This window comes from Nuphar pumila, chromosome 5, assembly GCF_984573655.1.
Source record: "Nuphar pumila chromosome 5, dmNupPumi1.hap1.1, whole genome shotgun sequence".
Taxonomy (NCBI): domain Eukaryota; kingdom Viridiplantae; phylum Streptophyta; class Magnoliopsida; order Nymphaeales; family Nymphaeaceae; genus Nuphar; species Nuphar pumila.
The window spans coordinates 78,431,124-78,575,302 of record NC_143253.1 but is presented as its reverse complement, the minus strand read 5'-3'; the positions used below and the strand labels follow the sequence as shown (position 1 = coordinate 78,575,302).

Below are 144,179 nucleotides of genomic sequence, written 5' to 3'. Positions count from 1 at the left end.
CGTCGCCATATAAAGCACATGTTTCTGCATATATTACATATATGGCGCGTAAATGAGCATTCAAATGGAGATCAACTATAAATCACCAATGTGATTCCCTTACCGCTCCTCATTCAAGATTCTGCTTGACGAATGAAGCCCCTATTTGAAAGGATTCACTTTTTAGCAAAACTGCTCTTTACGTAAAGACTAAGTCATTTGTGTATGGCCTGGCTATGACCTAAGGCTTTAATCAACCTTGATGGATGCAAAGTACGCACAACGATGCACATCCATTTCCCAAGTTAAGCGTAGCGATTTTCCACCAAAGAGGGGAGATGCCATTGAAATGGATAAAAGAAACGCACGCTTTCTCCATCAAAGAGAGGAAGTGTTGCAGAAATTTCTGAAGAAGCTAAAAATAGCTCAAAAAAGAGCGTAGCAGGATACTCCGTCATATAACAGAGTGCTACCCAGTCCATGGAATGCTTTCTACAACGTAGAAAGGATCGTCACATCCCTGCCATTGGAGCAAGAGAGGTGCTGATGAAATGGTTGGCAGAAGAGCTGCCAGAACCGGTTAAATGGCACAACGATGCTCGTTATTGGAACAATGCCAGATTGGCTCGTCTCCATGATACCTGTAAGGGCACTTTGCTCGTAAGAGCCGCTGCACTAGAGTAGTGGTTCCGCCTTGACTAGGTTGTGAGCTCGTTGCGTAAAAATACATCAAGCAACCGATCCATTGTGATCGTGTCATATGCATGCTCATCGAGAGACATATATACAACTAGACTCGTAAGTGCCACAGAGCCAGAGTACATTGTTCACCCGGAAGAAGTGTGATGCTCGTGATGGCCGCAGTGCCGAGAGCAGAGTCAAGCATGCATATGAATAAAATGAAAAGACCCCACAGTTGATGACCGTGTTAGGGGCACACTGAATAGGGTCCGATACATACTCCTCAACGGCTGCCTTATAGGCATGCATTAAGTAGCTTGTCAGACCGGCAGACCCCTTCAGAATCTCTCACCTAGGAAGACATTGATGGTGCAGCCTTGAGTGACTTATATTACCCTTGAACCTGATAGAGTCCATGATGGCCTCCGCCACTCAGAGGTATGGAGGTTTTTGTTATCTTTAAATTCTAGGGATTGAACCCAACTACTGTAGTAACAAAATACATTCGAATACCTAGTAGAGACTTCTTCCGGTATGATTGTACCATCCTACTAGAAGGATGGGGTCAATAGGCCTCTGGGGTATCTAAAAATACATAGAATAATCAACCCCCAAATCATCGCGTTGGTACTCAAATGTACCCCCCTTAAGCCCAGGGAGAGGGCTTAATTATCAAAACAAAGCATTAGCTTAGGTTCAGTGATGCTTGAATGTATGAGTGGATGGACGTTGTTGAGTCAGTCCTGCATAACCTTTGTGAAGGTGTCATGATCGGTATACAACTGGACCGACTGGGTGAAGACCCATGTTGTATCCTCACAACTAAGCGAAGCTCGAGGAGCTGTCCTTAGATACGTGGGATACAGATGTGTCAATTATAAAGACTTGAGCTAGATATCCCCTTAAGACCAAGAAGAGGTCAAAGCTAAGTCATGGAGACTTAAGAGGTTATTCAAATCACAACCCTAAAGTGGTTCGCGCTAAGTCATGAAGACTTGAGTTGATGTTCAGCTCATAGCCCTGAGGAGGCTCTTGCGATATACGCTAAGCCGCAGAGGCTTGAGTGTCGTTATTATGAACTGCGACCCTGAGTGGTCAAACATATTTACTTGAGTTGAATGAATATGCGATTGCTTGCTTACCAGACCATCAGTGGTTTTGACCCCATTTTATGGAGATTTCAGGTGTTGGACCTGCGTTGCGATATGCGGAGTAAGGCGGCATCGAGTTCCAGGGTTTGTCTAGACAGAGTTGTATTGCTTCCTTTTATTGAACCTATACTGCTTTTCCAAGCAGTGATGTTATAATAAACATGTGGTTTTCGATAAAATTGAACACTTTGGGGGTCAATGAGTTGCTTGGCTACATACCTGTAATGTGCCCGGGGTTTTCTAAAACTTACGACTCATTATCGTCTGTTTCTGCTGCTAAAAGTTATTCTAAGTTCCGCTACAAGGAAAAAAAAAAGAAATTCATGAAAATTTTAACTTAGCTTTGTTTTGGAAATCCAGGGTGTTATAGAATTGGTATAAGAGCCTGTGTCTAAGAAACCTGGTTTAAGATCCATCGTGTTTGCGGTATCGCACTGTAAGTATATTCTTCTCTAAACTTCCTAATTCGAGTGCATCTTTGTATAAATGGCAACTCACGACTCGCGTGGTTATTGCTATCATTGCAAGTTTATGCACGATGAGTGGATATGCCCGTATGAGGTTCAAGACTGCCAGTTTTGTGGCAAGGATGGACATTCCGCTAACGAATGCCGAAGGAAATATACCGCCGATATGGGTCGGTGGGGATCAAAAGGTCTTAAAGATGAGACCTCGTGCGTTAGTGGACTGCATCACTCAAGTATTGGGAGTAACAATACCCCAACGACTTCTGATGGATCACCAAGTCTGAGAGGCTTCAATTTGAACTTCCTTGGGGAAGTCAATCACTCACCAAGCTACCACCCGGCATCACATACGCCAAACTTGAATGATCTGAATGAAAGAGGGGATTCCTTTTATTCACTGATCATAATTTTAGACTCCCTGAGTCTTGATACTGCTGTCTAGGAGAGTGGACATGCATCCCTCATCTATCTCTAGGATTCGCTTTAGAGTGAGGAAGTACCGCCTAAGCCAACTTTAGTGATGCGTAGACCAAGGCGATGTGGCAACCGATGGACCTTTTTGAGTTCATACTCATCAAGAAAATCCAATTCTTAAGAGACTGGTGATGTTTTGGAGTCAATAGACTTATGTATATGGTTTCTTGTCGCCTACGTTTGCCAGTGTAGTATGACACTTGTATATGAGGCGATGTTTGTGTAATGAAATGCATATAAGTAAATAAAGTTTTACTTCTCTATATGCATCAAGAAACTAAAAACAGATACTTGTATGTGAATAGATAAATGACTCCTACGATGAAGAGAACCATGCCGAGCAAGGAGTCCCATATGCAAGGATTCCTGCTGAAGACACTCAACAACCTGGTTACGGCCATCCATGAGACGAGGCCGAAACCAATCACACCTCGCAACGAGAACCTGGGAGGAATAACCTATGAGAAGTTCCTCAAACTTGACTCGCCAGTTTTCATCGGTAGAGCCGAACCAAAGCTTACAAAAAGCTAGATCGAGGAGACAAAACATGTCTTCCTGGAATTGGGTGTACCAGAAGAGAAAAAGACTAACTTTGGCACATATCGATTAAAGGACAATGCACGGAAGTGGTGGGATACCACTAAGTTGATACAGTTCTCACAACTCGAAGTCGTTCCTTGGGAGGACTTCTGGAGAATCTTTTTGGATAACTACTTTCCATTGCATTCCAGAAACAAGAAAAATATGGAGTTTTTGGAGTTAGAAAAGGGCGATATAAGTCTGATCGACTATACCACCAAATTCCAAAATCTAGAGCGATACTGCTTTTGGTTGTTCGAAACAGACCAGGAGAGAGCTGACAAGTATATCAACGGTCTGCGGGAAGGGCTGCGATATCAAGTTATAACAAGCATGCCCTCAACCTTTCAAGCTGCAGTGGCAGTAGCTTCAAAATTTTACATGGATTGGGAATGATCCAAAGTAGTCATAGCAAAAAGGCCTGTAAACAATGGTGGGAACCATAAGAGAACGATCCTGAGTAGCCAGGGTTCACGACAACCCTTTCAAAAGAGAAAGTTCCAAGGTGGGAACGTTGCTCAGCAAGTCGTGAAGCCCAGGTAGAATGTGACTCCCAACAGTTAGCAGTCCAACTCCAGCTGTCCAAAGTGCCATGTGAACCACCCGGGGAGACCTTGTCCTTGTGACACAGGTGGTTGCTTCTATTGTGGCAAAATGGGCCACATTGCGAGGTAGTGTAGAAAAAAGCTTGTGGATGAGCAAAGGAGGAATTCTGGATCTGTCAGACCCCCTCGACAAGTGCCACAACACCCCCAGTTCTAACGACCCCCACTTAAAGTAGAATAAGGGTCTGCTGCAGGTCGTGTATACACTGTAATGATTGAACAAGTAAAAAATGGTGACTTGATTGAAGGCACCGTACCTGTTAATTGACATGTAAATTACATCTTGTTTGATTGTGGTGCTACTCATACCTTTATCTCTGATGATTTCACTGAACAACTCCACGCTTCAATGCAATCGGTTGATAAAATGATCGAAGTGTACAACCCGTTGGGTTTACGCACCTAATGTATCCGGTGTGTGAAGAACCTGGATATAGAGATAGTTGGGCAACACTTGCCTATTGATGCCATCCTAATTGATATGGTACAGTACGATGTCATTCTGGGAATGAATTGGTTGGCCCAGAACAATGTCAGGATTTTGTGTCGCGAGGGCAGGGTAATTCTATCTCGACTGAGATTGCCTAAGGTGGAATACCGGTTATCCAAACCTGTCCCACAAAAATGACTCATATTAGCTCTTAAGGCACAAAAATACCTTAGGAAGGGTTATGTAGCCTTCCTATTAATCCTCTCAATGGAATATTTCAATATCCAGTCCCTTGAGAGTTTGGAAGTAGTACGGGAGTTTTCCGATGTGTTTTCTGAGGAATTTTCAGAACTTTCGCCACTTCGTGAGATTGAATTTGGAATTCAATCCTTACCTGGAACAACGCCGATATCAAAGGCCCCTTATCGAATTGCACCAGTTGAACTCAGTGAGTTGAAATGTCAGTTGAAAGAACTGATAAAACAAGGGTTCATTCGTTCGAGTGTATCACCGTGGGGAGCCCCAATGCTGTTTGTAAAGAAGAAGGATGGATCCCTTCGGTTATGCATTGATTACCAGATGCTTAACCAGGCAACCGTTAAGAACAAGTACCCGTTGTCTCGGATTGAGAATTTATTCGATCAACTCTGAACAGCGAGAGTATTCTCCAAGATCGACCTCAGGTCTGGGTATCATCAACTTAGAGTTAAAGAGGAGGATATACCTAAGACTGCCTTCAGAATGAGATATGACCAGTATGAGTTTGTAGTAATGCCTTTCAGACTCACTAATGCACCTGTTGCCTTCATGGATCTGATGAATCAAATATTCAGACCATATTTGGACAGCTTTGTCATCGTCTTCATTGATGACATTCTCGTATATTCAGAGAACCCGAAACAGCATAGTGAGCACTTGAGGATCGTCTTGAAGACCCTTCAGGATAATCAACTTTATGCCAAGTTTTAAAAATGTGAATTCTGGCTAGATAAAGTGATGTTCCTTGGCCATATAATATCAAAAGATGGGATCACAGTGGATCCTGCGAAGGTGGAAACTGTGATAGACTAAAAGCAACCAGAGAATATCACTGAGGTTCGTAACTTCCTTGGACTTGCAAGATACTATCGTATGTTCATACAAGACTTCTCCCGAATCGCCGCACCCATGATGAAATTGTTGAAAAAGGGAGTCAAGTTCTTATAGAATGACCAGTGTAAGGAGTGCTTTGAGATTCTCAAACAAAGGCTTACTACTGCGCCTGTCCTTACTTTACCTTCTGGTCAAGGAGGATTCGTAGCTTACACATATGCCTCAGGAACATGACTGGGTTGCGTGTTGATGCAGCATGGCAAAGTGATTGCCTATGCATCACGACAGTTGAAAAGACATGAGAAAAAGTATCCAACCCATGACCTAGAGCTTGCCGCGGTGGTGTTCGCGCTTAAAATTTGGCGACACTACCTGTATGGAGAGAAGTTTGAGGTCATGTCGGACCATAAAAGCTTAAAATACATCTTCTCTCAAAAGGAGCTCAATATGCGACAACAACGATGGTTGGAATTCCTCAAAGACTACAAATTCACACTTTCCTATCACCTTGGAAAGGTGAATGTAGTAGCAGATGCCCTTAGTCGCAAGACTGTTGGTACTCTGGCCAGCCTCGCAGGACAATGGAAGTTGATGGTGGATTTCGTCAACTGGAGACCATTTTTGGTTGATTTTGGCAGAATCCGTTTGTCCGGTTTGACAATCCACATCGAGATCCTTGATCGAATTGTAGTCGAACAGTTCAAGAACCCCCAGTACTTGGAATTAAAAGCTCGTGCTGAAAAGGATGACACTTTCTTCCATTTGAAAGAAGATGGGAGAATATGGATGGAAGAAAGAATATGGGTTCCAAATAACCCTGAGCTAAGAGAGGAAGTACTCCGGGAAGCTCATAGTAGCAAGTACACTATCAACCCTGGAGGTACAAAAATATTTTGAGACTTACAGAGAAAGTACTGGTGGAGGGGTATGAAAAGAGATGTGGCTACGTGTAACGCCCCAACTTTTTATAGTGAAAATTTTGGAGTAATTTTTTTTTTTTTGAAATAGCGGAAGTGCGAAATACACAAGTCGGGTGCATTACAGGGTAAAACAGAGAAGTACTAACCATACCATTCATTAATTGAAACATTAATGTAATTAATTATATCCCATAACAGAAATGTAAATCTACTAATCAGAGTTCAAACAGAAAACACTGAAAAACTGAGATCTCTTGACTACTTCCAAATGCGACGCCACGATGCTCCATTTATGCGTTGCCTGAAAAACATTTAAAGCAGAAGGGTCAGACTCCCCTGTTTGCGTAAGAAGCAATGTATTTATATGTGGTGCTCAGTGTCCTGTGTACAAATATGTGCAACAACTGCAGATATAACTAGCATGGAAGTTTATATCATTCTAAGAAGATAATCATGATTTCTAATTCATGATATAGTGCAAAAGATGACTGAACTAAAGGTATATTTATCTACATTAGTACAAGTTGTAGATTCCACAAGTTTCACTAAAGCCAAATCAACAGTATATACTTCTTCAGAGATAAGTTTTCAATCAACTTAAATTATCTAATGCTTAACTTACTCTTACCCTGTGGGTACGCACAGGCATAGACCTCGTAGCGGACCAAGACCATACGGTGAGACGCTGTTATCATCGCAAATTTTTTTTCCTCTCTTGCGAGAGAGAAATGAATTTCGCGAGTCAAACTCGACCAAAGTTTTGAAAATGGTTTTAAAAATTACTCGCCTCCGTTTTGAAAATTTGCGGGAAAATTCCGTGGAATGGGATCCGCCTGTCGGTACGAGGTTCAACCGTTCCTGGCGCCTTTACCAGGGGTAATTGAACCAAGGACCAATTATGTGCTTTAACTCGACTCAAATATCTAAATTATGCTCTATTTTTCCTAGAATGCACAAAGAATCAGGTTTGTGTTATGAAATTTTGAAAATAATGCAAGTTTGAGAAACATGATGTTTGCTTTAGAAAATTGAAATACATTTGGAAAATGATTGGAAAAGTGCTTGAAATTGGAGTTTTTGGGAAAATCATTGAATTTCATGGGAAATCATAAATTTGCATTGAAAAGTGATTTCTCAGGAAAACTTAAAAATCAGAGAAAATTGGTTTTGAGATTGGAAACTTGGAATTGCTTTTATGAGAAAATGGATTTGAGAAATGCTGGGAAAATCAGGAAATTCATTGGAAAAGGATTTCTGAAAAGGAGAATGAATTCTCAGGAAAACTGGGTTCTCAGGAAAATAGGAAATCTGAGAAAATCGATTTTTGAAAACTTGGGATTTTGAAATTTGAGAATTTTAAAACATTGGAAAATCTTGGTGTGAACTCAGGAAATGCTTTGAAATCTCTTTTGAAAACTCAGGATTTTGAGAAAATCAGATCCTGAGAAAGACTTGAGAATTCTTGAGAAAGCTGAATTTTCTGAAATTGAAATTGGAAAATGAATTTGAGAATAATGCAATTTGAATGATATGAATGAATGAATATGAATTTGAAAAGGGAATTTCATTGAGGAATTGGGAAATCCTTTTAAAACTTTAAAAAATGCAGTGCATTTTGAAGTTAGCCTAAGTGTGTAGGCTGAATGTGGCTAATATGAAGATCATAAATCTTGGTTTTCTTCGTATTCTGACTATGGCCATAAATACGAATCCCACCGAGTTTATAAACTCCATAAGAGCTTGTGCACGTGCCATTCGTGTAAACCATAGTGAATTTGAAATAATGTGCATGAATCATACATCACATATTAAAATTTTGCAGAAATTAAACTATATGCAATGCAACCCTATTCTAAGCAGAAAAATAACTCTTATTCCAAATTATTACATTTGAGGTTACATTGAATTGAAATAAAAAAATAAAAGCTAAGTCTTCTTCTTGAATGTTCCTGCAAAACTAGAAAACAAGGTTAGCACAAAAATGTAGGTTTTTCTGAATTTATCCGAAGATATGGGAAATTATCGGATATTATTCAGATATAAACCCAAATTCATACCCCCTTTGATATAAACATGATAAATAATGAATAAATTTCGAAAATAAACTTGAAAATTCGAAATTGGGGTCAAAATGACCAAAATACCCCTGATGACCTTGAAATCACGGTTTTTTGAAAGAATTATTGTAAATTTTGGAATTTTGAAAATCAAATGAAATAAATCAAACATAATATGATAAAATATGATGATATGCATGAAATTTTGGAGAATTAGAAATGGGAATTTCGAAATTTAGGTCAAAATGACCAAAATACCCCCGATAACAAGACTATGGCCTTGAAACCAGGGTTTTCTGAAATAAATTTTGCAAAATAGAAAAATATGAAATGCAAATGAGATTAAAATTAACCCTAATATGATTCTACATACTTATGTACATGATAAAAACCCTAACATGGCGAAAATATCATAAAATATCGAATTTAACTTGATTTTCGCTTCTGAATTTAAAGATAAACTAACACATGGAGCAAATGAACTTGGAATTAAACCAAATTTGGCATGGACAACTAAAATAACCCTAGAAACATAATTGATCTCTAAAATATAATTTTTTGTATTTTTAAATATGGAAATTCAAATAAAAACCCTAATTTTTGTGATTTTTGCCTAAAATATTGATTCTAAAGGGGATTTAGGATATCAAACTTCCATACAAATTTCCTAAATTTTATGGGATGACAGAGGACAGTAAGGCAAGGATTTTTTCCTTTTACACTTTCTGTCTTTGACCTATGGTCGGAGCTGTACCACTCCTGCAAATCGGATCGGAATCCGGCGACTCTAGTAAATGAAGGAAACAGACAGGTTTCGGTAGAAAATGTGGTAAAAATGGCAGACAGATGGGAAAATGGCTGAAATTGTGGGAAAATGTCCCTGACAAACATAGAAAGATTTTATATTTTGACACCCTTGGGATTTGGATTACGGTTTGTAAAAGGACACACTGTTATCAGAGACCTAAATCTCTGGAATTTCTGGACATTGGAATCTGTTAGACAGAAAGAGAAAATCCGGGAAAAATAATGAAACAGATCCAAAAATTCCCACATTTTGGGAAAAGATAGTAAATTATGTTAGGAACAACTTTCATGTTGAAAGTTTTTGCAAACTAGCTACAGATTGGGCGGACATGATGCATTAGGGTCTGTCTATACCCTGACAAAGGAAAATCGAGATTTTCCCATGGGTCTGGAAAATCCGATTTTTTACAGAGATCAAAACTGCTTGGAAAAATCTTAAAATTTCCAGATCATTAGTAGATTCAATCATGAATCCACTGTAATTTTTGTAAGATGATTTGAATCACCTAAATAGTTGATTCTAAAGATTCTTGTCTGCTAAAGCAGAAATTGAAAGTTCCAGAAATGAAAAATCTCAGTTTGGGATTTGATTTATTTAATGGGGTTGCAAAACCCAAATTAAATCAAAATTTTATAAGAAATCAAAGACAAATAATCACATCTATCATGAGATTTTTAGGATTTAAAAATGAAGATACATCCATGAAATAACAACTGGACTCTACGCCTAGATTGAAAACTACAAACTAATAAGCAAACATGGATGAAACTAAGTAAAATACCTATTAAGCAATAACATAAATTAAATATAATGCTTCTACTCAATGAAATCTACATGTAACCAAGAATAAAATCAAAATGATCAGGGAGGTATGATCTTTTGTTTAATGTTGCTCTCGAAATGAGAGATCCAATCTATTGAACGGATGGATCTCTTCATTCACATAGCCCACGCATATGGGACGTAGGTTTTCTTATTCCCTACTATTCAAAACCACAAAGATAACCCATGCATCATCATAGATCTAACTGCACATCATTCTTATGAAAATAAGACTTGCATGTTCCCTTTTAATCATATGATCTTAGTCAAATTTAATGAAAAACTTAGTAAAATAGAATGAACTCACCTTGGCACTTTGCTGGAATAAGTTGCAGCCATGGAGATGGTTGAAGCAAAGTAGAGGATGGTGCTGGAGCACTTTGATGTTATTGTGGCTGGTGGCTGCAAGGAATTGGAGGCAAGACTGCTGCTATGGAGAAGCTTCAACAAGAGGATGGCTGACGGATTTGCTGTGGTGATTGTCACCAAGTAAGGCTAGTGGTGGCTGTCAAGGCTGGAGGAGGTAGCTGGAAGTGCAGCAATGGAGGTGGCTGAGCTGCTGTACTCTTGATGAAGAGGGAGATGGCTGCCTTGATGAGGAGAAGATGGAGGTGCTCCTTGGTGGCTTCAATGGCTGGAAGAGATGAACCGGCTGGTGCTCCCCTTGTGGTGGCTGCAAGCTGGTAGGTGGAGCTTCAATGGCTGGAAGAGGTGGTTGGCTGCTATGGTGTGCAGCTGGTGGTGCTGAAGGAAGAAGGTGGGAGTTGCTGTAGGTATAGCAGCAAAGGAGAGAGGGAGAGAGAGAGAGAGAGAGAGAAGGGGTTAGAGAAGAGAGAGACGTTGAATGGGAATCCCCCCCAGCCGTTCTTTTCTTTTTATCATAACTTAGGTTTTGATTAACTCAAAACCTAAGTTACTAATAATATTTCATGAAGGAATATACGTGAATGGCTGCAGCCATTGCTTTTGGGGAAAATCCAAAGGGGAATAAGGAAGAAAGGGGAAAGAAGGAAGGGAAGAAAAAGGAAAGAAGAGGGGAAGAAGGAAAAGGAAAGAAAGGGGAAGAAAGGAGAGGGAAAGAAGAAGAAGGAGGGGCTGGAAAGACTATACGTGAGTGGAGGGAGAGGAAAGAAAGGAGGAAAGAAAGAAAGAAAAAAAGAAAAAGGAAGAAGAAAGAAAGAAGGAAAGAAAAAAAAAGAAATAAAAGAAATAAAAAAAATAATAATAAAAAAAGAATAAGAAAATGGAGGAAGAAATAAAGGAAATGGGCTGGAGGTTTGGGTGACCCCCTTGTGGGTCCCACCTCTCTAAAATGCAAAATAAATAAATTAAAAAAAAATGAACAAATAAAAGAAAATTGAAAGGAATAAAAGAATATATATATATATATATTTTTTAATAAAACAGAAATGTAAATGAGTGGGCCATCTCAGAGCGGGTCCAAATTCTACTTTTGAAATTTATTTTGATGATTAGAGGGGTAAAATAGTCTTTTCAGAAAATTTCCACGCGAAACAAGCTATTTTTGGCAATTTTTAAAACGAGCTCGGATTTTGAAGTTCAATACCCCATCGCGAAGCAAATCCAGTGTAGAATTTAAAAATTTGATTTTGAAAGAAATCCAGATTGTTTTTCTCGAGAAAATATTTCCAAACAAAATGAGCTATTTTTGACATTTTTTGAAATGAGCTTGAATTTTGAAGTTTAATAGCTCGTTGCAAAGCAAATCCAGTGTAGAATTTGAAAATTTGAGTTTGAAATGAATCCAGATTGTTTTTCTCGAGAAAATATTTCCAAATTTAGAATCTCGGGGGTAAAAATGTCAATTTTGGAAACCCGGGGTTTGAAATTGTTTCCTGAAAACTTTTAAAACTCGATCTGGATTGAAATTTATAAAACTGGAGTTCTGGACTTCGAAAATGGAATGAAATGTGATGAAATGTTATGAAATGCTGAGAAATGATATGAAATGATGAGAAATGACATGAAATGCTATGCGAAATGCTAACCCTGAATAAAGAATTTTGGATGTTAGACCCCGATTGACACTTGTACCAGTTCAAAAAGTGTTAAAATTGACAAAATTTGCAAAAATGGTTGAAGAAATGATTTTCGAGCTCTGCCAAGCTAGAGTAACACTGAAAATTAGGGTTTGAGCTGGATTCAACTGAAATGAACTGGATTGAGCTGGGTTTTAGAGTTTCAGAACTCAAATGAACTCAACGGACACTGACTCAACTGACCTTTCCAACTGAATTTTCAAGAAAAGCTGCCATTTTTAGAGAAATGGTATGGAATGGTCACTGAAGCGAAGTGAATTACGAATCTGAGCTGGGTTTGAGCTGAAACAAAGGTTACTAATACTGACATGAACTAAAATTGAAGCTCGAATACTAGCTCAATTGACTGAACTCAACTCAATTTCAGTTGAAAGAGCTAAAATGGGCTCCTAGACACTTGGAAATGGTTTTGAACTGAAACTGGAGCACTTGAACTCCTGGTGAGCTCAAGTTAGACTCTAGGGAACATGACTGACTGGGAATGACTGACTTGGAGACAATTGGCTTGGATTCGAGTGAGAAATGAGCTCATTTTTGAAGAAATGATCCCATTTTGGCATGAATGGTCAGAAATGAAAATGGTCTGTTCATTGTGAGCTCAGATGAGCTTGAGATGACTGATATTTTAACTGTCCTGAACTGACCAATGAGCTTGGTTGACTCCGACTGACTCGGGTCTGGGATGACCTAGGGGTAAAATGGTGATTTTTTTAATGAAAATGGGTAAAATGGTGATTTTCTGAAACTGACTCGGGGTTTGACTCCTACATTGACCTAACAGGGTTGGCACTGCCTGAGGACGATTGTTTGAGAATGGATGTGGAAAATTTGGGGTGTTTACAGATGCCCCTCTTTGCTACTAAGCCGTCTTGAGGACGAGCTTAGTGGCAAAGAAAAACACACCAAATTTTGGCTATAAAAATGCCCCAGTTTGAAGGATCTGACTGGATATGAAAATATTAAGCCTGATGAAAATGGTAGATATGAAATGGAGAATAGAGAGGAAAAATTTACTTCAAAAGAAGTGAGATTCAGGTTTTTGCCCTTAAACTGGATGGGACGGGAAATACCTCGTGTAAAAACGAAGCTCAGGTTTAACCCTTAACTTGACCGGGAAATGAAATACCTCATCAAAATGAGGCTCAGGTTTGTACCCTTATCCTGATTGGGAAGAAAATGAAATACCTCATCAAAGGATGCTCAGGTTTGTATCCTTATCCTGATTGGGAAGAAAAATGAAATACCTCATCAAAGGAGGCTCAGGTTTATACCCTTATCCTGATTGGGCAGAAAATGAAATACCTCATCAAAGGAGGCTCAGGTTTGTACCCTTATCCTGATTGGGCAGAAAATGAAATACCTCATCAAAGGAGGCTCAGGTTTGTACCCTTATCCTGATTGGGCATAAAATGAAATACCTCATCAAAGGAGGCTCAGGTTTGTACCCTTATCCTGATTGGGCGGAAAATGAAATACCTCATCAAAGGAGGCTCAGGTTTGTACCCTTATCCTGATTGGGCGGAAAATGAAATACCTCATCAAAGGAGGCTCAGGTTTGTACCCTTATCCTGATTGGGCAGAAAATGAAATACCTCATCAAAGGAGGCTCAGGTTTGTACCCTTATCCTAATTGGGCAGAAAAATGAAATACCTCTTCAAAGGAGGCTCAGGTTTGTACCCTTATCCTGATTGGGCGGAAAATGAAATACCTCATCAAAGGAGGCTCAGGTTTGTACCCTTATCCTGATTGGGCGGAAAATGAAAATGGTAAGTTGGATGGTGAATAAGACAATTTTCTTGAAGAGGAATAATGTGACTCTTTCAACAACACGAAAGATGAATTCTTTCGACAACACGAAAGATAACAAGGCAATCCAAAGGAACAAGGCGATTCTTTCAACAACGCGAAAGATGACAAGGCGATCCAAAGGAGCAAGGCGATTCTTTTGACAACGCAAAAGATGAATTCTTTCGACAACGCGAAAGATGACAAGGCGATCTAGAGGAGCAAGGTGATTCTTTCAACAACGCGAAAGACGACAAGGCAATCCAAAGGAGTAAGGCGATTCTTTTGACAACGCAAAAGATGAATTCTTTCGACAACGCGAAAGATGGGAAAGGCGATCCAAAGGAACAAGGCGATTCTTTCAACAACGCGAAAGATGACAAGGCGATCCAAAGGAGTAAGGCGATTCTTTTGTCAACGCAAAAGATGAATTCTTTCGACAACGCGAAAGATGGAAAAAGGCGATCCAAAGGAACAAGGCGATTCTTTCAACAACGCGAAAGACGACAAGGCGATCCAAAGGAGTAAGGCGATTCTTTTGACAACGCAAAAGATGAATTCTTTCGACAACGCGAAAGATGGAAAAAGGCGATCCAAAGGAACAAGGCGATTCTTTCAACAACGCGAAAGACGACAAGGCGATTCAAAGGAGTAAGGCGATTCTTTTGACAATGCAAAAGATGAATTCTTTCGACAACGCGAAAGCTGGAAAAAGGCGATCCAAAGGAACAAGGCGATTCTTTCAACAACGCGAAAGACTACAAGGCGATCCAAAGGAGTAAGGCGATTCTTTTGACAACGCAAAAGATGAATTCTTTCGACAACGCGAAAGATGATAAAGGTTACTCTCTCAAGGAGGTAAAAGGTGATATCAGGATGTGTCAAGATAGACATCGAGCTCTTCACTTCATGTCAAGATAGTAAGAAAATATTGCCAAAATGTTAAAAATTGTTTGTTGATTCAAAATGCTTGAAATTGATGTATATTGGTATGAAAATCTTTCCTCTTTTCTACCTGAAGTATTACCTCCGACTGGGCTTAACTCCGTAGAATCAAGATTCGAATTCAAATTGCTTGCAATTGACTTTCTTTCAAGGAAGCTATCAATTTCCTTGACATGAGCGAAAAAGAGAGTATTCTTGATATTGTGAGAGCAATTGGTGAAAGAATATTGATAATAGAATTTCACAAAATTAAAGAAGATTCTTTGGCAAATTTGGCAGTCTGATATCCTGGGATTCTTTTCTCATGATGATCTTTCTGCCCACTTTTTTTCTTTATTGGCAGAATTAGAGCTCTCTTGGGCTTTTGGGGATTTTATTACATCATCCTTCATTTTGGAGATGTCCTGACTTTTCTCTCTTCTTTTTTTTTTGAAAGGGTACGTCACAAACTCCTTCATCTTGGAGATGTTCTGATCCTTCTTTTTCTCTGAGGGATTATATCGACGGTTATTGGCTCATTGGTTGGAAATCTCGTGATGATAGCGGAAATTAAATATCCTTTAGGGTTTGTCGGGAGGCTCATCGCAGTCGCCTTCATCTTGACGGTGCTCTGAACTTTCCCTGGAAGGATCCGTCACAAACTCCTTCATCTTGGAGATGATCCAAATCTTCTTTGGCCCCGGGGGTCTACTCGCCTAATTCGCCTTCATCTTGACGACAGTTGAGAGATCCCTTTTGCAGATATTTAATTGCAGCTTTAGGTGATTGAGGAGATATAGAGATTGAATGGATTGTTCTGTATCACCCAAGATATTTCGACTGCTTTATTTTCCAAGAATGATCTTTAAAAATGTGTCATTGACTGCGATCAATACCGATCACTTATGGCTTTGCAACAACATTGAATTTCCTTTTGCTGGCCATATCGAGGATTTATTCTTCATCCTTTTGGTCGGCCAATAGAAAGATTCTGAATTTTAAATCCTTTTTCGCGAAAGCTTTGTCCTTTCGGAAGTAATACTGAAGGTATTCTGAGGTAATGTTTTTGTGCAATAAAGATTTTGAAATCAGCAAATATTTAATGACAAATCGGCAAAATTTTCTTGAAATCCTTGGTGAGAGCGAGCATCTGAAGCACAAGGCAACGCATCCATGACAGAAATTTTCTTCTCCTTTCCCCAAAGGAGAAGATTCAGAATTTGGGAATAGAAATTACTCCTCTCTTCCCTAAAGAGGAGGTGTTTGCAAAACGAACTTTCGAAGAGAAATTAAGCTTTCGTCAAAACTTCCTAACATTAGGCTTCTCTTATAGAAAGGGGGCCGGTAATGGTGAGGTCGGTGAATTGGTCATGAAGGAACGAGTCCATCACACTCTCCCCAAAAAGAGGGTCCTTCATGATGAAATGGCCTAGTATGAAATTATGGTCACAAGGAAAGCGAACTTCTGTCGAAACTCTCTCTGAACTAAGGGTTCCTTGTATGAAATTGGAATTTTGTTTTGCAAATGGTTCACAAAGACACGAGTCCCTTCAAACTCTCCCTGAAAAGGGGCTAAGTGAACTAATTGGATAGCATGCGAAAAGAACGAACTCCCTCGAACTCTCCCTATAAAAAGGGTCTCTCACAAGAGAAATTTATTGGAATTGGTATTGGATGACCAAAAGGGTCAAATTTTGGAAATTGGAATTTTGAAATTTGATATTTGAAATTGGAAATTGGAAATTGATAATTGGAAATTGGAAATTGGAAATTAGAAATTGGAAATTGGAAATTGGAAATTGGAAATTGGAAATTGGAAATTGATTGGCTAAAAAGGTCAAAATTGTGAATTGGTTTACTGAGAATGACATGGGTTCTATAGGGATTCCTCCTAAGAACGACATTGGTTCTATTGAGAACGACATTGGTTTTGCAAGGGTTCGACCTGGGTTCAATTGGGATTCATCCTAAGAACGACATTGGTTCAATTGAGAACGACATTGGTTCACTAGGAACGACATGGGTTCGATAGGGATTCAGCCTAAGAACGACATTGGTTCAATTGAGAACGACATTGGTTCACTAGGGACAACATGGGTTCGATAGGTATTCAGCCTACGAACAACATTGGTTCAATTGAGAACGACATTGGTTCACTAGGAACGACATGGGTTCGATAGGTATTCAGCCTACGAACGACATTGGTTCAATTAAGAACGACATTGGTTCACTAGGAACAACATGGGTTCGATAGGTATTCAGCCTACGAACAACATTGGTTCAATTGAGAACGACATTGGTTCACTAGGAACGACATGGGTTCGATAGGTATTCAGCCTACGAACGACATTGGTTCAATTAAGAACGACATTGGTTCACTAGGAACGACATGGGTTCGATAGGTATTCAGCCTACGAACAACATTGGTTCAATTAAGAACGACATTGGTTCACTAGGAACACTATCAGTTCAATGAAGAACGAGGACTATTATATAGACTTGGATTGCTTCTATGAACGGTTTCAGGATTATCCCCTTATCCTGAACGGGGATAGAAATTGGATGACTTGGCGGTCGAAATTGAGAATTTTGGTAATTTGAAAATTGGAAATTGGATGACCCGGAGGTCGAAATTAAAGAATTATAGAAAATGATTCAGGTTTATCCCTTAACCTGAAGGGGAAGTTCAGGTTTATCCCTTAACCTGAAAGGGAAACTCAGGTTTATCCCTTAACCTGAAGGGGAAGTGAATTTGATGCAAATGAATGTAAATGGATGCAAATGAATGCATGTAAATGTAAATGAATGCAAATGTATGCAAAATGATGTAAATGAATGCACATGTATGCAAAATGAGAGATTTGTTTGATCCTGCCTGCATACAGAATGTTTTGAAGACAAATTTTCAAAATAATGCCCCAGTGTAACTCGGAAAGAAGAATTTGACCAATATTGAAGAAAATATATTGAGGAATTACAAATGATGGAATAGAGGATTTAAGTATAGAAAATTTTCAAATGTTGAGCATTGATGGGGTCTGATAATTCCACACCATCGGCATTAATGAGCAGATATGAATTGTGAGGTAATGCTTCCTCGACAATATAGGGCCCTTCCCAATTCGATGACCATTTTCCACCCAGGCGGTGCTTGAGATAGGTCGTTGATCTGATCACTAGATCATTGACTCAGAATTTCCTTTGAATGACAAATTTTGCATATTGCCTGGCTATCCTCTGACGATATGATTGAGCATGCTCTACTTCTCTGAGTCTTCTTTCATTGAGCAAATCAAGTTGTACCAGCCGCTGTTGTTGATATTGATCAAGCGATAACTCCAGCAGTGATGCGAACTTCAAGGCAAGTTTCTGAACATGTAGAGGCAGTACTACTTCAGTTCCGTAGACAAGTTCTGACGGAGTAGCATTAGTTGGAGTACAAATGGTGGTTCTGTATGCCCATAATGCATCATGGATCTTCTCATGCCAATTATGGCCTGTTTCCAAGGTTCGCTCCAGGATTCGAATCAGAATATTATTGGTGGCCTCTGCCTGACCATTCCTTTGAGGATAATAAGAAGCGGAGAAACGATGCTCAATTCTGAACTTTAAATCAAATGTCCTCATTCTCTTATTCTTGAAATGACTCTTATTGTCTGACACGATATCGTGCGATATGCCGAAACAACAATATTCTTGTGGATGAATAAGACCATGTGTCGACTTTCTATTATACGCAAAGTGATAGCTTCGACCCATTTAGTGAAATATTCTGTTGCGGCAAGAAAATATTTGTAGCTGTTTGAAGCAAGAGGAGTAATGGGGCCTACAACATCAAAAGCCCACATAGAAAATGGCCATGGAGAGATGGCGATTCGCAAATATGTTGCTGGCGCATGAATAGAAGGTGCATGTATCTGGCATAGAGCACACTTCTTCACAAAATGGTAGCAATCTTGCTACATAGTCTTCCAATAATATCATGCCCGGATGATTTGCTTGATAAGAGTTTGGTAGTCGACGCGATCACCGCAAATGCCTTCGTTTACCTCCCGCATGACTTCTTTGGCTTCATCTTCATCTAGGCATCTGGCATATTTAGAACTGAATCCACGATGATAGAGGACATCAGCGAGAATAAAATATTGGGCAGGCGCGTGCCGAATCACTTGTTGCTCTTGTCGAGTGGTATTCTAAGAGAAAGAGACAAATGTCTTCTCCTTGATGGGAGCCTTTCTGAGACTATCTTCAGCCTGCTCAGACATCATCCTAATCATCATTTTCTTGAACATCTGATATGTAGCAGGATCAATGTCATCTCTATCATTCAGACTCTGTCTTCTGGCAGATCTTGGAGAATCCATTTCTTCTTGTCTGCTTCTAAAATCACTGATGCCCTGATACAGTGGTGTCTTCTTGCTTGATTTGATCTGAACCACTTGGGAATACTGATGCTCTCTACAGAATGGATGATTAAATTTCGATGATGAAGATTCAAGATAGAAATGAATATAGAAAAAATATTTGATGAGAATTTGGTAGACAATTGGAAGAACATCCCATTACTAGGGATTGGGTCGCCGCTGGAGTCACGACAATTATGTTGTCATTCTTTGCAAGAAGAACGAACAACTGCAAATATGCCTTGTCACCTAGGCGAGGTCGTCAAACCAAGAATGAAGAATTTGAAAGATTTTTATTCATTGAAGGGAAAACATGCTTGTATTAATAATAAACTTGAGAAAGAGGGAGCATATAGACAGTCTGCCACCACTCTTAATGATCAGCAGAGACACGAGGACCCGAGAAAAGAGTGAGAATGATGAAATAATCTCAGTCATATCTGGCAGAATGGTATGTTCCAGACCACTGCGCTGATACAAGGTTGAACTCTTGCATAACCCCTGATAGTAGCCGAGCTTCTACGCGCTTTTGTCTTTGAGAGAATTGTCTGATGCATCACTCTGGATAGTAGTAGGTACAGGAAAATGGGCCAAGTAGCTTGAATCTCTTGCCATATGCATAGGTGTATCTGGGAGGTGATAATTCTCGATCAAAGTAGTCCCACACCACTTCTTCTTCCTACAGATAATCGATCATGAATCGGTACCGCGCAACTGGAAGAAGTTCCTTGCCATTGTATCTGAACGAACTAGCTCTAGTCGGCACATGCTGAAGGAACCAAGACTGAAAAGCATAGGTACATCCCTCGACTAGGATGGACTCTCCAAGTGTGAAGTGGGTCAATCCTCTGTATAGAAAAGCAAGCGCGGCCATGGCTATCGAGAGACGGCTCGTTCGTCAACTTCCTCATCTTCTCAAAAGCTGAACTATTCTGACATCTACTTAATTCTGTCCATCTGGAAAGAAAGCAAGTCCCACAGTACATAGAACCATCGCATGTTGAATTCTCTCTTGAGCTGTTCTGGACAACGAGTTGACTTCTGCAAATTTTCCATGCTGTCGATAGATCTCGATCTGGCTCACGTACTCATTCTCGTTTTCTTCAATCAGTGGCAAAGACTTGCCCCCTGTCATGCGAGCTACGACATCTTTGGTGTCCAGACCCTTGACATTGATCAGAAATTGCTGCTCTAATGGATCTCCAGGCTAACCGACTGGCTCGGGCAGTCCCATAATCTCTGAAAATTCATCCATCAATAGTGTTATCTCGCCCCACGGGAACCAGAACGTGCAAGTGCGCGGATTCCACCGCTCTGCCAGTGCATGAATCAGATTGTCGTTGACTGTCAACTTTCCCACTGCAGATGCCAATTCCAACCTGCAATCGCTCAAGTGGTCCGGAAACATACGAGAGAAGTTTTTAAACCAGACATAGTACCACCGGAGGAAGAAGGGTCCGGTGCTAAGAGATCGATGCTCAGGAAGACTTTGTCGCACCTCGTAGGAGATGTGACCCTCGGGAAAAATAGAATCGAGCTGACTAGATGCCATTGGACTTAGGGACAAGAAGACTGGAATTAGACTTTGGAAAAATACAAGAATTTTGAAAATTGCAGGCAGGATAAAATGAAAGCTGGAAATTCGAAGTCCAGAGGAACGAAAGAATGGAAAATCTCCTGGAGTTTTGAAGAAAAGGTGGATAATTTAGAAAAATCGTCCAGGGTTTTTGAGAAAAAGGAGATATTTCACAAAAGATGGAAAATGAGGTATTTTGGAAAATTGTTCGGTATTTTGGAAAAATTGGGAAAAATATGAGAAAATAAGACGAAAATGAATATCATACATTCAATTACAAACAATTATGCACATACAGCAATCCCTAAGAAGCCAACTCTAAATGCATTGATTTTGAAAGAGCTTTAGGACCCTAATCCTGACTCCAGGCTCAGATCAACTGTGTCCAATCATGCTATGCCGATATACTCGAGCCGAGGCTCGATGTACGTGGCATAAAACTCATCTCCGGGTCTAGGCTTGTGTTTTCCCAACATCCTTGAGCGCCTGCCGATATACGTTGGACTATGGCCCTTGGTACGTGGCAGGGGGGCGTTAGCCCAAATAAGTGGCCCAGTTGTGAGGCTCTGTCCCGAACTATGGTTCTGGAAGAGAGCCCAGCAACGTGAAGACCGGGTAGACATAGGTGGGGTGGTTTTTGAAATATGATCACATGCAGGCAAACAGAGGGCTCTAAGTCCTAAAGAGATAGAATTTTGAAATTTTTTGAAGAAGCAAACATTGTTTTCATACAAGTCCTAGATTGAGGAGTGTTGTATTTCAGACCTAAGTCTAAGTGAGCATGCATAATTCTCCTCAATATGGTCCTACCAAACCATGCCTAGTCTACATGCAATCCATGTCAGCTGGGTTCAAGTCTAGGCAACTAGGTTCACATGATATCAGAAATTAAAAGCTGACATTCCATAGAGCCTAATTTTGATAATTGAGCTAAGTTAAAGCACATACTTGATCAGGCGAAGACAGGTCCCATCACGGTCGCCAAACCTGTTATCATCGCAAATTTTTTTTCCTCTCTTGCGAGAGAGAAATGAATTTCGCGAGTCAAACTCGACCAAAGTTTTGAAAATGGTTTTAAAAATTACTCGCCTCCGTTTTGAAAATTTGCGGGAAAATTCCGTGGAATGGGATCTGCCTGTCGGTACGAGGTTCAACCGTTCCTGGCGCCTTTACTAGGGGTAATTGAACCAAGGACCAATTATGTGCTTTAACTCGACTCAAATATCTAAATTATGCTCTATTTTTCCTAGAATGCACAAAGAATCAGGCTTGTGTTATGAAATTTTGAAAATAATGCAAGTTTGAGAAACATGATGTTTGCTTTAGAAAATTGAAATACATTTGGAAAATGATTGGAAAAGTGCTTGAAATTGGAGTTTTTGGGAAAATCATTGAATTTCATGGGAAATCAGAAATTTGCATTGAAAAGTGATTTCTCAGGAAAACTTAAAAATCAGAGAAAATTGGTTTTGAGATTGGAAACTTGGAATTGCTTTTATGAGAAAATGGATTTGAGAAATGCTGGGAAAATCAGGAAATTCATTGGAAAAGGATTTCTGAAAAGGAGAATGAATTCTCAGGAAAACTGGGTTCTCAGGAAAATAGGAAATCTGAGAAAATCGATTTTTGAAAACTTGGGATTTTGAAATTTGAGAATTTTAAAACATTGGAAAATCTTGGTGTGAACTCGGGAAATGCTTTGAAATCTCTTTTGAAAACTCAGGATTTTGAGAAAATCAGATCCTGAGAAAGACTTGAGAATTCTTGAGAAAGCTGAATTTTCTGAAATTGAAATTGGAAAATGAATTTGAGAATAATGCAATTTGAATGATATGAATGAATGAATATGAATTTGAAAAGGGAATTTCATTGAGGAATTGGGAAATCCTTTTAAAACTTTAAAAAATGCAGTGCATTTTGAAGTTAGCCTAAGTGTGTAGGCTGAATGTGGCTAATATGAAGATCATAAATCTTGGTTTTCTTCGTATTCTGACTATGGCCATAAATACGAATCCCACCGAGTTTATAAACTCCATAAGAGCTTGTGCACGTGCCATTCGTGTAAACCATAGTGAATTTGAAATAATGTGCATGAATCATACATCACATATTAAAATTTTGCAGAAATTAAACTATATGCAATGCAACCCTATTCTAAGCAGAAAAATAACTCTTATTCCAAATTATTACATTTGAGGTTACATTGAATTGAAATAAAAAAATAAAAGCTAAGTCTTCTTCTTGAATGTTCCTGCAAAACTAGAAAACAAGGTTAGCACAAAAATGTAGGTTTTTCTGAATTTATCCGAAAATATGGGAAATTATCGGATATTATTCAGATATAAACCCAAATTCATACCCCCTTTGATATAAACATGATAAATAATGAATAAATTTCGAAAATAAACTTGAAAATTCGAAATTGGGGTCAAAATGACCAAAATACCCCTGATGACCTTGAAATCACGGTTTTTTGAAAGAATTATTGTAAATTTTGGAATTTTGAAAATCAAATGAAATAAATCAAACATAATATGATAAAATATGATGATATGCATGAAATTTTGGAGAATTAGAAATGGGAATTTCGAAATTTAGGTCAAAATGACCAAAATACCCCCGATAACAAGACTATGGCCTTGAAACCAGGGTTTTCTGAAATAAATTTTGCAAAATAGAAAAATATGAAATGCAAATGAGATTAAAATTAACCCTAATATGATTCTACATACTTATGTACATGATAAAAACCCTAACATGGCGAAAATATCATAAAATATCGAATTTAACTTGATTTTCGCTTCTGAATTTAAAGATAAACTAACACATGGAGCAAATGAACTTGGAATTAAACCAAATTTGGCATGGACAACTAAAATAACCCTAGAAACATAATTGATCTCTAAAATATAATTTTTTGTATTTTTAAATATGGAAATTCAAATAAAAACCCTAATTTTTGTGATTTTTGCCTAAAATATTGATTCTAAAGGGGATTTAGGATATCAAACTTCCATAAAAATTTCCCAAATTTTATGGGATGACAGAGGACAGTAAGGCAAGGATTTTTTCCTTTTACACTTTCTGTCTTTGACCTATGGTCGGAGCTGTATCACTCCGGCAAATCGGATCGGAATCCGGCGACTCTAGTAAATGAAGGAAACAGACAGGTTTCGGTAGAAAATGTGGTAAAAATGGCAGACAGATGGGAAAATGGCTGAAATTGTGGGAAAATGTCCCTGACAAACATAGAAAGATTTTATATTTTGACACCCTTGGGATTCGGATTACGGACACACTGTTATCAGAGACCTAAATCTCTAGAATTTCTGGACATTGGAATCTGTTAGACAGAAAGAGAAAATCCGGGAAAAATAATGAAACAGATCCAAAAATTCCCACATTTTGGGAAAGGATAGTAAATTATGTTAGGAACAACTTTCATGTTGAAAGTTTTTGCAAACTAGCTACAGATTGGGCGGACATGATGCATTAGGGTCTGTCTATACCCTGACAAAGGAAAATCGAGATTTTCCCAGGGGTCTGGAAAATCCGATTTTTTACAGAGATCAAAACTGCTTGGAAAAATCTTAAAATTTTCAGATCATTAGTAGATTCAATCATGAATCCACTGTAATTTTTGTAAGATGATTTGAATCTCCTAAATAGGTGATTCTAAAGATTCTTGTCTGCTAAAGCAGAAATTGAAAGTTCCAGAAATGAAAAATCTCGGTTTGGGATTTGATTTATTTAATGGGGTTGCAAAACCCAAATTAAATCAAAATTTCATAAGAAATCAAAGACAAATAATCACAACTATCATGAGATTTTTAGGATTTAAAAATGAAGATACATCCATGAAATAACAACTGGACTCTACGCCTAGATTGAAAACTACAAACTAATAAGCAAACATGGATGAAACTAAGTAAAATACCTATTAAGCAATAACATAAATTAAATATAATGCTTCTACTCAATGAAATCTACATGTAACCAAGAATAAAATCAAAATGATCAGGGAGGTATGATCTTTTGTTTAATGTTGCTCTCGAAATGAGAGATCCAATCTATTGAACGGATGGATCTCTTCATTCACATAGCCCACGCATATGGGACGTAGGTTTTCTTATTCCCTACTATTCAAAACCACAAAGATAACCCATGCATCATCATAGATCTAACTGCACATCATTCTTATGAAAATAAGACTTGCATGTTCCCTTTTAATCATATGATCTTAGTCAAATTTAATGAAAAACTTAGTAAAATAGAATGAACTCACCTTGGCACTTTGCTGGAATAAGTTGCAGCCATGGAGATGGTTGAAGCAAAGTAGAGGATGGTGCTGGAGCACCTTGATGTTATTGTGGCTGGTGGCTGCAAGGAATTGGAGGCAAGACTGCTGCTATGGAGAAGCTTCAACAAGAGGATGGCTGACGGATTTGCTGTGGTGATTGTCACCAAGTAAGGCTAGTGGTGGCTGTCAAGGCTGGAGGAGGTAGCTGGAAGTGCAGCAATGGAGGTGGCTGAGCTGCTGTACTCTTGATGAAGAGGGAGATGGCTGCCTTGATGAGGAGAAGATGGAGGTGCTCCTTGGTGGCTTCAATGGCTGGAAGAGATGAACCGGCTGGTGCTCCCCTTGTGGTGGCTGCAAGCTGGTAGGTGGAGCTTCAATGGCTGGAAGAGGTGGTTGGCTGCTATGGTGTGCAGTTGGTGGTGCTGAAGGAAGAAGGTGGGAGTTGTTGTAGGTATAGCAGCAAAAGAGAGAGGGAGAGAGAGAGAGAGAGAGAAGGGGTTAGAGAAGAGAGAGACGTTGAATGGGAATCCCCCCAGCCGTTCTTTTCTTTTTATCATAACTTAGGTTTTGATTAACTCAAAACCTAAGTTACTAATAATATTTCATGAAGGAATATACGTGAATGGCTACAGCCATTGCTTTTGGGGAAAATCCAAAGGGGAATAAGGAAGAAAGGGGAAAGAAGGAAGGGAAGAAAAAGGAAAGAAGAGGGGAAGAAGGAAAAGGAAAGAAAGGGGAAGAAAGGAGAGGGAAAGAAGAAGAAGGAGGGGCTGGAAAGACTATACGTGAGTGGAGGGAGAGGAAAGAAAGGAGGAAAGAAAGAAAGAAAAAAAGAAAAAGGAAGAAGAAAGAAAGAAGGAAAGAAAAAAAAAGAAATAAAAGAAATAAAAAAAATAATAATAAAAAAAGAATAAGAAAATGGAGGAAGAAATAAAGGAAATGGGCTGGAGGTTTGGGTGACCCCCTTGTGGGTCCCACCTCTCTAAAATGCAAAATAAATAAATAAATAAAAAATTAACAAATAAAAGAAAATTGAAAGGAATCAAAGAATATATATATATATTTTTTTTAATAAAACAGAAATGTAAATGAGTGGGCCATCTCAGAGCGGGTCCAAATTCTACTTTTGAAATTTATTTTGATGATTAGAGGGGTAAAATAGTCTTTTCAGAAAATTTCCACGCGAAACAAGCTATTTTTGGCAGTTTTTAAAACGAGCTCGGATTTTGAAGTTCAATACCCCATCGCGAAGCAAATCCAGTGTAGAATTTAAAAATTTGATTTTGAAAGAAATCCAGATTGTTTTTCTCGAGAAAATATTTCCAAACAAAATGAGCTATTTTTGACAGTTTTTGAAATGAGCTTGAATTTTGAAGTTTAATAGCTCGTTGCAAAGCAAATCCAGTGTAGAATTTGAAAATTTGAGTTTGAAATGAATCCAGATTGTTTTTCTCGAGAAAATATTTCCAAATTTAGAATCTCGGGGGTAAAAATGTCAATTTTGGAAACCCGGGGTTTGAAATTGTTTCCTGAAAACTTTTAAAACTCGATCTGGATTGAAATTTATAAAACTGGAGTTCTGGACTTCGAAAATGGAATGAAATGTGATGAAATGTTATGAAATGCTGAGAAATGATATGAAATGATGAGAAATGACATGAAATGCTATGCGAAATGCTAACCCTGAATAAAGAATTTTGGATGTTAGACCCCGATTGACACTTGTACCAGTTCAAAAAGTGTTAAAATTGACAAAATTTGCAAAAATGGTTGAAGAAATGATTTTCGAGCTCTGCCAAGCTAGAGTAACACTGAAAATTAGGGTTTGAGCTGGATTCAACTGAAATGAACTGGATTGAGCTGGGTTTTAGAGTTTCAGAACTCAAATGAACTCAACGGACACTGACTCAACTGACCTTTCCAACTGAATTTTCAAGAAAAGCTGCCATTTTTAGAGAAATGGTATGGAATGGTCACTGAAGCGAAGTGAATTACGAATCTGAGCTAGGTTTGAGCTGAAACAAAGGTTACTAATACTGACATGAACTAAAATTGAAGCTCGAATACTAGCTCAATTGACTGAACTCAACTCAATTTCAGTTGAAAGAGCTAAAATGGACTAAAATGGGCTCCTAGACACTTGGAAATGGTTTTGAACTGAAACTGGAGCACTTGAACTCCTGGTGAGCTCAAGTTAGACTCTGGGGAACATGACTGACTTGGAGACAATTGGCTTGGATTCGAGTGAGAAATGAGCTCATTTTTGAAGAAATGATCCCATTTTGGCATGAATGGTCAGAAATGAAAATGGTCTGTTCATTGTGAGCTCAGATGAGCTTGAGATGACTGATATTTTAACTGTCCTGAACTGACCAATGAGCTTGGTTGACTCCGACTGACTCGGGTCTGGGATGACCTAGGGGTAAAATGGTGATTTTCCTAATGAAAATGGGTAAAATGGTGATTTTCTGAAACTGACTCGGGGTTTGACTCCTACATTGACCTAACAGGGTTGGCACTGCCTGAGGAGGATTGTTTGAGAATGGATGTGGAAAATTTGGGGTGTTTACAGACGCCTAGCTCTCACAAAACCACAAACGTCCATGAAGTTCGTACCACCTACCCTCTTCAAGGTAGACCATGGGTCCAGTAACATACACCATCTTTCAGGTGTACCCAGAGCCCGAAGAATCCAGTAACATATACCATCTTTCAGGTATACCCAGAGTCTCGAAGGTTTTATATTTTATTTTACCTTTTTTTTATAACCAAGTGCGAGCTATCGCACTACAAGGGGTCCGGTAACATACACCTTCTTTTAAGTGTACCCAGAACCCTGGAAAACCAGTAACATATACCGTTTTTAGGTATACCCAGTATCCTGGGAAACCAGTAACATATACCGTCTTTCAGGCATACCCAGAATCCCATAATTATTATATATGTGCATAATTTTCATTCTTGTTTTGTTTGGATCCAATAACATACATCGTCTTTTAGATGTACCCAGAACCTTGGGAAAACCAGTAACATATACCATCTTTCAGGTATACCCAGAATCCCATATTTAATGTGTATTTATTCTTATATGCAAGTCTTTGCACCACATAGGACTTTCAAAACCCCAATTCATACTCAGGTTGGTCTTAGTATATGCACATTACCCATCGAATGCCTCAAAGGCACCAACCACAATTTCTCATAATTCTGGTTCAACTTTGTGTCGAGTACTTAAACATTCGGCATTTTCAGTTTTGTTTATGAGCTCGAGTGTATGTTCCGTACCCCCACTGGATATGTCGCAACATGGCATTATCCAACTTTATCATGTGTGTTCTATGTATTGGACATAATCCTAAAGTCCATATGTGAATCACATATTTAGTTTACCATCGAAACTATTTTTTTTCATAGATATTTCAGTTGCATTTCACCTAAAAAGTCTTTAGAAAACTTTTCTAAAAGAACCCTTCATGAAAATCATTTTAGAAGAACTCTTTACTCAATTTTTCATGTTTATTAGTCGACCAATAGGCTCACCGGTCGGCCAACCTTTTTGGCTTCAAATCTTCTGAGAAAAATGTTATTTTTTTTTGTAAAATTAGTCGACCAAAGAATTTATCAGTCGACCGGACAGAATGTCTGTTTTCTGGAAAAGTTTAGCAGCAGTCGACTGAAGGGTTTATCAGTCGACTGATCATAAAATTAGTCGACCGAAAGTTTTATCAGTCGACCGGACATAATGCCCGTTTTCTGGAAAAATTTAGCAGCAGTCGACTGAAGGGTTTATCAGTCGACTGAACAGAATATCAATTTTCTGCAAATTTTAGCATTAGTCGACTGAAGGTTTTATCAGTCGACTGATCAGAATATCTGTTTTCTGAAAAAATTTTAGCATCAGTCGACTGAAGGTTTTATCAGTTGACTGATCAGAATATCTGTTTTCTGGAAAAATTTTAGCATCAGTCGACTGAAGGTTTTATCAGTCGACTGATCAGAATGTCTATTTTCTGAAATTTTTTTTGCATCAGTCGACTGATCAAAATGCCTGTTTTCTGGAAAAAATTTAGCATCAGTCGACTGAAGGTTTTATCAGTCGACTGATCAGGATGTCTATTTTCTGGAAAAAATTTTAGCATCAGTCGACTGAGGTTTTATCAGTCGACTGAACAGAATGTCTGTTTTCTGGAAATTTTTGCAGCAGTCGACTGAAGGTTTTTATCAGTCGACTGAACATATTATCAGTCGACTAATTTTGTCGTTTTTCTGTAACTTTTTAAAAGGGTGTATCTTTATATTTTTCAAACATTTTGATCATTCTAAATGAACTGTTTTGCCACCCCTTTCATCCTCAATGTATGGAATCTTTCAACTATAGATATGAGTGCATTCCACACTCAAAAACATCAAATCCAATTGAATTACCCAATAGGAATGATATATCTTTATTTTACCATGATGTGAATTAGCAATCACGTATACATAACTTCAGACTTGATTAAAACCATTCAATCTACAAAGTATGAAAGGTGTATTGAACAAGAAAATACAACCAAACAATAATTTCATGAATAATAATCCGAGATACTTAAGGTTCCACGCCATTTGCCTACTTTATTTTTTTGTTTCGATCTTGAATCCGTCATAGCTAACACCCACACCAAAAATATATGCATTTTCCGACATAGATTCGAACTGTAGGTTTTGATATGAGTATTACATATCACCAGGCATACACATAGGAACAAAATGCCCTTACAAAGAACACCACAGTGCCCCAACGTTGGCCAAGGGTGAGAACCATTGGCTGAACCACTACATATTAACCTATTGATGAGTAGGTGTTTCAACTCATGCCACCTGGGTCTCGAGGCCCTAAACCTACCTACATATAGGTGGTGCTGGTCACGTAAACTCCATGATATTGCAACATAGATGTGCAACAAGGCATCAACCACTTACATACAAATAGCAATGCTCCTTACCTCTTTGGAGTCTCACAACGGCAAGGCTGCAACCCCTTCTCTTCGTTAGAGCGGCACCCCACGTCGATAATGGATGTTCACACATTCAGCAAGGGAGGTCCATACAGTCCAACAATGGAGGTCGACCACCACCGTGAGAGAGAGAGAGAGAGATACGTCTAATGTAACTCCTTACCAAAAATCTCTCATTTAACTCCTCTATTTAGAAGGAAGTTACCAAATCTTCAAGACATTAAAACTTCACCCAAATCTTACGTTTTTGGTGGGTGATGTCTATTTCCAACAATGCCCTCTCCTGTCTTTGGCATGATTTCCTCTAACTTCCCTCACCATTTGCTTTATGGGTACCCCTCTTCCATGTTACCTGGGATTCTCCTCAATCCTTGGTAGAGCTAGATGGAAAAGCCAAAAATTTAGTCTTAACATAATCCCACGTTTTTACCCTTTTCACCAAGGTAGAAAACATCACTTTCTTGTGAAAAAAAAATAATTTGTGCACATGGGGGTTTGAATTGAGGTTACAACTCTACAACCCTATGTGTCCTACCATAACTCCACTTCACCACTTGTTGTTTACTTTTGCGAAAATATTCTTTTTATGTCGTATTGAGACGTTTTTCCTTGTTGATGGATTTCTTCCATTTTCAAGTGGATTTTTCACCCGTTGGTTTTAAACTTGCACTTGCTTACTTTAAATGTGTTTCGGATCTTACGCTATCATCCTGAAACCATCGGGTTTCCTTACTTGGCCTCGTGAACTGGGTCGGATCATCGGATCCCGTCAAGGTCCGAATCCAAGTACCCTTTCCAGTATTCCTTATTGGGTTCGCTCGACTGGCCCGCAAGCCTCAAAATCACATTGAATATCTCATAAACCATATTATCTCACGTAAACACACATTTTTATTTCATTGAAAATTCTTTAAAATTCATGGGTTTTACACTACCTTTGTCTCGAAGTGTTTGATCTGCCAGCAAGTCAAGATCGAACATCAGCGACCTGACGGAAAAATGCAACAGATCAAAATTTCAGAATGGAAATGGGAAGGCATTACAATAAATTTCATCGTAGGACTACCTCGATCCAAGAGACAGCACGACTCAATATGGGTGATTGTGAACAGACTCACCAAGTCTGCTCACTTTCTGACAATCAACACTCGATACTCAACCTAAAGATTGGCAGAAATCTACGTTCAGAAAATCATTAGACTCCATGGAGTTCCGATATCGATCATATCTGATCGTGATCCGAAGTTCACCTCCCACTTCTGGGAGCAGCTACAGAGAGCCCTGGAGACAAAACTCAACTTCAGTACCGCATTCCATCCCCAAACTGATGGGCAATCTGAGTGAACCATACAGACTCTTGAGGATATGCTAAGAGCCTGTATGCTGAAATGGAAAGGTGATTGGGATTCCCACTTAGCATTAGCTGAATTTGCTTATAATAATAGCCACCATGCTAGCATTGGGATGGCATCGTATGAAGCCTTATACGGACGACCTTGCCGATCACCAATCCATTGGGGTGAAGTGGGTGAGCGAACCTTGGACTCGCCCATTGTGTTGCAGCACTATACTGAGCAGGTCCATATGATAAAAAAAAAGCTACTGACTGCTCAGAGTCGACAGAATAGCTACGTAGATCAACGGCATAGGGAACTCACTTTTGTGGTTGGAGATAAGGGTTTTATTAAGGTCTCCCGAACCAAAAGTGTGTTCCATTTTGGAAAGAAGGAGAAACTCAGCTCCAGATTCGTTGGTCCCTTCGAAGTTTTGAACCGAATCAAAGAGACTGCCTACCGAGTAGCATTGCCACCGCAGTATGCACAGACACAATATATTTCATGTGTCAATGCTTAAAAAATACGTTCATGATCCTGAAAGTGCACTAGGATCGAGGCAACGAGCACTAGAGGGGGGTGAATAGTGCTTTTAAAAAAATTTCTGCAGAATATAGAATGATTTTGCAAATCGAAAAGCAAACACACAAAGAACACAAGATTTTATCCTGGTTCAGTCTAACCCGACCTATATCCAGTCCCCAAGCAAAACCCGCTTGAGATTTTCCACTATCAACCTTGTAAACTACAAGATCACACAGACAATAACCGGTCCCACTTTCAGTAACAATCCTACTGAAAGCAAACAACTCCTTTACACCAAGGAGTCCTTCTTTTTACAGAAAAGAAATAACAACTTACAATACAACCTATGAGCCTTCCTTTTGAATGCAAATGAGATGCAATTGGCTTTTGAGGTTGTTGAAACACTCTACTTACGAATTCACTATCTCTTAAAGTGATTTGAGTGAAAAACTGAAGTGAAAATATCACGTGAGTGAGAAAACAAATACTTGAATGGATAGGAGTGAAAAACAATAAGTAAATGATTCAAATCGATTGAATTCTTGTTGTTTCTCTGTGTTTTTTAGTGTAAAATGCACTCATATTTATAGTTAAAAGATTCCATACGTTGAGAGTATGAAAGGGTGTCAAAACAATCCATTTTGAACGATCAAAACGTTTGAAAAATGAAAAGATACGCCTTTGTGAAGTTTAAGGAAAACGGCAAAATTAGTCGACTGAAACATCAGTTAGTCGACTAATAGTTAGTTATTAGTAGACTGACAGTTATCTTCGGTCGACTGATGTGTTAATCGAGCTGTTTGAAAATCAGAACTTTTGAAACTTAGTCGACTTGAGAAAAGTTAGTCGACTGATAATATCATCAGTAGACTGAAAAACCTTTTAGTCGACTGCTGCTAAAATCTTCTGAAAAACAAACATTCTGTTCGGTCGACTGATAAAAAGCATTAGTCGACTGCTGCTAAATTTTTTTCAGAAAACACATGTTCTGTTCAGTCGACTGATAAAACCATTAGTCGACTGCTGCTAATTTTCCAGAAAACAGACATTCTGTCCAGTCGACTGATAACATCTTCGGTCGACTAATTTGACAATAATGACTTTTTAGAAAAATATGGCGCGAAAGGATTAGTCGACTGATAAGTCTATTGGTCGACTAATAAACATAAAAATTTAAGAAAAGAGTTTTCTAAAAAGATTTTCAAAAGTGTTTCTTTTAGAAAAGTTTTTCTAAAGACTTTTAAGGTGAAATGCAACCTAAATATGCACTCTAAGTAAGGCTCTTACAAGAATCTAAGACTTTTAATGAATTAAACATTTGCACACTAGTCTTCAAAGATTCTTCATCGAATTCTTCATAGCCTTAGCTGAAATGCAGTTGATTCCACTTGCTCATCATCAAAACCTTGTACTTGAAGTATCATGTTTGGCTTCATTGTCGTAACAATCTTCCCCTTTTTGATGATGACAAACTTAATCAAAGATGAAGCATTTAGATGCATAGATGGAGATTTTACTCCCCCTATCAATATGCTGCAAAACATTAAAAGTTAGCACATTTAAAGCACATATAACACATATTGATTGGTTTGCATTTCCATTCATCATTTCTTCATGCATTTAGAAATACATTCATTCAAAGCTTTCTTTTTCTCTTAATTTTGCATTTCTCATGCAAGATCTCCAACAATGTAATTGATATCATCTTTTTCTCAAGATCTCCTGCAATTTCAATGTAATGCTATCTTTATCTTTTTCTCCCCCTTTGTCAGAATAAAAAAGAGTAAGGGCAAAAATAGCATAAGCAAAATAGAGATACAAGTTTAAAAATATTACAACCCATAAAATATGTATTTCAAAGATCAAATATCAGAAAAGAGAGTTTAGCAAATCCTTAATGGCAGTTACATCCTTCTGAATTGAAGCAAGTTGTTGAGTCACATCTTCACAAAAAGTGTGTTGATGCAGCTCCAAAGCTTCCAGTCTCTGCATAACTTCATCATGGTCTTGATTTGTTGAAAATTTCTTTCTTTTTGCATGAGATGAAGGTGTCGCAGAAGGTAAAGGTTCAGAAATAGATGGTTCATTAGGATCAGATGGTTCAGTTTGATCAACATTTAAAGGAGGCAGATATTTAATTTTCATTCTTTTAAAAATTGTTTGATCAAAGAACTCTTTTTGCTCAATGTATTTTTCATTTGTTAAAGGAACTTTGAAATGTCTAAAAATACGGGTTAAAAGACAACCATAAGGAAGAAATGGTTTTTGTTTCCACAAGTTTGTAAAATACACATTGGCCCAGTTGACAGAAATATTTCCAAATAAAACATAAAGAGTCGTAGATAGATCTGTGGAATAATAATCAAAAGAACCAGTTTTGGGTAGAACATTGTGGGTAAGGATTCATCCAGCAATGCGTGCACGAGTTTGAAGATTAGTATTTTTGAAAGGAGGGCAGTGAGGTGCTTCTGGAAGAAGAATTTGTTCAAAAACTCTTTCATCATTCAAATCAATAGTGTTGAAAAGAGTGTCTGAAGGTGGAATTTCAAGAATTTCTCCAAGTAATTTCGAATCAAACTCGATTTCAACATCACGAACAAGAGAGGACAAAACTCCAGTTTCATGATTCATTTGTAAATTCGTGTAAAACAAGTGAATAAGAAACGGATAGTGAAGGGTATCTGCACAAGCATCAAAAAGATGTGAAATACCAGGAAATAATTCTCTTATTTTGTAACAATAAAACAAGTGAAATAGAACATTTCGGCCTGGTAAAATAGGTAGTGCAGAAATTGATCCAAAAGTGTCATAGAGAAGAGGATTGCGAAGTAATCTTAGTGAAAAACCATGTCTTGAAGTAGGTGTAGGAGGAGGAGAACCTAAACCTTTTGCAAATGCAGACTTCGTACGAGGCATGGTAAAAAAGTTACCAAAAAAATGTCGGCTTCCAAATGACATCCGGCAAAGGGAAAAAGCTTTCCGGCGATCAAAAACGAAGGTCGATGTGGTGGCTGACGGCGAGGAGAGGTCGGCCACAAGGGGATTCTGGCAATACACTGTCACGGCAAGAGAGTTCCCGCGTGTTTTGAAGATGCGTCAGTCACTGCTAGAGGATTCCGGCGTTTCAAGATCACGGCCAGAAGATTCCGGCGTCTCCCTGTTATGGTAAGAAAATCCCGGCGAAGATGGAGTCGAATGGCACTCCGAGGGTTTTTCGGAAGAGAGAGAGGCAAGAGAGAAAGAGGGGTTTTCGTTTTTAAGGGTTTCGTTTTTAAGAAAAACGAAATGGTACAAAGTGAAACGATGCCTTTTTTTTTAAAAAAAACGGGTTTTAAAACAAATCCAAGGGGTGTTGGGTCCCTTCATTTAAATTTTTTAAAAAAAAAAAATTTAGTCGACTAAAACTTTATTGGTAGACTTAAAAAGTGTGACTTATTCTAAAAATATCATCAGTCGACTAGAAATATATCGGTCGACTAACATGGTGCGATACATTCCAAAATATAAAACACCAGTCGACTAAAATTTTATCGGTCGACTAATATAGTGCGATTTTGAAATTTTGTTCAAAAATCAGCATTTTTATAAATCAAAAAATGAGCAAATACCTAGTTCTCTCCTAATTCTCATAAAATCTTCATTTTTAAGAGGTTTAGTGAAGATATCAGCATGTTGTTCTTTAGTGGAAATAAAATTTAACGAAATATCTCCTTTTAACACATGATCTCTTAAAAAATGATGTCTAACTTCAATATGCTTAGTTCTTGAGTGCTGAATAGGATTTTTCGAAAGATTTATAGCACTAGTGTTATCACAATAAATAGTTGTTGTGGAGTAATTCAAACCGAAATCTTTTAAGGTCTGTTTCATCCATAATACTTGTGAACATGCTAAACTAGCCGCTATATATTCTGCTTCAGTTGTTGAGAGTAATACTGAATTTTGCTTTTTACTAAACCAAGAGACTAAGAAATTTTCTAAGAAATGACAAGTTCCACTAGTACTCTTGCGATCAGATTTACTTCCTGCAAAATCTGCATCACTATATGAAACTAAATCAAAGGAAAATGATTTTGGGTAAAACAAACCGAAATCTGAAGTATCTTTCAAATAACGAAGAATTTGTTTTACTGCAGTTAAATGAGATTCCTTTGGATTAACTTGAAATCTTGCACACATATAAACACTAAACATAATATCAGGTCGACTAGCAGTTAAGTATAATAGAGATCCGATCATACCTCTGTAGAGCTTAGTATCTACACTTTTACCATTTTCATCTTTATCAAGAGAAGTAGTTGTACTCATAGGATTCCTTCTTGATTTCGATGAGTCCATCCCAAATCTCTTGAGAAGTTCTTTTGTATACTTAGCCTGATTGATGAAGATTCCTTCTTCAGTTTGCTTTATTTGTAGTCCAAGGAAGTAGTTTAATTCGCCCATCAAGCTCATTTCAAACTCTTCCTGCATAGCTTTAGCAAATTCTTTACAAAGAGAATCATTAGTAAAACCAAATATTATGTCATCAACATAAATTTGCACAATAAGAATATCTGAATTAAAATGTTTAATAAATAAAGTGGAGTCTACCCGACCAATGGAAAAACCAGATTGTTCTAGAAAATTTCATAGTCTTTCATACCACGCTCTTGGTGCTTGTTTGAGTCCATACAAAGCTCTTTTCAATTTGTAGACTTTTTCTGGATATTTCTCATTTTCAAAGCCTGGAGGTTGCTCTACATAAACTTCTTCATTGATGTGTCCATTTAAGAATGCACTCTTAACATCAATTTGATATAACTTGAAGTTCATGTAACTAGCAAAAGAAAGCATCATTCGAATTGACTCTAATCGAGCCACTGGTGCATAGGTTTCATCAAAATCTATGCCTTCTTCTTGATTATAGCCTTGTGCTACTAGCCTTGCTTTGTTACGAATGACTTCACCATTTTCATCCAGCTTATTTTGGAAGACCCATCTTGTTCCAATTACCGGATGATCCTTTGGTCTATCAACTAGATCCCAAACATCATTCCTAGTAAATTGGTTAAGTTCTTCAGACATGGCTAAAAGCCAAAATTCATCATCACATGCCTCATTGATATTCTTTGGTTCTAATTTAGATATGAAAGCAACATTTGCAATATATTTTTCCAACTGCTTTCTAGTTTGGACACCACTCTTTATTTCACCAATAACTTGTTCATGTGGATGATTAGGAACTTCTTTCCAAACCGGTTGAAGAGGAATATTTTCTTGAGAAGTACTCTCTATCAAGGGTTCTTCTTGAAGTATTACTTCTTCTCCTTCGCTTAGAGGTATAACCTGCTCACAATTCTCATCAAATGCAACATGTAAAGATTCTTCAATACAAGATGTTCTTTTATTGAAAATACGATATGCTTTACTTCTAGAAGAATATCCAAGAAATATTGATTCATCTGATTTTGAATTAAACTTATCAAGATTATCTTTGGTATTTAACAAGAAACATTTACTACCAAAAATTTTGAAATATGAGATCTTTGGTATACGATCATAATATAATTCAAAACATGTTTTAGGTAAAATTGGTCGAATAAGAACACGATTTAAGACATAACATGATGTATTAATTGCTTCAGCTCAAAAGTATTTTGGTAAATTTTTATCTTGAAGCATGGTTGTAGCACATTCTTGCAAAGTTCTATTCTTTCTTTCAACAACTCCATTTTGTTGAGCCGCTCTAGGAAAAGCAAAGTTGTGAGATATACCATGTAAATCACAAAACTTTAGAAAAGATTCATTTTCAAATTCACCACCATGATCACTACGAATTTTAATAATAGATGTTGATTTTTCATTTGTAATTCTTCTACAAAGTTTAGAAAATTCTGAAAAAGCATCATTTTTGCTTTTTAGAAAAATCACCCATGTAAACCGAGAATAATCATCTACTATAACAAAAGCATACTTGCTACCATTCAAACTTTGAATTCTAGATGGTCCAAATAGATCTAAATGTAAAAGTTCAAGAGGACGTTTTGTTGAAACTATATCTTTTGCTTTAAAAGAACTCTTGATTTGTTTACCCCTTTGACAAGCATCACATAAGTGATCCTTTTTATATGGTATTCTAGGTAGGCCTCTTACAAGATCATTCTTGGATAATTTTGAAATAATTTTAAAGTTAACATGTCCAAGTCTCTTGTACCATAACCATTGAATTTCATTTGAAACAATAAGACATTTTTCATTAAAAGAGGGTAATTCACCTAGATATAGTTCATACACATTGTTTCTTCTTTTACCTTTAAAAATGATCTTTTTAGATTGAAAATAAAAAATTAAGCATAAATCATTTTCAAAAGAAACATGAAAATCTTTATCACATAATTGACTGATAGATATTAAATTATGCATTAAACCATCTACTAAAAGAACATTTTCTATCAAGGGAAATTTTGGATTACCAATATTACCAATACCTATCACTTTTCCCTTCTTATTGTCACCAAAGGTGACGGTTCCTCCATCCTTATTTTGGAGGGTGGAAAATAACTCCGGCCTTTCAGTCATATGTTTGGAACAACCGTTGTCCAATATCCATTTGCTCCTTATGTTGTGTACCTACAACAAAATCAGAAAACAGAGCATTTGACCCCTTTCTATTTTCGGGTCCATGAGAGTTAGTCTTAGGAACCCATATCCATTTTGGATTTTGGTTTCCTTTGATAATAGATATTCTTTCTATAAAAAGATTTAGAATAAACATTTCTAGAATAATCATTTCTAGATGCATTTCTATTAGAACTAGAAAGTTTAGTTTTATGAACAAAAGGTTGATAATAATGTCTTTGATTTTTCACCACAAGGTTTGGTCTATTTTGAGTATCAAAGAAGCTATATCCCAATTCGGTTTTATTAACCGAGCATCTTTGAGAACCAAGAAGTTTTTCTAGATTCTCTTGACCATTTGTGAATTTGGTCACTATAGAAAGAAGATCTTTTGACTTTTCTTTAAGACTAAATATTTCATTTTGTAAGAGATTGGTTCTAACTCCAATTTCTTTTATCTCAATTGCTTGGCATGAATTTTCCTTCTTGAGATCTTCTATTTCTTGAAGTAACACTTTATTTTGAGAGTCAAGAGTTAAATTTTCAGTTTTTAACTCTTTATTTTTAGAACTAAGACTCTTAAATTTAGCATATAAATCATTAAATGCTTCAAATAACTCATCATAGTCAAATTGACTTACCGAATCTTTTTGTGCTACAAAACACATGTTGGCGACTTCTTCATTTGATTCTTTATCGGAAGAGGAGTCACTATCATCCCAACATGCTTGAAATGCCTTTTACTTCTTGAATTGGTCCTTGGGATTGAATTTGAGAAGAGGACAATCTTTTTTGATATGTCCTGCCTTTTTGCAGTTAAAGCACTTTACTTCATTGGGAATGGAAGAATCTGCTTTCTTTACCTTTCTTTGAAATCTTCCCTTTTTGATGAATCTTCTGAATTGCCTTGTGATGAGGGCAATATCTTCATCTTCATCTTCTTCAGAATTTTCTGAGTCAGAAGTAGCCTTAAAAGCAAGAGATTTCTTCTTAGGCTCTTCTTCTTGTCTGTCTTGAAGTTGGACCTCATATGCCATTAGGTTACCAACTAAGTCTTCAAGAGTGAGAGTATTGAGATCATTTGCTTCTTCAATAGCAGTGGTTTTTCTCTCCCATTTAGGAGTTAAACACCTTAGAATCTTTCTGACTAAATCCACTTGTGAATATTCTTTTCCAAGGGATTTCAAAGTGTTAGTTATATCGGTCATTCTAGTTACCATGTCCGATATAGATTCATTTTGCTTCATTTTGAACAATTCAAATTTATGAACTAAAGAAGCAATTTTAGATTCTTTTACCTTTGACGTACCTTCGTGTGTCACGAGAAGAGTATGCCAGATTTCATTTTCTGTAGAGCATTGAGAGATGCGATTGAATTCTACCTTGTCAATGCCACAATATAATGCATTCATGACTTTGGCATTCAGTGAAGCAGTCTTCTTTTCATCATCGGTCCATCGGCTGAAATCAGTTGATGGAGTTTGGTACTTTTCTGAAACAACTCTCCAGATATCGAGATCCATGAATTGCAAGAATATTGTCATTCTTACATTCCAGTATCCATAGTTTGTTCCGTCGAAGAAAGGAGGACGAACAGAGGAGCTTCCTTCTTTGTGCTGAGATGTTGTAGTTGCCATGCTAGTTGATGGTCAAATCAAAGTAATAGCAAACCTGTGTTCTGATACCAAATGAAAGTGCACTAGGATCGAGGCAACGAACACTAGAGGGGGGGTGAATAGTGCTTTTAAAAAAATTTCTGCGGAATATAGAATGATTTTGCAAATCGAAAAGCAAACACACAAAGAACACAATATTTTATCCTGGTTCGGTCTAACCCGACCTACATCCAGTCCCCAAGCAAAACCCACTTGAGATTTTCCACTATCAACCTTGTAAACTACAAGATCACACAGACCATAACCGGTCCCCACTTTCAGTAACAATCCTACTGAAAGCAAACAACTCCTTTACACCAAGGAGTCCTTCTTTTTATAGAAAAGAAGTAACAACTTACAATACAACCTATGAGCCTTTCTTTTGAATGCAAATGAGATGCAATTGGCTTTTGAGGTTGTTGAAACACTCTACTTACAAATTCACTATCTTTTAAAGTGATTTGAGTGAAAAACTGAAGTGAAAATATCACGTGAGTGAGAAAACAAATACTTGAATGGATAGGAGTGAAAAACAATAAGTAAATGATTCAAATTGATTGAATTCTTTTTGTTTCTCTGTGTTTTTGAGTGTAAAATGCACTCATATTTATAGTTAAAAGATTCCATACGTTGAGAGTATGAAAGGGTGTCAAAACAATCCATTTTGAACGATCAAAACGTTTGAAAAATGAAAAGATACGCCTTTGTGAAGTTTCAGGAAAACGGCAAAATTAGTCGACTGAAACATCAGTTAGTCGACTAATAGTTAGTTATTAGTAGACTGACAGTTATCGTCGGTCGACTGATCTGTTAATCGAGCCGTTTGAAAATCAGAACTTTTGAAACTTAGTCGACTTGAGAAAAGTTAGTCGACTGATAATATCATCAGTAGACTGAAAAACCTTTTAGTCGACTGCTGCTAAAATCTTCTAAAAAACAAACATTCTGTTCGGTCGACTGATAAAAAGCATTAGTTGACTGCTGCTAAATTTTTTTCAGAAAACACATGTTCTGTTCAGTCGACTGATAAAACCATTAGTCGACTGCTGCTAATTTTCCATAAAACAGACATTCTGTCCAGTCGACTGATAAAATCTTCGGTCGACTAATTTGACAAGAATGACTTTTTAGAAAAATATGGCGCGAAAGGATTAGTCAACTGATAAGTCTATTGGTCGACTAATAAACATGAAAATTTAAGAAAAGAGTTTTCTAAAAAGATTTTCAAAAGTGTTTCTTTTAGAAAAGTTTTTCTAAAGACTTTTAAGGTGAAATGCAACCTAAATATGCACTCTAAGTAAGGCTCTTACAAGAATCTAAGACTTTTAATGAATTAAACATTTGCACACTAGTCTTCAAAGATTCTTCATCGAATTCTTCAATTTCTTCATAGCCTTAGCTGAAATGCAGTTGATTCCATTTGCTCATCATCAAAACCTTGTACTTGAAGTATCATGTTTGGCTTCATTGTCATAACAGATCCTTCTCACGTCATCCAACATGAAGATATTGATATTTGAGAAGATATGACGGTGGAAGAAAGGCTAGTAGAAATCATGGACTGACGGGAGCAAGTGCTAAGAACGAAGGTCATTCCACTTGTTAAAGTGAGATGGCAACATCATGGAATAGATGATTGCACTTGGAAACCCGAATCTGATATGCGGGATAAGTATCCTCAACTATTCACTTTGTACTCTTAACTGAATTTTGCGGACGAAATTCCTTTAAGGGGGTAATGATGTAAGACCTACAATTTTTTAGTATAAATTCTGAATAAAACTCGTGAGGCATTTACCGGTAAAAAAATAACATTTTCATTTAGAATACGAAACAAATCAATTTCTACGAACCAGTTATACTTAGGATATTCGTCGCTTTGCGAATATATGCTCAAACACTCTGGAAGTCATAACTTTCTACTTGGACGAAATCAAGAGATTTTCTTGAGCCAACTTTCTTAGTTACATCAATACGAAGGGACTGACGTACTGAGAATTTTTCAAAAAAAAATCACCGAAAAAGTTGACATTTTTGTGAGACCCGCAGGAATCTTGGTGGGACCCACAAAAATATTCCTCAGAAAATATCTAAAATATTCTTAGAATATTTCCAAAATATTTCATAGAATATCCCATGGAATATCCTATTTGGATAAGATCAAACTAGAATTTCTGAAAAAGTCAAGGACCAAAATGAAAATTCTGAAACTTGGGGCTCAAGTTTTAGAATCTATAAATGGGGGAGCACCCCTCCTTTAAAAAATTGTCAACCTCTCTCTCTCTCCTCCTTTCTAAACCTCCCCTACCTAGCCTAGCCCACCTGACCTGTTCTGAGCCTGCCTGATCTAGTCCTAGCCTGCCTGACCTGGTCCTAGCTCACCTGACCTGGTCTAAACCCAGTTGACTTGACCTTAACCTAGTTTGGTTTGAAGTCAAAGTCAAGGTCCTTTTGGCCTAAATTCTGGTTTGGTTTTCTGAACCTAGACTTAGCCTGCTTAGGCTATGACTGAACCTGTTGAACTCAGCTGACTTGGACCGAACCCAGTTTGGTTCAAACCACTTAGGTTAAGCAGCTTGACCTACTCTTCTTCTTTCTCAACTAGGTCGGACCCATCTGACCTAGTTGTGATTATGCAAAATTTTTCCTCTCATTCCTCTTTTTCTTCTCTTTGCCTTTCTAGCCTCTATTCCCTTTTTGAGGGGGGATAAAAGATAGAAAAGAAGAGAGAATGAGAAAAGGAAGAAGAGAGAGGAACTCTTTTGCAGGGTCTCATCTGACCAAAATTTTGAAAATGTTTTGAAATCACTCACCTCTGTTTTGAAAATTTGTGGGAAAATGGAGAGACGGGATTCACTCATCGGTACGAGGTTTGACCATTCCTGGCGCCTTTACCAGGGGTAATCGAACCAAGGATCAAATTTATGCCCTTTTGCTTTACTAAAATATCATCTAAGAATTTATCCTAAGTCTAAAATGCATAAAGAATCATGCTTGTGTGAATGCAAGGATGTATGCTCTTTTGAGAAAACATTTTTTTTTTGGAAATTCCAAGTGATTTTGAAATAAATGTGATAATGGAGTGAAGGGATGAAAAAAAGATTTGAACTTGATTTGAAAAAGTTAGATTTTGAACCTAACTTAGAATTTGAAATGGATCTAGAAGAAGAGACTTTGAAATTCTAAGTCTCAAAATGATCAGAATTTTGGAAAGATAAATATTCAGATGAAGAGAAAGGGGATTGAAATTTTTGAAGTAAGAATGAATTTTCAAAGTCAGAATGGACCTTGAATTTGGATCAGTTTTCAAGAATTGTTTAAAAGAAATTTTGAGTTCAAGACTTAAAACGAGAATTTGAATTTGGATTCAGATTTTGAGAAATAGATTTAAAATTAGCTTTGGAAATGAGAATTGGAAATGGAATTTGATTGGAAATCTGGAATAGAATTTGATCTGAAACCTGGAATCCTAAATGAATTTAGATCCGAAATTTGGAATCCAAGCTGGAATTGAATCCTAAATCCGGAATCCTAAATGGAACCTGGATCCGAAGTCTGAGATCCAAAATGGGGTTGAATTCTAGAATCCTAAACGGAATTGGATCCGAAGTCTGGGATCCAAACGAAGTTGAATTCTAGAATCCTAAATGGAATTGGATCCGAAGTCTGAGATCCAAGATGGAGTTGGATCCGAAATCTGGAGTCCTAAATGGAATTTGGATCCGAAGTCTGAGATCCAAGATGGAGTTGGATTCTAAATCTAGAATTGGATTTTGAAAGTCCAAATGAGACTTTTTGAAGATGAATCTGGTTTTTGAAAACCTAGATTGAATTTAAAACTTAGGAGAAATCGAATTTTGAGATTCAGAATCGATCTCAAAACTTTGATTTGAATTTGAGGATCAAGACTCAATAAAGGATAAAACTTGATTTAAAGCTTGAGTTTTTGAAATCAGAAGATGAATCAGGAATTTCAAAGTTTAAATTGAACTTTGAATTTTGATTTTGAATTTTGAATTTGAATCCTGGAAATGAACTTGGAATTTCAAAGTTGATTTGAACTTCAAAATTTGTTTAGAGTTAGAAATTGAATTTTGAATATACAAATGAATTTCAAAAAATTGGACTTTTGAAGTTGAATTTTTAAATTTTGAAGTGAGATGGAAAGATGAATAGAAATTGAAGATGGTTTGAAAAATGAAGAAGATATTCAAGATCACTTGGGTTTTGAAAAAAAGAAATTTTTGAAATATGATGTAATTCTATCCTAAATGATGACACGAATTGAAAATTTTGAAATTGTATTTTGAAAAAGCATACTTCATTCTTTAAATGAATTGAAATAAGACTTAAGATATAATACATCCCTCACTATGGTCATTGAATGTATTATATAATAATCATATTTAAATTCAAGTGAAGAATACAACACATTTTTGGTGCCTTTATAAAGTTTAAAATGAAATTAACTCTCAATATATCTTGACTATGACCATTGATATATATCTTGAGTTAATTTTAAGTTAAACTCTGATAAAGGAAGAAAATATTTTGAAAATATGATGATTTTTGAAAAGCATCCAGTGTGGATCAAATGTTATTCCATAAAAGATGAAAATCCTAAGTTTTGTTTACACCCTGACTATGGCCATTGATGCAAATCATCAACTTAGGATTTAATCACCTTTTATTAGAATGATGCACGTGCCATTCGTGTTCCCATTCGTGAATTTTTGCAATAAAGGAAAAATGGTATGAAACAAGCTATTTATGATATTTACAATGCTCATTCATTCTATCTAAAAGCTGGAAATGTAAATATTCTCATTAGTTCTAACTATTACAATATTGAATTTAAGATTACAAGAGTTTCTAATTCTAAAAATGGACATTTCCATGTATCTCCTGCAAAAGATGAGTTAGTACATGATGTGTATGGGAAATAATTTATATAACATCACCTTGATCTTAAGACATAACTGATGAAATACTTATGCATGTCAATGAAAATGCAATATAGATGATAGAATATGCATTGGGATGATATTTATGAATTAATGAGGGATGAAGATGTAGTGAAAATTTTACTGTAAAGGGATGATGGAAGAGGTCAGATGATGTTGTAGGGAGTATAACTGGTGATATGGATGGAAGAAAATGGTGTTGTGGCAAGGGATGTTACAACAGTGGGAGTGAGGCAGTGTTGTGCACATGTTGTGCATGGTGGATATGAGGGTATAGCCGAACATGTGAGGATGCGGCTGGGGGTGTGTAGCAGTAGATAGTGGATGTTGGGAAGATGCAAGAAACTTGAATGTTGAGATACAAAAAAGAAAAAAAAGAAAAAAAGAAAAAAAGAAAGTGGAGGTGTGGGTGATGATGATAACAGTTGCAACATGATTTTCTATATTTGTTCACCACACACACTTATGTGCACATGCTAATACACACATATCAACACATACATAAAATTTCAATACACTTTCTATTCGCTCAACACACTCATATATACAATACGCTCAAATCATGTCTCACAGTTCATTCTCACAATGTTTAACTCACTGTAACGACCTAAAATTTTTAATACATAGCACAGGAAATACTTTTTTAGTCAATACTTTACTTGGGACAAGCATATTTACTTCAGCAAAAGTAGAGTCAATTCATTTGGATGAAATCAACACTCAATTTAACACAGTGAATCCATAATGTTTTCACACATATTCAATTGCTTAGAACACGTACCCCATTTGACAGGTAGGCACAATGAACAGATAAAATTCTAAAGTGATCCATCAATTCAATTTTACGAGTAAGCACAGGGAAACTCAGCTATCTATTAATGCCAAACACGATATTCAATTAATGAACATAGGTATATGATCAACCATGAATCAGAAAAAAAAATCCTAAAGCAATCCAGCAATTCACTTGATCAATTAAAACATTCAGCCAGACAATTGATTCTCAATCACAACGATCAAAACAATTGATTGAATGTAGGTAGCCATTGGTATTGAGATACCTAACCTTTGATTGAAGCAGGACCCCACCAGAGGATGCAGTAGCAGCCAGATGAAAATTGTTGTAAACTAAAAGATCTTTTGCTGAAAATAGTAGAATATTCGATGTAAGTTCAGAACTTTAAAAAAACATTGCTTTCCTAAAAAAATATAGTAGATAGCATAGGTAAACAAAGAGCTAATCTCAGCTACAGTATTAACAGCAAAATCACATTCTGAATTTACAAACAGTATTTAAGATCTTACGCAGTGACCATATTCCTGAAAACCTACATTTAATGGATCATGACTCAGAGATCGTGATACCGAAATGCCAGACTTCAACAACAATATTGGATCTCACAGTGTTCAGAATGTTGGAATTTAATCATATAGCCACCTGAAAGTTTTTGTTATCGATTCAGATGATCAACGTACAGATGCAAAATTGCCTGTGAAGTGAAAACAAAACGCAGATGCAATGTGAATAGAAAGAAAAAAAATGCACAGGAGTGAAAAAAAATGAAAAATATGGTGAACGAAATGCAATAGAATACTACTTGAATGCACCGAATTGAGATTACAAGTGCAAATGCAAAGGCTATTTGTGAAGAAAAACAGAGGGCAGAAGCAAAGCAAACATGATGCTGTTAAAATCAAATTAAAGGATCATATGAAAATGGAAAACCTTATAATGGAAGAAAACGGAGGGTAGATCATGATACAACCGAAATTCAAAGGAATGCCAAATCTAAATAGTATAAACAGAGAAGTAAATTACAAAAACTAAAATAGATCATGAAGACGGATATCAAGTGTAGGAATGTGAGCATTTCAATAATATTGCACACAGGCAGATTGAAATTGCCATGGGTGAATCGACACTGCAAGAGGTGCGTTACCAGAATGAAAAAACAAAAGGGAAAGAGGAAAAAAAAAAAGAAAAAAAGAAAAAAAGAAAAAAGAAAATGGAATTCAAGACGGGAAGGAGAAGGGAGGGATTCTTACTGATTTCCTTGTTGGAACTGGAGGTCTCTTCCTTGAAAGGGAGATCTGGAGAAGATGACGAGGCGGATGATCAGGTGCGAAAATGGATCGCTCGATGGAAGATAGATGGTGTTGATCGATGATCCCTTCTCCTTTTGCGACAGTAAGTATCTCTCTTCCTCTTCATTGCTCTGTGGAATTACATATCAAGCAGATTTTGATCTTGTGTACGTTGATTGTTGCTCATCTGCTAATTCATAATTCGTTAAATTGTTTATGCCACTTCCCTTTAGCATCTATCCCTTTTATTTACCCTTTTGTTTCTTTCATCTTTTCTATCTCTTTTTTTTGTTAAATTAATTTCAATGTTGCGGTGGGTATTGCCTCGGTCGATACCTCACAAGCAAGCACATCAGTTATCTCATTTTCCATCATCCATTGAAAGCATGTGTGGCAACACCGGTCTGCATATAGCAACATCAATTTGCCTGTTGCGACAGAGTGTGGATTCCCCTTTTCTCATTATTTTTTTTAGCATCGACATTCGTTATTCAATCTCTACTTATTAACTGTTTTTCTTTCTCTCCCATTGCATATGTATCTCATTTTTTTTTCTGTTCGTAGTATCGATTATTCATTGGGTATTCATTCCTACATCCATTATCATACCTCATTTCCCTCCTTTCTGCATTGATTTGGCCTCTGCATATAGTGGCATTTTACATATGCCTGTATCGATCTGGTGTCTCCTATATATTAGTGTCATCCTTCTGAAACTTCTCTCCAGAAGCCTTTGATTCATCCTCCTAAAAGGAAGCTTGTTATAGGTTCTTCATTGACTATCGATACTGCAACCTCATGTTTAATGGAATTACTCAAAATTTCAGGGAAATCTGTATGCAATCTATTTAGATTGTCATCATCTCCTCTATTTCTCTGATTCATCACACTTTTAATGTCATTCCATGTTGCTCTGTATTTTTTGTTTTAGTGTTCATCTGTGTCTCCTTGTGTGTTTTGCATTATCTTAAGTGTTCTGTATTTTCTTGTTACAAATTTGTTTTGCATTGGCATTTTCTTTTGTTTTTGCATTGGCATTTACAGATTTGTTTTTTTGTGTTTTGCAAGCCTGCTATATATTCCAACTATATTCTGTTATTTCCTGCACATTATCATCTCATACTTAGTTTGTTTTTGCAAGACCCGAGATTTTTCTGAGAAAATGCAATGTATGATGTGATTCAGTGATGGTAAATGGCTTGTGTTAATTATGAGGTTTTCACATATAGTTATGCATTATACATATGTATATGTATATAAGTATGGATATACGAGACCTTAAATCGCGTAAGTAAGATATACGGCATGATTGAAGGCAATCTATAATACATTAATTTTTGAAAACCTTAAATTAAATTCATAATATATATGATTAGTCAATCCTCGAATTTGAGGCCCAAACAAGGAAAAAACCTCGTTATTTCATGTGAATTACTGGAAAGTGTATATCGATAGAATATGAGTCTTAACAGGAGCAATTTTTGCAAGTGATGAAAATATAAAAATATGCTTTGAGAATTTAGTTGCAATTGAAAATTTAAACAAGAATTTGTCTTAAAAATTTGGTTGAAATTGAGTGTGTAAATAAATTTTAATAATATTTATTATTTAGGTTGGTTATAGGTCTGACTAGGGAGGGGGCGACCCAAGCCCTTGGTCGACCACCTTTTTGGACGTGTGGGGCCTTGGTGGACTAGCTGGTCAAGGGTTGACCAGCTGTGCGGTGGCATTTTTGAAAGGTTTCCAGAGAAATTCAAACAAAATATGCCTATTAGTGCAGGAAAAGTAGAACTAAAATATTACAAGTATGCCACCACCTAGAAGGGTATGGCATACATCCTAGCCATTCATTTCTAACTTTTAATCTCAGCCACTCACTTAAGACCCTAGCATATTTAACCTTTGAGAAGAGAGAGAAAACCATTCTCTCCTCTTCTTTCTCTCTCTCTCCCTCCTCTGTCCCTCCCAAAATCGTGGGGCTCTCCCTCTAGCCGTCCGTACACCCTCTTTCATCCCTCTCCATCTTTCTAGTGTGTAGGGCTGGGTACCACGTAGGACTCCACCCTACACGCCCAAGCAAGAGAGAATCTCCATCTTTTCGGAAGGCATTGAAGGTGAGATTTCTTTCATTGTTTATTTGTATTTTCATTTTTGTAATGTATTCTTCATTCCTTGTGTAAACATGAAACCGAGTTCCACAATGCATGTGTGTTGAGTTGCATGTGGATTCGGTGGATTAGATTTGTGTGTTATTTCTTACATTCAGTTCATGAAACTTATGTGAGATGCATCACGTGAACACACACACACACACTTATGTTTCAAAAAAATATATATGTATTTTGTCAAAACGAGTTTCCCGAATCTAGAGTTGTCAAAAATACCTTCAAATATTCGATCGTATCTCCTTAGATACGAGTCAGATTTTTGTGTTCTTAGACATTATGGAAAGCCCGGACCTAGTCCTCCAACGTTGTAGTTGAGGACTTAGCCAGATTCAAAATAAAAAGTTCTCTAAAATCTCTGTCAAAAATATAGTTTTTGCATGCATTGATTCTTTCCCGAATCTAGAGTTGTCAGAGACACCTATGATAAATTGACTGTATTGTTCTGGATACAAGTCCAATTTTGAAATTTGTAGACATTCTGAAAAGTTCTGACTCAAAAATCTAACTTTGTAGTTAAAGGTTTGTCCTGATTTGGTCTAAATGATCATCTAAAATCTTTGTCAAAAATGTAGTTTTTGCATACATTGATTCTTTCCCGAATCCAGAGTTGTTAGAGATACCTCTGATAAATCAACTGTATCACTCTTAATAAAAGTCTGATTTTAGTGTTCTTAGATATTCTGGAAATTTCAGACTCATACCTCTAACTTTATAGTTAAAGGTTTAGCCTGATTTGGTTTGCATAGTCTTCTAAAATCTCTATCAAAAATATAGTTTTTGCATGCATTGGATCTTTCCCAAATTCAGAGTTGTCAGAGATACCTCTGATAAATCGACTACATCGCTCTAGATACAAGTCCATTTTTAGTGTTCTTGGACATTATGAAAAATTCCGACTTAGACATTTAACTTTGGCGTTAAAGATTTGGCCTGATTCAGTCCTTATGGTCCTCTAAAATCTATGTCAAAAATGTAGTTTTTGCATGCATTGGATCTTTCTCGAATCCAGAGTTGTCAGAGATACCTCTGATAAATTGATTTTATCGCTCTAGATACAAGTCTAATTTTGGTATTCTTGGACATTATGGAAAGTTCAGACTTAGACATTTAACTTTGAAGGTAAAGGTTTGGCCTGATTCGGTCCTCATGGTCCTCTAAAATCTCTGTCAAAAATATAGTTTTTGCATGCATTGATTCTTTTCCGAATACAGAGTTGTCAGAGACACCTTTGATAAACTGACTGTATCGCCTTGGATACAAGTCAGATTTCATTGTTTTTTGGATATTTTGGAAATCCAAGATAGATTCCGCCAACTTTGTAGTTGAGGACTTTTCTTGATTCGGTCCACAGGGTCCTCCAAATCCTTTGTCAAAATATAAAACATTCAGATTTTTGTTATTCCCTGTTCAGTCTAGAACGCCCTAGACAACGTCCCGTATTTTTGGGATTTCTCCTGAATCCCTTAATGAAAATTCAATTGGTTTGATTTTGTAGAAATCTAAGAGATAACTCTACAACTTTTGTGTTTAGGGTCAGGGCTGAATCTTTGCCTAAATATCTCAAAAACATCAATCTTTTTCCTGTTATAGGAAGTCATGATTTTCTTTTAACTTGTTTTAAATCTCTCTTCTTTTGGGACCGAGTTGGGTGCAGCCCAACTGAGACACCAAGTCACTGAACTCAAATGGCCTAATTAAGCTTGTTTATCATCTAATATGGTCAAATTGAGATTAGCCAACATGCGATATCATGCTCGTATGACTTTGATTTATGTACACTTACACACTACATGAGAACAATGTGACATAAATGTTATAACACGAATGAGTACTTTCACTTGCACATCATATCACCAAACTTAGAGTAATTGCACGAATCATGTTGATAATTCAAGTGTCTTAGCATTTAATGAATATTCGATTATGTTTCGTGTATATTTGCATTGATCACACAATTCACCTTTGGCACTCGATCTGTCCCGTAAGTATAAGGAGGACTCAAGGAACCTTGTAAGAGTGTATTTGTCAGTGAGACTTTGTGAAATGCTAAAAACTCCATGGCAAGTTAGTGTGGGCTATGGACACGCCTTGTGAGTTAAACTCACTTATTTCAGAAATGTGTAGTTACCCGTACTTTTTTTCTTATGAATGTTTCATGCAATATAATTCTAGAGAGGTCTTCCTTTGGTTAGATAATTAATGAAATATTCATTGTTGGATGCTAAGGATAATCATGTTAGTCGTTTGATCATGATCTCACTGCTTGTTGTTGAATGGAGCAAGAGTTGTATCTTCTTGCTTATTTGCTTAAATGATTGATGTACCTGCTTATGTATGTTAGTGCTTGACATTACTGCTTATGGCTAGCATTTCTCCTTACTCGATGGAGTTACACTTGTTCCATCATTTCAAATATGCTAACTATCTCACCATGATGCACATATATGTTCACTTGTACATATGCACTGCTTGCGATATCTTACTTGTTCCGACATGATAAGTTCGCTTATGTCGTTGCTTGGATTAATTATGTTATTAATGCTATGATTTGCATTAATGGATTGTCGTGGTTGATTTCTCACCAGCTCGCAAGAGTACTGACCCCGTTTTATGGGGATACATGTATTTTACTTCTCGTGGTGCGATGAATCTCGATGTGCGGCGGAGGACTGAACCCACACTTCTAGAACGTTGAAGATCTTGGCAGTTGTTTTGTAAAAAAAGGAAAATGTTGTATCATCTTGTAAAACTATGATAATAAGATGTTTCTTCTTGTTGTTCCCTCTGTAACCCACCTAGAATTTCCACTCATTTCTTAAATGTTTTTCCGCTTTGCACAATGTTATCAACAAAAAAAATTTACCCTGAAAATCTAAAGGATTTTCCAAGTTGGGATTCTGAGGCGTTACAGTTTTACATCTTATCATGTCACATTCATGCCTCTGTATCTTCTTTTTTGTGTTTGCTTCAAACTTGTTGCATCCCACACATCAACATCTGATTTATCCCTTACATTCACTGCATTTAAGATTATGGTATCCTGTTTTGATCCTATCCCTCACAGCCCATCATATACACGCATATCGCTTGCAGCATATCATTTGATATGCCTACAACATATTATTTGATATGCTTACAACATATCATCCGATATGCTCACAAGCATGTCATCTCACCTCCACCCAACATTCTGGTTTACTAGATCCATGGGACGTTCCTGTGTCATTTCTTTTACTTTATCATCATAAAATTATTGTTGATTCTCGCCCGTTGTAGACACGTTATCTTTCCCAATCCAAGGTCTTCCATGATTCTGTGAGAAATAATCTTAGTGTTGTTGTTTTACTTGGCAAATGCATTTGCAAAATGCTATCAGGCCTAGTAAGTTGATATCACTATCCTGCAAAAGAAACACAATCAAGTTTGATAGTTCATCGTTGCTAATTACTAGTTATAGAAAACATTCTCTGAAAGATACATATACGCTCGTCTGTTCCCAACTCATTTATCTTCTGGCTTTTATGGTTCAGTTGATGTCTTTGCCATTAAGGGAAATTTGCCATTAAGGGAGTTGATCTTTATACTAATTACTGCTTGTAAAAAAACCAGTGCCATTAAGGGAAATTTTCTGGATTGTTATGTTATCTTCGCCATGGAAATGGGCGAGTTCTTTAGAAATTGCCTTTTTGAGGATTTCTTTCTGTCAGCCTAACCAGAACACGATTGAGCCTCACACCACCTTCTGTTTGCATGTGAGTGGTGATCCATACAATGCAAGCCTTATGCTCTCACCGATCTACCAGTCATCTTTCAAATGAATGGTAGAGATAGTTTGCTAAACCATTTTACTTTGCAGACAACTGGGCAAAAATTGTCTTCACACTCTGTAAATTGTTGCACATCTTACATCAACCACCTGTTGCACCTTTGCATCCATACCCAACAGTACCTGTACATTTTTTTTATATAGCACCTGTTACACCTATACATTACTTGTATGTTGCCTATCATCATTTATAGTAGCACTTCATTCACCATGGCATATTGTTTTGTTGTCATCCCTTGCATATTATAATTGCATCAGTCATCATAGATTGCATTAGCTTAACCCATCCATGATATGTTAGCTTAGTGATACTATGCAATTGCTCCATTTGTATATAAGTTTCACACCTATATAATACTTTAGATTCAAACCTACACAGTACCTTTCTATTTACCCATCAACCACCTACCTTGCATCACTTTAGTCTCATCTCTAGCATTTTAGGATGTATGGCATCATGACCTCTTTGCATTTACAGCAGTGCCAAGCACTGTTGTAACATCTTTGCATTCACAGCAGTGCCCAACACTGCTGTAACTTCCTTACATTTGCAGTAGTTCAAAGAATTATTGTCAGTCTCATCAATACCTTTCTTCATTTAGCACACAACACCTCCCTGTACACACTTCTTGCACTTCCTGCACTCATACAACCACTTGCACACTGCACTAACCATCCCTGTGTAACACTCTCATCCCCTGTAAACAACATCACCACTATCCACCTCCTACACTTGCAGCAGTAACCTCCAGCACACCAACACCCGCACCTTCACCTTCTCATCTCACTGCTGCACCAACACCTATACCTTCTGCACTACACCCTTCACCCTCACCCACTGTTTATCATCACCTGTTGTATCTACACATCAGAACACTTGCTTTTTGCATATTGTTTCATTCCATGTATACTTACATTTCCATATTTTTCATTTTTCACTTCATTGTCACTCACCACTGCTCATTCACACTTAGCATTTGCCCATCAATAGTGTCCTCTGCACTGCATTTGTATATCAGTCCACCATTTTGCTGTTACAAAAAAAGGGGATCCATTGCTTCACTATTTTGAAACCCTTTTGACTTGCTACAAAGGGTGCCTTGAAGTGCTTGGTGAAGTCACCCTGATTTCCTGCAATACTGAATCCAGAAGACATTGTATAGTGTTAAAGCAAATTTACTATGCAGTGTACAACCATTTTAAGAGATCGGTTTACCAAAATCAATTTGTTGTGTTGTTTTTGCTGATTCACCTTACTGTTGCTAAAACCAATGTGTTGGCTGGGATTATCTTGTTAGGATAATATAATAGATACATCTTCTGTTTTATATATTCTGAGCATGAGTACAACACACCATTCACTATGTTTGGCATATTTTCTTCACAACACCCTTTACATTCTTCAATGCATGTCATTACCTGCTATGCTTGCACACCTGCTGCACTTTCTCAACATCACCTTCAGCATCATATCCTCATTGCACCTACCACATTATCTATTGTATCAACCCTTCACTTCACTGCTACACCTGCACTCTTCAACACAGCACATGCCATTTCATCTACCTATCAGCACTATCTCTACACCTCCATTCATTGTACCTACGACATCACTTGCACAACACATGCCATTTCATCTACCTATCAAACTATCTCTACACCTTCATTCGTTGTACCTGCAGCATCACCTCCAGCACACCTTCTTTCACTACTGCACCTGCCTTTGCACCTACAATAGTGCCAAGCACTGCTGTAACTCCTTTGCACCTACAGCAGTGCCAAACACTGCTGTAATTTCCTTTGCATCCACAACAGTTCTACAAACTGTTGTGGCTTCATACTTCCCATAGCAGTCAAATGAACTGCTGTGATGCCCACGATTTTTTTTTGGGTTTCTTTTATAAATTAAGTTTGGTTTTTAGTCTGGGTCTGTATTTTCTGATAGGTGGTTTGAGTGTTTTACGTTGTATTGGGTGGTTTGCAAGTTGAGTTTCTGAGTTTTGCCTATAAGGAAGTCAAGAATGATGCTTTTTGTCTTGAAGCCCAAGTTAAGTTGTGCCTTGGCTCAGATTCATTTCATGCCGATAATGAACGTAATAGCATCCTTAACGCTGCAATTCACACTTTTTTTTTCTTTTTTTCTCCTTTTTTTTTCTTTTAGCTTTCATATTTTCGTGGAATTTTCTTTCATATCTGTCATAAGATCATATTGATATCTAATGCTTTGTTTACACCTGTTGAAATTTTAAACTATGCTTAGCAATTAGCAAAGTTAGATTAAAAATTTGTACTAAAGGATAGGTGCTATTCGCGGTGCTGGGATCATGCTGAGGAAATCTCCAGCTGAGAGTTTCCTTGTATATTTCTTGAGATACAAAATGTTTATGAAGTTTTGCTGCCTTGAGACTGTGGGTTTTTAGTCTTCGATGCTGTAGCAGGTGCTTTAGTACTCATGTCAACCAACCTGATTTTCTCTCAAGCATTACCGTGATATGATCATCCACTGCTAATTATGTCTCCAACACCAAGCTCACACTGTACTCACCCCTTTACCTCACCGCTACAGCGCCACTTGCAGTAGTATGTATGCACTCTACCAAAGACACTTTGCTTCCACCTCCACTGTTGTATCACACAACAACAAGACCCTCACCTGTAGCCACTTATCATACTACCCCATTCTATTATGCCTCTTCAGCCGCACTATATTCTATTCCACAACATTTGTATTATTTACATACTGTGATCATCGCAAAATTTTTCCTCTCGTTCCTCTTTTCCTTTCTCTTCGCCTTTCTAGCCTCTATTCCCTTTTTGAAGGAGAATAAAAGATAGAAAAGAAGAGAGAATGAGAAAAGGAAGAAGAGAGAGGGACTCTTTTGCGAAGGTCTCACTTGACCTTAATTTTGAAAATATTTAGAAAAATTACTCGCCTCCGTTTTGAAATATTTGCGAGAAAATTGGGAGACAGGATTCGCTCGTCGGTACGAGGTTCGACCGTTCCTGGCGCCTTTACCAGGGGTAATCGAATGAAGGATCGAATTTATGCCTTTTTGCTTTGCCTAAATATGATCTAAGAATTTATTCTAAGTCAAAAGAAATGCACATAGAATCATGCTTGTGTAATGTAAATACAGAAATGTATGCTTTTGAGAAAACACCTTTTGGAAATCTGAGATTTTCTAAGTGATTCTGAAGTAAATGTGATAAGGGAATGAAGAAAATGAAATAGTTGAATTTTAACTTAGAACTTGAGATTAGTTCTGAAAAGATGTTTGAAGTTCTAAGTTTTTGAAATAATTAGAGTTTGGGAAAATAAATCTTGACTTTGAAAAGAATGATTTGAAGCTGAGAAAAGAAAGGAAGTTTCAAAGTCAGAAATGGATTTTAAATTTAAATTTTGAACCTGGATTTAGGAGAGAAAATGAAATTTGAAATGGAATTGAATTTCAGATTCAAAGTTTGAAATCAAAATGAGATTTGAGAAATCCAAATTGAGTTTGAAAAAAATATAAATGGGGTTTAAGAGATCTAGATGGGATATGAGAAATGGAATTGGTTTTTGAAATTTGAAAATCAAGATAGACTTGGATTTGAAATCTGGCATCCTAAATGGAATTTGGATCTCAAGTCTGAGATCCAAGATGAAGTTGAATTCTGGAATCCTAAATGGAATTGGATCTGAAGTCTGGAATCCAAGATAAGATTGAATTCTGGAATCCTAAATGGAATTGGATCTGAAGTTTGAGATCCAAGATTGAGTTGGATTTTGGAAATCTGGATCCAAAGTAGGATTGGGTTCTAATTTTAGAATTGGATTTTGAAAGTCCAAAATGGGACTTTTGAAGATGGATCTGGGTTTTTGGAAAACCCAGATTGAATTTAACACTTAGGAAAAAAAATGAATTTTGAGATTAAGAATCAATCTCAAAACTTTGATTTTGAATTTTTGAGAGTCAAGACTTTGAAGATAAAGAACAAACTTGATTTTAAAGTTTGAATTTGAAATCAAAACATGAATCAAAAATTTCAAAGTTAAATTGAACTTTAAAATTGATTTTGAGATATTGATTTGAGTTTGAATTTGAATCTTGAAAATGAATTTGGAATTTCAAAGTTGATTTGAACTTTGAAATTTGATTTGAATTGGAAATTAAAGTTTAAATACAAAATGAATTTGAAATTTCAAAGTCAAATTAGACTTTGAAATTGAATTTTGAATCTTGAAATAAGATAAAATTGAATTTGAATCTATAAATAAGAATTGATTTGAGAAATGAAGAAGATACTCAATAATCACTTGGAGTTTTGAAAAAGGAATTTTGAAAATATGGTATAATTCTATCCTAAATGATGAAATGAGTTGAAGGATTTTGAAATTGAATTTGGAAAGAATATTTCATTCTTTAAATGAATGTAAATAAGATTGAGGATATAATACATTCCTGACTATGGTCATTGAATGTATTATATAATAATCCTATTTGAATTCAGGTGAAGAATAAAATATATTTTGGTGCTTTTATAGAGTTTAAAATGAAATTAACTCTCAATATATCCTGACTATGGCCATCGATATATATTCTGAGTTAATTTTAAGCTAAACTCTGATAAAATAAGAAAATATTTTAAAAATATGATGATTTTTGAAGAGGGATCCAGTGTAGATCCAGTGTTATTCCATAAAAGATGAAAATCCTAAGTTTTGTTCACATCCTGACTATGACCATTGATGTAAATCATCAACTTAGGATTTAATCACCTTTTATTAGAATGGTGCATGTGCCATTCGTGTTCCCATTCATGAAATTTTTTTAAAAAATAAACGAAAAATAATAAAACAAAGGGTATTTACATGCTCATTCATTCTATCTAAGACTGGAAATGTAGAGTTTTCATTAATATCTAGCTTATTATAATACTGGAATTGAATTCGAAATTACAAGTCTCTGATTCTAAGAAAGGAAATAACATTTTCCATACATCTTCTGCGAAACAGGATTAGCACACAATAAAATACCAAATATGAAAGAAATGAAAGATATGTGACCCTACCCCTACTAATAAAGAGATGTTTATAAGTTAGCCTAACTGGAATGGAAGTATTTGACAAGGAGATGTGTGCATTCTCAGAGAGATATAATGTATATACTTAAAAGGGTCATGCTTAGGCCTAATGCCAAATACACATAAACTGACATGATAAGGGGGAGTTGTGATGCCGTAAACAATTCAAATCATGACACAAAGTCTAAGAATGCGTAAATCGGTTGAGAAGGACCCCATTTGGATCCTATGACAGACATCAACTTGATGCTTTAACAAAACTAATGTTTTTCCCACAAATTGGAAGAAACTTGATACTAGAAGAGATAAAACTTTTACAGCTAATCCTAAACATGAATGTCGGCAAACCATGTATATATATATATACTTATATATATATATATATATATATATATATATATATATATATATATATATATATATATATATATATATATATATATATATATATATAAGTAGATATATATATGTATATATAAAGGTTGGAAAAGAGGGCAGTGAGACTTGTGATACAGTGATATACATAGACAAGCCTGCAAATGGGAGGTGCACAAAGAGTTACACACAACTGACAATGTGTAAGTGCAGAAGGTGCAAAAGGGGATGGTGTATACACAGTGGCGACAACATTGCAGCATAGTGTGTATATAGGTGCAGAAAGTTATAGCAGATATATGAGACAATGTATGTTCAAATGAGGTGTTGAAGATGATAGACACTTACCTCAACTAGCGATTGGAATCAGGCCTTAGGCTTTTGGCTCAGCACATCACGATCTGCAACTGGAGATAGGAATCTGACCTCTGATTTTATCTTTAGCAGATCAAGATTCATACAGCAAGTTAAAACTTGGTTCTACTCCACAGAAGCATCAAGGCCTGATATGATGAAATCCGTTCCTCCAACTGGTTTGGGAGCATTCAGGATTGTGGGAATGTTGGCGATCGGGCTAATTTAAATTTGCGGGTGCTGAAGTCATGTGAGATTGATGACTATAGCTCAAGCTCCCCGATCTGGGGCCCTATTTGATGATTCAGCTACAGGCGATGGAAAATGTGAGAATTCATGAATCTGGTACAGAATGAAGGACCAGGAACTCAATGTCTGAGATCAGACCACCTTGCTTCAGCCACTAGCTGCCGATGTCATATTAGCTTGAACTGCTGCTGCGAATCTGAGTGAGGTTGGACGGGGCCTTAACATGATGAAGACAAATTTAAAACCAGTGTCTAGATGTACTTCTCAACAATACCAGAAATCTGGTTTTTAATTTAAATACATCGTGGATGGGTGCAAAGAACCTCACTCCAGCAAGAGCTTGGTAGGTACTTGCAACAAACATATTGTGAGTGCTTTGCATCTTATGTAATGAAAATCTGGACGACCCAATTTAAGATGAAGCATGGTATTTAGCAAAAAACCTCCACCAAAACTTAGTGTCATTGTCAATAGGTATATACTATTGGTGACACATATATCATGACAACCCTTAAGTACACATTCCTGGCTCATACAGGATTAATTTTCTGGTGGGGCTTGGTGGCTAACATGAGGCATGCTGCTAGTTCGCCACCAATCCAAAAAAAAAAAAAGGGCAGGGCCTTGACACTTGGGACATCAAAAGACAACCTGTTGGCAATGAGGGATTGCACTCTTGGATGGGTGATGCCGAGATAGATGGTATAGAGAATGGACCAGGTGGAATGATTCTATAACTTAATTCAGGGATTTTTTTTTTGCAGGAAAGTAAACTGAAACAAAATAAGAAACAAGGCGGATTATGCCCTTTAAAACTTTTACAGATGCAATGAACCACAATTGTGGTAAATAACTAGTGAAATAAAATGGTGCTGATCATACAGTAGAATAATCCAAACCAAACAAATTTGGAAGGAATTTCTATGCCATGACCAATCGAATGTCAAAATGTAGTCAAAATGAACCAAACACATTAAACAAAGTGGAATAAAGGCCTTCAAATGCTATGAAACGTAATCAAAATAGAATAGGAAATCAATCAACACAGGAAACTGATGTGATGAAATATTCTACAGGAATCACAAAATAATGGAAGCATGATATAATATTCATAAATAAAAAAAGAAAAGAAAAGAGGAAATACCAAAATCCCTTGATTAAGCATGATTTGTTTGCCACTTACCACAGAAAATCTGCCAGAGACATGATGGCAATGCCGACAAGAAGGACCTTAAGCCCCATCTATCCATGAGGCAATTTTGGTTGCCCTTGCTTGAATGGCCAGTACACAATAGCACACCACCGTGCCTGTGCACGTCTGAGCAACAACACACTGATCCTAGTATCCAATTCTCATGTGGGTGTTCTCATTGGGGACCGATGCTGTAAAACGAGACTGTGGAAAACACAGGACATGATTTTGAATTTTGTTGAATGAGTTCGTTATGAGCAAATTTCATGGCCAACGAAAACACCTTCAGTAAATCCTAATTGCTTCCTGTTATATAGTTCCAGAGAGATAAATTAAAATTTGATTGGCTCTCAGCAGATCGAACCTGAATCCTCTTTCAATCTGAAACGATGGATACAAGATTGATGTTATGATGCAAAATCATGTACCCATGGTGAAGACATATGCAGGATGGGGCTAAAACAAGGAGTTAGTGCAAATGGCTTAAAGTAAGATGAGATGTGTTACAGGAACCATGTAGAAGTCAAATGTGATGCTCAAAATGAAGCGTATGCTCAGGAAAATACAGAATGCTAGATGAGGTAAGGATGTCGGATCGAATTCTCTGCCGTGTTGGGTGCACTGCAGTGGATCAGACCTATGCTGATGCTGAAATCATGACATCGTCGATGATTCAATGAGATGCCTGAGTATTAATGCCGATTCAGATCGGATGCAACTGGTGAAGATTACATGTGCCACATAAACAATGATACTTGACCACGCTGGTGATGCAGGGGGCCGTATGAATGATAAACGAAATGTTGTGAACATCATAAGGTAGGAAATAGATGCAAACAGGATCGAACCAAAAGAAAAAATCAAAATATAAACCGATTATCGAGAATGGGGTCAGAAATTGAATGTAAACAGGGATTCGTAATAATGAAAGGAAATCCAAAATCATAAGATCAACTATAGATTAGAATTATAAGCGAAACAGCAAAATGGGAAAGAGAAAAAGGAAAAAAAAATGAAAATATGTTGGAATCAAACATTCCTATTAATGTTGCCATTTGTAAATTGATTCTACTATGCGTAGATCGGTGCTACAAAGAGGCTTGCTAAAAAAGTAAAGAACTCAGAAATTCATAAAACAGGAAGAAAGAGGAAAGTGAAAGAAACCTTTATCGTGACTTCGTTGTGGGATTCGTCGGCTTCCTTCAGTTATTTAGGGGAAAATCGGTGGAATAAGGAGGAAGTGTTATCGTCGCAAAATTTTTCCCTCTTCCCTTCCCTGCGGGAGAGAGAGAAAAATGCTTTCGCAAGTCAAACTTGATCGGATTTCGGAAATTTGTTTTGAAATACTCGCCTCCGTTTTGAAAATAGCGGGAAAATCCATGGGATGGGGATCGACCTGTCGGTACGAGGTTCGACCGTTCCTGTCGCCTTTAAAAGGGGTAATCGATCCAAGGACCAAAATTGTGCTTGACTTAGCTAAATCATCAAAATCGTGTTCTATCCTAAATGCACAGAGAATTCAGGCATGTGCTATGAGATTTTGTAAAATGTAAGTTGGAAAAATATGATGTATGCTTAGAAAACATTTGGAGTTGAAAGATATTTCTCGGGAAAAAGATGAAAATCAATCTCTCAGAAAACTCAGATGAAAGGATTTGAAAATCACCAGAAAGTTTATGAGAATGTGAGAAAATCCTGAGAAAATAGTGAGAATTCTCGAGAAAAGAGGAACATTTGAAAAGGAAAATATTTGTCAGAAAGCTCTGACTTTTGAAAATTTTCTTTGGAAAACGATCAAAATTCATTGGAAAACTCTTTGGAGAAGGAAAATCAAAACTTAGAAAATTGAAATCTTGAGAATCTTAGCCTTAAAATATTTGAAAATCGACTTTGATTCTTGAGAGATGATGAGAAACTCCTTTTGAAAATGAATCTTAAGAAAGAATATTTTCCAGGGAAAATCGGGGGAAAACTTGACTTGGAAAATCCAATTTTGAAAATTTTAGAAGTTTCTTGAGAAATTGATTTCCATAGAATGAAATTTTCTTGAGAAATCATGAGAAAAACAGATGTGCCATGATGCAGATGATTTGAATGGATGAATGCACTTTGAGAAAACATATTTTCAGGAAAATATGCAATTTTAGAATTAAACTAAGTAGTATCACCACATATTCCGACTATGGCCGTAAATATGCTTGTGATTTACTTAGCTAATTCTAAAATATTTGGAAAAATTGAAAATATGCAGTGAAATTTTGAAGATAGCGTAGGAGTGTAGGCTCAATGTAACTAGTAGAAAGATGCTAAATATGGGTTTTGTCCATATTCCGACTAGGGCCGTAAATATGGACTCCACCGAGTTTATCAACTCCCTAAGAGTTGGTGCACGTGCCATTCGTGTACATCTACGGTGATTTTGAAATAAAGATGTATGAATCACAGAATCACGATATTGCAGAAATCAAACTACATGATATGCATCCTAATCTAAGCAGTAAAGATAAATATTATTCCAAATTGGATGATTACATCTTCGACATAAAGCAAATGACAAAAAAAAAACTTTTTTTTTTTAAAGAATTAATGTCTTCTAGGCTTTTCCTGCAAGTATGAGTTAGCACAGAAAATACCAGATACGGTAGAGGAACTGAAGATTTCACATTAACACCAATACTCAGCTACTTATGCTTAAAGTACGTTGAAAGGACATCTATAAATGAAATATCATGTCTAAAGCATGAACAAAATGCGTATGAAAATACCTAGACGCCATGCCCAAGCTAAATGAGAAACATACTAATGGATGCCTAGATGCTTAAACTCATATTAAATGAAGTATGCACAAGAAAATACGATTACTGGAATGTACGTGGAAGGGCCTCTACCTAAAAAAAAACATACATGAAGATATAGATCTACATAATGGAGAATATACACAATGATCAAAGTTTCACACGTAATATGCAAGTTGTAGAAATATCTAGGAATTCATATAACTGGGGAACATGCAAATATGCTGTGGGATGTGCAGGTGACCATATAAATGCAGGAATGCATATATCTAGACTATGGAGGAAGATGCAACAAATAATTAGAGCACAAGTGTATCTACATGATTGATACTTTCATGAGTCAGCTAAATGGGACGCAGGGGAATGTGCAAAGGACTGACCTACCATACATAAAAATGATATTGAAACATGTAAATGTGTCAATAGACATGCTGTAGATAAAATACACAAAGGAAAAATGCCTATGGCTGGGTATTGATGTATGATGATAGCATAACTGTAACTAGCTCTACAACCTTTACAACTGCACCTAAGTGCTGAGCTCTTTTAAATGCAGACGGAGTAGCTTCAACTGCCTGTCTTGCAGCCTCTGTTGCAAACTCGGTAACAAGAATGGAGCAGCATCGTTACTCCTTTTCTCTAAAAAATGCTGGAGGGATAAACTTTCCAGAAAATTTTCCTAACTCTGGAAATGACAATTTCAGAGCCACCAGTAACCATCTTCTCCTTTGTCAGTGCCTCATCAGTCGTCAGTTTTGCTAGCAACGCCCCATCAGATGCAACCTTAGCAGCTGCTGCAGTATCTTCTGTCCAGAGCTTTACTTCTTCAATTTGGCTGCAGGCTTTTCTTAACTAAATGGACGCACATGATGATTGTTAACCAAAAGTTCAAGAAATGCTACAGAACCATAACGTTCTCACAACACAGTCCCTTATTTTTAACAGCATACTCCAATTATCACTCACCTCATGCTCTCATTATTACAGCACCCTATGTTTCTGATAGCAAACTAGTGTCCTTAGTTATGGATGCTAGGGTAATCATAAGAGAAAACGATGCCTCTTGAAAATGGTAAAATCCATTAAGAAAAAGGAAAGAAGAAACCTTCCAGATGGGGATACGGGACATATGTTGTGTAATGAAATGAGATGTATGCAATGCTAAGTACATAATACAGGGAAAAGCAAATGCTATATCAAAAAAAAAAACTTAAAAGAATGGATAGACATTCACAGGTCATCAACTGGGATAAGCAAACTATCATTTCAGTGGGATGACCAGTTAGTCTTAGCTAATTGTGTTTAATCAATGTTTAGAATTCTCGAACTTACTCATCATAGCTGAACATAATTTAATGAAATATCAAATGGATTTAATCCAACGTGTATAGCCAACTGGTATTGTGGATTAGAATTGACCCCCAAGATCAACTCTATGGATCTAATGTTTGAATCAGATGGTAAATAGATCTCACAAGTTTCATCGAGTTAGGACAATACACCCATTTCATTTGATCATAGCAGATTGATTATGCTAATTGATCATACCCATCACAGTAAAAAAAAAAGAAAAAGATTAGCAATTTTGCTTCTGCAAAAAAAAAAAAAAACTTATGACTATTTAGTACACTTTGGTTTCATATGACCTCTCCAGGTGGTTTTGCCATCAATCAGGATAACCTCCTATAGCCATTCCAGAATATCTTGGCAACAAATTGATAATATACCAACAATGGATTCCCCAACATGAAACGTCAACAGCTAGGATGCAGGGGTAAACTGTAAGCTTATGATAGTGGGGAACAACATAAGGTAATTCTCTTGCAGTAACGCAGGAGGGAATGTAATGCCATAAGGAAAAGAATGAGAGTTAAAACTAACACCAAATATAGTGCCTGTGTCAAGGGCACCTTTCATTGTATGATGAACCCCTTTGGGTCTCGTTTGATGCCATGATATGCAAAAATTCTTTTTAACATCATAAAGGCATGCAGGAAACTGTGCAAAATAAGGAAGTTAGGTGGATTTAATGTTCCACTTGGAAGGACTCCACCAAATCCGTTGTTTTTGAATCAGAAAAACTGCTCTGGACTAAAACATTGTTCAAATGAAATGAGAATGAGCCCACTAAAGAAATTAGTATGAAGGGTAAGGTTTTGAGGTTGTACCCATGATAGAGTTTAGAAGGAATGGACACAAAAGACGATTCACTGAGATATCAAGAGACCTCAGCTTACTGCCATTTCATGAGCCGATGGCAACACCCCTGTAGACTATTTTAAGGAACATCTACCACCTCTAATTTGGGCAAATCCCCAATAAAACCAGGAAAATCACCATGAAAATTTGATTTCCTTTTTTTTTGACTGAAATGCTAATAAAACTGGATTTACTGCAAAAAAAATGATTTTTTTGACAACCTTGATGAAGCTCATGACATGCCATGAAGGATGACATAGAAACAAATCTGAAAACTTTTTGATGGAAAAACAAACATCGTTTCATAGGGGCTTAAAATCTTAAAAACAAATCAGACCCAAATGCAGCTAAAACCTACCTTTTGGAGGGGTCGATGATGCCATTAAGAGGCGTCCTCGATCCTCGATGCATGACCAACCGTGAAGGTAAACCGCATCAACTCAAAATAATGGATTTACCACATATATTATATGAATACCATACCTAATTAGCAGAGTGTAGATATAAAATGGCTTCTCACCTGATTTCTTGAACTGTTTGCCTTTCGGATGCCGCCCTTTGGAGACTGGTTTACTGAGTGGAAGAGGCGCAACGCTCAGGACCGACTGCAGGAAAAGGGGACTGATGATGCATGAAATGCACATCATGTTAACAAGTTATTCATGCATTTTGTAGTGAGATTAAGGTTTTAAACCCATGTTTAGATGCATTTTGATAGTAAGGGGTTGTGGTTCGAATTTCAGAGAAATCAGAGTTAAAATGACAGACTTATGGTTATTTTAGTGTTTGGGCACAAATTTCAAGGTGGATCGGATCCATATCCGTCCCAATTAGGCTATTTAGACTTTGGATCAACCTTTAGAAAACCCAAATCCAACCCACACGTATATCCATACCCATTTAGAAAACATTTTGCAGAAAACCCCCCAGAAAGTGGCGCAGGGTAAAAACTTTTATTATAACATGGTTTTTGAAAATACCCAAAAGTATAAATATACTTTTTAGAAGAGCCCTAAACGTCTTTGGCATTGGGATTGATGCCTCCTACAGTGAATCTAACTCCAGCCCCTCTCCAACTCCTCATCCCACCTCATTTCCATTGAAGATTGGGGTTTTGCTTGAAAATCAAGCATTCTTCGATATCTCTTTTCATTTCTATACATTTCTTTAACTTGCTGTGTTTAATCACCATTTGTTGTGTTGTTGCAGGTGTAGCAGAAAAGGAGACCATTTATCTTGCTTGGAAGTGCGAAACACCCCAACAAGATGAGCCGGCCCTACCTCCATCCGGTTTTCTAAGCCCTCCGATCGCGAATCGGCACCCGTTCCATCTTCGGTGGATCTCCAACGTGTTGCAGCTGTAGATACCCTGCTCGTGGTGATATTCCAGCATTCTCGAACAGTTCGGGACGTCATGCCAGCGCCATTGTCTACTCTCTTCTCCCCCACAATCGTCGGATCACCCTTGAGGTGGGTCTTCTTCTCTCTTCTCTTATAGATAAAGCCTAAATCGTGTGTGGTTGTATTTCTTTTGATATTTTATGTGTGTTTGTTTTATTTTTATTGTTTTAGCCCTAGTATAGAACTCGTGCATAGACTAGCACGGTAGATCTAGGTTTGGTTTCGTTTTTGAATTGTTGGAGTCTTGATTTTACTCTATTTTCCCTCAAAACGTGTAAATCGGCTAGATGTTATCCTAGCCGATTTTGCATTTCTGTCCAGCGTGTTTATGGTGTTGTTTCTACAGAAAAATCATTTTTAAAAAGTTTCATTTTGATTTAGTTTATTCGCTGGTTTTGATTGTTTGTTATTTTAATTAAAAAGAAAAAAAAATCGGCTAGATTAATTCTAGTCGATCTTTGTGTTTGAATAAGTTTAGTTGCTGCAATTTTTTCTGTGGTTCTATTACATGATCTGATTTGTTATATTTGTTTCCTATATGCTCTAGATCCATTTTGAGTGAAAGGTTATGTAGGTTTGATTTCTTATGTGTCGTGTGGATTGTTTTTAAAATAATTGTTGAATTAGTGTTAAATTCTAGTATGTGCGTGTGCTTCCATTGTGTAAGTCATGTGGTCGTCCTGCGTTCTGTTAGTTTCACAGTTTTGTGAAGGTTGTGTTGATTAAGGTCCTCGTTTTAGGATTTTTCTAAATATTGTTTTAATGTTTTAGTGTTTTGTGTGTTTTAGTTATATTGAGAAAAATACAAAAATCGAGTTTTATTGTTCTCTTGATTGTAGTGTTGTCCAGCTGGCTGTAGGACTTTTCCATTAGTTTTAATTTATTACATTAGCTTAATTTGTTGATTAATGTTTTATTTAAGGTAGACGTTTATTTTATGGTAAATTTAGTGTTACTTATTTTCAAGGTTTTGTGTTTAGGTTATGTGTGGAGTTAGGTTACTATTTATGTTTTATATAATGTTTATTTCCAGCATTTTATTTAGTTAATGTGGTTTGCAGTAGTATAATTAGTTAATTAAGGTCATTTGTTCCTTTGAAATTGTTATTAGCATGGTAATATTTGCGTAGTTTAGAATTTTGAGTTAGTTATTTAACAAGTCAATTTTTATTTAGTGTAGTTATCTTCCCCAAGGAGGGGGGCGTCCGCCATTAGAGCTCCAATTGAGCTCTAGGCTGTTTTTGGTAGGTTCTTAGAATTTAGGTAAGTGTCTTAGAGTGTCTAGGTTCATTGTTTTAGGAGTTGCTAGGTGTAGACGTTTTTGCCTTCTATGGTAAGTTTTAAATTAGAGTATTTTTTCCTTAATTCTAGATAGTTGTGTTTTTTTTTTCAATTCTAACCTCTCTTTACCTTAGTGCAAGATTGATTTAATTAGTTTAGATAGAATTTGATTTTAATATATAAAGTATATTGATTTTTTAGATAAGGGATATTGGAGTAATTGTAGAGGGTCAAACTATTTTGGTAAGTTGGGATCTCCTAAAATCGTGTGGTTTGTCTAAAGGAAGATTTAAATTTTGAATGAGTCAAGGTAGAAGGGAGTTACATATTTGGTTTTGGAAATTCAATTTGAAATCCAATTGAGTTGCCAAAAGGGGTGTCAACAGTTTTGAGAAAGAGAATTTAATTGTCTTGCATTCATTCTGAGAAAGTCAAAACGTGTGGTCTTTGTTGAGCTGGGCAGTTTTAGTGATTTCTAAATTTATTTTGCAAATCATTTAAGGAAAGGCAATAACTCCTCTTGGTTGGGACAGTTTCTACTTTACCAAAATATCAAATTCGATTTAATCAAAGATTGTAACTCCCCTCTAGTTGGACTATTCTTGGATGTATCAACTTTCCAAAATTATCTTTGACATTTACTCTTTTCTATTTCTCTAAATGTCCATAGTAAGTTAGTATAAATTAGGATTTAATTATTTTAGTAATAGCACTAACCTTAGGTTAGTAATTAGGATTATTGTTTAGGAAGGTCTTAACTAGGGTTTTATATATTAGGCATGTAAGTAGTGGAGTCATTAGGGTTAGTTTTAATTAATTAGGTATTAATTTTAAGTATCTAAATTAGTCAGTGTCTAAGATAGTCAACCTAACCTAGTCAAACTAGTTAACCCAAGTAGGTGAGTCATGTACCTAGTCTAAGCCAAGTCAAGTCGATCTAGCAAGGTGTGGCGTGAACCTAGTCCTAGTCATATCCTAAAACCGCCCCATTTTGGTTTTTAGTGATCTATTTGACTTTAGTTTAACCCATATTAGATATAGTATAATTTAGTATAATGATTCATTTGTTTACATTAGTTAGATTTTAGAAATCCGTGTTGCATTAATGTATGATTGTTCATTGTATTTGATTTAAGTAGTTCCTTTAGTTAAAGTGTATTTAGTTTATATTAATTGCAGCTTCTCATTCATATAGTTAGGTTTGCACTTTTTATTAGATTAATTGCATTTGCATTAGTACTTAATATAACTTTAGTCATAATTTGCATAGTTTATTCTATTTTCATTACACTTAGCATCATTGCATTTAGCATCTGCATAAAAAACTATCATTCAATATCATTTAGGTCTGCATTGCACTTAGATTGCATTCATAATGTTTAAAATAGTCTTACAAAGTGAATAGTGCATTGAAAGCAAAACCTGATTTTTTCCCTGTCGCACTGTCGTCACTTCATGTGCAAAAATTTCGAGTTTTCCAAATATTATTTGTCTATTCACTTTATTGGTGTGTTAACTGTCTGCAGACCAAATTTCAGCTCGATCCGAGTTAGTTTGGTCTGATTTTTAAGCGTTTTGTGAAAACCGCTTTTTTCGGATTTTAAAATTTCGGGACCTACGATATCCTGATTTTTCCCAGTTTTGAAACACTTATATTTGGAGTTCCAGATATCATTTTTTAATTTTGTAAAAACTGTCAGTACTTTGAATCTGTCAGTCACAGAATAAAACAAATTTTGGGAAAATCGGACCTCGTTTGCTTTGTCAAATAGTCATTTTTCGAAGAGCTGTCAGAAGTCTATTTTGCACTAGTTAGGGGTAGTTTCGTAATTTCATTCTTTTAGTTATTTTCAGTTTGTTTTCATCCGTTTCTGCATTTTTAGTGTTGCATCTGCATCATCCAGCATTGTTAGACTTATGTTATTTGATTTTAGAATTAGTTTGATATTTTCTTTATTATTTTATTAGTAATTAAGTTTTGTTTGTTTAAATTCTTCAGAATTAGGTTTAATTTATATTTTAGTTTAGTTTCATTAAATTAGTTACTAACTTTGTATTTTGCTGTGTTTTTAGGTTGAAAAGCATAACCTTTTTTCTAGGGATTCATGTCCAAGTGTGTAAGTTGAGCAGTGGCGAAAAGACAGAAATACCCTTGGCGTGCAACAGAAAACTGAAGAGTTTTTCTCATTAGTTGTAGTGTTAATTTGTAATTTTTTTAGCATTGTACTTATAACTAGTGTTTATTGATTAATAAATAAAAATTTTTAGAAATATTTGAGTAACTCCCGTTCCCTGTGGATTCGACCCGTACTTACCACTTCGTGGAAAGTCGGTTATTTACTTTTGGTTGATGATTTTCCAAAGATTTTATTGAAAAATACTGTTTTAAAAATACCATCTCCAAAATACCAACCAATGACTTCTTATGTGTACCTTGCAGATCCACTGAAGTCCTTTGGTTCTTCGTGAAGGGGGAGCCAATGAGAAAAGGGGAGCTCCTCTTGGCCTATTCGGTTGAAAGGAAATGAAAGCATGAACCTGTGAAAAGGGGAGAGAACTAGTTGAAGAGCCTGGGTTAAGGGAAGTCGTTGATGCCTCTTGTGTTGGCCCTTGTGGGCCTTTTAATGGTCAGCCTTTTGCCTTTTCCCCCAAATTCGCCCCTTTCCTCCTCTTTAACCGGTTTTTTTGATAGCCTTTTAAAATGAATTTTTGAAATGTTTTGAAAAAAAGCTCACCGTTTTGAGAGGGGGCGGCTCCCTTTCTCCAGAATTTTTTTTGAAAACTTAGGTAAAATAAGGTTTTTGGGTAGGGTTTCACGGTGGCTCCATTTGGGGCTGAAAAAGTAAAAATGATTTAAAAAAAAAACGGATTTTGTTTTTCCCTTTTTCTTTTTCTTTTTTTTTTAAGGTGGTGCCACCTCAACTGGAGTTGAAAACTTTTTGAAGTAAAAAAAAAAGTTTGTTTTTCTTTGCAGAGGACTCTAGTGGGGTGCCACCTATGCGTGGGACCACTGGCTATTTTGTAAAACATAAATAAATGAAAATTGAAAGGAGGGTTTTATAAATTGGTGCCACCTCCGGATGGGCACTGTTTCGGAAATACAAGAAATATTGGAGAATTTGAGTGTGACACCACCTCAAGGTAGGCCCCACGTCATTTTTGTTTTAAAATAAAAGCAAAGTAATTTTTTTGGAATTTTCATAATAGTAGGCTAGTTTAGAAAATACAAAAAAATGGGCTTGGTTTCAAAAACTAAAAAAAAAAATGGTTCTTCAGGGCAAAATAAAAGATGTAGAGGTTTTATAAAGAAGTTCAGAGTCTTTTTGCAAAAGTTTTAAATAAAGTCCTCTAAATTTGAAATTGTGTCCCCCTCTTTCCAACTGACGAGATTTGAAAATCAATATACAAAACCATCCAGATTGTTTTCATTAGAAGACTTTTGTAATTTGGGGTCCTGGGGGTAAAATGGGAAGAATTGACAATTTTAAAAACCCAGGGGTTTGAAATCAATTTTGAAATATTTAAAACTTGAATCTGGATTGATACTTTTAAAAATCAGGAGTTCTGGATCTCAAAATGACATGCTGTGTAGTGTGGTCATATGAAATGTTCATGCAATGATATGCAAAGACATGTTTCCTGAAATGCCCCTCTGAATTAGGGCTTGGAAATTCTAGCTTCTTGTCAAGAATACGATTTTGAAATTTTGCAGTTTGGAGATATTTCTGAGCCTAAACAGATAGATTTTGAGACTCGAGGATGAAATTTAGGACTTTCTGCAAGGTTTAAACTCAAAAAATGACCATTTTGTCCTTCATTGATTCTAGAGAACTGAAATGTGCTGGTTGATGGAGATGTCTGGAAGGTGAAGGTAGCCATCAATTTCCTTGATATGAATAGGAAAGAGAATTTGGTATTATGAAAGCAATTGATGAAAGGATATTGATAATAGAATTTCACAAGTTTAAAGAAGATTCTTGATAAATTGGGCAGTTTGATATCCTGGGAGCTTCTCTCATGATAATCTTTCTGCACTCTTTTGGCTTTCTTGGGTTTTGGTTACATTCTTCTTCATTTTGGAGATGTTCTGACTTTTCTTTATTTCTTTTTCCTCTCTTTCTTTCTTTTTCCTCTCTTTCTCTCTTTTGGGGTGTACGTCACAAACTTCTTCAACTTGGAGATGTTTCAATCCTTCTTTGATGATATTGGCTCATGGGTTAGAGATCTTTGGATGATAGCTGAAATTAAATATCTTTCAGGGATTGTCGGGAGATTCATCGCATCTGCCATCATCTCGACAGTGCTTTGGACTTTCCCTGGAAGAATCTGTCACAAACTCCGTCATCTTGGAGATGTTTCAAATCTTCTTTGGCCCCGGGGCTCTACTCGCTTAATTCACCTTCATCTTGACGACAATTGGGAGATCCCTTTTGCGGATATTTAATTGCAGCTTAGGTGATTTTGAGGAGACAAGGCTTGGGTGAATTCTCTCTTTTTCTAGCACTCAGGATATTTCAACTGCCTTATCTTTACAAGAATAATCTTTAGAGATATGCCATTGATTGCGATCAATATCAATTATTTATGACTTTGCAATAACATTGAATCTTCTTTTCTGGCCATATCGAGGATTTATCCTTCAGTCTTTTGGTTGGCCAATAAAAAGAATTTGAATTTTGAATCTCTTTTCGCAAAAGCTTCACTCTTTTGGAAGTAATGCTGAAGGTAAACTGAGGTAAATACTTTAAGCAATAAGATTTTGAAATCAGCAAATAATTTGATTGACAAATTGACAAAATGTTCTTGAAATTCTAGGTGAAAGAGAGCGTTTGAGGTCCGGCTCAACACATCCGTGACGAAAATCCTCCTCTCTTTTTCTCTAAAAAGAGAGACTCAGACTTAGCCCTTACTTGAATGGGAAATGGAAATTACTCCTCTCTTCCCTGAAGAGGAGGTGTTTGCAAAATGAACTTTCGAAGAGAAATTAAGCTTTCGTCAAAGCTCCATAATATTAGGCTTCTCTTATGGAAAGGGACCGATAATAGTGAGGTCAAAAAATTGGGTCATGAAAGCACGAGTCCAACACACTCTCCCTAAAAAGAGGGTCCTCCATGACGAAAATGGCCTAGTAGAAAAATTGGGGTGGCCACAAGGAAAGTGAGTCTTCGTCGGGTCTCTCCCTTTAAAAGGGTTCCTTGTGTGAAATTGGAAATTGTTTTGCAAATAGTTCACAAAGGCATGAGTCCCTTCAAATTCTCCCTGAAAAGGGGCTAAGTGAACGAATTGAATAGCATGCGAAAAGAACGAGCTCCCTCGAACTCTCCCTAAAAAGGTCTCTCGCAAGAGAAAATGATTGAAATTTGGATATTGAGCCAATAGGCGTAATGAATACGACCATGATTGGCAAAATGTGACCCGTAGGTCGAAAAATGATTGAGATAGAATTGGTAACCCGAAGGTTTGAAATTGGATGACCTAACAGTCAAAATTGGGAATTGGTTGATCGAAAGGTCAAAATTGTGTGACCCGGAGGTCAAAATTGAGAATTGAGTGACCCGAAGGTCGAAAATTGGAAATTGAGTGACCTAGAGGTCAAAATTGGGAATTGGGTGACCTGACGGTCGAAATTGAGAATTTGGTAATTGGAATTGAGAATTGGAAATTGGGTGGCCCGGAGGTCAGAATTGAGAATTGACTGACCCAAATATTTAAATCAGGAATTGGTGGGCAAAAGGTCAAATTTGAGAAATTGACTGACCCTGAGGATCAAAGTGACTTGGATCAACATAGGAGAATAAATGGCTCGAGTCAAAGCTCGAATAACGTAAAGAGATCACGAGTCGGAACACTGATCAACAAAGGAAAATAAAGAACTCGAATCATAGCTCAAATAAGGTAAAGAGATCATGAGTCGGAACTCGGATCAACAAAGGAAAATGAAGAGCTCGAATCAGAGATCAAATAAGGTAAAGAGATTATGAGTCGAAACTCGGATCAACAAAGGAGAATGAAGAGCTCGAATCTGAGCTCGAATAAGGTAAAAAGATCACGAGTCGGAACTCAGATCAACAAAGGAGAATGAAGAGCTCGAATCTGAGCTCAAATAAGGTAAAGAGATCATGAGTCAGAACCCGGATCAACAAAAGAAAATGAAGAGCTTGAATCTGAGCTCGAATAGGGTAAAGAGATCATGAGTCAGATCGTTTCAACAAAGGAGAATAAAGAGCTCGAATCTGAGCTTGAATAAGGTAAAGAGATCACGAGTCGAAACTTGGATCAACAAATAAAAATGATATAAGGGAAAACCCGAGTCGGAACTCGGCTCTTCAAAAGAAAAAGTAATTTAAAGGAAAACCTGAGTAAGAATTCAGGTCTTCAAAACAAAAATGATTTGAAGGAAAACCAGAGTCGGAACTTATTTTTTTCAAAGACCGACTTAAAAGTTGGATTTTGAAAATAGTACCAGTTCAAGCACTGGATTGTGAAATAATACCAGTTCGAGCATTGGATTTTGAAATAATACCAGTTCGAGCACTGAATTTTGGTTCAGTATTAATGGTTGTTTTTCAATTTTGAATAACAATTAGGAATTGTGATGGGACTGTTTGTTGAAATCCCAATACTGACGAGATTGTTATTAATGCAGTTGAATGCAAATTGATGCACATGAATGCATAAGTGTGTGAAATGAGGAATTTGTTTATCCCGCCTGCATATAGAACAAAATTTTAAAATGCCCCAATGTAACTGGGAAAAGAAAGTTCGATCCTTATTGAAAAAAAAATAGAAGGATTACAAGGGAAGAATAGATGCTTCAAGTATAGAACTTTTTCAAGTGTCGAGCATTAATGGGATATGGTAATTTCACCCCATCGGCGTTGATGAGCCGATATGAGTTGCGGGGTAATGCTTCTTTGACGACATATGGACCTTCCCAATTTGGTGACCATTTCCCGCCGGGATGATGCTTGAGATAGGCTGTGGATCGAAGTACTAAATCATTGACTTTGAATCTTCTTTCGATGACAGACTTCACATATTGCCTGACTATTCTCTCGCGATAGGATTGAGCATGTTCTGCTGCTTTTAGCCTTCTCTCATCGAGCAAGTCTAGCTGTACCAGTCGCTGCTGCTGGTATTGATCGAGAGGTAGTTCTAGAAGTGATGCAAATTTTAAAGCGGGCTTCTGGACATGTAAAGGCAACACTACTTCTGTTCCATAGACCAATTCTGATGGAGTAGCATTTGTTGGAGTGCGAATGGTGGTCCGGTAGGCCCATAGTGCATCGTGGATCTTCTCATGCCAGTCACGGCCTGTTTCTACAGTTCTCTCCAAGATACGAATTAAAATCTTGTTGGTAGCTTCTGCCTGACCATTCTCTTGAGGATAGTAGGAAGCGGAAAAATGATGATAGATTTTGAATTTTGAGCAGAAAGTCTTCATCTTTTCATTCTTGAAATGACTGCCATTATCTGACACAATGTCATGTGGGATGCCGAAACGGCATAGAATGCTCTTGTGGATAAAAGAGACTATGTGTCGGCCTTCTACTGTACGAAGAGTGATAGCTTCTACCCACTTGGTGAAATATTCTGTTATGGTAAGGAAGTTTTTGTGGCCATTTGAAGCAAAGGGAGTGATGGGACCTACGACATCAATGGCCCACATGGAAAATGGCCATGGAGAAACAACAGATTGCAAATATGTTGTTGGAGCATGAATAGAAGGTGCATGTATCTAGCATTAGACACACTTCTTCACAAAATGATAACAGTCTTGCTGCATGGTCTTCCAATAGTAACCTGCTCTGATGATCTGCTTGACAAGGGTTTGGTAGCCGACGTGGCCACTATAAATGCCTTCGTGTGCTTCTCGCACGACTTCTTTGGCTTCGTCTTCGTCTAAGCATCTGGAATACTCAAAACTGAATCCACGACGATAGAGGACATTGGCCAAAATGAAATATCAGGTAGACATACGCTGGATTGCTCGCTGCTCTTTCTTTGAGAGTTCTGGAGGAAATTCACCGGTTTCTATAAAAGTTTTGATATTGTAATACCAAGGCTTCTTCTTTTGCTCAACCTGGTTTACTTGCTTTGTTGGAAGGAAGGCAGGTTGGTCAAGTCTGCCGATTTCAAAAGAGCGACAAGATTCTCCATTCTTGAATGCCATAATAGAACCTAGGCTGGCTAGGCTATCAACCACTTGATTGAAATCTCTCTTGATATGTAAGAGCTGAAATTCTTCGAACTTGCTGACAAGAGCTGAAATGATTTTCTGATAGGGAAGTAGCTTTTGATCTTTGACTTGCCATTCGGCTCGGACTTGATTGACAACAAGTAATGAGTCGCCGTAAGCATGCACTCTCTTGACATTGAAGTCTAGTAGAATTTTTAGTCCTTGGATCAGGGCTTCATACTCAGCCTTATTGTGGGTGCACTGAAAATCTAACTTGAGAGAAAATGGAATCATCTCCTTCTCAGGAGTGATTAATAAGATCCCAATGCCTATTCCCACCATATTCTTGAAACCATCGAAAAATAAATTCCAGATTGGGTATTGTTAGATACTGCAAATTTGCTTGTCCAGAAAATCATCTTCGACTTTCACTTCTTCTGCCAAGGGAAAATTTGCCAATTGATCTGCAATTGCTTGACCTTTGATTGATTGTTGTGAGACATATTCTAAGTCATACTGCATCAGTAAGACTTGCCATTTGGCAACTCGTCCGCTGAGGAAAGGTTGCTCGAAGATGTACTTGAGAGGATTGAGTTTAGACAAGATTTTGACTTCAGATGCCAGCAAGTAGTGTCTTAGCTTCTGACACATCCACACCAGAGCTAGGCAGGTCTTCTCTATTTGAGAGTATTTCTTTTCATAGTCTATGAAAGTCTTACTCACATAATAAATGGCGTGCTCTATAAGGTTGTCTTCTTTATACTGTGCCAAGAATCCGTCGCATGCGACTTGATTGACTGAGATGTATAGCAAAAGGGGTTTTCCCAGTTCTGGCGACTTCAGGATGGGAGGATTGAGGAGATACTTCTTGATCCGATTGAACGATTGCTGACATTCTGGTCCCCATTCAAACTTAACTCCTTTTCTGAGCAAGTGGTTGAAAGTTTCGCATCTTATTGCCAAATTGGAAATAAATCATCTGATTGATTGCATGCGTCTCTGAAGGCTACGCAGTTCTTTGAGTTTTTTCAGGGGTGGCATATCAATGATAGCCTTTGCTTTGGCTGGGTCAACTTCAATTCCCTTTTTGCTGACCAGAAAACCCAACAGTTTGCTTGATTCGACTCCAAAAACACACTTTTGGGGGTTAAGCCTTAACTTATAAAGAATGAGTCGCTTGAAAACTTGATCAAGGGCTTCGAGGTGATCTTCTTCATCTTTGGATTTCACGAGAAAATACCTTTTGAAAATCTGAGATTTTTCAAGTGATTCTGAAGTAAATGTGATAAGGGAATGAAGAAAATGAAAAAGTTGAATTTTAACTTAGAACTTGAGATTAGTTCTAAAAAGATGTTTGAAGTTCTAAGTTTTTTAAACAATTAGAGTTTGGAAAAATAAATCTTGACTTTGAAAAGAATGATTTGAAGCTGAGAAAAGAAAGGAAGTTTCAAAGTCAGAAATGGATTTTGAATTTAAATTTTGAACCAGGATTTAGGAGAGGAAATGAAATTTGAAATGGAATTGAATTCCAGATTCGAAGTTTGAAATCAAAATGGGAATTGAGAAATCGAAATTGAGTTTGAAAAAAATAGAAATGGGGTTTAAGAGATCTAGATGGGATATGAGAAATGGAATTGGTTTTTGAAATTTGGAAATCAAGATAGACTTGGATTTGAAATCTGGCATCCTAAATGGAATTTGGATCTGAAGTCTGAGATCCAAGATGAAGTTGAATTCTGGAATCTTAAATGGAATTGGATCCGAAGTCTGGAATCCAAGATGAGATTGAATTTTGGAATTCTAAATGGAATTGGATTCAAAGTCTGAGATCCAAGATTGAGTTGGATTTTAGAAATCTGGATCCAAAGTAGGATTGGGTTCTAATTTTAGAATTGGATTTTGAAAGTCCAAAATGGTACTCTTGAAGATGGATTTGGGTTTTTGGAAAACCCAAATTAAATTTAACACTTAGGAAAAAAATCAATTTTTGAGATTCAGAATCAAACTCAAAACTTTGATTTTGAATTTTTGAGAGTCAAGACTTTGAAGATAAAGAACAAACTTGATTTTAAAGTTTGAATTTGAAATCAAAAGATGAATCAGAAATTTCAAAGTTAAATTGAACTTTGAAATTTGATTTGAATTGAAAATTAAAGTTTAAATACAAAATGAATTTGAAATTTCAAAGTCAAATTGGACTTTGAAATTGAATTTTGAATCTTGAAATGAGATAGAATTGAATTTGAATCTATAAATAAGAATTGATTTGAGAAATGAAGAAGATACTCAATAATCACTTGGAGTTTTGAAAAAGGAATTTTAAAAATATGGTATAATTCTATCCTAAATGATGAAATGAGTTGAAGGATTTTGAAATTGAGTTTGGAAAGCATATTTCATTCTTTAAATGAATGTAAATAAGATTGAGGATATAATACATTCCTGACTATGGTCATTGAATGTATTATATAATAATCCTATTTGAATTCAGATGAAGAATAAAATATATTTTGGTGCTTTTATAGAGTTTAAAATGAAATTAACTCTCAATATATCCTGACTATGGCCATCGATATATATTTTGAGTTAATTTTAAGCTAAACCCTGATAAAAGAAGAAAATATTTTAAAAATATGATGATTTTTTAAGAGGGATCCAGTCTTATTCCATAAAAGATGAAAATCCTAAGTTTTGTTCACATCCTGACAATGGCCATTGATGTAAATCATCAACTTAGGATTTAATCACCTTTTATTATAATGGTGCACGTGCCATTCGTGTTCCCATTCATGAATTTTTTTTGAAAAATAAAAGAAAAATAATGAAACAAAGGGTATTTACATGCTCATTCATTCTATCTAAGACTGAAATGTAGAGTTTTCATTAATATCTAGCTTATTACAATACTGGAATTGAATTTGAAATTACAAGTCTTTGATTCTAAGAAAGAAAATAACATTTTCCATGCATCTCCTGCGAAACAGGGTTAGCACACAATAAAATACCAAATATGAAAGAAATGGAAGATATGTGACCCTACTCCTATTAATAAAAAGATGTTTATAAGTTAGCCTAAGTGGAATGCAAGTATTTGACAAGGAGATGTGTGCATTCTCAGAGAGATATAATGTATATACCTAAAAGGGTCATGCTTAGGCCTAATGCCAAATACACATAAAGCGACATGATACAGGGGGAGTTGTGATGCTGTAAACAATTCAAATCATGACACAAAGTCTAAGAATGCGTATATCGGTTGAGAAGGACCCCATTTGGTTCCTATGACAGACATCAACTTGATGCTTTAACAAAACTGATGTTTTTCCCACAAATTGGAAGAAACTTGATACTAGAAGAGATAAAACTTTTACAGCTAATCCTAAACATGAATGTCGGCAAACCATGTATATATATATATATCTATATATATATATATATATATATATATATAAAGGTTGGAAAAAGAGGCCAGTGAGACTTGTGATACAGTGATATACATAGACAAGCCTGCAAATGGGAGGTGCACAAAGAGTTATGCACAAATGACAATGTGTAAGTGCTGAAGGTGAAAAAGGGGATGGTGTATACACAGTGGCAACAGGATTGCAGCATAGTGTGTATATAGGTGCAAAAAGTTATAGCAGATATATGAGACAGTGTATGTTCAAATGAGGTGCTGAAGATGACAGACACTTACCTCAACTAGCGATTGGAATCAGGCCTTAGGCTTTTGGCTCAGCACATCACGATCTGCAACTGGAGATTAGAATCAGACCTCTGATTTTATCTTTAGTAGATCAAGATTCATACAGCAAGTTAAAACTTGGTTCTACTCCACAGAAGCATCAAGGCTTGATATGATGAAATTCGTTCCTCCAACTGCTTTGGGAGCATTCAGGATTGTGGGAATGATGGCGATCGGGCTGATTTAAGTTTGCGGGTGCTAAAGTCATGTGAGATTTATGACTATAGCTCAAGCTCCTTGATCTGGGGCCCTATTTGATGATTCAACTACAGGCGATGGAAAATGTGAGAATTCATGAATCTGGTACAGAATGAAGGACCAGGAACTCAATGTCTGAGATCAGACCACCTTGCTTCAGCCACTAGCTACCGCTGTCATATTAGCTTGAACTGGAACTGCTGTTGCGAATCTGAGTGAGGCTAGACGAGGCCTTAACATGATGAAGACAGATTTAAAACCAGTGTCTAGATGTACTTCTCAACGATACCAGAAATCTGGTTTTTAATTTAAATACATCGTGGATGGGTGCAAAGAACCTCACTCCATCAAGAGCTTGGTAGATACTTGCAGCAAACATATTGTGAGTGTTTTGCATCTTTTGTAATGAAAATCTGGACGGCTCAATTTAAGATGAAGCACGGTATTTATCCACAAACCTCCACCAGAACTTAGTGTCATTGTCAATAGGTATATACTACTGGTGACACATATATCATGCTAACCCTTAAGTACACATTCCTGGCTCATACATGATCAATTTTCTGGTGGGGCTTGGTGGCTAACATGAGGCATGCTTCTAGTTCGCCACCAATCCAAAAAAAAAAAAGGGGCAGGACCTTGACACTTGGGACATCAAAAGACAACCTATTGGAAATGAGGGATTGCACTCTTGGATGGGTGATGCCGAGACAGATGGTATAGAGAATGGACCAGGTGGAATGATTCTATAACTTAATTCAGGGGAAAAAAAATTGCAGGAAAGTAAATTGAAACGAAATAAGAAACAAGGCATATTATGCCCTTTAAAACTTTTACAGATGCAATGAACCACAATTGTGGTAAATAACCAGTGAAATAAAATGGTGTTGATCATACAGTAGAATAATCCAAACCAAACAAACTTGGAAGGACTTTGGATGCCATGACCAATCGAATGTCAAAATGTAGTCAAAATGAACCAAACACATTAAACAAAGTGGAATAAAGGCCTTCAAATGCTATGAAACGTAATCAAAATAGAATAGGAAATCAATCAACACAGGAAAATGATATGATGAAATATCCTACAGGAATCACAAAATAATGGAAGCATGATATATTATTCATAAATAAAAAAAGAAAAGAAAAGAAAAAAGGAAATACCATAATCCCTTGATTAAGCATGATTTGTTTGCCACTTACCACAGATAATCTGCCAGAGACCTGATGGCAATGCCGACAAGAAGGACCGTAAGCCCCATCTATCCATGAGGCAATTTTGGTTGCCCTTGCTTGAATGGCCAGTACACAACAACACACCACCATGCATGTGCACGTCTGAGCAACAACACATCGATCCTAGTATCCAAATCTCATGTGGGTGTTCTCATTGGGGACCGATGCTGTAAAACGAGACTGTGGAAAACACAAGACATGATTTTGAATTTTGTTGAATGAGTTCGTTATGAGCAAATTTCATGGCCAACGAAAACACCTTCAGTAAATCCTAATTGCTTCCTGTTGTATTGTTTCAGAGAGAAATTAAAATTTGATTGGCTCTCAGCAGATCGAACCTGAATCCTCTTTCAATCTGGATTGACCAACATGTTACAATGGATACAAGATTGATGTTATGATGCAAAATCATGTACCCATGGTGAAGACATATGCAGGATGGGGCTAAAACAAGGAGTTAGTGCAAATGGCTTGAAGTAAGATGAGATGTGTTACAGGAACCATGTAGAAGTCAAATGTGATGCTCAAAATGAAGCGTATGCCCAGGAAAATACAAAATGCTAGATAAGGTAAGGATGCTAAATCGAATTCTCTGTCGTGTTGGGTGCACTGCAGTGGATCAGACCTATGCAGATGCTGAAATCATGACATCGTCGATGATTCAATGAGATGCCTGAGTATTAATGCCGATTCAGATCAGATGCAATTGGTGAAGATTACATGCGCCACAAAAACAATGATACTTGACCACGCTGGTGATGCAGGGGGGGGTATGAATGATAAACAAAATGTTGTGAACATCATAAGGCAGGAAATAGATGCAAACAGGATCGAACCAAAAGAAAAAATCAAAATATAAACCGATTATCGAGAATGGGGTCAGAAATCGAATGTAAATAGAGATTTGTAATAATGAAAGGAAATCCAAAATCATAAGATCAATTAGATTAGAATTGTAAGCAAAACAACAAAAGGGGAAAGAGAAAAAGAAAAAAAATGAAAATATGTTGGAATGAAACATTCCTATTAATGTTGCCATTTGTAAGTTGATTCTACTATGAGTAGATCGGTGCTACAAAGAGGCTTGCTAAAAAAGTAAATAACTCAGAAATTCATAAAACAGGAAGAAAGAGGAAAGTGAAAGAAACCCTTACCGTGACTTCGTTGTGGGATTCGTCGGCTTCCTTCAGTTATTTAGGGGGAAATCGATGGAATAAGAAGGAGAGGAAGAAGAGTCAAAGAGGAGGCGTGTGAACCTGGAAGGATGAAGGCGGTAGATCGAAGAGGAGAGGGGTGCGGGGGTGAAGAGGTGGTCGAGAGAGAGAGAGAGAGTGAGAGAGAGAGAGAGAGAGAGAGAGAGAGAGAGGGAGAGAGAGAGAGACAGAGAGAGAGAGACCACATTTTATGAAAAATCGAGTTAGGATTTTCTCTTTTTTTTCAAAACAAGTCCTTTAATTTTATAAAAATTTCCAAAATGAGGCTCTTTTATAAGATTTTTCAAAAAAGATAGATTTAAAATGGCGATTTTTCAAAAGGTGGTTCTAAGAGCTTATTTTTTTGTATTTTCTTTGTGTTTTCTAATTTTTTGTGTTTTTGAAATAAAACTCTAAAAAACTAAGAATTTTAAACTAATTTTGCAAAATTTTAAAAATATTTACAAAAGAAGGGTTTTCTGAGAAATCGGGGTTATTTTTGGAAAATTTTCTTCAGAAAACAGGTTTGGATCTAGGTTTTGAGAAAATATTCGAGTTTTGAACCTCGAATCGAGAAATACAACGCAGTGGATCCAAACGGATACCGGACGAACTGTCTGAGCCTTTCAAAAGGTTATTTTGGTAATTTTGAGAATTTGGTTTAAAAATTGGATGACAGCTCAAATTTGGATTTTGATATTAGATCCGGATCCGAAATCGAGTCAGATATATAAGATGAATTTAATTTCAGTAAAATTTGAGAAATAAACTGGAATTTAGATTTAAAACTGACTCAATTACCCAAAAATGGGGGCAAAGGGCAAAAAAAAAGGAAATATTTATAAAATTTTTAAAAATTTGGGGTGTTCACACATATCTATCACTCATTTTCTGCACCTTGATTCACCTATACCCTGTACCATTTACTTCCATCAAGCATTTTTTCTAACAATCGCTTCATTATGTAGTTGCTATTCCCACTCCCATTAGCATCTTCATCACTATCTGGCATAGCCACATACATCAACTATCATTTTTACACCACTCCCTAACACCAGCCCATTATTTCCACCTTTCACCCATCGCACTGCCACAGTCACACCTCCCTACCCATTTTCCACCATTTCTGCACCTATGTCACATATATTCAATAGATGATCACTGCTATACCCTATGCATAGCATTGTACCTATGTGTTGCATCTCTCCACTGCTCCAGTAGGTTTCATTGTGTTGTCACCAGCCCCAGCATCTTCACTTAACATCTTCTTCAACATACAACACTGTTACGACAATGAAGCCATACATGATACGTCAAGTACAAGGTTTTGATGATGAGCAAGTGGAATCAACTGCATTTCAGCTAAGGCTATGAAGAAATTGAAGATTTCAGTGAAGAATCCTTGAAGACTAGTGTGCAAATGTTTAATTCATTAAAAGTCTTAGATTCTTGTAAGAGCCTTACTTAGAGTGCATATTTAGGTTGCATTTCACCTTAAAAGTCTTTAGAAAAACTTTTCTAAAAGAAACTCTTTTGAAACTCTTTTTAGAAAACTCTTTTCTTAAATTTTCATGTTTATTAGTCGACCAATAGACTTATCAGTCGACTAATCCTTTCGCGCCATATTTTCTAAAAAGTCATTTTTGTCAAATTAGTCGACCGAAGGTTTTATCAGTCGACTGGACAGAATGTATGTTTTCTGGAAAATTAGTAGCAGTCAACTAATGATTTTTCAGTCGACTGAACAAAACATGTGTTTTCTGTAAATTTTAGCAGCAGTAGACTAATGCTTTTTATCAGTCGACCGAACAGAATGTTTGTTTTTCAGAACTTTTTAGCAGCAGTCGACTAAAAGGTTTTTCAGTCTGCTGATGATATTATCAGTCGACTAACTTTTCTCAAGTCGACTAAGTTTCAAAAGTTCAGATTTTCAAACGGCTCGATTAACAGATCAGTCGACCGACGATAAATGTCAGTCTACTAATAACTAACTATTAGTCGACTAACTGATGTTTCAGTCGACTAATTTTGTCATTTTCCTGAAACTTCAAAAAGGCGCGTCTTTTCATTTTTCAAACATTTTGATCGTTCGAAATGGACCATTTTGACACCCTTTCATACTCTCAACGTATGAAATCTTTTAACTATAAATATGAGTGCATTTTACACTAAAAAACAACAATTCAATCGATTTGAATCTTGCTTTTCACTCTTATTCATTCAAGTATTTGTTTTCTCACTCACGTGACATTTGCACTTCATTTTTTCACTCAAATCACTTTGAGAGATAGTGAATTCGTGAGTAGAGTGTTTCAACAACCTCAAAAGCCAATTGCATCTCATTAGCATTCAAAAGGAAGGCTCATAGGTTGTATTGTAAGTTGTTATTTCTTTTGTGTAAAAAGAAGGACTCCTTGGTGTAAAGGAGTTGTTTGCTTTCAGTAGGTTTGTCACTGAAAGTGGGACCGGTTATGGTCTGTGTGATCTTGTAGTTTACAAGGTTGATAGTGGAAAATCTCAAGCGGGTTTTGCTTGGGGACTGGATGTAGGTCGGGTTTGACCGAACCAGGATAAAATCTTGTGTTCTTTGTGTGTTTGCTTTGAGATTTGCAAAATCATTCAATATTCCGTAGAAAGTTTTAAAAGCACTATTCACCCCCCCTCTAGTGCTCGTTGCCTCGATCCTAGTGCACTTTCATTTGGTATCAGAGCAAGGTTTGCTATTACTTTGATTTGACCATCATCTAGCATGGCAACTACAACATCTCAGCACAAAGAAGGAAGCTCCTCTGTTCGTCCTCCTGTCTTCGACGGAACAAACTATGGATACTGGAAAGTAAGAATGACAATATTCCTGCAATCCATGGATCTAGATATCTGGAGAGTTGTTTCAGAAAAGTACCAAACTCCATCAATTGATTTCAGCCGATGGACCGATGATGAAAAGAAGACTGCTTCACTTAATGCCAAGGCAATGAATGCCTTATATTGTGGCGTTGACAAGGTAGAGTTAAATCGCATCTCTCAATGCTCTACAGCTAATGAAATCTGGCATACTCTTCTCGTAACACACGAAGGTACGTCAAAGGTAAAGGAATCTAAAATTACTTCTTTAGTTCATAAATTTGAATTGTTCAAAATGAAGCAAAATGAATCTATATCGAACATGGTAACTAGAATGACCGATATAACTAACACTTTGAAATCCCTTGGAAAAGAATATTCAGAAGTGGATTTAGTCAGAAAGATTCTAAGGTGTTTAACTCCTGAATGGGAGAGAAAAACCACTGCTATTAAAGAAGCAAATGATCTCAATACTCTTACTCTTGAAGACTTAGTTGGTAACCTAATGGCATATGAGGTCCAACTTCAAGACAGACAAGAAGAAGAGCCTAAAAAGAAGTCTCTTGCTTTTAAGGCTACTTCTAACTCAGAAAATTCTGAAGAAGATGAAGATGAAGATATTGCCCTCATCACAAGGCAATTCAGAAGATTCATCAAAAAAGGAAGATTTCAAAGAAAGGCAAAGAAAGCAGATTCTTCCATTCCCAATGAAGTAAAGTGCTTTAACTGCAAAAAGGCAGGACATATCAAGAAAGATTGTCCTCTTCTCAAATTCAAGCCCAAGGACCAATTCAAGAAGAAAAAGGCATTTCAAGCATGTTGGGATGATAGTGACTCCTCTTTCGATGAAGAATCAAATAAAGAAGTTGCCAACATGTGTTTTGTAGCACAAGAAGATTCGGTAAGTCAATTTGACTATGATGAGTTATTTGAAGCATTTAATGATTTATATGCTAAATTTAAGAGTCTTAGTTCTAAAAATAAAGAGTTAAAAACTGAAAATTTAACTCTTGACTCTCAAAATAAAGTGTTACTGCAAGAAATAGAAGATCTCAAGAAGGAAAATTCTTGCCAGGCAATTGAGATAAAAGAAATTGGAGTTAGAACCAATCTCTTACAAAAGGAAATCTCTAGTCTTAAAGAAAAGTCAAATGATCTTCTTTCTATAGTGACCAAATTCACAAATGGTCAAAAGAATCTAGAAAAACTTCTTGGTTCTCAAAGATGCTCGGTTAATAAAACCGGATTGGGATATAGCTTCTTTGATACTCAAAATAGACCAAACTATGTGGTGAAAAATCAAAGACATTATTCTCAACCTTTTGTTCATAAAACTAAACTTTCTAGTTCTAATAGAAATGCATCTAGAAATGATTATTCTAGAAATGTTTATTCTAAATCCTTTTATAGAAAGAATATTTATTATCAAAGGAAACCAAAATCCAAATGGATATGGGTTCCTAAGACTAACTCTCATGGACCCAAAAATAGAAAGGGGTCAAATGCTCTGTTTTCTGATTTTGTTGTAGGTACACAACATAAGGAGCAAATGGATATTGGACAGCGGCTGTTCCAAACATATGACTGGAAGGCCGGAGTTATTTTCCACCCTCCAAAATAAGGATGGAGGAACCGTCACCTTTGGTGACAATAACAAGGGAAAAGTGATAGGTATTGGTAATATTGGTAATCCAAAATTTCCCTTGATAGAAAATGTTCTTTTAGTGGATGGTTTAATGCATAATTTAATATCTATTAGTCAATTATGTGATAAAGGTTTTCATGTTTCTTTTGAAAATGATTTATGCTTAATTTCTGATTTTCAATCTAAAAAGATCATTTTTAAAGGTAAAAGAAGAAACAATGTGTATGAACTATATCTAGATGAATTACCCTCTTTTAATGAAAAATGTCTTATTGTTTCAAATGAAATTCAATGGTTATGGCACAAGAGACTTGGACATGTTAATTTTAAAATTATTTCAAAATTATCCAAGAATGATCTTGTAAGAGGCCTACCTAGAATACCATATAAAAAGGATCACTTATGTGATGCTTGTCAAAGGGGTAAACAAATCAAGAGTTCTTTTAAAGCTAAAGATATAGTTTCAACAAAACGTCCTCTTGAACTTTTACATTTAGATCTATTTGGACCATCTAGAATTCAAAGTTTGAATGGTAGCAAGTATGCTTTTGTTATAGTAGATGACTATTCTCGGTTTACATGGGTGATTTTTCTAAAAAGCAAAAATGATGCTTTTTCAGAATTTTCTAAACTTTGTAGAAGAATTACAAATGAAAAATCTACATCTATTATTAAAATTCGTAGTGATCATGGTGGTGAATTTAAAAATGAATCTTTTCTAAAGTTTTGTGATTTACATGGTATCTCTCACAACTTTGCTTTTCCTAGAGCGGCTCCACAAAATGGAGTTGTTGAAAGAAAGAATAGAACTTTGCAAGAATGTGCTAGAACCATGCTTCAAAATAAAAATTTACCAAAATATTTTTGGGCTGAAGCAATTAATACAACATGTTATGTCTTAAATCGTGTTCTTATTCGACCAATTTTACATAAAACATGTTTTGAATTGTATTATGATCGTATACCAAAAATCTCATATTTCAAAAATTTTGGTAGTAAATGTTTCTTGTTAAATACCAAAGATAATCTTGATAAGTTTGATTCAAAATCAGATGAATCAATATTTCTTGGATATTCTTCTAGAAGTAAAGCATATCGTATTTTCAATAAAAGAATATCTTGTATTGAAGAATCTCTACATGTTGCATTTGATGAGAATTGTGAGCAGGTTATTCCTCTAAGCGAAGAAGAAGAAGCAATACTTCAAGTAGAACCCTTGATAGAGAGTACTTCTCAAGAAAATATTCCTCTTCAACCAGTTTGAAAAGAAGTTCCTAATCATCCACATGAACAAGTTATTGGTGAAATAAAGAGTGGTGTCCAAACTAGAAGGCAGTTAGAAAAATATATTGCAAATGTTGCTTTCATATCTAAATTAGAACCAAAGAATATCAATGAGGCATGTGATGATGAATTTTGGCTTTTAGCCATGTCTGAAGAACTTAACCAATTTACTAGGAATGATGTTTGGGATCTAGTTGATAGACCAAAGGATCATCCAGTAATTGGAACAAGATGGGTCTTCCGAAATAAGCTGGATGAAAATAGTGAAGTCATTCGTAACAAAGCAAGGCTAGTGGCACAAGGCTATAATCAAGAAGAAGGCATAGATTTTGATGAAACCTATGCACCAGTGGCTCGATTAGAGTCAATTCGTATGATGCTTGCTTTTGCTAGTTACATGAACTTCAAGTTATATCAAATTGATGTTAAGAGTGCATTTTTAAATGGACACATCAATGAAGAAGTTTATGTACAGCAACCCCCAGGCTTTGAAAATGAGAAATATCCAGAAAAGGTCTACAAATTGAAAAAAGCTCTGTATGGACTCAAACAAGCACCAAGAGCGTGGTATGAAAGACTACGAAATTTTCTAGAACAATTTGGTTTTTCCATTGGTCGGGTAGACTCCACTTTATTTATTAAACATTTTAATTCAGATATTCTTATTGTGCAAATTTATGTTGATGACATAATATTTGGTTCTACTAATGATTCTCTTTGTAAAGAATTTGCTAAGGCTATGCAGGAAGAGTTTGAAATGAGCTTGATGGGCGAATTAAACTACTTCCTTGGACTTCAAATAAAGCAAACTGAAGAAGGAATCTTCATCAATCAGGCTAAGTATACAAAAGAACTTCTCAAGAGATTTGGGATGGACTCATCGAAATCAAGAAGGAATCCTATGAGTACAACTACTTCTCTTGATAAAGATGAAAATGGTAAAAGTGTAGATACTAAGCTCTACAGAGGTATGATCGGATCTCTATTATACTTAACTACTAGTCGACCTGATATTATGTTTAGTGTTTGTATGTGTGCAAGATTTCAAGCTAATCCAAAGGAATCTCATTTAACTGCAGTAAAACAAATTCTTCGTTATTTGAAAGATACTTCATATTTCGGTTTGTTTTACCCAAAATCATCTTCCTTTGATTTAGTTTCATATAGTGATGCAGATTTTGCAGGAAGTAAATCTGATCGCAAGAGTACTAGTGGAACTTGTCATTTCTTGGGAAATTCCTTAGTCTCTTGGTTTAGTAAAAAGCAAAATTCAGTATCACTCTCAACAACTGAAGTTGAATATATAGCGGCTAGTTTAGCATGTTCACAAGTACTTTGGATGAAACAGACCTTAAAAGATTTTGGTTTGAATTACTCCACAACAACTATTTATTGTGATAACACTAGTGCTATAAATCTCTCGAAAAATCCTATTCAGCACTCAAGAACTAAGCATATTGAAGTTAGACATCATTTTTTAAGAGATCATGTGTTAAAAGGAGATATTTCGTTAAATTTTATTTCCACTAAAGAACAACATGCCAATATCTTCACTAAACCTCTTAAAAATGAAGATTTTATGAGAATTAGGAGAGAACTAGGTATTTGCTTGTTTTTGGATTTATAAAAATGCTGATTTTTGAACAAAATCTCAAAATCGCACTATATTAGTCGACCGATAAAATTCTAGTCGACTGGTGTTTTTATATTTTGGAATGTATCGCATCATATTAGTCGACCGATATATTTCTAGTCGACTGATGATTTTTTAGAATGAGTTACAATTCAGAAGGATGTAACTGCCATTAAGGATTTGCTAAACTCTCTTTTCTGATCTTTGAAAAACTTACTTTATGGGTTGTAATATTTTTAAACTTATAATCTCTATTTTGCTTATGCTATTTTTGCCCTTACTCTTTTTGATTCTGACAAAGGGGGAGAAAAAGATAAAGATAACATTACTTTGAAATTGCAAGGAGATCTTGAGAAAAAGATGATAGCAATTACATTACAGGAGATCTTGCATGAGAAATGCAAAATTAAGAGAAAAAGAAAGCTTTGAATGAATGTATTTCTAAATACATGAATACATGATGAATGGAAATGCAAACCAATCAATATGTTATATATGCTTTAAATGTGCTAACTTTTAATGTTTTGTAGCATATTGATAGGGGGAGTAAAATCTCCATCTATGCATCTAAATGCTTCATCTTTGATTAAGTTTGTCATCATCAAAAAGGGGGAGATTGTTACGACAATGAAGCCATACATGATACGTCAAGTACAAGGTTTTGATGATGAGCAAGTGGAATCAACTGCATTTCAGCTAAGGCTATGAAGAAATTGAAGATTTCAGTGAAGAATCCTTGAAGACTAGTGTGCAAATGTTTAATTCATTAAAAGTCTTAGATTCTTGTAAGAGCCTTACTTAGAGTACATATTTAGGTTGCATTTCACCTTAAAAGTCTTTAGAAAAACTTTTCTAAAAGAAACTCTTTTGAAACTCTTTTTAGAAAACTCTTTTCTTAAATTTTCATGTTTATTAGTCGACCAATAGACTTATCAGTCGACTAATCCTTTCGCGCCATATTTTCTAAAAAGTCATTTTTGTCAAATTAGTCGACTGAAGGTTTTATCAGTCGACTGGACAGAATGTATGTTTTCTGGAAAATTAGCAGCAGTCAACTAATGATTTTTCAGTCGACTGAACAGAACATGTGTTTTCTGTAAATTTTAGCAGCAGTCGACTAATGCTTTTTATCAGTCGACCGAACAGAATGTTTGTTTTTCAGAAGTTTTTAGCAGCAGTGGACTAAAAGGTTTTTCAGTCTACTGATGATATTATCAGTCGACTAACTTTTCTCAAGTCGACTAAGTTTCAAAAGTAAAGATTTTCAAACGGCTCGATTAACAGATCAGACGACCGACGATAACTGTCAGTCTACTAATAACTAACTATTAGTCGACTAACTGATGTTTCAGTCGACTAATTTTGCCGTTTTCCTGAAACTTCAAAAAGGCGTGTCTTTTCATTTTTCAAACGTTTTGATCGTTCGAAATGCACCGTTTTGACACCCTTTCATACTCTCAACGTATGAAATCTTTTAACTATAAATATGAGTGCATTTTACACTCAAAAACAACAATTCAATCGATTTGAATCTTGTTTTTCACTCTTATTCAGTCAAGTATTTGTTTTCTCACTCACGTGACATTTTCACTTCAGTTTTTCACTCAAATCACTTTGAGAGATAGTGAATTCGTGAGTAGAGTGTTTCAACAACCTCAAAAGCCAATTGCATCTCATTAGCATTCAAAAGGAAGGCTCATAGGTTGTATTGTAAGTTGTTATTTCTTTTGTGTAAAAAGAAGGACTCCTTGGTGTAAAGGAGTTGTTTGCTTTCAGTAGGTTTGTTACTGAAAGTGAGACCGGTTATGGTCTGTGTGATCTTGTAGTTTACAAGGTTGATAGTGGAAAATCTCAAGCGGGTTTTGCTTGGGGACTGGATGTAGGTCGGGTTTGACCGAACCAGAATAAAATCTTGTGTTCTTTGTGTGTTTGCTTTGAGATTTGCAAAATCATTCAATATTCCGCAGAAAGTTTTAAAAGCACTATTCACCCCCCCTCTAGTGCTCGTTGCCTCGATCCTAGTGCACTTTCATTTCAACATACAACACCATAACATCATCATATTCATTTCTGCAACTGCCTGTACATTCTAACTTTACACATATTGTGGCATACCCTGCAACAGTAGAACTCCCAAGGCATTTGTCATCGTCCCATCTTGCATTCAGCATAGCAGCCACTTGCTGCATAGCTGCAAAACCTCATCTGCACCCTTCCAATTATCTTCACATGCCACCTCCTTATAGCATATTCCCATAACACCCGATGCACTTTTGTTTACCTGTAGCTTCCAACATCCCTCATCTTCCCCTGCATCTCACTGCCTATGCACAACTACCATCTTCCTTCCCTTCACACTGCATACTACCTGCATGTTTGCCACCATTTCTACATCAAATCCTTTTGTGCCTTCTTCAATGCCAAACCCAGTTCCCCACATTCACAATACTTCATCATCACATCTTAATTGATCTTTTCACTTTCAACCCACTTACTCATTTGCACCACTCATCACAACATTCACTAAAAGCATATGTGTTTTTCATGTAGTTTCCCCTCACTAGCATATAGACATCATCGTATGCACTTTAGGTTCAATACGAACTCTTGGTTTTGTTTTATATTTTGTATCTATGTCGTATGCCAACCCTGGTTTGAAGAAAAATATGTGAAAAGTGTCATTTTCTTTCTTAGCTTAGAAATTATAATTTCAATTTCAAAGATGTAATATCTAGATATTAATGAGAATTTTACATTTCCAGTCTTAGAATAGAATGTATGAGCATGCATTTTTATTTGTTACATATTATTTTCTTTTATTTTCAAAAATCCACAATGGTGAAACATGAATGACACATGCATCATTCTAATAAAAGATAATTAATCTTAAGCAAATGACCCACATTGATGGCCATAGTCAAAATGTGGACAATGCTTAGGATTTTTATCTTTTATGGAATAACATTGGATCCACACTGGGTCTCTTTCAAAAATCATCATATTTTTCTAAAATATTTTCTTCCTTTATCAGAGTTTAACTTGAAATTAACTTAAAATATATATCAATGACCATAGTCAGGATATATTGAGAGTTAATTTCATTTTAAACTCTATAAAGGCACCAAAATGTGTTTTATTCTTCATCTGAATTTAAATATAGATTATCTTATAATACATTTTATGACCATAGTCAGGAATGTATTATATCTTCAATCTAATTTCAATTTATTTAAAGAATGAAATATGTTTTTCAATATTCGATTTTCAAAATTCTTTTAATTCATTCATCATTTAGGATAGAATTACATCATATTTTTCAAAAGTATTTTAAGTTTTCTTCAAAAAAAAATCCAAGTGATTTTGAGATAAAATTTCATATATTTCCTCATTTCTCAAATCAATCTTCAATTCTTATTCAAATTTATCTTCCTATTCTCAATTCTATCTTATTTTTCAAAATTCAATATTCCAATTTCAAAGTTCAATTTCCAATTCAAATCAAATTTCAAAGTTCAATTCAACTTTGAAATTCCAAATTCATTTTCAGGATTCAATTTCAAATTCAATTCAATATTCCAGATTCAATTTCAAAGTTCAATTCAACTTTGAAATCCCAGATTCATCACCTGATTTCAAAAATTCAAGTTTTAAACCAAGTTTATTTTCTATTCTTCACTTCAAGTTCTCAAATCCCCAAGTTCTTTTGAAATCTTCCGAGTTTTTAATCTTCAAATCACTTTGAGATTAAGATTAGTGTTAAATTCAAGTTCATTTTTTCAAATTCAATCAAGATTTCTCAAATCCAACTCCACATTTTTGAATTCCACTTGGATTTCTCAAATCCACTTCCAAAATCAAATTCAATCTGGATTCCCAAATCCAAATCCATCTTCAAGATCTATCTAGATTTCTTGAATCCAATTCTAATTTTTTAAGTTTCATCTTGAATTCCAGATTTCAAATCCAATTCCATCTTGAATTCTGGATTTCAAAAATTCAATTCCATCTAAGATTCCAGATTTTAAATCTAATTCCATCTTGGATTCCGGATTTCAAATCCAATTCAATTCCATTTTTAAATCTCATTTGGATTTTAAGATTCCCATTTCAGTTCCTATTTCCAAAACTATTTTCAAATCTATTTCTTAAGTCTAAATTCAAATTTAATTCATGTTTTAGGTTCTAAATTCAAAAATTTCTTTTCAAAATCGATTCTTGTGAATCAAATTGAAATTCAAAGTCCATTTTGACTTTGAAACTTTATTTTTTTATCAAAATTCTATCTCAAGTTCCAAATCTCCTTTTCTTTTTTTTATTTCTTCAATTCAAAATCCATTTTCCAAACACTGATTATTCCAAGACTTGGAATTTCAAGTCTCTTTTTCCAGATCTATTTCAAGTTCTAAGTTAGATTCAAAATCTAACTTTTTCCAAGTCAATCTTTGTTATCATCGCAAAATTTTTCCCTTTCCTGCAGGAGAGAGGGGAAACAATCTTGCGAGTCAAACTTGACCAGAGTTTGAAAATTGTTTTTAAATACTCGTCTCCATTTTGAAAATAGCGGGAAAATTCATAGGATGGGGCTCGACCTATCGGTACGAGGTTCGACCGTTCCTTCCTCCTTTAACAGAGGTAATCGAACCAAGGATCAAATGTGTGCTTGACTTAGTTAAATCATCAAAATTGTGTTTTATCCTAAATGCACAAAGAATTAAGGCATGTGCTATGAAACTTGGTAAAATGTAGGTTGAAAATTATGATGCATGCTTAGAAAATGTTTTGGAGTTGGAAATATTTCTAAGGCAAAAGATGGAAATCAATTTCTCAGAAAAACTCTGATAAAAGGATTTGAAATCTCAAGAAAGTTTATAAAGGTTTAGGAAAATCATGAAGGAATGAGAATCCTGAGAAAATAGAAAGAATTCTTGAGAAAAGATAGATATTGAAAGGAAAAATGTTTGTCAGGAAAACTTCAATTGTGAGAATTTTCTTTGGAAAATGATTGAAGATTCATAGGAAAATTCTTTTGAAAAAGGAGAATCAAAATTCAGAAAATTGAAATTTTGAGAATCATAGTCTTGAAATATTTGAAAATAGGTTTTTAGTTTTGAAGATGCTAGAAAATTTCCTTTGAAGAGTAGAAAATAAGTTCTAGGAAAAGAATGTTTTCTAGGAAAAACATGAGAAACTTGGCTTGAGAAAATTCAACTTTGGAATTTTTTAGAGTCTCTTGAGGAATCGATTCCTTAGAATGGAATTTTCTTGAGAAAAGCATAAAAATGCGGATAATTTCATGATGCAGATGATTTGAATGGATGATTGCACCTTGATAAAGATATCCAAAAAAATTTTCTGAAAAATTGATTGGAAAAATGTGTACTAAACCAAAGTAAACTCTCTACATATGCCGACTGTGGCCATGAACATGTTTAGAATTTAATTGATTTAATTCACAATATTTTGTAAAATTGAAAATATGATGTGCTTCTGAAGATAGCCTAAGAGTGTAGGCTCAGTATGACTAGTAGAAAGATGCTGAATCTGGGTCTCGTCCATATTCCGACTAGGGCCGTAAATATGGACTCCACCGAGTTCATCAACTCCCTAAGAGTTGGTGCACGTGCCATTCATGTTTAGACACAGTGATTTTGAAATAAAATGCATGAATCACATAATCAGGATATAGCAGGAATTCAAACTATATGATATGCATCCTAATCTAAGCAATAAAAGTAAATATTATTCCAAATTTACATTTGATTGTTACATTGTTGAAAAAAAAAATGAAATAAAGAAAAAATCAAGAGAACTGGCGCCTTCCAGACTTTTCTGCAAATGAGAGTTGGTATAAGAAATGCATCTTATAGAAGAGAAATTGGAAATCTCATATTAATACTAACACACCTACGATTATGTGTAGATTACAATAGAAATGCACAATTTGATATCAAAAGCCTGAATGGATTGCACAAGAAAGTGCCTAAATGCCTATATGCAGCTATCAGTATAATATATATATGCAGGTATTATGATATACATCCTGATATGCTGTGAAAAACTCAAATGGTGGGTATTGTGCAGCATAGGAGATGATGGATGATATACAAATATACCAGTAAATATATCAATACAAAGGATGAAAGCATAGGCAATATTAACATGAGTGTGGCAAGTGACAAATGATATGGAATATAAGGTAAATATAAAGGATGATGATATAGTAGATGACATAAATAAAATACAGATGCTAAAGTACAAATGCAACCAGTGACATGAGATTTTAAGACAACTATGCTATTAATGACTAAAGGGGATGCCCATGAATGTATTGTACAGGAATAGGTCATGCTTCTAGTGATATGCAAAATGATAAACAGATCTTAGGATGATGTTACAGGAAATAAAACAAGTGATAAAAAAAAATGAAGTCGTGAGAGATCATGGTGAACGGATCAACGAACTGGTTTGGAAAACAGATGCAGGACATGTGCTATATGTGTTACCTAAATATAATAGGCTCAGGGGTTACTGATGGGTTAAAGCAACAGACCATTTATATACAAATAATTTTGTTAATATACAGTGAATCATGCCTATGTAGTGAATGAAATAATGGGTGATGGCATAGCCTATAATATTCAGGGCAGTAATTGTTGATTCTGGAAAGATGACTGTTGAGAGAACAATCAATATCCAATCCTTCAAAACACCAGCAACACGAATGGTAACAGCTCCAGTTCTTCCAATTACCACGAATATTGAGAAATTCAATGCTAAAGCACAGACAACATTCAAAAAGAAAAAAAAAAATCCAGAAGTTGAACTGGATTTATGAAACTTCCATTTCAGGCTTCTCCAACAAAGGCCAAGGCATAGACAGAAACAGGAAACTGCAAGGTGCTATGTAATACAAGCTGGTAATAGGATTCAGTGCCAAGCCCTTCTTCTGAAGGAAGACTTGAGTTAAGACAAGCCTAAGAACTTCTGCAAATATACCCGTCACCTGGTACACTCAATTTGTCAGTGCCACATATAACAACCATTAGGAAAGTTGCAACTGGCATAAGGGCTTTAAGCATTTGTATGAAGGCCACTGAAATATGCAGATAAGCAGTATTACCAAACCACAGGCTTGATGTAAAGAAAGCGCTGATAGGAATCACACAAGTTGCATATATTTCCAATGTCATATTGACAGGTTCAACAACCTTGGGAACAGGAACAAGAATGAATGCAACAGCACCAGAAAATCCCATGTGAATCATGGTAAGTGTTATAGGAAATGGAAAATTGAAATATTTTGGAGATAGAATCCATGATCAACATGCCTAATCTCTTCACAGACAACAGTGAATGTCTTTTTAGTAGTATTCTTAGCTAAACAACATCAAGTGCATTAAGCATCTAACAACTGGAGGCATCCCATTTTATTTCCCTGATGCCAGAATCCCGATGGCACGATCTCCTACCGAGCAAAGAGAGGTCTTGTACTACAACATGGCCATGAATATCGTCCCAAGTAAAGCAGCATTATTGCGAACGAATCAAACTCTGGATACAACACGATCTACCCTTGCCAACTTCTATGGTTCCAGAGAAGATGACATCGTGCCAGAGAGGACGTCGGTGAGGTCGGGGTGTGCTGGTGTAACTGATGATGAAATGAAAAAAGGAGATAACGACAATACATGATGGCTATTTAAAAAAGGGAAAAAATGACTAATGAGAATATAACACAGATAAAAGAAATCGGTTTCTGTAACTTGATTAATGAATTACCTCCAGCAAAATGATCTTTTTACATTTATCACCGTAGGCTTGAGCCGATTCTTAGGGAAAGTGATGTTATTGATAATAGTCAGCCAGTGACAGAGGTCTGAATTGACCTCTATTCAGCAAATCAGAGAGAATATTCAGACAATGGCGAGATTATGAGCAAGATAAGCAAATTGAAATCAAATGTCATCGAAAATCAAAAGTTAAATGTAAACATATAATCAGATGTTAGAACATGATCATTCCCTTGATATAGCAACTATAAGCCGAGGCTGCTATACTAGCAGTTCGGTATTACAGAGAATGCTTTCTATTAAATCAATGAAAAACAAAGAGGGGAGGATGGAGAAATCAGGGAAGGGAAGAAGAGTAAAAACAAAACAAAGGAGAGTAGAGAAAGAAAACTCACCATTAACTGATTGATAGAGGTGCTTCCTTCAGTGTTGGATCGAATCTCCAGAAAAAAGGAGGATCACGCTCTCTCTGGCTGTCCTTGATCGATCCGTCGAAGGATGATAGAAGGAGGAGAGAGTTTGGGGAAGGAAGAAAGACAAGAGGAAAAGCAGAGGGATTCGGGAGATTGAGAAAATCAGAGTCGTGGGTCTGTCTCCTGCTAGAAGGAAAGAAGAGAGACAATAAAAAGGGAATTCCAGAGATATCCCTCCGTAGGAGTCCAAATCGGGGCCTTTTAAAGATTTTGGAGGGAATACCTCTCCGCAGAATCCGAGCTTTTTTAAGCTCTTCAACTGGTTTTCAAAAGTGTTTGAAAATCTTAAAACCGAAGTTCAAAAAAAATTGAAAAACTCGCCGTTTTTAGAGGGGGACGACTTCTTTATCTGAAGAAAATTTGAGTTCATTTTTATCCAAAACTTAGGTAAAGTGAGGGTTTCACGGTGGCGCCATTTGGGGCTGAAAAAGTAAAAAAAAAAAATGAGTAACACGGGTTTTTCTTTTCTTTTCTTTTTTAAGGTGGTGCCACCTCAGCCGGATAAAAAAAAAACTTTTGAAATAAAATTTTATTTGCTTTTTCTCTGCATGGGCTCTAGTGAGGTGCCACCTAGGTGTGGGCCCACTGATTATTTTATAAAATAAATAAAACTGAAAATTAAAGAGAGGGTTTTATAAATTGGTGCCACCTCCGGGTGGGCCCTGTTTGAAAATAAGAGAAATACCTAAGAACTTGAGTGTGACGCCAATTCAAGGCAGGTCCCACATCATTTATTTAAAATAAAAAGCAAAATCAAAATAAATAAATTCTTTTTGGGATTTTTATAATAGTAGGTTAGTTAGAAAATACGAAATAAAATTTACAAAAATTTAGAAGGAAGATGGTCCTTCAGGGCAAAATATATATATAAAAAAAAAGAAATACAAAGATTTTTGTAAAGAAATTTAAAGTCTTTTTTTTTTAAGTTTGAAATAAAATGTTCTAAATTTAAAGGTGTGTGCCCTTCTTTCCAACTGACAAAATTTTAAAATCAATATCAAAACTATCCAGATTGTTTTCCTGAGAAAACTTTTGTAATTCGAAGTCTTGGGGGTTAAGATAAGGAAAACTGACAATTTTGAAAAACCCAGGGATTTGAAATCAATTTTGAAAGAGTTAAAATTCTAATCTGGATTGATAATTTTGAAAATCAGGATTTCTGGATCTCGAAATGACATGTTGTGCAGTGAAATGATATGAAATGCTCATGCGATGATAAGCAAAGACATGTCTCAAGAAATAACACTCTGAATCAGGAATTGGAAATTCTAGCTTCTTGTCAAGAGTAGGATTTTTAAAAATTTGCGATTTGGAGATGTTTCTGAGCCAAAATAGAAAAATTTTGAGATTTGAGAATTCATTTTGGACTTTCTGCATGGTCTTATTTTAGAAAATTATCATTTTGCTCTCCAGTAATCTCGAAGAACCAAAATATGATTATTGATGGAGATGTCAGGAAGGTGAGTGAAAATTTGGGGTGTTTACAGATGCCCCTCTTTACTACTAAGCCGACTTGTGGTCGAGCTTAGTGGCGAAGAAAAACACACCAAATTTGGGCTATATATATAAAAAAATGCCTCAGCTAGAAGGAACTGACTGGGCATAGAGATATTAGCCTGGTGAGGATGGTATATATGAAATGGAGAACGAAGAGGAATAGGTTCGCTCTGTGGTGGTAAAGTTCAGGTTTTTGTCCTTAACCTGGATGGGACAGAAAATGCTTTGCATGAGAAAAAATTTAGGTTTGACTCTTAATCTGATTGCAGAATGAAATATCTCCTCGAAATAAGACTCAGGTTTGTACCCTGATCCTGATTGGGCGGAAAATGAAATACCTCATCAAATGAGGTTCAGGTTTGTACCCTTATCCTGATTGGGCAGAAAATGAAATACCTCATCAAAGGAGGCTCAGGTTTGTACCCTTATCCTGATTGGGCGGAAAATGAAATACCTCATCAAAGGAGGCTCAGGTTTGTACCCTTATCCTGATTGGGCGGAAAATGAAATTCCTCATCAAATGAGGCTCAGGTTTGTACCCTTATCTTGATTGGGCAAAAAATGAATGGAATCCTCAAAAGAAGAGACTATGATGAAATCTTCGGATTTTGCACAATAAATCCAACAGAGGTTTTGCAAAAGGAAGGAAAATGGGGTCCCTAAAGCTTGAAAAGGGATTGATCTTTGGGCGTCTCATTTCTGAGACTAAAATCAGCTTTTAAATTGCCTTTTGCGAGAAAATGATTGGTGGTTCGACCTCGAACCGAAATTGAACTATCTATGGTAGGACAGTGGGGACACAGGGAAGTGTGCGAATCCGAGAGCTTGCACTCTCAAATTATAAAAAGAAGGGAAGGAATCCTGAAAACTCCCGTAATCAAATCCTAAAGAGGGATTGAAAATGGTGTCAGGATGTATCAAAAGCGAACATCAAGCTCTCACTTCACGCCAGGATAACTAGAAAATATTGTCAAAATGTTGAGAATTCTGTTGTTGATTCAAAGTATTTGAAAATGATGCACATTGTTGCAAAAATATTCCTTCTTTTCTACCTGAAGTATTACCTCCAAACGGGATTGACTTCATAGAATCAAGATTTGGAATCCAAATTGCTTGCAATTGACATTCTTCAAGGAAGCTATCAATTTCTTTGATATGGACAAGAAAGAGAGAATTTAATATTATGAAAGCGATTGATAAAAGAATATTGATAATAGAATTTCACAAAATTAAAGAAGATTCTTGGTAGATTTGGCAGTTTGATATCCTGGGAGCTTCTCTCATGATAATCTTCCTGCCCTATTTTGAGCTCTCTTGAGCTTCGGGGGAGTTTATTACATCATCCTTCATTATGGAAGATGTCTTGACTTTTTCTCTCTTTCTTTTTCTTCTCTTTCTCTTTTTTGGAAGGGCACGTCACAAACCCCTTCAACTTGAAGATGTTTCGATTCTTCTTTGCCTCCGGGATTATATTGATGGTATTGGCTCATTGGTTGGAGATCTCTAGATGATAGCGGAAATTAAATATCTTTTAGGGATTGTCGGGAGGTTCATCGCATTCGCCTTCATCTTGACAATGCTTTGGACTTTCTCTGGAAGGATCCGTCACAAACTCCTTTATCTCGGAGATGATCCAAAACTTCTTTGGCCCCGGGGATCTAACTCGCATAATTCATCTTCATCTTGACGACAATTGAGAGATCCCTTTTGCAGATATTTAATTGCAGCTTAGGTGATTTGAGGAGACAGGGCTTGGGTGAATTCTCTCTTTTTCTAGTGCTCAGGATATTTCCACTGCCTCATTTTTACAAGAATAGTCTTTAGAGATGTGCCATTGACTACGATCAATATCAATCATTTATGGCTTTGCAATAACATTGAATTTTCTTTGCTGGCCATATCGAGGATTTATCCTTCATCCTTTTGGTTGGCCAATAGAAAGAATTTGAATTTTCTAATCTTTCTTCTCAAAAACCTTGCTTTTTTTAAGTAATACTAAAGGTACATTGAGGTACAAATTTGTGCAATAAAGATTTTAAAATCAACAAGCAATTGATTGACAAATGGACAAAATGTTCTTGAAATCCTTGGTGAAAGAGAGCATTTGAGGTCTGGCTCAACACATCTGTGATTAAAATAATTCTCTCCTTTTCCCAAAGGAGAAGACTCAGGCTTAGCCCTTACCTGAATGGGAAATGGAGATTACTCCTCTCTTCCCTGAAGAGGAGGTGTTTGCAAAACAAACTTTCGAAGAGAAATTTGAGCTTTCGTCAAAGCTCCCTAACATTAGACTTCTCTTATGGAAAGGGGGCCGATAATAGTGAGGTCAGAAAATTGGCTCATGAAGGAACGATTCCATCACACTCTCCCTAAAAAGAGGGTCCTCCATGACAAAAATGGCCTAGCATGAAAATTGGGGGGGCCACAAGAAAAGCGAGTCTTCGTCGAGCCTCTCTATATAAAAAGGGTTCCTTGTGTGAAATAAAAAATTATTTTGCAAACGGTTCACAAAGATACGGGTCCCTTCAAACTCTCCCTGAATAGGGGCTAAGTGAACGAATTGGATAGCATGCGAGAAGAACGAGCTCCCTCGAACTCTCCCTATAAAAAAGGGTCTCTCGCAAGAGAAAATGATTGAAATTGGATATTGGGCCAATAGGCGGGATGAATCTGACGCAACGATCAAATCATGTACGACCATGATTGGCAAATGTGACCCGTAGGTCGAAAATGATTGAAATAGACATGGTAACCCGAAGGTTTGAAATTGGATGACCTAACAATCGAAATTTAGAATTGGTTGACCCAAAGGTTGAGCTTGTGTGACTCGAATGTCAAAATTGGATTGGAAATTGGAAATTGAGAGTATGAAAATTGGGCGACCAGGAGGTCAAAATTGAGAATTGGGTGACTCGAAGGTCAAAATTGGAAATTAGATGACCCGGAGGTCAATATTGGAAATTAGATTTTGATGAGAGGTTCGTACAAGAACTGAACCTAGAAGATCGACTGATATGATTGATGGGATACTAACATGGGGTTAGATTTTGGAAGAATACTAGTGTAAGCACTAGGTTTTACAAAGTGTACCAGTACGAGCATTGGATTTTGGAAATGTGCCAGTATGAGCACTGGGTTTTTGGAAAACATGCTAGTACGAACACTGAATTTTGAAATAGTACTAGTTCAAATCATGGATTTTGAAAATGTATGAGTTCAAGCACTAGATTTTGAAAATATACCAGTTCGAGCACCGGATTTTTGAAAATATACAAGTTTGAGCACTGGATTTTGAAAATGTACCAGTTCGAGCACTGGATTTTCGTTCAGTGCTAATGACTGTCTTGTAATTTTGAATAATAGTTGAGAATTGTGATGGGACTATTTGCTGAAATCTCAATACTGGCCAAATTGATATTAATGCAATTGAATGCAAATTGATGCACATGGATGCACAAGTGTGTAAAATGAGAGATTTGCTTATCCTGCCTGCATACAAAACAAAATTTTAAAATGCCCCAATATAACTGGGAAAGGAAAGTTTGATCCTTATTGAAGAAAATAGGAAGATTACAAAGGAAGAATAAATGCTTCAAGCATAGAACTTTTTCAAGTGTCGAGCATTAATGAGATCTGGTAATTCTACCCCATCGGCATTGATGAGCTGATATGAGTTGTGGGTAATGTTTCTTTAATGACATAGGAACCTTCCCAATTTGGTGACCATTTGCCGCCAGGATGATGCTTGAGATATATTGTGGATCAAAGTACTAGATCATTGACTTTGAACCTCCTTTTGATGTCGGTCTTTGCGTACTATCTAGCTATTCTCAGGCAATAGGATTGAGCATGCTCTGTTGCTTTTAGCCTCCTCTCGTCGAGCAAGTCTAACTGTATTAATTGCTGCTGGTGGTATTGATCAAGAGGTAATTCTAGAAGTGATGCAAATTTCAAAGCGGGCTTCTGAACATGTAGAGGCAATACTACTTCAGTTCCATAGACCAGTTTTGATGGCGTAGCATTTGTTGGAGTGTGAATGGTAGTCCAGTAGGCCCATAGCGCGTCGTGGATCTTCTCATGCCAATCATGTCCTGTTTCCACAGTTCGCTCCAAGATACGAATTAAGATTTTATTGGTAGCTTCTGCCTGACCATTCCCTTGAGGATAGTATGGAGCGGAGACATGATGATGGATTTTGAACTTTGAGCAGAAGGTCTTCATTCTTTCATTCTTGAAATGACTGCCATTATCTGACACGATATCATGCGGTATGCCAAAACGGCAAAGGATGCTTTTGTGAATGAAAGAGACCACGTGTCGGCCTTCTACTGTGTGGAGAGTGATAGCTTCTACCCACTTGGTGAAATATTTTGTTGCGGCCAGAAAGTATTTGTGGCCATTTGAAGCAGAGGGAGTGATGGGACCTACAACATCAAAGGCCCACATAGAGAACGGTCATGGAGCGACAACAGATTGCAAATATGTTGTCGGTGTATGAATAGAAGGTGCATGTATCTGACATTGGACACACTTCTTCATAAAATGGTAACAGTCTTGCTGCATAGTCTTCCAATAGTAACTTGCTTAGATGATTTGTTTGACAAGGGTTTGGTAGCCGACGTGGCCACCACAAATGCCTTTGTGTGCTTCCCACACGACTTCTTTGGCTTCATCTTCATCTAAGCATCTGAAATACTCAGAACTAAATCTGTGACGATAGAGGATGTTTGTCAGAATGAAATATCGGGTAGACATGCGCTGAATTGCTCGTTGCTCTTTCTTTGAGAGTTTTGAAAGAAATTCACCAGTTTCTATGAAGTTTTTGATATTATAATATCAAGGCTTCTTCTTTTGCTCAGCCTGGTTTATTTGTTCAGTTGGAAGGAAGGCAGGTTGGTCGAGTTTGCCGATTTCAAAAGAGCGACAAGATTCTCCATTTTTGAATGCCATAATGGAGCCTGCTGGCTAGCCTATCAGCCACTTGATTAAAATCTCTCTTGATATAAAAGAGCTAAAATTCTTCAAACTTGTTGACAAGAGCTAAGACGATCTTCTGATAAAGAAGTAGCTTTTGATCTTTGACTTGACATTCGGCCTGAACTTGATTGACAACTAGAAGCGAGTCGCCATAGGCATGCACTCTTTTGACATCGAAGTCTAGTAGAATCTTTAGACCTTGAATTAGAGCTTCATACTCAACCATGTTGTGGGTGCATGGGAAATCGAGCTTAAGAGAAAAGGGAATCATCTCCTTCTCAGGAGTGATTAATAAAATCCCAATGCCTATTTCTGCCATGTTCTTGGAACCATCGAAAAATGAATTCCAAACTGGAGATTGTTGAATATTGCATATGTGCTCGTCAGGAAAATCATCTTCGGCTTTTACTTCTTCTGCTAAAGGAAAGTCTGCCAATTGATCTGCAATTGCTTGGCCTTTTATTGATTGCTGTGAGACATATTCTAAGTCATACTACATCAGTAAGACTTGCCATTTGGCGATCCGTTCCCAGAGAAAAGGTTATTCTAGCATGTACTTGAGAGGATTGAGTTTGGACAAGATTTTGACTTCAGATGCTAGCAGATAGTGTCTTAATTTCTGACACATCCATACCAGAGCTAGGCAGGTCTTCTCTATTTGAGAGTACTTCTTTTCATAGTCTATGAAAGTCTTACTCACATAATAAATGGTGTGCTCTATCAAGTTGCCTTCTTTATATTGTGCCAAGAATCCGCCACATGCGACTTGATTGACTGATATTATAACAGCAGAGGTTTCTCTAATTCTGGCGGCTTTAAGATAGGAGGATTGAGAAAATATTTCTTGATTCAATCGAACGATTGTTGACATTCTGGTCCCCATTCAAACTTCACTCCTTTTCTGAGTAAGTGATTGAAAGGCTCGCATTTCATTACCAAGTTGGAAATAAATCGCCGAATTGATTGCATGCGTCCCTGAAGGCTGCATAATTCTTTGAGATTAGTTGGGGGTGGCATATCAATGACAACCTTTTCTTTGGCTGGGTTAACTTCAATTCCCTTTTCGCTAACCAGAAAACCCAACACTTTGCCTGATTCGACTCCAAAAATACACTTTTGAGGGTTAAGTCTTAACTTATAAAGAATGAGTTGCTTAAAAACTTGATCAAGGGCTTCAATGTGATCCTCTTCCTCTTTGGATTTCACAATGATATCGTCAACATATGCATCCATGATTTTCCACATGTGATCATGAAAAATAACAGCCATTGCTTGTTGATACGTTGCTCCAGCGTTCTTGAGCCCAAATGGCATGACTGTATAGCAGAAAGTACCCCAAGGTGTAGTGAAGAAAGTTTTTTATTGGTCTCGGGTGGCTAACTTAATTTGATTGTAGCCAGAATATCCATCCATAAAAGAGAACATGGCATGTTCTGCAGTACTGTCGATTGGAAGATCAATACTTGGAAGTGGATAATCATCCTTCGGAGTTGCTTTGTGGAGATCTCTGAAGTCTTTGCAAATCCTCACTTTGCCACTTTTCTTTAGAACAATGACAATATTGGCTAACCAAACTGGGTAATCAATAGTTCGAATGAATCCTGCTTTGAGCAAATCTTCAAGCCCTTCTTTGACTTGTTGTTCTATTCTGGGATCCATTTTCCTCAGTTTCTGCTTGACTGGCTTAGCACCTGGATTTAAAATGAGGCAGTGTTCGACTAATTTTGGGTCTAAACCTGGAATATCTTCATATGTCCATGCAAACACTTCTTCATGTTGCTTGAGAAAATTAGTGAGCCTTTCCTTCTCTTTCGGGCTCAGACTGGTTTCGATCTTGAGAATTTTGGGATTGTCTTTTGAACCGATATTGACATTCTCAGTCGGATCTTGTACTAGAGTAGATGGTTCGTCTTGCTTTTAAACTAAGGAGAACTCTGGCAATTCTTGAAGTGACTGATCGAATTCTGCATACTCACCTGACTGCTTTATAAATTTGCCATCTTTTGTGCTGGCTTTGACTTGATGAATTGTTGTCGATTTCTGGAAAGCCTTTGGATTGAGAACGAGTTTCTTGATTGTTTGGGAAGACATTCTGAAATTTGGAGAAGAAACTTGATTCAGGAAAAATCGCCCATCATAATACAAATAACATTTGAAAAGAATCATGCATAAAATGACATTGGAATTATAAAATGAGGAGATAGGGAAAGAAAATAGATGGCATCTAGATAGGCAAAGAAACTTCAAATTTTATTAATTTTGACTTTGATCAAAGACATTGATGGAATGAGACACTTATTTTGAAAAGAATAGAAAGGAAATACAAAAAACGGTTCTCAATGTGCCCCTTTAACAAAAACAATCTTCTTTTGTTGGCTTTCGCCAAAAAATCCTAGTCCTGCTCAGTGGGGACGATGCTTTTGAATCACTAGTTCGATGCAACCATCTTCGTTTTTTTCCAATCCTTTAAAGGGTTGATAACCATGCTTTAGAAGTAAATTGAATCTCTTTCTTGCTTTCATGAACTGCAGAAACAATGGATGATCTTTGATAGTGCTGTAGTCGAGTCGACCTCCAATCTTGAAGAATTTAGGCTCCACCGGGTCATGGCTACATTGTGCAGAGATGGTTCTGATGCCTAGAGTATTTCTAGACTTTCTCCGAGACTTATTTCTTCACTTTCTCTGATGCTGGAAATATCTGCTACAAAGGTTGGTCGAGGGATCATGGGCTGCGGGAGCCTTTCTTCTGGGTCTTCTCCCAATACCATTGTGATAATCCCACCTTTAGACAAGTTTATACACTGATGAAGAGTGGAAGGCACTGCATTTGTATTATGGATCCAAGGTCTTCCGAGAAGTATATTGTAAGTGGGTGGCACATTGGCCACATGAAAAAGGACGGAATGCACTGAATAGTTGATAAATATTTCTAGAAATATCTTGCCTTTGGCCATTTGGCCATGGTTGTTGAATCCATATATGGTGATAGGATCTGGAATGTATTCTTTCTCCTTGATGCCTAGTGCCTTTGCTGTCATTTCAAGACATATGTTGAGGCTACTGCCTCCATCAACCAATACATGGGGTGTTGTCATTCCTCTTGCTCGAACGACAATGTACAAGGCATTGTTATGAAAGGTGTGAGGCTTTGGAAGGTCCTCATCTGAGAAGGTGATTGGCGCATTTGTCATGGCTGAATTCACGATTTGTTTCATGTCTTCAGGCGTGGTACTGGGTTTGACTTTGATTTTCTGCAGTAATTCGTCCAGTACTTGTTGATGCTTGCAAGAACTTTTAGCTAAGTCCAAAATTGAAACATTGGACAAAGCAGTTAGTGGCTTTTGAGTTCCCTTTTCTGACATGGGCTTGATTAACTGACTAAGGAATTTCAGAATTCCTTTTACTTTCTTAAGGGATGACCTTATAGGTTCTTCAGATACTTTCAGCTTGCCAAATGCTGAAATTATATCCATCTTCTTAGTGTTTGGGGGTGCTTGTAGTAGCACTAACACTTGATGCTGAACTTGGAGATCTTGAAAGGAAGACGACTTGATGTGTTCTTGAGGTAGGAATGACTGTTTGGATATTACTGCTGTGGTGTGTGGAGGAAATGGCTGATTGAGAATGTCCATTTCTTCTTCTTCTTCTCCTCCCACCAAAAGATTCTTGTCAATGTAATCTTGCACAATATTCTTGAGAACGAAACAGTTCTCAGTGTTGTGTCCCACTGTCCTGTGAAACTTGCAGAATTGGTCTTTCCACTTCTTGTAAACACCCTAAATTTTCTTCATCCATTCTCAAATAACCCTCCTCGTGCAGTGCCAACCCTGGTAGGTCAGAGTAGGAGTCAAACCTCGAGTTTGTGTTAGAAAACTACCATTTTACCCACTTTTATTAAGAAAATTACCATTTTACCCCTAGGTCATCCCGGAGCCCAGTCAGTCAGATTCAACCAGGCTCATTGGTCAGTTCAAAACAGTTAAAATATCAGTCATTTCAAGCTCATCTGAGCTCATAGTGAGAAGGTCATTTTCATTTTTGACAATTCCTGCCAAAATGGGATCATTTCTTCATAAATGAGCTTATTTCTCAATTAAATTCAAGACAATTGCCTCTGAGTCAGTCATTCCTAGTCAATTCTACTCCCATGAGTCTAGCTTGAGCTCACCAGGAGTTCAAGTGCTCTGGTTTTAGTTCAAAATCATTTCCAAGTGTCTAGGAGTCCATTTTAGTCTGTTTCAGCTAGAATTGAGCTTAGTTCAGTCAGTTGAGCTAGTGTTTGAGCTTCGATTTTAGTTCATGTCAGTATTACTGATCTTTGTTCTAGCTCAAACCCAGCTCAGATTCGTAATTCACTTCACTCCAGTGACCATTCCGTACTATTTCTCTAAAAATGGCAGCTTTTCTTGAAAATTTAGTCGAAAAGGTCAGTTGAGTCAGTGTCTGGTCAGTTCATTTGAGTTCTGAAACTCTAAAACCCAGCTCATTTCAGCTCAAACCTTGATTTCCAGTGTCACTCTAACCCAATAGAGTCCAAAAACCATTTCTTGAACCATTTTGCAAATTTTATCAATTTTAACATCTTTTAAACTGGTACAATTGTCAATGGAGGTGTAAAATCCAAAATTCTTCATTCAGGGTCTGCATTTCGCACAACATTCCATACTATTTCTCAGCATTTCATATCATTTCTCAGCATTTCATAACATTTCATCACATTTCATTTCATTTTCGAAGTCCAGAACTCCAGTTTTATACATTTCAATCCAGATTGAGTTTTAAAAGTTTTCAGAAATCAATTTTAAACCCTGGGTTACTAAAATTGACATTTTTACCCCTCAGAGTCTAAACTTTGGAAATATTTTCTAGAGAAAAACAATTTAGATTTCTTTCAAAATCAAATTTTAAAATTCTACACTAGATTTGCTTCGCAATGGGGTATTGAATTTCAAATTCTGAGTTTATTCCAAAAACTACCAAAAACAACTCATTTTTGTCCGGGAATTTTTCTAAAAAGACTATTCTACCACTATGATTCTCAAAATGAATTTCAAATTTGGAAAGTGAGCCCACTCTGAAAACTCCTTCATTTTTATTTTAAAATAAAAAAAAAATTATCTTTTGCTTTCTTTCGTTCTTTTTTATTTTTGTTATTTTTTTTTTATTTTATATTTTTTTGTGAAAGGAGGTGGGACCCACAAGGGGGTCAACGAAGCCTCCAACCCCATTTCCTTCTTTCTTCTATCTTTTCTTTCCTTTTTCCTTTTCCCTTTTCCTTCCCCTTTCCTTTCTTTTTTTCCTTTTCTTTCCTTTCTTTCCTTCTTCCCTTCCCTCCCTTCCTTCCTTTTCCTATTCTCCAGCCATTCACGTAAAGGGGCTTCCTTTTTCATTTTATCATCTAAACCCTAAGTTGAGAATGAAAAAAACCTAAGTTTTCTTAAGGATCCAAAAAAGAAGAAAAAGACTCATAGGGTTGCACCATCTCTCTCTCTCTCTCACACACACACACACACACACACATTCTCTCTCTCTCTCCCTTGATTCCCCCTTAGCTCCATATTGCAGCCACACCTCCACCTTGAAGGTCCAGCACCACTCCAATGCCTTGCAGCAAGATCCACACCTCCATCTTGTTGCAGCCAGCTCCCAACCCTTCTTGGTCATTGCTCCAACATCTCCAGGCCACCATTCACAGCATAGCTGAAGCAGCCACCATTGCTCCAGCTTTGCCGCGGTGACAGCCATCTCCACCACTGCAGCAAGTCCTCTTTTCTTGGCGCCATCTCTAATTGGTTCCAGCATTATCTCCAACCTACCAAGCCAAGGTCATAAGCTCTCTCCTTTTTTTTTTAGGTTTTACATGAACCTAGGGATATACGGATGAGGTCGTCCATCCGTTCAATGGATGAAGCCCCTCATTCCAAATAGCTAAAACAAATTTCAAGCATGCCTCTCCAATTTTTTTTTTTGTTTTCTTATTTTCTATCATATAACTTTCATGTTTTAGACAACATGTTTAGTTTGTTTTTCATTCATTTAGTTATCTTTTTGAAAGTTTCATTGATAGTTTGTAAATTTAAATCCATGCGTGTAGTCTAATTATAATTTCATGAATATATTTTCGTTCAAAAATCCAAAAGAAAATTGTGATATCTTTAGTTGTACGTATTTGCTTTCTTGCCAAAAATTTGAGGCAATTTGGGTTTCGGAACCCCTTCTAGCAAATCCAATCTTAAACTGAGATTTCTGTTCTCCAGAAACTCCAAATTCAGTTTTAGCAGACAAGAACCTATGAGATCTTCTAGATGGGAGATCAGAACCTTCCCTTAAAAATTACAGTAGACTCACGGCAAAATCTACTAATTATTTGGAAATTTTGAGATCTTTACAAACAGATTGGCCTCTTTCAAAAATCGATTTTTTTAGACCCCTGAGAAAACCTTGATTTTTCCTTGTCAGGGTATAGACAGAATCTAACGTGTTGTGTCTGCTCAACACGTAGCTCGAATGCAAAAACTTTCAACACGAAAGTTGTTCCTAACCTTTTTTCTGTCATTTTCCAAAATTTGGGGATTTTTGGGATTATTTCAGTATTTTTTCATGAATTATCTTTTCTGTCTGACAGATTCCAATATCCAAAAATTCCAGAGATTTGGGTCTCTGATAACAGTGTGCCTATTTCCAATACATAAGCCGAATCCCAATGATGTAAAAATATGAAATTTGCCTCTGTCTATCAGGGATATTTTCCCATAATTCCAGCCATTTCCCATCTGTATGCTATTTTTATCATATTTTCTCCCGAAACCTATCTGTTTGCCCTAAATCCTAAAGTCGCCGGATTCCGATCCGACTTGTCGGAGCCGTACAACTCCGACCATAGGTCAAAACCAGAAGGTGTAAAAGGAAACAATCTTTGACTAACTGTCTTCTATCACCCCATAAAACTTAGGAAATTTTTATGGAAGTTTGATATCCGAAATCCCATTTAGATTCAACATTTTAGGCAAAATTCTGATTTTTTAGGATTTTTAGCTATTTTCCATATTAAGAAAATATGAAAAAAACTAGATTTTCAAGCTTCATTATGTTTTTAGGGCTAGTATAGGTTCTTATGCCAAATTTGGATCAATTCCAAGTTCATTTGATTTCTATGTTAGTTTATTTTTAAATTCAGAAGCAAAAATCAGGCCAAAATCAAGTTAAATTCGATATTTTATGATATTCTCGCCATTTTAGGGTTTTTATTATATAAATAAGCATGTCATGTCATATTAGGGTTAATTTCAATCTCATTTGCATTTCAATTTTCCATTTTTGCAAAATTTATTTCAGAAAACCCTGGTTTCAAGGCCATAGTCTTGTTATCAGGGGCATTTTGGTCATTTTGACCATAATTTCAAAATTTCAATCTTTAATTCTAAATTTTCATGAATATCATCATATTTCATCATATTATGTTTGATTTATTACAGTTGATTTTCAAATTTCCAAAATTTACAAAATTTCTTTCAGAAAACCTTGATTTCAAGGTCATGAGGGGCATTTCAGTCATTTTGATCCCAATTTCGAATTTCCATGCTTATTTTTGAAATTTATTCATTATTTATCATTTTTATATCAAAGGTAGTATGATTCTGGGTTTATATCTGAATAATATCTGATAATTTCTAATATTTTTGGATAAATTCAGAAAAACCTATATTTCTGTGCTAACATTGTTTTCTAGTTTTGCAGGAACATTCAAGAGGACGACTTAGCCATTTTATTTATTTGTTTTATTCAATTCAATGTAAAAAGCAATGTAATATTTGGAATAAGAGTTACTTTTTCAGCTTATAATAGGACTGCATTGCATATAGTTTAATTTCAGCAAAATTTTAATATCTGAATGTATCATTCATGCACATTTTTCCAAATTCACTATGGTTGACACGAATGGCATGTGTACAAACTCTTATGGAGTTTATAAACTCGGTGGGATTCATATTTATGGCCATAGTCGGAATACGAAGAAAACCAAGATTTATGATCTTCGTATTAGCCACATTCAGCCAACACTCTTAGGCTAACTTCAAAAATGCACTGTATTTCTCAAAAACTCAAAAAGGTTTTCCCAACTCCTCAATGAAATCCCCTTTCAAATTCATTTAATTTGCATCATTTTCAAAATCGTTTCTTAATTCCATTTCAAAAAAATCAGTTTTCTAAAAAATTTCCAAGTTTTTCTCAGGATTTGATTTTCTCAGAATCCTAAGTTTTCACATGAAACTTTAAAGTATTTCCCAAGTTCAAATCAAGATTTTCCAATGTTTTAAAATTCTCAAATTTCAAAATCCCAAGTTTTTAGAAATCAATTTTCTCAAAGATTTAATTTTCCTGAGAATCCAATTTCCATTTCAAAATCATTTTCCAATGAGCTTTCTTCATTTTCTCAGAATTCTCAAATCCATTTCCTCAGAAAAGAAATCAAAATCTCAAAATCGATTTTCCCAAAGTCCAAGTTTTCATGAGTATTCATTTTCCCATGCAAATTTCTGATTTCCAATGAACTTCAATGATTTTCCCAGGAATTCTATTTTCAAGTACTTTTCCAATCATTTTTCCAAGCATATTTCAACTTTCCAAGCAAACATAATCCTTTCAAAACTTGCATCTTTTCAAAATTCCATAGCACATGCCTGATTCTTCGTGCATTCTAGGAAAATAGAGCATAATTTAGATAATTTAACTTAGTCAAAGCGCACATTTGATCCTTGGTTGAATTACCCTTGGTAAAGGCGCCAGGAATGGTTGAACCTCGTAACGACAGGCGGATTCCATTCCACGGAATTTTCCTGCAAATTTTCAAAACGGAGGTGAGTAATTTTCAAAACCATTTTCAAAACTTTGGTAGAGTTTGACTCGCATAATCATTTCTTCTCACTCTCGCAGAGGGAGGGAGGAAAAAGTTTTGTGATGATAACAGGTTTGGCGACCGAGATGGGACCTGTCTTCGCTTGATCAATTATGTGCTTTGACTTAGCTAATTATCAAAATCGTGCTCTATGAACTGTGAGCTTCATTTTCTGATATCATGCGAACCTAGGAGCCTAGACTTGAACCTAGCTGACATGGACTGCATGTAGACTAGTCATGGTTTGGTAAGACCATATTGAGGAGAATTATTCATGCTCACTTAGACTTAGGTCTGAAATACAACACTCCACAATCTAGGACTTGTATGAAAATAATGTTTGCTTCTTCAAAATTTTCAAAATTCTATCTCTTTAGGACCCTCTGTTTGCTTGCATGTGCTCATGTTTTCAAAAACCACCCCACCTATCTCTACCCGGTCTTCACGTTGCTGGGCTCTCTTCCAGAACCATAGTTCGGGACAAAGCCTCACCACTGGGCCACTTATTTGGGCTAACGCCCCCCTGCCACGTACCAAGGGCCATAGTCCAACGTATATCGACAGATGCTCAAGCATGTTGGGAAAATACAAGCCTAGAACCAGAGATGAATTTCTATGCCACGTACTTCGAGTCTCGGCTCGAGTATATCGGCATAACTGGATTGGACACATATGATCTGAGCCTAGAGTCAGGATTAGGGTCGTAAAGCTCTTTCAAAATTGATGCAGTTAGAGTTAGCTTCTTAGGGAATGTTGTATGTGCATAATTGTTTGTGATTGAATGTATGATATTCATTTCCATCTTATTTTCCCATATTTTTTCCAGTTTTTCCAAAATACTGGACAATTTTTCAAAATACTTCATTTTCCATCTTTTGTGAAATATCTCCTTTTTCTAAAAACCCTGGACGATTTTTTCAAATTATCCACTTTTCTTCAAAACTTCAGGTTATTTTTCATTCTTTCATTCCTCTGGACTTCGAATTTTCAGCATTTCACTTTATCCTGCCTGCAATTTTCAAAATTCTTGTATTTTTCCAAAAGTCTAATTTCAATCTTCCTATCTTTCAGTCCAATGAAATTCAGTCAGCTCAACTCTGTCTTTCCTGAGGGTCACATCTCCTATGAGGTGCGACAAAGTCTTCCTAAGCATCAAGCTTTTAGCACCGGACCCTTCTTTCTTCGGTGGTACTATACTTGATTCAAGAACTTGTCTCGTATGTTATCGGACCACTTGAGCGATTGCGGGTTGAAACTGGCATCCGCAGTGGGAAAGTTGACAGTTAACGGCAATCTGATCCATGCACTAGCAGAGCGGTGAAATCCGTGCACTTGCACATTCTGGTTCCCGTAGGGCGAGATGACCCTGTTGATGGATGAATTTTCAAAGATCATGGGACTGCCAGAGCTCGCTGGTCAACCTGAAGATCCATTGGAGCAACAATTTTTTATCAATGTCAAGGGTCTGGACCCTAAAGATGCTTTAGCTCGCATGAAAGAGCATAAGTCTTGGCCACTGATTGAGGAAAATGGAAATGAATATGTGAAACTGATCAAGATCTACCGATAGTATGGGGCATTTGCAAAAGTCAGCTTATTATCCAGAACAACTCAAGAAAGAATTCAGTATGCGATGGTCGTATGCACTGAAGGGATCGCTTTCTTCCTAGATATACATATGTGTATGGAAAACAGTTCAAGCTACTTGGCCCATTTTTCTGTACCTACTACTATCCAGAGTGATGCGTCAGGCAATTTTCTTAGAGACAAAAGCGCGTAGAAGCTTGGCTACTATCATGGGTTATGCTAGAATTCGACCTTGCATCAACGCAGTGGTCCGGAACATTCCATTTTGCATGATATGGCTGAGATTCTTTGGTCACTCTCACTCTTTTGGTCAGTCCTCGTGTCTCTACTGACCGTTAAGAGTGATGGCAGACTGTCTATATGCCCCCTCTTTCTGAAGTCTACTATTGATGCAATCAAATTTTTCCTTCAATAAAAGAATCCTTCAATTTTCATGGTTTGACGACCTCGCCTAGGTGACAAGGCATATTTGCAGTTGTTCATTCTCCTTGCAAAGAATGACAACACAATTGTCATGACTCCAGCGGTGACCCAATCCCTAGTAATGGGATGTTCTTCCAATTATCTATCAAATTCTCATCAAATATTTTTCTTATATTAATTTCTATCTTAAATCTTCATCATCAAAATTTAATCATCCATCACATTTGGTAGAGAATATCGGTATTCCCAAGTGGTCCAGATCAGATAAGAAGACGCTACTATATCAAGTGCACCAGTGATTTTTAAAGCATCAAGTAAAAAGAGATGAATTCTCCAAGAACTGTTAGAAGACAGAGTCCGAATGATAGGGATGACATTGATCATGCTGCATATCAGATGTTTAAGAAAATGATGATTAGGATGATGTCTGAGCAAGCTGAAGACAGTCTCAGAAAGGCTCCCATCAAGGAGAAGACATCTATCTCCTTCTCTCAGAATATCACTCGTAAGAGTAACGAGTGATTTGGCATGTGTCTTCCCGATATTTTATTCTCGCCGATGTCCTCTATCATCGTGGATTCAGTTCTAAATATTCCAGATGACTAGACAAAGATGAAGCCAAAGAATTCATGCGGGAAGTACACTAAGGCATTTGCGGTGGTCACGTCGGCTACCAAACTCTTATCAAGCAAATCATCTGGGCAGGATATTATTGGAAGACTATACAACAAGATTGCTATCATTTTGTGAAGAAGTGTGCTTTATGCCAGATACATGTACCTTCTATTCATACATCAACAACATATTTGCAAACTGCCATCTCTCCATGGCTATTTTTTATGTGGGCCTTTGATGTTGTAGGCCCCATCACTCCTTCTGCTTCAAACGACTACAAATATTTTCTTGCCACAATAGAATATTTCACTAAATAGGTCGAAGCCATCAGTTTGTGTACAGTAGAAGTGTAAACACCCCAAATTTTCACTCTATTCTAGTACTTACATTTCATGTGTCATTGCATATCATTGCATCCATTCGGCATACCATTTCATTGCATTGCATAGCATTACATGTCATCACTTCTCATTTTCGAGATTCAGCACTCTTGTTTTCAAAATATTTAATCCAGATTTGAGTTTTAAAACTTTTTCTTTCGAAATTAATTTCAAAACCTGGGTTTTTATTCAACATTCTGTCATTTTCCAACCCCAGGACTGTATATTTTGAAATATTTTCTCAGAAAACAATCTGGATTTTCAATTCTCAGATGAGACCCATTTGGGTGGTGTCGCTTCTAGATTCCTTTACTTGTCAAAAATCTCTAAAAGTTTCAGAGTCCTAGTTGGATCAGAACTCTTTTTCCAGAGTCCAGTCGGATCAGAACTCTAATTTTCACTACCTTTTTACCTGTTTTTGAAGAAAACCTTTTAAAATCTTCTGTTTTGGCCAAAATCTTAGAGTCCTAGTTGGATCAGGACTCTTCCTCAAGAGTCCAGTCGGATAAGGACTCTTCTTCAGAGTTTTAATCGGATTAGAACTCTAATCTTTTACAACTATTTTATCTATTTTCAATCAAATCTTTCAAAAAGAGTAAAAAACTTAGAGTTTTAGTCAAAACAGGACTCTGTTCAGAGAGTCCTAGTTGGATCAGGACTCTGATCCTGATTTCAATTTTGAGAAAATCTTTCAGAATTCTTTCAATCTACCAAAACTATTACACTTTTATCATAGAATTTCAAAATTCTGAGATTTTATCTCAGAGTCCTGATCAAATCAGGACTCTACCCCAGAGTCCTGATCGAAGTAGGACTCTATCCAAAATTGATATTCTCACTTCATTTTCACTGGTTTTTAAAAGTTTTCCTTAAAATTCATCATTTTGCTTACCAGAAAAACCAAAATTCTTAGAGTTCTAATTGAATCAGGACTCTTTCTCAGAGTCCTAATTAGATCATGACTCTTAACCAAAACTTCAATTTCATCCTGTTTTCACTTGTTTTTCAAAATCCTCTCATTTGATCTCTCAGAAAATCCAAAAATTGGAGAGTCCTAGTTCAATTAGGACTATGTCTTCAGAGTCTCAGTTGAATCAGAACTCTGTTCTATTTCAATACTTGTTATTGTTTACATTGTTTTTACAAGTTCTTTCATTTGTTTTTCAGAAAATTACCAAAAAAATCTAGAGTTTTAGTTCGATCAGGACTCTGTCCTGGAGTCCTAGTCCAGTCAGGAGTCTGTTTTGAAGTCTGTTTTTATTCTATTTTCATTTATTTCCATTTATTTTTCAAAAATTTGGTCATTTTGCAGAGTCCAGTTAATTCAGGACTCTATTTCAGAGTCCTGATTGAGTTAGGAGTCTAACCCTGACTGTATTTTTTTGACTTGTTTCGCCATTTTTTATAAAATCTTTTCAAAAACTCCTTCATTTGGATTTTAAAATCCAAAATCTCAGAGTCCTAAAATTCCAGAACTCTAACCTGGAGTTCCAGTTCGCTTGAGACTCTGTTTTTAAAAATCTTGAATTTCAACTATTGATTTTAACCCCTTTTCAAAGCTATTTTCAGTGTTATTTCAAATATTTCAAAAAATTGATGTGGGCCCACTCAATTGGAACCATATCTAGAGGAGTCTTGACCCAGTTAGAACTCTATGCCATTTCAAAAAATTTAATTTCAAGTTTGCTTTTGAAAATCTTTTGAAAATTGTCTCAATTTCAAGTTCTAAAATCACTTTTTGAAAAACTCAAGTAGGACCCACTCGGGGTGGCTCCATATTCGAGTAAGTTAGGGCTAGACTAGGGTTAGTCAGTGTCTTGGTTAGTGTTAGAGGTTTAGAAGAGTCAAAAGCTATTTTAAAAACTCATTTTGAAGTTTGGATTTTAAAACTAGTGTTTTTAAAGGTTTTTAAAGAACTTTAAAAACCCAAATGTGGAAAATGCCAAGTGGCATCACATTTGGGGATTTTCTAGGATAGACTAGGGGTTAATTAGGCATTATTTAGGATAATTTAGGCTAGGGGTAGTATAGTAACTCCACCCAAAAATCGCCCCCCCCCCCTTTAGAGTCCAAACAATTTAAAATTGTCATTTTTAAAACCTAATTTTTTTACATTATAAATACACATCATGGGGGACGATTTTAGGGGCTTCTCTCCTTTGAATCTTGGAGCTTCTCTCTCCTCTCCATCCCTTCCTCCATTGCTGCAACTCCAAGGTAAACAATTTCTTCACTTTTTAATATTTTATTTAGTGTTTTTAATGGTTTAAACCTAGATTTAGCCTTGGACGCCCCTCCTTATGAAGATTCAACCATGATTCAACCTCAAGAACCATCAAGAACGGTCCAAGAAGATGATATAACTCTGTTTTTTGTGTTTTACAGGGATTCTAATCCATTAGAATCGATTTTAGCATTGTCTTTTACATTATTAACCAATAAAACATGTGATTTACCCTTTTAATGGGTTAAATCCATGCTTTTAAAGGTAATATCAAATTCCAGCCATTGATTCCCTAATCTTTATTTATTTATTTGTTTAGTCATGTTTATTATACGTTTTCCAGCATAAAAATAATTTTTATTTTACTGTTTTAGTAGTTCTTTTATTGTTTTTATTAGTTAATGCATGTTTTATTAGATTTTATTAGACTTCTGTGTGTTTTAAGTTTAGAACAGTAAAGAGCATGCTATTTCAGACTGAAATACTTAATGTTAATGTCTGATTTTTTTATATGTGATACATGCATATGTGAATAAACTACTGTAAAAAAATCAAAGATTTTGGAATTCGAGAACTCTGTCAGAAAAATCAGACATCAAATCGGGTTTTTAAAACATTAAAATCATTGTTAAAATCAGAAAGGTAACTTGTTGTTATGATAATTTTCTCATTTTATATCCGATTTAAGATATGTAAAGTGACATGGATTCATATTGATTAGATATATCTACTGTGAAATTTTGAGATTTTTTGATATCTGTTTAGTATTTTTCCTCTGTCAGATGATCAGGTTTTTAATTCCAAACTCGTTAGGGTTTACCAAAACCCTAATCAGACTTGTGTTATTCATAGATCCCAAACCATAGATCCGATTCATGATCTGTAAAAAGTGAGTATTGTTATTTTTCTGTCTAATATTCACTGATAAAATTTCAGAATTTTTTTATTACGTTTGCTATTTATGTCTGTATTTTCAATCTGAAGTAGCTATTTTAACTTCTGTTAGATTTGTTAGATTTTAATTCCAATTGCCGGAAGGGTTTCTCCCTAACCGAAGATGCTTTTCCAATCTGTAAATTGGAAAATCTCTGTTTTTCTTCCTAGTTTATCTGTATAAAAATTCAAAATTTTTCATGGAGAATTGACTCCTGATTCGGGTCTAACTCTGAAACTGGTTTGTGACCTAGGTTAAAAATAGCATATTTTAGGGTTTTAATGCAATTTTCGGATTAAACTAATGTCAAAAAATTTATTTTTATGATTTCAGTCTAATTTCAGGGACATAACAAGTTCAGGTACCAATTTTTATGAGTTTTGGAATCCGTTTAATGCCTGAATTGATCAAATTGCAAAACAGGGTCCTTGAAAGATCCAAAAACACTGCCAAAATCATAATTTTTGTGATATTTCTTGATTTTCGTGTATAAGTGCATGCTTTTAGGGTTTATTAATGTTTATAATCATGTTAGGATGTTTCATGTTTTTTTTTGTGTTTATTTTCATCATAGATCTCAAGTTTTACCAAAATCTATTTAAGAAAACCCTGATTTCAAGGCCATAGTCTTGCTATCGGGCAATTTGGTCATCTGACCTCAATTTCGAAATTCTAAACCCTAATTTTCATATTTTTAATCATGTCACATCATACTTAGTTCAAGTCTTTCTTATTTGGATTTTAAAACTTGCATTTTACAAAATATCTTTCTGAAAACCTTGATTTCAAGGCCATAGTCTTGCTATTAGGAGTATTTTGGTCATTTTGACCCCAATTTTGAAATTTCAAATTCCATTTTCATATTTGTTCAATCTTATTTCATATTTTATCAATTTTGATTTAAGGGAATCATGGAAAAGGCTTATATCTAGCAAAATCCAGTAATTTCTAGATATTACTAGATAAACCTAGAAAAGCCAACATATCATCACTAACAAAGTTTTCTAGTTTTGCAGAGACATTGAAGACTTTACTTTCCTTTAATTTCTTGTATTTAAATTCAATAGTGATGTAAATTAAATTAAATTTGGAATAAGAATTTAAATTTCAGCTTAGACTAGGATTGCATTGCATATAGTTTAATTCTGCAAATATTAAATATCTGATGAATGTATCATTCATGCACATTTTCATAAATTCACTATGGTCTACACGAATGGCACGTGAACTAGCTCTTATAGTCAGAATACGAATGATACCCAGATTTGTAATCTTCGTATTAGCCACATTCAACCTACACTCTTAAGCTAACTTTCAAATGCACTGCATTTCTCAAAAATACAAAAGGATTTTCTCAATTCCTCAAAATCAAGTATTTCAAATCCATATTCATTCAATTCATTCATTTGCAAATTTCAATTTCAATTCAAAGTAATCAATTTTCTCAAATTTTTCTAAGTCTTATTAAAAAAAAACGATTTTCTCAAACATTGAGTTTTCAAATGATATTTCAAGTATTTCCCAAGTTCCAAATTCAATTTTCTAAGTTATATTTTCAATTTCAAAGTTTGAATTCAAAAAAATCAAGTTTTCCAAAGTTATTTCACATTTCTCAAAATCGATTTTCACAAAAACCTCTTGAATACTTCAGAAATCGATTTTCACTTTCTCAAATAAAGTATCTCAATCATGATTCATGATTTTCAAAGAGTTGTTTTCCAAATATTTTCCAATCTTTGAAGTAAACATCATGTTTTCAAACCTGCATTTTCAGAAAATTCATAGCACATGCCTGATTCTTTGTGCATTTAGGAAATAGAACATGATTTAGACAAGTTGAGCAAAGTTAAGCACACAATTGATCCTTGGTTCAATTACCCCTGGTAAAGGCGCCAGGAACGGTTGAACCTCGTAACGACAGGCGAGTCCCATTCTTCGAAATTATCCCGCATTTTAAAACAGAGGCGAGTTATTTTCAAAAACTTTTTCAAAGGTCAGTTTGACTCGCAAAAGTAAAAAAAAAAATTGCGATGATAACAAGAAGGTCGACACATGGTCTCATTCATCCACAAGAATACTCTTTGTCGTTTCGGCATACCACACGATATTGTATCGGACAATGGCAGTCATTTCAAGAATGAGAGAATGAGGACATTTTGCTTGAAGTTTAGAATTCAACATCATTTCTTCGCTCCCTATTATCCTCAAGGGAATGGCCAGGTAGAGGCCACCAATAAAATTCTGATTAGAATTCTGGAGCGAACTTTAAAAACAGGCCGTGACTGGCATGAGAAGATCCATGCTGCATTGTGAGCATACAGAACCACCATTCGAACTCCAACTAATGCTATTCCATCAGAACTTGTCTATAGAATTGAAGTAGTACTACCTTTACATGTTCAGAAACCTGCTCTGAAACTTGCATCACTTCTGGAGCTGCCACTTGATCAGTATCAACAACAACGACTAGTATAGCTTGATTTGCTCGATAAAAGGAGGCTCAGAGCAGCAGAGCACGCTCAATCATATCGACAGAGGGTAGCCAGACAATATGCAAAATTTGTCATTGAAAGGAAATTTTGAGTCAATGATCTAGGGCTCAAATCCATGGATTATCTCAAGCACCGCCCAGGTGGCAAATGGTCGCCGAATTGGGAAGGGCTCTATGTTGTCGAGGAAGCATTACCCCGCAATTCATATCTGCTCATCAATGCTGATGGTGTAGAATTATTAGACCCTATCATTGCTCAACATTGGAAAAATTTCTATACTTAAATCTTTTATTCCATCCTTTGTAATTCCTTAATATATTTTCTTTAATAATGGTCAAATTCTTTTTTCCCAGTTACACTGGGGCATTATTTTAAAAATTGTCTTCAAAACGTCCTGTATGCAAACAAGATCACACAAATCTCTCATTTTGCATGCATGTGCACCCATTTACAACATTTGCATTCATTTGCATTTGCATGTATTCATTCACATTCATCTGCATCAATTTGCATTTGCACCAAATTCATTTCCCCTTCAAGTTAAGGGATAAACCTAAGTTTCCCATTCAGGATAAGGGATAAATTCTGAGACCCCGACATTTGTCCAAGTCGTGTGAGGGTGAAGACTGAAAATCTTCTATCAGAATCAATTAGTAATTCTTCAAAATCCAGTGTTCGTGCTGGTAATTTTTTAAAAACCTAGTGTTTGTGCTGGTAATGTTTTAAAAATCCAGTGTTCGTGCTGGTAAAATTTCAAAAACCCAGTGTTCGTGTTGGTAATTCTTTAAAACCCAGTGTTCGTGCTGGTAAAATTTCAAAAACCCAGTGTTTGTGCTGGTAAATTTTCAAAACACAGTGTTCGTGCTGGTAATTTTTCAAAAATCCAGTGTTCGTGCTGGTAAAATTTCAAAAACCCAGTGTTCGTGCTGGTAAATTTCAAAAACCCAGTGTTCGTGCTGGTAATTTTTCAAAAATTCAGTGTTCGTGCTGGTAATTTTTTTAAAAAACCAGTGTTCGTGCTGGTAATTTTTCAAAAATCTAGTGTTCGTGCTGGTAAAATTTCAAAAACTCAGTGTTCGTGCTGGTAATTTTCCAAAACTCAGTGTTCGTGCTGGTAATTTTTCAAAAATCCAGTGTTCGTGCTGGTAATTTTTCAAAAACCCAGTGTCCGTGCTGGTAATTTTCTAAAACTCAGTGTTCGTGCTGGTAATTTTTTAAAAACCCAGTGTTCGTGCTGGTAATTTTCCAAAACCCAGTATTCGTATTGGTAATTTTTCAAAACATAATGCTTGTACTGGTTCATTTTCAAAATTCGGTATTCACACTGGTACACTTTAAAATTTAGTGTCCACATTGGTGTAGTTTTCCTTAGGGATTCGAGTTCTGACTCGAATTTTCTTTCCTTCTAATTAATCTAGTTTTTTCAGGATTCGAGTTCCGACTCGAATTTCCTTTCCTTCTAATCGATCTAGTTTTCCTTCAGGATTTGAGTTCCGACTCAAATTTCTTTTCCTTCAAAATTGATCTACTTTTCCTTCAAAATTCGAGTTCTGACTCGAATTTCTTTTCCTTTAAATCCAAATTGGTCTAAGTTTTTCCTTTAGCATTTGAGTTCCGACTCGAATTTCCTTTCCTTCTGAACTTTCCTTTTTTTCCTTTAGGGTTCGAGTTTCGAATCGAATTTCCTTTCCTTTAAATCCAAATGGGTCTAATTTTTCCTTCGAAGATTTGAGTTTCGACTCAAATTTTTTTTCCTTCAAAACCAAACCTTCTAGTTTTCCTTTTAAGACTCGGGTTCTGACTCAAATTTTCTAGTTTTCCTTACAGGATCTGAGTTTCGACTCGGTCGCTCTTTCAAAACCAACTTATGAGTTGAACTTACCTTCAAAATCCAGCATTGTGCTAGGACTTACCTTCGGGATTCCAATTTCGTATTGGATTTACCTTTAGAGTTCAGGTTCGTGTTGGACCTTCATCCAGAATCCCACTGATGTGTCAACTCAGATATCAAGCAATTTTTTTTCACCAAAGATTCCAAGACAAATTTTGCAAATTTGTAATTAAATATTTGTTGATTTCAAAATCTTTATAGCACAAAAACTTTACCTCAGAATACCTTCAGTATTGTTTCTGAAACGACAAAGCTTTCGCGAAAAAGGATTCAAAATTCAAAATCCTTCTATTGGCCAACCAAAAGGATGAAGAATAAATCCTCGATATGGCCAACAAAGGAAATTCAATGTTGTTGTAAAGCCATAAGTGATCGGTATTGATCGCAGTCAATGGCACATTTTTAAAGATCATTCTTGGAAAATAAAGCAGTCGAAATATCCTGTGTGATACAGAAAAATCCACTCAATTTTCATATCTCCTTCATCACCTAAGTTGCAATTAAATATCTGCAAAAGGGATCTCTCAATTGTCGTCAAGATGAAGACGAATTATGCAAGTTAGACCCCAGGGGCCAAAGATGATTTGGATCATCTCCAAGATGAAGGAGTTTGTGACGAATCCTTTCAGGTAAAGTTTAGATCACCGTCAAGATGAAGGCGAGTGCGATGAGCCTCCCGACAAACCCTAAAAGATATTTAATTTCTGCTATCATCAAGAGATTTCCACTCAAAGAGCCAATAACCATCAATATAATCCCTGAGAGAAAAGAAGGATCGAAGCATCTCCAAGATGAAGAAGTTTGTGACGTACCCTTCCAAAAGAGAGAGAGAGAGAAAAGTCAGGACATCTCCAAAATGAAAGATGATATAATAAATTTCCCCAAAACCCAAGAGAGCTCCAATTCTGTCAAAAAGAAAGTGCAGAAAGATCATCATGAGAAAAGAATACCAGGATATCAGACTGCCAAATATGCCAAGAATCCTCTTTAAAATTTGTGAAATTCTATTATCAATATTCTTTCACCAATTACTTTCACAATATCAAGAATACTCGCTTTTCTGTTCATATCAAGGAAATTGATAGCTTCCTTGAAAGAAAGCCAATCACAAGCAATTTAAATTTGAATCTTGATTCTACAGAGTTAGCCCAATTGGAGGTAATACTTTGGGTAGAAAAGAGGAAAGATTTTCATACCAATATACATCAATTTTAAGCATTTTGAATCAACAAACAATTTTTAACATTTTGGCAATATTTTCTTACTATCTTGACATGAAGTGAAGAGCTCAATGTCCATCTTGACACACCCTGGTATCACCTTTTACCTCCTTGAGAGAGTAACCTTTATCGTCTTTCGCGTTGTTGAAAGATTAACCTTTTCTCTGAAAGGATAGCCTTTGTCATCTTTCGCATTGTCGAAAGAATTCATCTTTTGCGTTGTCAAAAGAATCTCCTTGCTCCTTTGGATTGCCTTGTCATCTTTCGCGTTGTTGAAAGAATCGCCTTGTTCCTTCGGATCGCCTTTCCCATCTTTCGCGTTGTCGAAAGAATTCATCTTTTGCGTTGTCAAAAGAATCGCCTTGCTCATTTCGATCGCCTTGTCATCATTTGCGTTGTTGAAAGAATCACCTTGTTCCTTTTGATCACCTTTGCCATCTTTCGCGTTGTCGAAAGAATTCTTCTTTTGCGTTGTCAAAAGAATCGCCTTGCTCCTTTGGATCGCCTTGTCATCTTTTGCATTGTTGAAAGAATCGCCTTGTTCCTTTGGATCGCCTTTGTCATCTTTCGCATTGCCAAAAGAATTCATCTTTCATGTTGCCGAAAGAATTCATCTTTTGCGTTGTCAAAAGAATCGACTTGCTCGTTTGGATCGCTTTTGTCATCTTTCGCGTTGTTGAAAGAATCGCCTTATTCTTTTGGATCGCCTTTGTCATCTTTCGCGTTCTCGAAAGAATTCATCTTTTGCGTTGTCGAAAGAATCACCTTGTTTCTTTGGATCGCCTTTGTCATCTTTCGCGTTGTTGAAAGAATTGCCTTGTTCCTTTGGATCGCCTTTGTCATCTTTCACATTGCCGAAAGAATTCATCTTTTGCGTTGTCAAAAGAATTGCCTTGCTCCTTTGGATCGCCTTTGCCATCTTTCGCATTGTAGAAAGAATCGCCTTGTTCCTTTGGATCGCCTTTGCCATCTTTCGCGTCGTCGAAAGAATTCATCTTTTGCGTTGTCCAAAGAATCACCTTGCTCCTTTGGATCGCCTTGTCATCTTCCGTGTTGTTAAAACAATTGCCTTGTTCATTTGGAACGCCTCTACCAGCTTTTGCGTTGTTGAAAGAATTCATCTTTTGCGTTGTCCAAAGAATCACCTTGTTCCTTTGGATCACCTTGTCATCTTTCGCGTTGTTGAAAGAATCGCCTTGTTCCTTTGGATCGCCTTTGCCATCTTTCACGTTGTTGAAAGAATTCATCTTTTGCGTTGTCAAAAGAATCACCTGTTACGACAATGAAGCCATACATGATACTTCAAGTACAAGGTTTTGATGATGAGCAAGTAGAATCAACTGCATTTCAGCTAAGGCTATGAAGAAATTGAAGAATTCAGTGAAGAATCTTTGAAGACTAGTGTGCAAATGTTTAATTCATTAAAAGTCTTAGATTCTTGTAAGAGCCTTACTTAGTGTGCATATTTAGGTTGCATTTCACCTTAAAAGTCTTTAGAAAAACTTTTCTAAAAGAAACTCTTTTGAAAATCTTTTTAGAAAACTCTTTTCTTAAATTTTCATGTTTATTAGTCGACCAATAGACTTATCAGTCGACTAATCCTTTCGTGCCATATTTTCTAAAAAGTCATTTTTGTCAAATTAGTCGACCGAAGGTTTTATCAGTCGACTGGACAGAATGTCTGTTTTCTGGAAAATTAGCAGCAATCGACTAATGGTTTTATCAGTCGACTGAACAGAACATGTGTTTTCTGAAAATTTAGCAGCAGTCGACTAATGCTTTTTATCAGTCGACCGAACAAAATGTTTGTTTTTCAGAAGTTTTTAGCAGCAGTCGACTAAAAGGTTTTTCAGTCTACTGATGATATTATCAGTCGACTAACTTTTCTCCAGTCGACTAAGTTTCAAAAGTTCAGATTTTCAAACGGCTCGATTAATAGATCAGTCGACCGACGATAACTGTCAGTCTACTAATAACTAACTATTAGTCGACTAACTGATGTTTCAGTCGACTAATTTTGCCGTTTTCCTGAAACTTCACAAAGGCGTGTCTTTTCATTTTTTAAACGTTTTGATCGTTCGAAATGGACAGTTTTGACACCCTTTCATACTCTCAACGTATGGAATCTTTTAACTATAAATATGAATGCATTCTACACTCAAAAACAATAAAATTCAATAGAATTATATTGAATTACTTCTTGCTTTTCACTCCTATCCATTCAAGTATTTGTTTTCTCACTCACGTGATATTTTCACTTCAGTTTTTCACTCAAATCACTTTGAGAGATAGTGAATTCGTGAGTAGAGTGTTTCAACAACCTCAAAAGCCAATTGCATTTCATTTGCATTCAAAAGGAAGGCTCATAGGTTGTATTGTAAGTTGTTATTTCTTTTGTGTAAAAAGGACTCCTTGGTGTAAAGGAGTTGTTTGCTTTCAGTGGGATTGTTACTGAAAGTGGGACCGGTTATGGTCTGTGTGATCTTGTAGTTTACAAGGTTGATAGTGGAAAATCTCAAGCAGATTTTGCTTGGGGACTGGATGTAGGTCAGGTTTGACCTAACCAGGATAAAATCTTGTGTTCTTTGTGTGTTTGCTTTGAGATTTGCAAAATCCTTCAATATTCTGCAGAAAGTTTTAAAAGCACTATTCACCCCCCCTCTAGTGCTCGTTGCCTCGATCCTAGTGCACTTTCATCACCTTGATCCTTTGGATCGCCTTGTCATCTTTCGTGTTGTTGAAAGAACCGCCTTGTTCCTTTGGATTGCCTTTGTTATCTTTCGCGTTGTCGAAAGAATCCATCTTTCGCGTTGTCGAAAGAATCCATCTTTCGCGTTGTCAAAAGAATTCATCTTTTGCGTTGTCAAAAGAATCGCCTTGCTCCTTTGGATCCCCTTGTCATCTTTCGCATTGTTGAAAGAATCACCTTGTTCCTTTGGATCGCCTTTGCCATCTTTTGCATTGTCGAAAGAATTCATCTTTTGTGTTGTCAAAAGAATCGCCTTGTCATCTTTCACGTTGTTGAAAAAATTGCCTTGGTCCTTTGGATCGCCTTGTCATCTTTTGTGTTGTCGAACAAATTCATCTTTCGCATTGTCGAAAGAGCTCATCTTTTGTGTTGTCAAACGAATCGCCTTGCTCCTTTGGATCGCCTTGTCATCTTTCGCGTTATTGTAAAAATCACCTTGTTCCTTTGGATCGCCTTTGTCATCTTTCGCGTTGTCGAAAGAATTCATCTTTCGCGTTGTTACAAGAATCGCCTTGTTCTTTTGGATCGTCTTTGTTATCTTTCGCGTTGTTGAAAGAATCCATCTTTCGCATTGCCAAAAGAATTCATCTTTCGCGTTGTCAAAAGAGTCGCCTTATTCTTCTTCTTCAATTTTTTTTTTTTGTCTTATTCACCATCCAACTTACCATTTTCTATCTTCCTGGTCAAGTTAAGGGTTAAATCGAAGCCTCATTTTGATGAGGTATTTCATTTCCCGGTTAGGTTAAGGGTTAAACCTGAGCCTCATTTTGATGAGGTATTTCATTTTTCGGTCAGGTTAATGGTTAAACCTGAGCCTCATTTTTACACGAGGTATTCTCTGTCCCATCCAGGTTAAGGGCAAAAACCCGAATCTCACTTCTCTGAAGTAAAATCTTTTTTATTCATTCTCTATTTCATATCTACCGTTTTCCATCAGGGCTAATCACTTCATATCTAGTTAGATCCTTCTAACTGGGGCATTTTTTTTATATAGCCCAAATTTGGTGTGTTTTCTTTGCTACTAAGCTCATCCTTAAGATGACTTAGTAGCAAAGAGGGGCATCTGTAAATACCCCAAATTTTCTTCATCAATTCTCAAATAACCCTTCTCGTGCAGTGCCAACCCTGGTAGGTCAGAGTAGGAGTCAAACCTTGAGTTTGTGTCAGAAAACTACCATTTTACCCAATTTTATTAAGAAAATTACCATTTTACCCCTAGGTCATCCCGGACCCCAGTCAGTTGGAGTCAACCAGGCTCATTGGTCAGTTCAAAACAGTTAAAATATCAGTCATTTCAAGGTCATCTGATCTCATAGTGAGAAGGCCATTTTCATTTTTGACAATTCTTGCCAAAATGGGATCATTTCTTCATAAATGAGCTCATTTCTCAATTAAAAAGCAAGCCAATTGCCTCCGAGTCGGTCATTCTCAGTCAATCCTATTCCCATGAGTCTAGCTTGAGCTCACCAGGAGTTCAAGTGCTCCGGTTTCAATTCAAAACTATTTTCAAGTGTCTAGAAGTCCATTTTAGTTTGTTTCAGCTCTTTCAGCTGGAATTGAGCTGAGTTCAGTCAGTTGAGCTAGTGTTCGAGCTTCAATTTTAGTTCAAGTCAGTATTACTGATCTTTGTTCTAGCTCAAACCCAGCTCAGATTCGTAATTCCCTTCACTCCAGTGACCATTTCGTACCGTTTCTCTAAAAATGGCAACTTTTCTTGAAAATTTAGTCGAAAAGGTCAGTTGAGTCAGTGTCTGGTCAGTTCATTTGAGTTCTGAAACTCTAAAACCCATCTCATTTCAGCTCAAACCTTGATTTTCAGTGTCACTCTAACCCAGTAGAGTCCAAAAACCATTTCTTGAACCATTTTGCAAATTTTATCAATTTTAACATCTTTTAAACTGGTACAATTGTCAATGGAGGTGTAAAATCCAAAATTCTTCATTCAGGGTCTGCATTTCGCACAACATTCCATACTATTTCTCAGCATTTCATAACATTTCATCACATTTCATTTCATTTTCGAAGTCCAGAACTCCAGTTTTATAAATTTCAATCCAGATTGAGTTTTAAAAGTTTTCAGAAATCAATTTTAAACCCTGGGTTACTAAAATTGACATTTTTACCCCTCGGAGTCTAAACTTTGGAAATATTTTCTACAGAAAAACAATTTAGATTTCTTTCAAAATCAAATTTTAAAATTCTACACTAGATTTGCTTCGCAATGGGGTATTGAACTTCAAATTCTGAGTTTATTCCAAAAACTGCCAAAAACAACTCATTTTTTTCCGGGAATTTTTCTAAAAAGACTATTCTACCACTATGATTCTCAAAATGAATTTCAAATTTGGAAAGTGAGCCCACTCTGAAAACTCCTTCATTTTTATTTTAAAATAAAAAAAAAATTATCTTTTGCTTTCTTTCGTTCTTTTTTATTTTTGTTATTTTTTTTTTAGTTTATATTTTTTTTGAAAGGAGGTGGGACCCACAAGGGGGACAACCAAGCCTCCAGCCCCATTTCCTTTTTTCTTCCATCTTTTCTTTCCTTTTTCCTTTTCCCTTTTCCTTTCCCTTTCCTTTCTTTTTTTCCTTTTCTTTCATTTCTTTTCCTTCCTTTCTTTCCTTCTTCCCTTCCATTCCTTCCTTCCTTTTCCTATTCTCCAACCATTCACGTAAAAGGGCTTCCTTTTTCATTTTATCATCTAAACCCTAAGTAGAGAATGAAAAAAACCTAAGTTTTCTTAAGGATCCAAAAAAGAAGAAAAAGACTCATAGGGCTGCACCATCTCTCTCTCTCTCTCTCCCTTGATTCCCCCTTAGCTCCAGTTTGCAGCCACACCTCCACCTTGAAGGTCCAACACCACTCCAATGCCTTGCAACAAGATCCACACCTCCATCTTGTTGCAGCCAGCTCCCAGCCCTTCTTGGTCATTGCTCCAACATCTCCAAGCCACCATTCACAGCATAGCTGAAGCAGCCACCATTGCTCCAGCTTTGCCGCGGTGACAGTCATCTCTACTACTGCAGCAAGTCCTCCTTGGCGCCATCTTTAATCGGTTCCAGCATCATCTCCAACCTACCAAGCCAAGGTAATAAGCTCTCTCTTCTTTTTTTTAGGTTTTATTTGAACCTAGGGATATACGGATGAGGTGGTCCATCCGTTCAATGGATGAAGCCCCTCATTCCAAATAGCTAAAACAAACTTCAAGCATACCTCCCCAAATTTTTTTTTCTGTTTTCTTATTTTCTATCATATAACTTTCATGTTTTAGACAACATGTTTAGTTTGTTTTTCATTCATTTAGTTATCTTTTTAAAGTTTCATTGATAGTTTGTAAATTTAAATCCATGCGTGTAGTCTAATTATAATTTCGTGAATATATTTTTGTTCAAAAATCTAAAAGAAAATTGTGATATCTTTAGTTGTACGTCTTTGCTTTCTTGCCGAAAATTTGATGCAATTTGGGTTTCGGAACTCCTTCTAGCAAATCAAACCTTAAACTGAGATTTATGTTCTCCAGAAACTCCAAATTCAGTTTTAGCAGACAAGAACCTATGCGATCTTCTAGATGAGAGATCCGAACCTTCCCCTAAAATTACAGTAGATTCATGGTATAATCTAATAATTATCTGGAAATTTTGAGATCTTTACAAACAGATTGGCCTCTTTCAAAAATCGATTTTCCTAGACCTTTGGGAAAACCTTGATTTTTCCTTGTCAGGGTATAGACAGACTCTAACGTGCTGTGTCCGCTCAACACGTAGCTTGAATGTGAAAACTTTCAACACGAAAGTTGTTCCTAACTCTTTTTCCTGTCATTTTTCAAAATTTAAGGATTTTTTGGATTATTCCAGTATTTGTTTTGGAATTATCTTTTCTTTCTGACAGATTCCAAAACCCAAAAATTCCAGAGATTTGTGTCTCTAATAACAGTGCGTCCATTTCCAATCCGTATTCTGAATCCAAATTATGTGAAAATATGAAATTTGACTTTGTCCGTCAGGGACATTTTCCCACAATTCCAGCCATTTTCCCATCTTTCTGTTATTTTTCACACATTTTCTCTTGAAACCTATCTGTTTGCCCTAAATCCTAAAGTCGCTGGATTCCGATACGACTTGCCTGAGCCGTACAGCTCCGACCAAACGTCAAAACCAAAAAGTGTAAAAGGAAAAAATCGTTTCCTAACTGTCCCTTGTCACCCCATAAAATTTGGGATTTTTTTATGGAAGTTTGATATCCGAAATCCCGTTTAGAATCAACATTTTAGGCAAAATTCTGATTTTTTAGGATTTTTAGCTATTTTCCATATTAAGAAAATATAAAAAAATTAGATTTTTGAGCTCCATTCTATTTTTAGGGCTAGTATAGGTTTCCATCCCAAATTTGGCTCAATTCTAAGTTCATTTGATTTGTATGTTAGTTTATTTTTAAATTTAGAAGCGAAGATCAGGCGAAAATCATGTTAAATTCGATATTTTATGATATTCTCGCCATTTTAGGGTTTTTATTATATAAATAAGCATGTCATATTATATTAGCGTTAATTTAAATCTCATTTGCATTTCAATTTTCTATTTTTGCAAAATTTATTTCAGAAAACCCTGGTTTCAAGGCCATAGTGTAAACACCCCAAATTTTTCAAAATATTGTAAATATTACCTTTTTTTCCCTTTGCACCCATTTTCTAGGTAATTGAGTCACTTTTTAATCTAAATTCCATCTTATTTCTCAAATTTTGTTGAAATTAAATTTGTTTTACATTTCTGACTCAATTTCAGATCCGGATCCAGATAAAAATCTAAACCTGAGCTTCGTTATCTAGTTTTAAATCAAATTCCCAAAATTTCTAAAATAACTTTTTGAAAAGCTCAAACAGTTCGTCCGGTATCCGTTTGGATCCATCGAGTTGTGTTTCTCAATTTGAGGTTTAAAGCTCGAATATTTTCTCAAAACTTGGGTCCAAACCCATTTTTTTTAAGAAATTTTCCCAAGATATCCTTGAAAGCCCTCTTTTATAAATATTTCTCAAAAATACAAAAAAAATAGTTTTAAAACTTTATTTTTTTTTCGTAAATTTTAGGATTTTATTCCAAAAATATCGAAAAATATAGAAAATGAAGAAAAGAACAAAAAAATAATATATACAAAAAAATAAAGAAAATGCAAAATATATATATATATATATATATATATATATATAGTTTAAAACCTCTTTTTGAAAAATTACTTTCACTAGAACCCCTTTTAGAGAGAATTCCTTTGAAAACAAACCATTGTTTCAAAAATTTCAAAAAAAAGTAGGACTCCTGCAGCAAGATGTGCAACGGATCCCTCTCGAAAGTTCATCGCGAGGACCGAAGGATGGAGGACCCTTCGATCGGTCGATCTTGCCTCCTCCGTTGATTCTTAACAACCCTCTTCTTCTCGATTCTTCTTCCCTTCTCTATAAAAAGAAAGCAACAGGAGAAGCGAGGGGAGGATCGGGTGGCGCCATTATTCCATTAAATCTGTTTTCTTCATCCTGATTCACTGGAGTTCTATCCTTGGGTTCCCGAGCGAAGGGCTGAAGAGCGATCTCTCCATAGAGCACCTCCACCCAGCAGTCGCCAAAAGGAAACCAATCTCCTACAAAATCAGGTAGGAATTCTTCCACTATTTTCAATTTTTTTTCTCTTTCTTTCTTCGTTGTGGTTCTTCGTTTCCATCTGGTTTTTCCCCTTTTTTTTTTTCTTTTTTTCTTTTTTTATTAACGCACTCTAGAGAGATTGTTTTCGCCTGTCGCCACACCAACCTCTCTTTCTCTGTGCAACATCAATGGAACAAATGGTTCCCACATCTCGCCTTCGGTCTTATGATTCCTTTTCGCCAAGTTTACTTAGTTTATATAAGTGCATATTTCCTCAGACATGTTATTCTAGGTATGATTCACGGCACCACACTTTTTCTTTAAGGTTTCGCCCTCCATTTTCCTTCATCTTGTTTACGTTTTCAGCATCATCCTTCGCTATATGTTTTCGTTAATCTTGTAATTCGAAATGGCTAAATCCATTTCAGCTATATGCATGCCCTGGGGTAACATTTTTGTAAATAATAACCCAGAGTTGCTTTTAGTGATCCTGTCTTCCCTGAGACCAGGCTTCTGTCGTTAATGATGGGAAGATTTCACTCTTTTTTTTTTCTCTTTTTTTTTCTCTTTTTCTTTCTCTTTTTCTTTCTTTCTTTTTTTTTTCTTCTTCTTTTTCTTTTTTTTTCTTTCTAATTAATCTCGTATTTTAGTATAATGTCATCATCGCCACTTTTCAATTCTGTAACGTACTTCATTTAGTGGGTCTTTTAGTATCAAATTTATAATACCCCACTTAATTCAGTTCTGTTTTGCAGCATCTGACCTTCGCTTTGTCGCGATCTCTGTTTTATTTGAATTCTGTTTCGTTCTGTATGATCTTGCTTCATCATGATCGACATTTTCGTTAACAATTGTAACTCAGCTGCATATTAGCTTTAATCATTAGCATTATATTTTTGTTAACTTATCTGAGATGATATGAAATTTTTTTTTTTACACTTGATCCATCCCTGCATTCCATAAGGCATTTGTCCCCTGCATCTTAGGCATCGTAAGTACCTGGTTTTTGTTTATCATGAAAAAAAAAATACATATATATTGATATTTCATCATTAGAATGTCTTTGTTGCGAAAACTCTCCTCTGTGATGTCTTCTGGTGTTTCCTTCAACAATACCCATTGGCGGCACTCCCTCGTTAGGCAGTAAGGATATGAAAATAGCTCTTTCGTTTATACTTACATCTTCAAATCCCTCAACGCAAGTTCAATCACAAGGCTAGTATGGTGAGGTTGGCATAAGAGAAAGAGGTGCATTTTGTCGGCCTTGATCAATGAACTTTTTTTCTTTTTCCGCAAGATGAGTGCATCAAGAAGTTGGAAAATTAGGCGATCTATCTTGACTTCGAATACCTCTTGCAGATGCCAGGAGATTCGTTTGATCACCATCTGTCATGAGATCTTTTTGCAGGGGAATGTCATAAGAAAGGAGAATCGAAAACCTATTCAGTTTGGGTGAAATGGCTGAGAGAATATGACATTGAAAATCTTCTTCGGGCTTCATAGTTTGTTACTGCTAAATGTTTACTATCAGCTTGCCTTGCGCAGACTAATAGAGATGGTTTTCGCAGGGATTTTTTTTTCTTCTTTTTTTTTTTCTTCTGAGGTGTTAGCTACATCTATCAGATTGCCAACTGACACAACAAACCCGGAATCACCAGGATCAAAGATCTGTGCTATGAAAACGTTTGGGTAACCAGTGCCCAAACAAGCTGAATAACATTTACATGATTTTCTTAAAAGAAAATGTGGTGATGCCTTGTCAACCTAGCTGTATTTTATTGTGTTTAAAGAAGGACACTGAGATATTGAAATTCTATTTCTAAACCACACCACCACCATTCACTATTTGCCCATTACCCACCATTTCCAGCATCTGTTGCTCCTCTTCACCCCAATTTCCCTTAAACAGCACTTAGGCATTCATCTGCTGCATTGGTTTTTTTTTTCTTTTTTTTAGCAGTTAGCAATAATATGTATCTCATTTTCTGCATGTCAGTCCCAACCATCTCCTGCAAAAGCCACTGTAGCAACACTGATGTCCGGTTATCACATGCCTCCTTAGGATCACACCATCTCATATTCACAGCATGTCTACACAACAGTATCTTGCTGTCACCACCTTTCTGCACTCATATCACTCTCACCATTTGCGGTGCAACACCCTGTGTAATGTCTACATAACAACCCCTGTTTATTGGCAGCAAGTTTTTCAGCCCCCATGCATCTTTGCCATAGCACCTACAGCATTTCGTTTCTTCATTTCCTATTTCCATTCTAGCATAAATCTGATCTCATTTTTTTTTTCTCTGCTCTCGATATTCACTAAATTCTTTGTTTCTTTAGTTAGTAGCTTTTCTTGCTTAATTTCTTGTTTCATCATATAGTAGTTCTATAAGATTTTCTGTTTTATATGAATCTACTGTGTGTTTACATGACTGCGTTTCTTGTATTATCCATTTTTTTTCCTGCAAGTTAGCTTAATTCTGCGAATTAGCATCATTGTCTTTTATATTACATTTGAAATCTGTTGCCACTGTGTTTTTTTATTTTTTTTTTCCAGTAAATATGGCTTATAAATTGAATTGAAATCATAGACTCACAATCTCTGTTCTGAACGGGACCACAGTGAGGTTCACAGTCTGTGTATTAAAAACCCTGCGAGAATGGTTCATTTGTGAATGAATTAAGAATTGACTCAGCACCAACAACAATTTAGAAGAGATATGGGTGCCAAGCTCAACAGCATTGCTGAAACTCACTAATCTTCATAGCCAAGAAAGGGGGGGGGGGGGGGGGCAGTGCATTCCAGATTATTCCAGCAGCACCTTGCTGCGCCAGTCCCTATATTATCTGCATTCATGTCATATTCCTAATATCATGGCCCATATGTCCACCAGCACACTATTCCACCTATGTATATGAATATATATATATATATGTATATATACATATGCACGTATTCATGTATACATATGTGTATAGATTTACATATATATATATGCATATATACATATGTATATATATATATATATATATATATATATATAAATACATTAAGTCATCTTTCTATTATCTATATTATTTCATTGGAAGTTAAGCATAGGATAAGCATGTGAATACTTTATCATTGGCATCTTTGGAATCCATATGATATGGGCAAATTCTCTTCTATCTTTATACTGATCGAGTGTTTTGCAGGAAATATGTGGATAAAAGTTATCATTTGAAGTTGTAAATTTGATTTTATGAGTTGTAATAGTTAGATTTTAATGAGAATTTACATTTCCTGTCTTAGATAGAATGAATGAGCATTGTAAATATCATGAATTACTTGTTCTTCATGCATTTTTCCTTTATTTCTCAAAATTCTCACAAATGGCAACACGAATGGCACGTGCACCATTTCATAAGAGGTAAACTAGTCCTAAGTTGATGATTTACATCAACGGCCATAGTCGGGATGTAAACAAGATTTAGGATTTTTATCTTTTATAAAATAACATTTGATCCACACTGGATCCTCTTCAAAAATCATCATATTTTCAAATATTTCCTTCTTTTATTAGAGTTTAACTTGGGATTAATTCAATATATATACCAATGGCCATAGTCAGGGTATATTGAGAGTTAATTTCATTTTAAACTCTATAAAAGCACCAAAATGTATTTTATTCTTCACTTGAATCTAAATATAGATTATTATATAATACATCCAATGACCATAGTCAAGGATGTATTATATCTTCAATCTTATTTCAATTCTGTTTAAGAATAAGATAGCTTTTTAAAATCCAATTTCAAAATTCTTTAAATTCATTCATCATTTAGGATAGAACTGCACCATATTTTCAAAATTCCTTTTTCAAAAGATCCAAGTGATGTAAATATCTCCCTTAATCTATCTTCAATTCTTATAAAATCCAATTCATCCATCATTTTTAGAAATTCAATCTCATTTTCAATCTCAAAGTTCAATTTAACTTTGAGGTCTCAAAATACATTTTTATATTCAAAATTCAAATCAGATTTCAAAGTTCAAACTGACTTTGAAATTCCAAATTCATTTTATTCAAAAAACTCCAATCAAAATCAAAGTTCAAATTAACTTTGAGATTCCTGATTCATCTTCTGAATTTAAACTCCAAATCCATTTTTTGATCCAGGATTCAACACTCATATTGGATCTTAGACTTCAGATCCAATTCCTCTTTAGGGTCTAAACTCCAATTTCACTTTGGATCTTAGACTTCAGATCCGATTTCCTTATAGGGTCCAGAATCCAATTTCACCTTGGATCTCAGACTTCAGATCCAAATCCATCTTAGAATCTAGAGTCCAACTCTACATTGGATCTCAGACTTCAGATCCAAAATCCATCTTAGACTCCAGATCCATCTCACATATGGGATTCTAGACTTCAGACCCAAATCCATCTTAGGATCCAGAATCCAACTCTACATTGGATCTCAGACTTCAGATCCAAATCCATCTTAGGATCCAGAACCCAATTTTTATCGGATCTCAAATTTTAGATTTTAAATCCATCTCTAGATCCAATTCCATTCCCAATTCTATATTTCAAATTCAACTCCATTTTCGGATCTCATCCAAAACTCCCTAAATCCATTTCTATTCCTAAAATACCATTTGATTATCTCAGATCCATTCCAAAACTTAAAAATCCAAATTCAAATTCCATCTCAAGTGTTCATTTCCTTTCCTAAAATCAAATTCAAAATTCAAAGTCCATTTCTGACTTTGAAACTTCATTTCCTTTCAAAGCTTCAAAATCATTCTTTCTCAAAATCAAGATTTATTCTTCCAACTCTGATCTACTTCAAAGAATTAGGATTTCTTTGATCTATCTCAAGTTCTAAAGTTAGATTCAAATCATTTTCTTCACTCCCTTATCAAATTCATCTCAGAATAACTTGGAAATTTTTTAAAACATTCTTTCCAAAAGAGCATACATCCTTACATTGCACAAGTATGATTCTTTGTGCATTTAGAATTAGAATAAATGCTTAGATTATATTTAGGCAAAGCAAAAGGCATAGATTCGATCCTTGGTTCGATTACCCCTGGTAAAGGCGCCAGGAACGGTCAAACCTCGTACCGATGAGCGAATCCCGTCTCTCCATCTTTTTCCCGCAAATTTTCAAAACGGAGGCGAGTTATTTGCTAAATACTTTTCAAATTAAGGTCAAGTGAAAACCCGCAAAAGAGTTCCTCTTCTCTTTTTTTCTTTCTTTTCTTTTTTCTTCTCTCTCTCTTTTTCTTTCTTTTATATTTCTCCCTTCAAAAAGGAGAAAAATAGAGGTTAGAAAAGGGAAAGAGAAGGAAGAGAGAGAAACCAACAAGAGAACAGGAAAATTTTTACGATGATCACAGTTTTGGCGACCGTGATGGGACCCGTCTCCATCTGGTCGAATTATGCCTTTGCTTTGCTTTTATATAATCTAAGTCTTTATTCTAACATATGTCAGCTACATTTCCATACAAACCTTAGGAGCCTAGACTCTGTCCTAAGCTGACATCTTTGCATATAGGATCTAAGTATAGTTTTGTAGGACCATATTGAGGAGATTATATCCATGTTCACATTAGACTTAGGTTTTAAATACAACTCTCCTCAATTTTTAGGGATTGAATGCAAACAATGTATGCAAGTGTATGCTTCTTCCCATTTGAATCTATCTCTTTAGGACTTGCATTAGAGCCTTCTGATTTTATTGCATGTTGATCATATTTTGAAAACATCCCTACCTATATTGTCCCGGTCTTCACGTTGCTGGGCTGTCTCACTGAACCATAGTTCGGGAGAGATCCTCACAACTGAACCACTTATTTGGGTTCGCGCCCCCCTACCACGTACCTAAGGGCCATAGTCCGAGGTATATTGATAGGTGCTCAAGGATGTTGGGAAGCCCTTACCTTAGAACCGGAGAAATATCTTATATGCCACGTACTTCGAGCTTCGACTTGAGTATATCGACATACCTTGATTGGAATCAGATGATATGTACCATAGAGTTAGGATTAAAGGTCCTATAAGCTATTTTCAAGTATTGCATATAGAGTCAGCCTTTAGGGAATGCTGTGTGCGCATTCTTGTTTGTGCAGCTACGATTGTGTAATTTTTTATTGTATTCTCCTATATATGTCGAATTTTTTTTCAAAACCAGGGGTGTATACTATTCAAAATTTTCCTCTATTTTTCAAAAACACCAAGTGTATATTTTTCCTTTACCTACATTCTTTTCTCTTTTTGTGTGTCAAAAATTTTCTTAAAAGCCCTGGAAAATCTTTTCCTAAGCCCCTTGGTCTTTCAAAAATTTTTAGGAGTTGTGTATATCCTCTTCTTCCATCAAAATCTGTCTGTAAGTCCTGCATTCTATCTGATTCTCTTTCTCTTTTGCCTCAGTATCACTCCGATGGCATCCGAATCTCCCGATGCTATCTTTCCTTGGGATCATATCTTCTATCAAATAAGGGATGGAACCCCAGATCATCGGGTCATCCAGTCTCGTACCTTCTTCCCACGGTGGTACTATTCTTGGTTCATCGCCTTCTCGCGTATGTTCCCAGACCACTTGGATGATTGTGGATTGGAGATGGCATCAGCAGTTGGCAAGCGAACCATCAACGACAGTCTAATTCAAGCCATGGCAGAACGATGGAATCCACGTACCTGCACGTTTTGGTTTCCATGGGGAGATATGACTTTGCTAATGGATGAGTTCAGTGATATCATGGGATTGCCAGAACCAGCTGGTCAGCCAGATGATTCGGTCGAGCAGCAATTCTTGATCAATGTCAAAGGGGTAGATGTTCGAGAAGCATTGGCCAGAGCTACAGGGAGCAGATCCTGGCCACTCGCAGAGATCAACGGAAGTCAGTTCATCGATCTGTTTGAACTTTACAACAAGTATGGAGCCTATGAAGAAATCAATACCTTGTCTCGAGCAACGAAAGAAAGAATCCAGCATGCCATGGTCCTATGCACAGTAGGACTGGCGTTCTTTCAGGATGGTCAGAATTTCATCGATGTTAGAGTCGCCCAACTTTTTCGAAGATGGGGAAGCAAGCAGACTCGTCAGCTTTCAGTATCCATGGCAGCTCTAGCCTTTCTCTACAGAGGTTTAACTCATTTCGCCCTCGGAGAAACCATTTTGGTAGAAGGATGTACGTATGCCTTACAGTCATGGTTCCTGCGACATGTGCCGTCAAAAGCCAGTTCTTTCAGATTCAGCAACAAGCAGCCGAAGTCAGCCATTCAATGCCGAGCTTTGAATGAGAAACTGCATCAGGAGGAAATCGTTTGGGACTTCTTCGACAGAAGAGAGACCGTTCCTCGCTACACCTATGCTCGTGACAAGCGCTACAAACTGCTCGGCCCTTTCTTCTGCGTAGACTATCAGCCAGAGAGGTGTCTTCGACAGTTCTCACAGCGGCAGATTCGTGTCAACACCCGCTTCCCGACAGGCCGCATGTCAGAGTTCGATCTACGGTCAGATCAGTGGTCTGGAGCATACCACGTCGCCAAATACACTTGGGACTCTTTCATTCCTTTGTCTATATTTCCCGGTCGTAATGTACCATCAGAGTATCGAGAATGGTGACAAACTGTCTGCCCACCTTCTCTTTATATTTAAAATTTTGTCATTAATGAAAATGCAAACTTTTATTCTGATAAAAGCTTTTTATGGCCAAATCTTATTGTTTCATGTAGTTACGAATTCATCCCCAGTGATGAGACTCATTTTATATATTCTTTTATCCCTCGTCATGATGGACGACCTTGCCTAGGTCATAAGGCGCATTTTGTTGCCACAAAAGGTGACACAATCACTGCAAAAATTTTGTAGTAACCCAATCCCTGGTGATGGGATAACTTATCTAAATTGTCTATCAATTCCTTCTTTTATGTCTTTTCCTAAAAAAATCGCATTTTCAAAAAATTTCCTTCAAACCCTAATCATTCATTTCACCTTCACAGGAAATCACTGGCATTGGCAAAATGGTTGTAACAAGAGCAAGAAAAGAAACAGCTCCTCGACACAGCGACAGCGAGGCCGAAGGGATGGATTCTCCCAAATCGGTCAGGGGACAGAATCAAGCAGATGATATAGATCCTGCCATGTATAATCTGTTCAAAAGAATGATGACTAAAATGATGTCCGAGCAAGCCGAGGCCAGTCAGAAGAAGTTGCTCTGAAAAACAAGCCCAAAAAGAAGGCTGTGAAAAGGCCAATCAGGATCATCAAGAAGAAAGTCCAGCCCGACACCACTTCTGAAGAAACGGAGTCAGTAGAAGAGGAATCAGAAGAGGAAGAGCAATTTGTTTATCATCAGAATCCTCAGCCGCAGTTTGTAAAGATTGCAGCAGAGCCCGAATCAATCAATAAACCTGTTCCAGTTAATGACCCAATGCAAGAACAGATGAAAGAAATGAACCGGGCTATCAAGGATATTCAGGCCAAAAGCAAGGGCAAGCAGACCTACTCTGGTGAAGATTTTTACCATGGCCTGGACGGGGATGACAATCTGGAGAACCTCCCTCGAAAGTTCCTTAAATTTGCCGGAACAAGCAATCCCAAGGCTCATTTGGCCACCTTTTATGCTGAATGCGGCCGTTTCAGGAAAGACAATCAGGCGTTATTCATCTGCTTTCCTCGCAGCTTAGAAGGGGTAGCGGCCAGGTGGTATGCAGACCACATTAATCCTATCGAACTAAGAGAGTTCGATAAGGTCATAAATTTGATCATTGAGCGCTTCATGTTCAATATCGAAGCCTCACCAACCCTCAATCATCTATACAATCCAAAACAAATGGAGAATGAAAAAGCCAGCGAGTTTATCCACAGGTGGAGAAGCACCTGTAGCAGAATGAAAGTTCCCATCCCATAGGAGCACGCCCTGCAGATTATTCTGAATAATTTTGCCCAGCCTCTGAGGAACCTCATTTCTACTTCGCCCGCCAAATCATTCATCAAACTGATTGAGAGAGCCGAGTGGCTCGAGACCGACCTGGATAATGGCCTATATGAGGGTTACCCTTTCGTCCGAGGAAACCCTAAGCAGAAGAAAAAGGCTCATGTTGCTTATTCCATGGATTTTCTCGATAACAGCAGTAGCTCTGGCAGAAAGAAGAACAAGAAAAATTGCAACAAAAACTCAGGGCACTCCAGGGCCGAAAGAGCAAACTCTGCAGCCCAGAAGGGAAAATTTGTTAAGCCACAGCCTGTCCAACCAGCACCCCAGTCAGAAGCAAAGCAGCCAGAAAAGCCGAAGCACGAAGGTTGGAGTTATAATCGGGAATTTTCAGCTTTAGAGCAGTCCCGCGAAGACATCTTAGAATATATGATGTCGAAAGGAATGATCAAACTCCCCAAGGTGGTAGATCCTCCCGTCGCTATGGGTAAATGGACTGATAAATTCTGCAAGTTCCATCGGACTGTCGGACACGACACCGAACACTGTTTTGTCCTAAAAAACATCATTCAAGATTGTATTAACAAAAACATGCTGATTGAGGACGAGGATGAGCAGCAGCCAGAAATCTTGTCCAAACCATTTCCTAAACATTCAGCTTCAGTCGTTACAGAGCAGGCATTCTCTCTTCAAGATAGCATCCAACCATGTTCTAAACAGGACATTCAGGATCAGCATCAGGTCCTAGTCCTTCGCCAAGCACAATCATCCGTCAAGAGGGCGGATGCAACTGCATCTTCCAGCAAACCAACAAAGGCAACGATGGAAATTGCCAAGATGGTCCCCAGAATCCCGAAGCGCTTTATCAAGGCAGCTTCAAAGAAAGAAGAAGCTTCAGGGTCAGTTCAGAAGCCAATCACTGCTTTATCCAATGTTTCTATTTTAGACCTGACCCACGCTTCACCTGAGCACCAGCAAGTGCTAGAAGATCTGCTCAAGAAGATCAAAGTCAAACCTAGCACAACACCGCAAGACATGGCTCAGATCGTCAATCAAGCAATGACGAATGCGCCAATCACCTTTTCGGATGAGGATTTGCCAAAACCTCATTCATTCCACAACAATGCACTTTACATAGTCGTGCGAACCAGGGGCATGACAATCCCTCATGTGCTCGTTGATGGAGGCAGCAACCTCAATATCTGTCCTGAGATGACGGCCAAGGCATTGGGCCTAAAAGAAGAGGAATATAGCCCGGATCCGATCACGATCTACGGTTTTGATAACCATGGGCAGACAACCAAGGGGAATATATTTCTCGAGATCTTCATCA

The 144,179-nt window shown here is 36.4% G+C and overlaps 1 pseudogene; it reads right to left on the bottom strand.

Moving 5' to 3' along the window:
• Positions 1 to 63,360: 63,360 nt before the first annotated feature.
• Positions 63,361 to 97,445, bottom strand: LOC149837774 (putative sugar phosphate/phosphate translocator At3g17430; annotated as a pseudogene).
• Positions 97,446 to 144,179: the final 46,734 nt, after the last annotated feature.